The 141,555-nt window shown below is 31.8% G+C and overlaps 16 protein-coding genes and 1 long non-coding RNA gene across 27 annotated transcripts; 9 read left to right on the top strand and 8 right to left on the bottom strand.

Annotated features, from left to right (window-relative positions):
- The first annotated feature begins 2,663 nt into the window (after positions 1-2,663).
- On the top strand, positions 2,664-4,897 carry LOC101248294 (myb family transcription factor PHL8). The gene is made up of 5 exons (XM_004238774.5): positions 2,664-3,137; positions 3,240-3,316; positions 3,411-3,634; positions 3,923-3,992; positions 4,255-4,897. The coding sequence occupies exons 1-5, from the start codon at positions 2,999-3,001 to the stop codon at positions 4,762-4,764; spliced, it is 1,020 nt and encodes a 339-aa protein (XP_004238822.1). The 5' UTR covers positions 2,664-2,998; the 3' UTR covers positions 4,765-4,897.
- A 2,834-nt stretch (positions 4,898-7,731) lies between these two features.
- LOC101248573 (E3 ubiquitin-protein ligase MPSR1) lies at positions 7,732-8,618 on the bottom strand. The gene has a single exon (XM_004238775.5). The coding sequence runs from the start codon at positions 8,474-8,476 to the stop codon at positions 7,856-7,858; it is 621 nt and encodes a 206-aa protein (XP_004238823.1). The 5' UTR covers positions 8,477-8,618; the 3' UTR covers positions 7,732-7,855.
- A 206-nt stretch (positions 8,619-8,824) lies between these two features.
- On the top strand, positions 8,825-11,770 carry LOC101249357 (uncharacterized). Its single transcript, XM_004238778.5, has 4 exons — positions 8,825-9,961; positions 10,078-10,172; positions 11,263-11,415; positions 11,502-11,770. Exons 1-4 carry the CDS (start codon positions 9,853-9,855, stop codon positions 11,655-11,657), a joined length of 513 nt encoding a protein of 170 aa, XP_004238826.1. The 5' UTR covers positions 8,825-9,852; the 3' UTR covers positions 11,658-11,770.
- Positions 11,771-11,955: 185 nt separating this feature from the next.
- On the top strand, positions 11,956-13,937 carry LOC101263909 (protein DMP8-like). The gene is made up of 2 exons (XM_004239348.4): positions 11,956-12,940; positions 13,629-13,937. Exons 1-2 carry the CDS (start codon positions 12,489-12,491, stop codon positions 13,852-13,854), a joined length of 678 nt encoding a protein of 225 aa, XP_004239396.1. The 5' UTR covers positions 11,956-12,488; the 3' UTR covers positions 13,855-13,937.
- A 958-nt stretch (positions 13,938-14,895) lies between these two features.
- LOC101249076 (beta-1,3-galactosyltransferase GALT1) lies at positions 14,896-21,357 on the bottom strand. 2 transcript variants are annotated; one of them, XM_010322397.4, is made up of 9 exons: positions 21,097-21,357; positions 20,178-20,363; positions 17,792-18,643; positions 16,940-17,160; positions 16,529-16,810; positions 16,183-16,311; positions 15,933-16,112; positions 15,634-15,741; positions 14,896-15,488 (listed from the first exon to the last, which is right to left on the bottom strand). In XM_010322397.4, exons 3-9 carry the CDS (start codon positions 18,549-18,551, stop codon positions 15,279-15,281), a joined length of 1,890 nt encoding a protein of 629 aa, XP_010320699.1. In that variant the 5' UTR covers positions 18,552-18,643; positions 20,178-20,363; positions 21,097-21,357; the 3' UTR covers positions 14,896-15,278. The 2 variants fall into 2 exon arrangements, with proteins under 2 accessions (XP_010320699.1, XP_004238825.1); XM_004238777.5 differs by having other exon boundaries at positions 20,178-20,370.
- Positions 21,358-25,872: 4,515 nt separating this feature from the next.
- On the bottom strand, positions 25,873-27,769 carry LOC138348378 (uncharacterized). The gene is made up of 2 exons (XR_011220982.1): positions 27,472-27,769; positions 25,873-26,256 (listed from the first exon to the last, which is right to left on the bottom strand). It is a non-coding gene; the product is annotated as an uncharacterized lncRNA (long non-coding RNA).
- A 1,975-nt stretch (positions 27,770-29,744) lies between these two features.
- rnalx (intracellular ribonuclease LX) lies at positions 29,745-32,735 on the bottom strand. The gene is made up of 4 exons (NM_001247622.2): positions 32,537-32,735; positions 32,102-32,257; positions 30,449-30,641; positions 29,745-30,129 (listed from the first exon to the last, which is right to left on the bottom strand). The coding sequence occupies exons 1-4, from the start codon at positions 32,642-32,644 to the stop codon at positions 29,873-29,875; spliced, it is 714 nt and encodes a 237-aa protein (NP_001234551.2). The 5' UTR covers positions 32,645-32,735; the 3' UTR covers positions 29,745-29,872.
- A 3,735-nt stretch (positions 32,736-36,470) lies between these two features.
- RNALE (ribonuclease T2) lies at positions 36,471-38,078 on the bottom strand. Its single transcript, NM_001247266.2, has 3 exons — positions 37,942-38,078; positions 37,660-37,815; positions 36,471-37,054 (listed from the first exon to the last, which is right to left on the bottom strand). The coding sequence occupies exons 1-3, from the start codon at positions 38,050-38,052 to the stop codon at positions 36,629-36,631; spliced, it is 693 nt and encodes a 230-aa protein (NP_001234195.1). The 5' UTR covers positions 38,053-38,078; the 3' UTR covers positions 36,471-36,628.
- A 2,563-nt stretch (positions 38,079-40,641) lies between these two features.
- On the bottom strand, positions 40,642-52,000 carry LOC101249638 (protein ESMERALDA 1). Of its 4 annotated transcripts, none has more exons than XR_011221068.1 (11): positions 51,234-51,964; positions 49,073-49,142; positions 46,856-46,923; positions 46,665-46,753; positions 45,635-45,832; positions 44,450-44,654; positions 44,194-44,361; positions 41,956-42,123; positions 41,673-41,849; positions 41,302-41,483; positions 40,642-41,153 (listed from the first exon to the last, which is right to left on the bottom strand). XR_011221068.1 is itself a non-coding variant. In XM_010322399.4 (11 exons), the coding sequence occupies exons 1-10, from the start codon at positions 51,657-51,659 to the stop codon at positions 41,321-41,323; spliced, it is 1,746 nt and encodes a 581-aa protein (XP_010320701.1). In that variant the 5' UTR covers positions 51,660-51,964; the 3' UTR covers positions 40,642-41,153; positions 41,302-41,320. The 4 variants fall into 4 exon arrangements, 2 of the variants coding, with proteins under 2 accessions (XP_010320701.1, XP_004238827.1); XM_010322399.4 differs by having other exon boundaries at positions 41,673-41,863; XR_003246776.2 differs by having other exon boundaries at positions 40,642-41,483; positions 51,234-52,000.
- Positions 52,001-53,199: 1,199 nt separating this feature from the next.
- On the top strand, positions 53,200-57,022 carry LOC101249915 (phytanoyl-CoA dioxygenase). The gene is made up of 8 exons (XM_004238780.5): positions 53,200-53,576; positions 53,705-53,765; positions 54,397-54,465; positions 54,581-54,699; positions 55,425-55,572; positions 55,661-55,805; positions 55,920-56,006; positions 56,634-57,022. The coding sequence occupies exons 1-8, from the start codon at positions 53,394-53,396 to the stop codon at positions 56,674-56,676; spliced, it is 855 nt and encodes a 284-aa protein (XP_004238828.1). The 5' UTR covers positions 53,200-53,393; the 3' UTR covers positions 56,677-57,022.
- Positions 57,023-67,577: 10,555 nt separating this feature from the next.
- LOC101250213 (probable sulfate transporter 3.3) lies at positions 67,578-72,333 on the top strand. Its single transcript, XM_004238781.5, has 13 exons — positions 67,578-68,163; positions 68,257-68,305; positions 68,439-68,646; positions 69,043-69,214; positions 70,098-70,163; positions 70,247-70,360; positions 70,451-70,567; positions 70,797-70,923; positions 71,000-71,286; positions 71,384-71,574; positions 71,657-71,739; positions 71,826-71,902; positions 72,023-72,333. Exons 1-13 carry the CDS (start codon positions 67,876-67,878, stop codon positions 72,179-72,181), a joined length of 1,938 nt encoding a protein of 645 aa, XP_004238829.1. The 5' UTR covers positions 67,578-67,875; the 3' UTR covers positions 72,182-72,333.
- Positions 72,334-72,753: 420 nt separating this feature from the next.
- Positions 72,754-88,609, bottom strand: LOC101250501 (uncharacterized). Of its 4 annotated transcripts, none has more exons than XR_003246777.2 (26): positions 88,176-88,564; positions 87,933-88,045; positions 87,692-87,818; positions 87,281-87,379; positions 87,143-87,211; positions 86,908-87,042; positions 86,765-86,833; positions 85,647-85,705; positions 85,370-85,529; positions 83,535-83,699; positions 83,356-83,440; positions 82,188-82,427; positions 82,007-82,101; positions 81,855-81,897; positions 80,876-81,033; positions 79,690-79,800; positions 79,206-79,274; positions 78,951-79,094; positions 78,477-78,551; positions 78,221-78,397; positions 78,012-78,097; positions 77,076-77,143; positions 76,238-76,363; positions 76,002-76,115; positions 73,202-73,318; positions 72,754-73,117 (listed from the first exon to the last, which is right to left on the bottom strand). XR_003246777.2 is itself a non-coding variant. In XM_010322400.4 (26 exons), exons 1-26 carry the CDS (start codon positions 88,290-88,292, stop codon positions 73,052-73,054), a joined length of 2,874 nt encoding a protein of 957 aa, XP_010320702.1. In that variant the 5' UTR covers positions 88,293-88,609; the 3' UTR covers positions 72,754-73,051. The 4 variants fall into 4 exon arrangements, 2 of the variants coding, with proteins under 2 accessions (XP_010320702.1, XP_010320703.1); XM_010322400.4 differs by having other exon boundaries at positions 77,076-77,130; positions 88,176-88,609; XM_010322401.4 differs by having other exon boundaries at positions 77,076-77,130; positions 87,692-87,813; positions 88,176-88,560.
- Positions 88,610-92,609: 4,000 nt separating this feature from the next.
- Positions 92,610-96,912, top strand: LOC101250796 (nudix hydrolase 25). Its single transcript, XM_004238783.5, has 6 exons — positions 92,610-92,809; positions 94,158-94,208; positions 94,535-94,627; positions 94,805-94,899; positions 96,417-96,528; positions 96,625-96,912. Exons 1-6 carry the CDS (start codon positions 92,744-92,746, stop codon positions 96,727-96,729), a joined length of 522 nt encoding a protein of 173 aa, XP_004238831.1. The 5' UTR covers positions 92,610-92,743; the 3' UTR covers positions 96,730-96,912.
- A 239-nt stretch (positions 96,913-97,151) lies between these two features.
- Positions 97,152-99,556, bottom strand: LOC101251086 (large ribosomal subunit protein eL31). The gene is made up of 3 exons (XM_004238784.5): positions 99,423-99,556; positions 99,212-99,329; positions 97,152-97,670 (listed from the first exon to the last, which is right to left on the bottom strand). The coding sequence occupies exons 2-3, from the start codon at positions 99,292-99,294 to the stop codon at positions 97,391-97,393; spliced, it is 363 nt and encodes a 120-aa protein (XP_004238832.1). The 5' UTR covers positions 99,295-99,329; positions 99,423-99,556; the 3' UTR covers positions 97,152-97,390.
- A 3,198-nt stretch (positions 99,557-102,754) lies between these two features.
- Positions 102,755-107,109, top strand: LOC100736476 (mitogen-activated protein kinase 15). 2 transcript variants are annotated; one of them, XM_019213761.3, is made up of 12 exons: positions 102,755-102,828; positions 103,274-103,333; positions 103,982-104,390; positions 104,480-104,607; positions 104,919-104,978; positions 105,102-105,251; positions 105,345-105,500; positions 105,578-105,715; positions 105,804-105,877; positions 106,175-106,267; positions 106,365-106,623; positions 106,799-107,109. In XM_019213761.3, exons 2-12 carry the CDS (start codon positions 103,331-103,333, stop codon positions 106,868-106,870), a joined length of 1,542 nt encoding a protein of 513 aa, XP_019069306.1. In that variant the 5' UTR covers positions 102,755-102,828; positions 103,274-103,330; the 3' UTR covers positions 106,871-107,109. The 2 variants fall into 2 exon arrangements, with proteins under 2 accessions (XP_019069306.1, XP_010320705.1); XM_010322403.4 differs by lacking the exon at positions 102,755-102,828 and adding an exon at positions 103,066-103,202.
- Positions 107,110-111,180: 4,071 nt separating this feature from the next.
- LOC101251978 (ATP-dependent DNA helicase homolog RECG, chloroplastic) lies at positions 111,181-128,909 on the top strand. 3 transcript variants are annotated; one of them, XM_004238787.5, is made up of 17 exons: positions 111,181-111,535; positions 114,346-114,428; positions 114,519-114,654; positions 116,433-116,960; positions 117,040-117,152; positions 118,106-118,361; positions 119,006-119,169; positions 120,168-120,249; positions 121,365-121,454; positions 122,858-123,091; positions 123,788-123,859; positions 124,082-124,234; positions 125,076-125,219; positions 125,942-126,100; positions 126,594-126,677; positions 126,996-127,568; positions 128,504-128,909. In XM_004238787.5, the coding sequence occupies exons 1-17, from the start codon at positions 111,494-111,496 to the stop codon at positions 128,594-128,596; spliced, it is 3,006 nt and encodes a 1,001-aa protein (XP_004238835.1). In that variant the 5' UTR covers positions 111,181-111,493; the 3' UTR covers positions 128,597-128,909. The 3 variants fall into 3 exon arrangements, with proteins under 3 accessions (XP_004238835.1, XP_019069604.1, XP_025886819.1); XM_019214059.3 differs by having other exon boundaries at positions 111,372-111,535; positions 114,519-114,635; XM_026031034.2 differs by lacking the exons at positions 111,181-111,535; positions 114,346-114,428; positions 114,519-114,654 and adding an exon at positions 115,970-116,114.
- A 4,837-nt stretch (positions 128,910-133,746) lies between these two features.
- On the top strand, positions 133,747-136,816 carry LOC101252281 (homeobox-leucine zipper protein HOX3). The gene is made up of 4 exons (XM_004238788.4): positions 133,747-133,968; positions 134,350-134,582; positions 134,741-134,820; positions 136,408-136,816. Exons 1-4 carry the CDS (start codon positions 133,878-133,880, stop codon positions 136,631-136,633), a joined length of 630 nt encoding a protein of 209 aa, XP_004238836.1. The 5' UTR covers positions 133,747-133,877; the 3' UTR covers positions 136,634-136,816.
- Positions 136,817-141,555: the final 4,739 nt, after the last annotated feature.

A 141,555-nucleotide genomic window follows, 5' to 3' on the forward strand; every position in this document is an offset into this window, starting at 1 on the left:
AAGTTAGGGCACGTTTTTTGAGAGACTTTAGTTAAGACTTTGAGTAAGAATTACTATATATTTTTTAAAAATAAATGAAATAATAATCATATATTTAATTTAATTTTATAAATGAAATTCGTATACACTTTATCTTAAGTGAGATAGAGAGAATAAAAACTCTATTAAAAGAAGTGTTTTCAAACAAGTTTAGAAAATACAGGGATATATGATATTCAAATGAAAAAATATTAAAATTAAGATAACTAAAATAGTAAAATTAAGCAACAATAATAATAATTACACAAGTGAATTCACAAAAGGACAAAATAAATATAAAAGTCAGATGAAATATTAAATAATTTTTTTAAAAAAATATATAAATAAAACAAATAAATTAAAATTGATGTAATATTTGTTTCTGCTATTATTAGCATATATATAACAAAAAAAATGTGATGATCAGCAATAAAATGATCAAAGCTACCTTTATCTTTTTTCCTAAATCAAGAAGATTAGAAAGTCTCAATATTATTTAAAAAAATTATATTTATACCTTTCTTGGCAATTCAGCCAACGTCAATTAAATATAGAATTTATTCTTATTAGTGCAAAATTGTCCTCATGCCAGCCTTTATGCTATGAAATTTTAACCATTTATATTCTTAGGATAAATGAAAAAAATATTCCATTGGATATGAACGATGGGGAAAGGGTCAAATTTGTCCGGCGGTCGTTAGTAACAGAGTCCAAATTTTTAATTAAGAGATTTAAAATATAAAGAAGTAAATATATGAATCACAATAAAAGTTTGATTCGATGTATTGATAAAACATTGTTATCTGTTCCAAAAATAAAAGCTCCTTAGCACCTCGAGTCGAGAGTGGGGACGACCCTACGCGCAGGCAACAACAATACCGGCTTTAAAAAGTCAAATTGACGTGAGTTTAACATTTATTATATATGTATACAAAATAATTTTAACTCTGTATAAATATAATAATTCTTCGTAAAAAAGAAAAGTTTACATGAATCTCTCGGCTCTACCTAGCTTCACCCCTAACTCGTTAAACTTTTGATCTAATCGTCCTCCGAAACTAGACCATACATTTCATGTAATATCATCTGTTAATAAAAAGCAAACACGATACAATTTTTTGATGAAAAAAGTCTGAATAACAAAACGTGTAATGAATATTTTAGAAATTTTAGATTCGCCGCGCGATTATAAATGATATACATGGACTTGGTCTTACCAAATTCTTTGCAAGGGAACAGTCCCATTGAATAATTCTTCTAAGTTTGATTCCATTATTATGTGTCACACTATTGTTGCTTTACATTAAAATTAAAATAATAAAATAACTATAGATTTCATTCTTCTGATCTCTTTTTTGTCTTTTTTTTTTTACATAGTAGATAACAAGCATATACTTATAGTATATCTGAAAATTCAAAGATGGATAATAAAGACATATAAAAAACATTAATTAAATAGTTATATTTGAAAGATTTGTTTTTTTGCTTCATTATTATCTCTTAGTAACTCATAAAGTACTTCTTGATAATATTAAAAAAAAAATAAACTTAATAATTATATACAAGAAAGGAAAAAAAAAATCTATTACTAGATTCCTTGATTCCTTTATCCCTATATAAAAACAAATAGAATCTGCCAATACAACCACATTTCTCAACAAAAGAAAATTATTATGTACAAGAAAGAAAGAAAAAAAACCAAAGAAAATAATTATTTTAAAGAATCCCTTTTTATCAATATTTCCAATAAAGAAATACCAAAAAATAGTTGTTGTTTTTTTTTGCTTTCATCAAAGGCTCCTATATTAAGATTTTTAAAAAAAGTTTAGTTTCCATTATAAATATAATGGTGGGGCTGGCTATTTTCAGTAGGGGAATCAAAGCAGAAAGAAAGAGAAATAAGAAGGAAAAACAAAGAAGGTAAAAACAAATTATAAACTTTATTTTTTTTTCCTCTACTTTTCTCTCCTTTTGAGACTTCAAAATTGAAATGTGTTTGCTTTCTTTGTTTTTGCTGAATCATAGATTCTCTCACACACCCCCTTTCAAGTCAAAGAGAAAAGAGAAAATTATTAAATATCACTGTCAACGATAATAACATATTCGGTATAATTATATAAGTTGATTCTAGAAAGGATAAAGTGCACTCAGACCTTGTCTCTATCGAGCTTGTTGCCGATAGACCGTTGGCTCAAGAAAAAACATATTAACGCAGGTTGGAAAAAGAAATATCAGAAGTATCAATCGTGATAAAATACTATAGAAAGCATGACAAAGCATTTTGAAACAAAAAGAGGGGAAAAATTATTAAATTATTAGATCTCTAACATCAACAACAACATATTTTGTGAAATTTTATAAGTCTGTTTTAAGGAGGACGAAGTGCATGCAAACGTTATCTCTATCGAACTCGTTATGCTGCTGATTAGATCCTTAAAAAGCATACTAAAGCAAATTGAAAAAAGAAATTAATCCCACAAGTGAAGTCTTCTGAAGGTAATAATGTACACAAATTGTACTCCTATCTTGAGAGATAGCCAGTACCGAAATTATTTTTCATAAACCCTTGGTTTATAGGAAAACATATCAAATAAAAAAATCACGACAACATACTATAAAACATAATAAAATATTTTGAAAATAAATAACTACGACAAAATAGTGCGATAAGATAAATGACTTGGAAACCGAAGAAAAATATTTTTTTTATAAAGAAAAAGTTTGATATGAAATGGGAAATGGAAGAAAAGAAGGGCCACAGCTCATAGGAGAGCATATATTCCCTTACAACATATGTTTCCAGATATGGAGTGAGAAAAACAACATGGGACACCCTTAACAAACTTCCCAATTATATATACAACTATAAGAGTTGCCACATTTTTCAGACACACACAAAAGCAAAGTAAGTACTCTTTTCTACATATGTTTCAATTCAAAAAATACACATACATTTCTACCTTGTGATAAATCAAAAAACATGGCTCTTCATCAAAATGCACAACAAAATAAAGATATGAACTTAGTTTTATCAAGTGATGCTAAGCCTAGACTAAAATGGACTCCTGATCTCCACCAACGGTTCGTCGATGCAGTCTCTCAACTAGGAGGTCCAGATAGTAAGTACTTTTTTACTAGCTCGGATCCTCCAAAAATGTTGTTGTTGCACCCACGTATTCTTGTTGCAAATTTAAATATTTGTTGTTTTATCGATAATGTAGAGGCTACACCAAAATCATTGATGAGAGTGATGAACATTCATGGACTAACATTATATCACCTCAAGAGCCATTTACAGGTACTTATGTTGCTCAGACTCTTTAAAAATGTTGTCACACTCTTATCAGATCCTTTAAAAATACACTAATTGATTGGTTTTTATCGTCGTACAGAAATATCGACTAGGAAAAAGTTCTGTGACTGATCAATCTTTTGATGAAAACAAACAAGAAGTTAAATTGGATTTGTGTGAAATAGTACCTAATGATGATGATACAAAGGGAAATGAAATCTCCAGAGGCTTAAAGCAGAGGACTTATTTTGATACAGAGTTGCCTCAGAGTGATCATAAGTTATCTTTGGGAGTATGTGATGGATCTCAAAATCATATGAATGAGTAATGATTTCTTCTCTTTGAATGCAATATTAAGATCCCGTCTAGTCGTAGATTTTGAAGTTGAAACATAAAAAAATTGAGTTCTTTTAGTTGTATTTAAACATGCAATTTACATTGGGAAAACAAATTCAAAAGTTTTGTGTGTGGAAGTACCAAAAACTCGTACTAGCCAGTTTTTTTGAGTCTGATCAAATTTGATGGTTAAACAGATATTTAAAGATAAAGTTTCAAAATTTGATTCAAAATCTATAGTCAAACGCGAGTTAACATAAAAAAAAATATTCTCAGGAGTTTCCAAATTGCAAGAGCTTTACAAATGCAAATGGATGTACAAAGGAAACTTCATCATCAAATTGAGGTAAAATTTATAATTAAAAAAAATATATATGTATATCTTCTTGATTTACATGTGCATACTTTTCCAAGATATATCCAATTTTGTATGTATTCGAGGATGATTCATCATGAATTGACTAGTTTTACACTGCTCGTCATAAGGGGTGTGTCACACTATATATCAACATAAACTATAGTCTACTAGTCATGATGAATCCTCACAATACATACAAAATTTTAACTGTCAACCCGACTTTCTTGGTATTGAGACGTAGTTATTGTAGGTACAAAGACATTTACAACTTAGGATTGAAGCACAAGGCAAGTATTTACAATCCGTTTTAAAAAAAGCACAAGAGACACTAGCAGGATATGGTACTTCTTCAGGAGTTGAACTTGCTAAAGCTGAACTCTCACAATTAGTTTCAATGGTTAACATGGGATGTTGTCCAAGTTCTTCACTAACAGAAATCGATTGTTCAATCTCGAAAGACATAGAGAACAAGACATCGAAAGAAGGAATCTTGTGTTCGATTGAAAGTTCGTTAACATCTTCAGAGAGCTCAGCAAGAAAGGAAGGTCAAAATAACTCAATGAACAACAAGAATACTACTTGTATTGGACTTCCATTGAATCAAGAAAGTAAAGGGAAAAAAAGAGGTAGACATAACATATGTGGTGATGAACAATCATCTGCTAAAAGATACTTGGAGACAATTGATTTGAATAGAAAATGTCCAAATGAGTATGATGAAAATGTTACAAAAGTTATAGACTTGAATGAGTATAGTTAGAATTGTATTTATTTTTATTCTATATAAAAAGTCATTGATTCCTATAGGTAATAATGTTGTTTATAGAATAATAATAATAACAATAATATGTATATTGTTTTGTGAATGAAACTTAAGAGAACTTTTCAAAGTATATCCATATTGATAGGTATTGGATATAATAAGCACAAATTCACAAGTAACAACTCTGTTTTCCCTGTTTTACATTTACTAAAAGTACATGATTCTGTTCCATTGCAGAGAATGAGTCCATAAAAAAAAAGGATGGTTAATCTGACAATAACATATGCAGTGTAATTTCACAAGTAAGATTCGAAGAGGCTAATGTGTATGCAGATTATATTGTGAGATTACGTGTTTTTGATAACTCGTAGAGATAGAGAAACTATTTGTAATAGGTTCTCAGGATAAATAAAGCATTCTAAATAGTTTGAGAAATGGGGATATAAATTTGAAAGCAATAGCAATAACGAAATAATGTGAAATAAAGTGTATTACGTTATAAACATAACAAAATAAAAAAGTATAAGTTCACCAGAGAAGTCTGGGGAGGAAAAATTGTATGCACCCTTGCTTCTATTTTATAGGATTTTCTGACTGACCCTTGACAATCATCCACCTTTATCCAGACTTGAAATCGACAATATGAACGAGTTCACATTGGCCAAGTTAGATAGTCAATTTGATATAAGAAAAAAATGAATATGATGTTGAAAGATTATTCAAAGTGAAGTTCTTCTACCATAGGTGCAAAACAACTCAAGAGAATATGTATAGATAAATGGCATCTCTTTTTTAGTTTTTTTTTTCTTTTTTTGTGATACCATATTCTAACTCAGGTGCATATGAGCTGCTAAACTTGGAGAATCTATATGTTCTAGGAATTCCATTTTTCATATGCTTTTCTAAATATGCAAGCAAGGAACTTGAAAATACACCAAAAAAGAATATTTATTAGTAATTTTGTTTTAGAAATCAATACAAATGAATAATAGAAAATGCTAATATAAAAATAATACTCCTCCATTCAATTTACGTGATACTTTTCAGATTTCGAGATTTGAATAAGTCTATCTTTGACTATAAATATTTTTCAAATAGTATTTTAATTATCAATTATTATGACTTATAATATTTTTTACTTAGTTTATAAATATAAATTTCATTTAAAAAAAAATTAAAGATTCCATGCTCGAATTTCTAGTCAAAATTGAATTGTTTGAATCTTAAAAACAAAAAAAATATCACATAAATTAGTACAAACCGATAATTACACTATCATTGTAATTTAATGTGTTTGTCACTTATCAAATATTGTCACGTGAACAATTTTTTGTGACCACCTAATGATTCTTTCTTTCTTTTCGTGAAAAAGTTTATTTGAAACAATCTTTCTAGTTTTAGTAGGATCAAAATAAGGCTGCGTTTCTACGGATGTCACGTGTAAAATTACAATGAATATACTATTATTGTTGTTGTAGCAGAGTGTTCTTTCTTTGTTACTTTAATTTAATAATGGGAAAAAACACAAAACACAACCAAAAATCAGGTGAAAACACATGAGAATATTTGAAAAGTGGTATACAAAATTAAACAGAGAAAATGAGAGAGAAACATGAACAAGATAAAGTTGAAGTGAAATATCAGCCCAAAAAGGGCCTAAATTAATTAAAATCTTGTGAAACCAAAATGATCTTAAGCCCAATAACACAATAAAGCTAAATTGAACCTTTAGTTCTCCAATAGTTTGACTTATTAAGTCTTCATAATTTCTTCTTTCTCTTCATGCCTTAATTTTTTATAAAAGCAATCTATCAGAATTAATTTTAAATCACAAAATAAGAGTAAGATTTATGTGCACCTCATTCTTTTTGACTCACTTAGTTAAATTATAATGGATATTTTATTGTGACATAATATATAAATGTATCATTTAATTTGACTTCATTTCACATTTATATCATCTAACTTGAGGTGTCTACATGTAAACATTTTAGATTGTATAAAGTTAAACAAGTAGGCACATGAGTTCTACTTAACATAATATATCAGGACACAACGTAGGATCAAAGTTGTCATATAGAACATGTGTGTCTATTTTATTCAATTTTATACAAATTTTAATATTTATATAAACTAAAATCAAATTAAAAAATATATTTATGTATTACGCTTAGAGGCCATAGGCTATTGATCAAGTTTTATGTGGTAAAAACTAAATATAACCACTACAAAGTTTTCAAAAAATGAGCTTTTATACTAAATTTGGAGGTTCAAATTTGATCTCCTAGTACAACCTAAATTAGTGCAAGGTTTAGTCCCCCAATCCTCCTAAAGTGGGTTTTTATTTTCTAGAATATGTAAACCTATAATGTTGTTTTTCTCTTAATTATTAAAGGTCAAATATATAAATAAATTTCTAAATTTATTGGATTTTTTCTCTCGGATATCTTAACTATGTCATTTTTTTTTATTAAATCATTGAATCACTATATAATTTGTTTCTTTAAAATATCGTTGAATGATTTTGATCGGCTTTTCTATTGTAAATGCCTTCAACTGTGTTCGAATTGTAATAATTTTGACTGAAAGAATGAAGACAAACCGTGTTAGTCTCATTTGTTTTCTAATGTGTTCAAATGACTTAAGTAAAATACAACTATTCTCGAATATTTTCACTATCAATTGAACTAATAAATTGTGGAACAACATATATATCCTTTAACAATACTCCTCATAAAATCTGATTTCTATATGAGACAATGATGATTTAAAAATCTGCTTTATGTATTTGACCATTATTAAAAATCTCAAAGTTTAATAAAAACTTAAATATGTAACCATCAAACTCCAATTTAAGTATCTAATTATTTCATTTCATATGTGAGTTTTATCATATCAATTTTAATCACTAAATAACATCACACAACTCTATCATAAAAAATAACATAAAATAGAATAACTAAATAACATGTAAATATAAATCTCCATTTTACCATATCCAACAAACAAATGTGCCTCTGTACAATAACATTATTTTAAAAAAAAAACTGCAAATTTTGAACCAAAAAAAAAAAAACACAAGTTTTTTCTAAGCTTGATCATGATCATTTTCTGAACTAAAATTAGCTGAAACTGTATGATTATTATGATTTTCTGAACTTGAAAAACTCATCCAAATCTCTCTCCTCCTCCCTCGATTTTTCGATTCACCATTTTCTTCAGGCATTTTATACCTACAAATCGGACACGACCCATGAATCTTCAACCATTTTTCAACACAATCGCCATGAAATCTATGCTTACAAGGTATTTCTTTCGCTATCTCGCCGATTTCCCAATCATCCAAACAGATAGAGCACTCCCCTTTTTCTCCTTCTTCGCAAATCTCAACACTTTTAAGTGCATCGATTGATGCTTTGGAAGCTGGTGGCTGACCTTCTTTGCTCATCAATTCGTTCAGAAACGAATCTAAAGTAGTAGAGGAACGTGTTTCCATGACGATCATGTTTTGGGTTAACGGGTTTACAAGTATGATCCGATCGGAAAACTCAGATCGAGTTGTTGATTCATCTGATTCTTCATCTGGATTTGATGAAATTGAATTGTTCGTAATGGATAAAATGAAAGGTAAAAACAAAGAAGAGTCTCTGTTTCCAGAATTCATCAAATTCTCCATCAATGATGATTCTGATTCTGATTCGAAAGCCATTAAAATTGACTATATTTTTGAAAAATTCAGAGAAGAAGATTCACTATAGAGAATTAATAGTCGCAGATGGAGTGAAGATAAAATGGAGGCAAAGAAGCACACAGAAAGTTGTGGAAGATTCTGGAATTATGTAGACGGTTAACTGTGGTTGTTGATTTTTATGATTTTTGATTAATTAATTTAATTTAATTAATTAATTATTAATTAGTGTTTATCCTTTTGAGTTTTGAGACAGATGGCAGATATTTTTGAGGGATTTAATCTAATACTAGTGAGTCTTTATTTTCATTCTATGGTCCAGCACCATTGAACTTGTCAACTTGTAAATATTAGTGTTTTAAGAGGGTAGTTTTGGAAATTGGCTTGGGGCGAGGCACTAGCAAAATGTAATGAGATTCACGTATGGGTTTTAGTTTTTTGATTTGATTGTATGTTTTAAACACGTCCAACGGACAAGCAACTGTTAACGTAATGAGGTTTTCAGTTTTGTTATTTAATTGTATGTTTTAAACGTGCGTAAGATCAATGCTTGAGGTTTATCTAATAATTTTTGTACAAATTATATGTCAAATTATTTAATGGTAGTATTGTTAGTTAAAATACAATATTTTTATTTTGATGTTACTTAAATCGTATTATTTTAATATCATCATTAGGTAAAAGAAAAAGACGACCAATTTGATGAAATCATATTGTTAAATTAATATTTTTCTTTCTCATTTTGGCAAGTCACTTAATATTTAATAATTATATTTTATTTTTCACTCTTTATCTTTCTCATCATACTTACTCATACCCTATTTTTCTTCTTAATTTGTCATTCAAATTATTGATTTAAATTATTGATTTGTAACATTATATAAATTCAATACCCTCGTCCTTATGCTATAGTTTCTATATGCTTCCTCTGTTTTAATATGTACAAAAAATATTACATTAATTTTTTTTATAATTCTTTAATTTCAACTTTGAGCTAATTGACCTGTTTAAGACAATTAAAAAAACAATTTAAATATATTTTTCATGTATTTAATGGTGTTTGATCATCATTAATTTTTTATTTTTTTCAAAAATTTAATTCTAAAAAACACGTTTAATCATAAAATTTCGAAAAATTTCATGGACTACAACTTTCTTTGCTTATTTTGGGCTTATATCCAGCCCAAAAACCATATACTTATTAATTGAGATTTGAGTCTCAAAAATATTTCATTCTCTTCTTTTTGTCTTCTACAGAGTGTGCCATGGGAAGAAGGTATTTTGCAGATAACCTATTTGATTAAATTCACCAAAGAGTGTGGCACCAAAAATGTCCATTTTTGAGAAATGGGTCTGCTTTGATTTCTCTTAGCAAGTGAAAAAACTAGCCTTAAAGAATGGCAACAATGGCTTTGGGTAATGTTTGTTCACTAAAAATCAAGAATTGTGAGCTCTTTGGGATTTGTATAAATCACTCATATACCACTCATTCTATCCAAATTAAAAGTAAGTTTTAACGGTCAATTGCTCTAAAGTTTATAGCTTTATTAGATAATAATGTGTTTTAGTATTAGAATTTTTGTTCTGGTTTGTACTTTAGCTTTGTATATTATACTTTATAGGCTTAAACATGAAGCCATTGGTAATTCAAGCTACAGCTAAAGCTAATTCTCGGACTGAGAGTGCTAAACTTCGAAATAGGCGAATTCGAAAGAAGGTATGTGACCTTTGGTAAAATTATGGCTCTTGTTATCTCTGCCCAGCAAAATACTGTTTAGTCTCAAATTTGAGGCATGATATGCTATTTAATGTAGCCACATTTCTGTGTTATAACTTCAGCTTACTAAGGACCCTAGATAGGAAGGGAGGAAGGTCGGTAGGTAGCTGAGTGTGGCTGCGTGTTAGGTGTGAGAGGCAAGGGGGTTAGCCCTATATCCTCTTCTCCTTATTAGTAATAGTGTTTAGTAATCGCGTGGTTTCTTTTCTTTAATGTGCTTAAACTATCTATTGCTTCATTTTGCTTTGTATCATTTCATTTTTTACTTCTTGCAACGCTTCTCTGAATAACTTCTCTATTGAGTGGAGCGTTTATTGGAAACAACCTCTCTACACTCATAAAGATAGGGCTATGGTGTACGTACATCTTATCCTCCCCAGACTCTATTTATAGAATTACACTAGGTATGTTTTTGTTGTTAAGTAATAGAAGTGCAGAAGATTGGTGCTGATGTATTTTATTGCAATATATTGGTGTTCGGATAGAAAAAAGAAACTGATTTATGTAACTTGGCTTCAAGATCGCACAGATTGATCGTTTCTGCTTAGAAACAGAACAAGCGTACATGATTGAAGAAGGTTAATGCAAAGAATTTATTGGTTTCTTGGCAATGACTTCAACTTTCTTGCCTAATGGATTACTATTTAATGCTTTCACCCGTTGCATAAAGACCATCAGGCTTCGACAACATGGCTCGTCTATAAGGACACTCATATGCCATATTACCTACACCGCGACATTTAAAACATTGCATATCTCTATATCTAGTAGGAATAGGTGATTTGTACCTTTGCTCTTGCTTCACATTTTTGGACATGTTCCAAGATGTCTTGAAACGTCATTTGGTGTGTTCTGTATTCTTGATCTATTGTCCATTTTTGTTGCCGAATGCAATGTTGAATCTTAATTGTTCTCTAAAATCATTTCATGGACTTGCTCTTTCGCTCACTCAATCACAACAAAAAAAGCATATATGTGTAAGTTTATTGATTTACTTTAATCATTAAACTTTTTATTCGGTCTTTGGCAGTTTAATGGCACACCTGAAAAACCAAGACTCTCAGTCTTTTGCTCAGGCAAACAGTTGTATGCTACACTGATAGATGACCAGAACAAGAAGTGCTTGTTTTACGGAAGCACTTTACAAAAATCAATACGCGGTGATCCACCTTGCAGCACCATAGTGAGTATCTACAGCACATTGAGACCATCGATGATATTTCATCTTATGATCCCCGTTTCCCCTGACTTTGTCCCCCTTGATCACAGGAAGCAGCGGAACGTGTTGGTGAGAAACTAGTGCAGGCTTGTGTTGACCTCAACATCGATGAAATTTCATGTTATGATCGAAATGGTTTTGCTCGAGGAGACAGAATGCAAGCCTTTGAGATTGCCATTTCTCGACATGGTTTCATGTTCAAATAGTTCATCCTTCTTTTCTATGTGCATTTTGTATAGCCTTTTAAGACTCTGAAGCTCTTACCTTTTACAAAACTGTTGCGAAATAATTCAGAATTTAGACGTTGTGTGTTTTGAAATACCTGAGTGGATTATGATGTATATCTAACTTCTATCTAAACTTGGTATTTGGCACATGTTATATACATTTCAATCTCAAAAAGTTTGGATTCTATAGAATCGCGCTACTAATCATGTGTGTGAATACGACCTAGCGGTCTATAAAATTTCAAGTCTTAGAAGGGACAAAATCACTAGATTTTTTTTTTTCCATACGTCTAGCTTTGATGGACAGAGTTATCGATACTTATCCTTATTTGGTTTAGTATAGTCAAATTCGAGGTTCTATTTTCTTTTGTCTGATCAATTTTGAAAATAATTCATTATCTGAATAAGAATAGAGGGAAAAGAAAATCAATAGCCTGTTTTCAATAAAACAGTAATTTTTACTAGCCTTTTTTTAACACAGAAAAATTGTTTCTGCTACAACTTAAAAACCTTTTTTTATTTATTGACCAAAAACCACATATTTTCAAAATATAAATATTTCTTTTATTTTAAAAAAATGCTTTTCGGTTGACATTTTTAAAACTGCTTATTTTTATTTATTATTTAAACTGCTTAGGATATTAACTGACCCTATGAAGAATACAGTTATAAAGTAGTTATAATGAATGATAAATGATTTACTATCTATCTGTCTACACATTTCAAATGTAAAAACTATAAATAAACCAAAAAAACCACATCAAAACTTCATTCAAACTTTCACAATTTTCTCAACCAAAAACCACAAAAATGGAGCAAACTAGTGAAGGAATTGGAATAAAAATGTATAGTACATCGAAACGCGTCGATAATTCATCGTCTATGTATCCTACTAATTTACCACAAGGTGAAATAATCCCAGAATTACCAATACCAATTGGTGGTAAAAAAAGAAGAGCAATGGCAAATGGTGTACAAAAAACACTTTCAAAAACTTCATTACTTGTTAATTTTCTCCCAACGGGAACCCTTTTAACATTTGAAATGTTACTTCCCTCAGTATTTGGTAAAGGAGATTGTTCACCAATTACTACATTTATGATTTTAACGTTACTTGGACTTTGTACTTTGTCATGTTTTTTCTTTCATTTTACCGATAGTTTTCGAGGTCCTGATGGTAAAATTTACTATGGTTTTGTTACACCAAGAGGTTTGAAAGTTTTCAAGACTGGACTTGGTGTCGATGTGCCAAAAGATGAAAGGTAAATTTAATTTAATCGCGCTTAGCCATGAACACTGTTTTGTATTTAAAAAAAAATTGATATTTGTGTTGGAATATTTTTGTAAATCGCCCTTGGTTATGAACATTATTCTTCTATGAGTTATTTTTTAGTAGAGAGTTTTCATTTTGTGAAATTTTTTATGATAGGTAACTTTTAGTGATGATTCTTTTGATGTTTTAATGTGTGAGAGATGTAAAATCGCCTTTAGGTGTGAATACTATTTTCTACGAGTAAAGAGAAAATATACAGATTTGTGACGGGAGTATTTTTTTACGAAAGATTTTTATTTACTAAAATTGTGAAAATTTTATGATTACTGACAATAGTTTCGGTAACAAAAATTATGATAGTTTTATGGTTGTAACAAAATAGAAAGATTTTTTCAAAATTTTGACAGTTTTATTTCAGAATTTATCAATATACATGAAAATTGTGACAGTTTTAATCCAGAATTTGTTAATTTGTGACTGATTCTTACTGCTTTTTAAATATAATTAGTCGATTTCGCAACTTATTAGTCGATTTCATGCCTCAAAGTCATTGTTTCACCATGAGATGTTATAGTTATATAGGAAAATCTTCAACATTATGGACGAAATTTACGATGTTTTTTATTTTCTTTGATTTAGGGTGTTGACATCGTTTTGTTTTGGTTTGTTGTGACTAGGTACATTGTGGGAGTGACAGATTTTGTACATGCAATGATGTCTGTTTTGGTGTTTGTGGCAATTGCATTTTCTGATCACAGAGTAACACTTTGTCTATTTCCTGGACATGCTAAAGAACTTGATGAAATTATGAGGAGTTTTCCATTAATGGTTGGAGTTATTTGTAGTGGACTTTTTCTTGTTTTTCCTAATTCGAGATATGGTGTTGGATGTATGTCTGCTTAGATATCTACGTTTACATTCTTTCATGTATTGTAATATACGTTGGTTGATATTTATTTAAAATCTATCTATCTTGTATTGAACTACGATGATCTGTAACATATGTACTTTTACTTTGCATTTCTCTAAGAGACCTTACATAGTAGTAACTTTAGTGGTGTTATGTTGTATTAACTTTACTGGTCAATTCAAGACTCCCCTTCGTGAAGGAAAGCAAAAATACTTTACTGGTCATCATTTTTTCAAAAAAATACTTTGTATCTTATCAAACTATCCTACATAAATTGAAATTCCTTAATAATATGGATTGAAACATGATTATATGAAGAGAATGGACGTAAGAATTCATATATTATAATCAAACATAACTTGTTTGGAGTTGAAACATAGATAATTATTGTTATTTTTATTGTTACAAACTCAATACACATGCATCAAATTTATACTGAATCATGAATCTCTTTCTTTTTGGGTACTCAATCATGAATATTAAGATAGGAGTAAGATATGTCGTACATTTGAATTTGTAGGAGGCTAAGAATGGATTACTTGGACTTATACCATATACATTGGCCAGTGAGGATGAAGAATGGTGATGACCAAGCAATAAAGTTGGTAAATGAGGATGTAATTCCATTTGACATAAGAGGAACATGGCAAGCTATGGAAGAATGTTACAAATAAATTGTTTGATATTTGTAGGTGGCATTGAGATGGGTATATGAGCAAGGAGTTAGTGTATTAGTGAAGAGTTTTTAACAAGGATAGAATGAAAGAGAATCTTCAAATTTTGGATTGGTATTTAAGCAATGAAGAAAATGGTAAGATTCAAGAGATTCTTCAAAGGTGAACTTTTTGTACATCCAGATGGACCGTACACATCCCCAGATGAATTCTGGGATGGTGAACTATAAAATGATACTGCGAAATTGTTCAATCCTTTTTTCATCATTGGGTCGATTTAGGCTCCTTCCCTTCCACTGCATATCCAGGTTCCACACAGCTACAAGATGTAATGCAGACAAGAACTCCAACGTCAGAATATAATGTAATATGCTCTCCATCACTCAACGATAATGGGTACGAGAGATCCTGTGATTTACATACAAAATAATCACCGAATCGTAGAGTACCCGTACTCTATACAACGTATAATGCCCCCAGTTTACTCTATTTATAATACAGATACCTTCCTCAACATCTTCACTAATCAAATCTATGATGATGTATGTAACAAGCTAATCTAATCACCTACTTATATCAATATGCTAGTAACTACTCTACCTCCTACTACAACAACGTGGTATAAGCATTACTTTGGCCTCTTCATTCGCGACCTACTCAAGTACATGTCCATGGTCAGCTATGCAGAATCATAGTTATAGAAACTTCTGAGCCTTCAGAACGCAGACGAAAGCTATTTTGCATTAATCACCACAACATAAAGCTCGTTTACTCTCTTCAATCTTTTGCCAGAGACATAGCATCTCTCTAGGGCTTTGGTAATGGGCAATTACATAACCATCCCGGCAACCTTCATTAAAAATCCTCTCTTCCTTTTCATACTTCACTTCCAACCCTTTTTTCTTCATTTCGGAAATCCAGATGCCCATAGCAACATCTTCAAGCTTAAACATCTGCATTTTCAAGGAACTTGTAACATTTTAGAATTAAATAGGAGATACATGACCTGAGGGACTGAATGATACATTTGCACATGTAAACTTCACCAACTTAAATGACAGTTGAATAAGTAAAAAAAAAGACAAAGGTTCACTTTACCTTTAGGCGGCCTTTTCTCTGTTTCGAGCTGATTGTTTTTGCTATATCGCTGGAGACGACATAACCAGGTCCATGTGCCCAAGGAGGGTAAGTTTCTTCAGACCATTCCTATACATACATCAATAAAAGATTGAATACGCATGAAACACCAGATGAATGTGTTATTTCATTTTATGATCAAATTAGTGAGAATTAAAGTTGTTACTATTACAGATGCTCTGTTGTCATTGCTGACCACTAAAATAGAGTAAGGGATGATATCGGTTATGAAATATGAGATAAATGACGAAGATATTCACCTCTGGACTGATAAACCACTTGCTGTCTGGACTCCTGTGAGGTTGGGAATCTGCGTTAATAAGTCCATATAACAATCCACGAGTCGTGTTAACCCTCTCCATAGAAGATAAGATTTCATCCACTCGAACAAATGCATCATCATCTGTCTTCATGACAAACTTTGCAGAAACAACCTCCGTCTGTCCAATAGATGATGTCAACAAGAGGTGCACGAGATACGCCATGAGTTAGGAAGAGACAGGATTTTACCCCAAAAACACAGATGGCAATGGTTTTCCAAGTGATAAGACTGTAGTAATCAACAAAAGGCATCAGCTGGATGTCTCTGTATGTCCGAGCCTCATTCCAGAGCTCTTCATTCACCATTTGGTTTTTATGCTACAGCAAATGCATAACAAAGAATATCTTGTCAAATGAAGTTTCAGTTATTGAAATCTAATATGTGACTTCTAATGAGCAGCAGAACATGAAACTATGACACTTAATACCCAAGATCCAGTAATTAGGAACAAATTAGCATCGGCATTGAACACTATACTACCTTTAAACCAATGGTAGTATCACATTATGGAGTACAAAGAAAAGAATCACTCACCAAGCCAACAAAAAACCGCACCGCAACTTGTCCAGACCGCACTGCATCATATTGCATCCAAGTTCTACGGACAGCCATTCTACGCTTAAAATTATTTGCTGTAGAAAATACACCAATAAAGAGATCTAGTCTTTTTCGTGGAGGAAGAGGAGCTGCTTTTAAGGCTTCCAAGTCGCTTATATGCTCTGAATCCTCTGATGTTGGTAAACCACTTGCGACAACAGAAATTAATTTTATGTCTCCCGATATCCTCACTTCACTTATGAGCCATGGTTCCAAAGTCTGATAAGATATATATCCAAATTAAAGAAGATTCAGTAAAACAGATAACCATTATGATTGATGCAGAAAGATCCATGATAAAATTCTGAGGAAACAAAGAGGAGAAAAGGAAATGGGGGGGAAAATTACTTCACGGAAAGCAAACGATGTTATGTGTCTTCCATCAACTGTCATCTGAATTCCTTCAGATCCTACTCTCAGCGTGGCAACTGACAGATATCCTTGCTTGAAAGGAAAATATTTTCTTGATTTAGCCCCGTCCTGAACCATGCTAGATTTATTTGTTGCAATGACATGCCGAGTGGACATGACATTGCCTACCATCCCATTGCATTGATCCAATTCATCCACTGATGAAAAAGGTAAACAATGTTAGAAACAATGCAACGAGCACAGGGTGAACAACTAAGGACATCATTGAAGCTGAAAAAGACGAGGCTAAAAGAGAAAAAGGAAATCTCATCAAGCAGAGAAAATAGAGGAGCAAAGGAGATAATGCAATTTCGGAAATCATTTCGATTCCAGGAAATAGACCAATCAGCTTTTAACAAATCGGAGAAAAGATTTGCAGCAATGGAAAAATAAGTCACTAAGTTGGTTAACAAGAGGAAGACAATTCTATCATCAATATCTACAGGGAAGAGACACTGAAAAAAAAGTTCCAAGAAAATAAGTATTTAAAGAGAACAGACCATTTTCAGAATGTTTAGTACAATATCAGCACACAACTTAAATACCCATATATTTGCAGGATCTGGACCTCCAAAGGTGACATCGTCTTCAAGAATAATAACAATTTTATTTCCAAAAAAGGCATGTCCAAATTTTGATTGCAGTTAATTGGTCACACAGGAGGGTGCAGCATCGCTTCTAAAAAGTCGGTCGAAAGAGTTGAAAGAAATGTAGGAAAATGAGCTACAAAGCTTGAACTTCTACTTCAAGGAACGAACTCTCTCATGTGAAGAGGGAAAAAGCTGTTACCTTTCTTACTCTTTTCATCTGATGGTAATGGACAGCGCTCCTCTTCACCCCAGTCATGTGCAATAGTCCAGGTGTTTTGTACGATTACAGGATCCTCGGTTATTTTATCACCATGGAGCCTAACATTGTAGTGCAGAATAACAGGAGGGTCTGGTTCACCTGGTAGTGGTTCGCCAGTCAAATCTATCCGAAAATTCCCAAGAAGACCATTTGGAATGCCAATTATTGTGATGGAAGAACCCTGATTCAGACCACAAGGAAGCCGCAACTTAAAGCCGCTAGCATCAAGTTCAGTAGCATTGGTTTTGCTAAGAAAATGAGGACACTGTTTCTGTTTCCCTGTCTTAATTGAACTATCATTTGTATCGAGTTTGTCCCTCTCTACTGCACTCATGAGGTTGTTCCATGCAACAGTGGCTTCCTTAACCGCCTCTATAGCATTAGGTAAAACTAGATCATGAGTAGTTAACCTTTTCAATTGATACCACGTAGACAAAGATTGTTGCTCCTGAGCTGACAGGTTCCTCTTGATAAAGAGATCAGACACAACAATCTCAGCAGGTATTACTTGATTAATTTTTTCTGGATGGTGAGCTGCAGGTGGAGCCATAGCATTTATCCATTCAAGGGGATTTGTCATATTGAAGTAGAGAGAACTTGTAACATAGCTTTCCTTGACAGGTTTCCTCATCACACAGTATCCCAGGACCAAAAACATCAACAGGGATGTTGTTAAAACACCACCGTACCATTTCTTCATTTCTATTCTCAGTACAACTATTAAATCATTTAGCACTTAATTCATCAAATGTCTGACTAGATGAGCCCCAAGAGTCAATAGAACAGTAGCACCTGCAACAGATGATAATAATTTAATTACTTATGCTAACGAGGAGAAAAGAACCACAACCAACTTGAAGCGCAACACCAAATCTTAATCATGTGACCCAGACTCAAGTGTAAGTCTATGCTAACGAGGAGAAAGAACCACAACCAACTTGAAGTGCAACACCAAATCTTAATCATGTGAGTCCAGACTCAAGTGTAAGTCACTTTAGGTTATTAGTACAGTGCAAAAGTCAAAAAGAAACGATGCTTGTTTCTTCAGAACACCAAATAAAGCACACACTATTACATTGTTCCCGCATTGGAGCCCCAAATAACGATGGTAGGTGAGATGAAAAAATGTCTAATATGAGACTATAGATTCATGTACAACTGCCTAAGGAAACGTCGAACCTAAGCTGACTGCTTGGCTGATGATCAATTTGGGGGCATGTTCTTGAACATCAAAAAATGTAGTTTTCCAAGAATGAATTGAACACCTAAAGGACTTATGCTTTATGTAAGTCTCCTGTCAGTGGCTAACAGATTGAACAGAGAAATTGGTTCTAAATAAAGGAACAAAGTGCTCCAAAGCAAAGATGCGAACTTTCTTTTTTGATGGAGGGAAAGATAAGAACTTGAATGCAGAATAGTTTGTTCCAAGCTATATATAGAAATAGTAAGGGGAGCAGCTAAGAAGCAGTGTCTGCAGTTTATATAACTTGGAGAAGTTTCAGTAGTACTTAAATAGCAAAGACAAGAGAAACAAAGAAGTCTGTCAAACACACTAAGGCCAGCCAAGTCAAGAGAAAAGATTCGAAGATTATATATAAAATCAAATGGATCATAACTGTCCTACTTTGTCATACAAAGGTGATAATATCATGTTTTCTATCTGATATTCTTAGTTTGAAAAAACAAGGGAAAAAAAAGCTCTCAGATAAAATAACTAAAAATCAATAAACCTTCCATTTGACAATCCTAATGAATTTCTGTCCCTTCCTGAGCATATTTAACTTCTATTAACAGGATCATTGTACCGGTAAAAAGAAATGGAGAGGAACATTGAAGGCTATCAGGAAAAGGAATAGTATCAATATTTATCTAGAGCATATGAAGAGCTGGAAATGCTCTAAAATAAACATCCGAAGTATAAATTACAGATAACAGAGTGGAAATTTTGATAGATAATAACTAGATTCTTGCCCTGTCTTCTGAGAAAATTAAATACTCATAACTATTTCCAAGATTTTACACACTCAAAAGCTATATTAAATTCTGCTTAATTCTTCAATTATCAGTATTTAAACTAAGATGTGTCGCTGAAGCCAGCACCTGAAGTTACATAATAAACAATTAACATAACAGACAAACAATTCAGATCAGCACAATGTACAAGCACCATAAGTACTCAACTGCCAGTTTTCAACTACAGATCTCAATCTCAACAAAACACAACATAAAAGAAAAACGGAACAGTGCAAATACCTAACATAAAGAGAATAAGAAATGGAAGAAGTATGAGCATCAAACATAGGAAAAAACAAAAGAAAAATCTTACTTAATCATACTCAGAGTTTACACGAGTACATTTCCTCCATATTCACCAGAAAAGCCTACAAATTTGCTTCTCCAGACTCCAGAGACCCACTGTGATCTGCAAATTCACATTAACCGAGCAACTAATCCTAGAGCGCCGCAGTTTCCTTCGATATGAAGCACAATGCACAAATCTAACAGCTTAAACCTGAAAGCTAAACAGAAGAAACTTCCGATTAAAACTCAAAACTGCTATTAAAAATCAACACACTTTCAACTTCCAAAAAAAACAACAAAGCATACAATTACGCCGGAGAAGTTAAAAAATAGAAGAAATTCCAAAAATGCACAGATCGATGAGCTTGAAACTGTAAAAATAAACAGCATAACCAAACAAAATGAAATAGTTACAAACAGTTCTCTAATAAATCGCACTTAAATCCAAACTTAAAAACACTTCGACTGTGACAACCGAGAAAAAACAAGCCTCAGTTCGAGACTATTCCCGAAATGTACAGATCGAACAGAAAAGTAAGCAGCAAAAGCAAAATCTACAGTAACAAATGAAAATTCCATACAAAAATTTGAACAATCACAACTGCCATAACGAAAGCTCGCCAACATTTTCTACCATCATAACCGTAAAGAAAAATTTTAAAAATGCCGAAACGTACTTCGTTAGAAGAAACTACAAGCAAAACTCGAAAAATCAAACTTAAATCCAAACTTCAAAGCATTCAAAACTCTGAAAAACGATAAAAACGAAGCGTAGCTCAACAGTATTCCCGAAATGTACAGATCGAACTGCTTAAAACTGAAAAGTAAGCAGCAAAATCAACAGTAACAATGGAAAATTCCAGTCAAAATATATCAAACAATCACACTGTTGCAAACACATTTTCTAGTTTCTACTATCAAAAATTCAAAAAAAAAAACCGCACCTGGAGAATGATTATCCTTTGTTGAAGAAACACTTGGATTTTGTGAAACACTAGAAATGAACCAGAGTTAAAAGAGAGTAGTAAATAAAACAGAATTGAGAGAGAAGCTTAAAAAAAATAAAAATTAGAAAGAGAAAAGATGATTTATATATGGGCCCGTTGTTGCATCGCTGTCGCTTGAACTTGACTTCTAGTCTTACGCCTAATTAAGGAAAAATCGAAAGGAACGCGGAGGATATTAGTTTTAATTGACCATCCTTCGTTGTTCGAATGGGCTCGTTTAACCTTTATCTCGAATTTTCAAAAAAAAAAAATATTATTATTATTTATGTTAAGCTTTGAAAAATCAAATTAGAATAATAGTTATTTTAGTGTGAACTTACTATTTATATGTTATTTAACGTTACCCTCAACCATGAATTAGATTGTCTCACGATATTCTAAACTCAACTTACACATTGTTCTAGAGATAGATAATATAGTTTTTACTTTTAATTAAAATTATCTAAGAAAATGGAAATAAAAAAATACTAAAAATGTCTTGAAAAATAACTTTATGTTGTAGAAATTTGAGAGGTAGAGAGAGAGACAAAATAAAATAAAAAAAATCATTCAAGTATTAATTACACTAAATTTATCTTAATAAATTATAAGGACGTTAGTTATGGTTAGAAAATAATGCATATTCGTTTCTATTTTATTGTTAGTACATTATAGTAAATTAAAAATAAATTTATTTCATATTTCATAAGAATATTTATTTAATTTATTTTTAATTTTTTTTGCATCGTCATAATAAAGACCAAAAATATTGACCATGGGACTTATGTTCAATTTTTATATGTTAGTACTTTTTTTTTATCATCATCAATTAATATATGTTAGACTTTGTAAATCTACAAAGCTCAATGTTGTAACAATTATGACTTTGACCAAATAAAATTTAACGTGACTAAGTTCGAACAATTGTCACTTCATTTTGAATATTTGATATTTTAAAATAAATTTTTAAAAATTGGTCTTTTAGCCACCAGCAACATGTCCCCACATAAACCTCTTTTTAAAAAAAAGTTTTTCAAAGATGATAACTTTATAAATTAAATTAATATTGTTTTATATCAAGATGTTATAAACTTACATGTGTCCGCATAAAATAATTAGCATGCAATCTCATGTTAATGTTAAACTTTATAGAGGCCATGATCTTTTTTTCAAAAAAAAAAAAAACGGAGTTTGAAATTCGAAAATTAATTTTGGCAAAAAAAACAAAAATACTGAAATTTGAAAATGTGAAAAGATTATTTTTATCTTTTTTCATGTTACATTATTTTAAAAATTAAAGACAATATTAATTTGTATTTCTGATTATATACGAGTTCATTTTTTTAAACATTATTTTTTACTTTCAATAATTTATTTATTTATTTAAATACTGGTAATTTTTTTGACCAAACATTAATCAGAGTGGTTAGATTTTGATTAACGTATATTTATTAATCGTGACTAATTAAAGAACAATATTTGTAAGCTTTTATCCCCTTTTTTCATTGTGGTGAAAAAGATATTATTAAACAAATTATATTTTGACTTTTTTTTCTTGAGAAAGTTAAAAAGAGAAATTAAATTTAGACAAAGGATTTATCATCGTATTTTACTGTTATTGCTTTAAATCATTTCTAACTTATTAGGATAGACATGAAATTGTTATAATTGTAGTACCGTATCTAGTATAATATTATAAGTGCAAACTTATTTTTGTATATCAAAATACTAATTCAAAACATAATTCATCTTAATCTTTATTTTTGATTTTTGAAGATCCATTTGTAACACCAATAAAAATATCATTTTCTATAGGAACATTTAATTTTAAATTCTCCAAACTTTATTGAAATCTCTCCTCATACGTTTGTCCAAAATAATTAAGATCACTAATTACACTACTTGTTCAAGACTTCAAAAATAACTTATTTAACACACAAAAGATTAAATTTTCCTAAAATTTGTCTCCCCCTTACTATTTGTAGAAAATTATAATGCTCCACGTCTTAATATTTGTACATACAATTCCTTTTTAATGCACAAATAATAAATTATCTAACTTCTTCTCTACCCATTCTATTTGTAGAAAATTTAAGGGCTCCACATATTGACTTAATATTATTTACTCTTTCAACAAACAATCTCTAGACATAGCAACAAAAAAGATTGATTGATATAATCACATTTTCTTTTAATTTCGTATTCCAACTTACAATAAATTAACTTTACATAGTAAAGTAAAAAGTAGAATCAATTTACATATTTTGTTACATAAAAAACACTGAGTTATATTACTCTTTCTTTTTAATCAGATGTAAATTTCGTTTAAATGAGTCAAGACTTAGCTTGACAAATAGAAAAGAACAATATCTTTTTTTTTTTTTCACATCGCTTCTCGTTAAAAAATAGTGAAAAAAGGAAAACAAAAAGAAGAAATTTGATTATTTTTTCTTATGTTAGTTGTGACTGTGCTTTCTGATATGTTAACAAAGTAGCCTCGTTTGGTATAAAATAAATAAATAAATGTTTTTTATAAAAAAAAAAACTTAAACTAAAAGCAACAAACTACAAGCCACAATTAGTTAGCTTTAACCAAGTTTTTTTTTTTTTTTGGTAGGGACAAGATAGTGTCGGTCAAATTTAATAAAATAACATTAGACATATTATTCTAATAACTTTTTGGTAACACAACAACAATATCAAATAAACAATAAAAAAAGATTTATATATAGAAAATATTAGAATATTGTGTTGATAAATGCATGGAGTAAAAAAAAAAAGTTTTAAAAATGAGTTCACCTGATACAAAAAATTTATGGTTGTTTAATATGATCTTATACATAATAATTTTGATTAAAATTCATAAAACAGTATTGAAATTACTATATCCTTAAAAATTTTATGTGAGTTTCGAGCACCAAATGATTTTTTTAAAAAAACTATAAATTTATTATACAATAACTTTTTTTATTTTTCTGAGTAAAAAATTGGTGAGACAGACCCTAAATCCTAGTAGTGTAAGTGTTTAACTATAATTATATTAAATGATATTAACATGTACTAGAGTAAATATTTTAATATACAACGTAAGACAAAAATTAAGGGGAAGAATTAAATTAAAAAACAGTTGATTATTAAATTTTAATACAAAAATGATTGTCGGTGGGGCTAATAATAAACTAGACGTACCATTGACAGTTGCATTTATTTCAATTTTTAATTTTGTATTTATTTCATGAACCTACTTGCCATTGTGCTCCCTCAAACCAAACCAATTACTCAATCAAGAAAACAAAATTATTTGAGTTATTATTTTTCATCGAAAAATTATATTTTTCAGTTATTTTATCTGGATTCACCTTATCTTTTTAAATGTGTTCATTTTCTATATTTTGATATTTTTCAATAAAATTTCGACTCTCTGCACTTTTATTGCTCAAATAGAAAAATATTTTGTGATTGATCCTTGGACTTGATTTAGATAAAACATTTCAAAGTAGATATGAAAAAAAATATAAATAGTAAAGTAGCCATTGAGAAAATACATTAACAATAATAAATAATACGATAAATAAATTAAAAAAAATAATAAAAAATAAAAATTCAAAAAACAAGATAACACTAATTATATTATCAATAAAAAAAATTAAATCATACTCAATTACCTATTAACTTTCTATCCTAATTCTTAATCGCAATAATTATCAACTTTCCATCTATTGTGTTGTCAAATATCAACAACATATACCACTAATATAATATATGTGTTGTTAGTGTTTTAAAGTTCCCTTGTTAATTAATTAATAGTAATTACTCAAAGTTTTATTTTGACTTGTAACCCTAAGTTAGACGATGTTGACGATAGGTGGTGAGATGGCTGCTCAAAGTTGGTGAAGGATTGTTCTATTTTTTAAAATATCTCTAGTATTCAAGAGACAGAGGTAGGTGACATTTTATGTGTTTGAACGTATTCATTAGTTTTTTCGTAGATTTTATACTTATATTAAAAAATTAAATAAATATATGTATGTTATCATGTGAACCTTCAAATAAAATTGATTTAGAACTTCAAACTCCTAATCTTGGCTCCGTCTCTGATGATAATATATATATATATATATATATATATATATATATATATATATATATATATATATATATAATAGATATAACAAGACAAATGGCACTACTAAAAAAAACCAAAAAGAGATCTAGAAAAGAGACCTCATGAGGTCTCTTTTACGGAAAAAGAGACCGAAAAAGAGACCTCAACGATAGGTCAGTAAAATACAGGTCACTTTTTTACAGACACCTCATGAGGTCTCTTTTCTGCATTTATAAAATATAAAATGTTAATTAGAGACCTGCTCTATTATGAAATAGGTGAAAAAATTAATACAAAAGAGAGACCTCATGAGGTCTCTTTACTGCATTTATAAAATCGAAAATGTTAAATAGAGACCTCATGAGGTCTCTATTATGAAATATCTGGAAAAATTAATGCAAAAAAGAGACCTCATGAGGTCTTTATCATAAAATATCTGGAAAATTAATGCAAAAAAGAGACCTCATGAGGTCTCTTTTTCTGGAAAAAAACTGGCAGAAAATTATTATTTCTGCGGCTTCTCATCACCTGTCATTTTAATTCAGTACCCAAATCAAACTCAAAGAGCTTCAAAAACTCAATTGAAGCAATACATTTACTAAATATTCTCTTATCAACTCAATTGCAACTCACTTCAACATAATTATATATTAAACAAAAACCATGATATCCATAAGTTATATAATACATTCCATTGTTATCATGTATTCACAAAACAAATAATTCCCATCACAAAATTATAAAGTTAACAAAATGATCCATAAGTTAACTATCACAAGTCTAAACTTCACTAATGTGGTAGTGTGTTTGCCACATAATCATCACTTTCTTCATCACTACTACTCTCATGGGTCATATTTCTTTGTTGACCATACATTGGATATTGAGTAGGTTGAGATTGAGGAGGTCAAGGAGGAAAAGTGACATCACCAGAACAAGGGGGAATCCCTCCTGAAGCAAGTAATGCATCGAATTGAGCCTTAAGACCCGCAAACTGTAATTCCAAGTCAAACCTAAACAAAGAGATCATCAGGAAGAACCAAATATTCCTTGCAATTACAAAAAAGAAAAAGGAAAAAGACAATTGCACCAAGAAGTTTGGACATTGCAACAGAAGAAACAAAAAAGTGGTGCATGATGCAGGTTAAGATCAAGTTCTATACTTCCAAGCATAACAAAAAAACAAAGCTTTCAACCATTAATACAACCTCCCCAAATAAGATGACGACCCCTCACAAATTTTCGATATTCATGTTCTAATACCACATTCATAATGACATGGTAGACACTACAACTTTATAAATCCAGGAAACATGAATTAGGAATAAACATGCTTCCAACGCTTCCAAGGGAAATGCGGTATATTACTTCTTTTATATCAGTAGATGTAATGAAACATATATACCCAGTCCTGCAAGAATACCAACAGCTTTCAGTAGGGAAAAGATTTTCCTGACTAAGTGGAACTAGAATGTACTTTGCCCAAATGCACCACAGTTTAGTACGACCTCCTCCCTAAAATAGAATTTGGTTTGTTTAGCTCCAAATTAAGAGAAAATTTTGACTAGATCATTATACGAGTCACATGGAGATGTGTCTAATTGATAGGTTGAATATGGGAGGAAAAGAGCACTTCATTAAAGGATTGTCATATTAAACTTAAGATGCTTAAAAGAAAGTTATTAAATTTGAACTTGGAGGAAAAATTATCATTTAAAAGGAAGTTTGCTTGTCACAACGACAAGTACTTAATTAAGAAAAACTTGATCCTTCAACCGCCAAAGTACTTAAAGCCTCCTAACTGAAAAACTTCAGAAGCATGCTTTGCAGAGCGGGAAGGAGAAGTACAATATAATACTAGTCATCTACCATTGCATTCCATAAGTCTAAACCCTTGCTTGAATCATTTTAAGATTCAACACAAAACATGAATCTAAGGTTCAAATCTGTCAAAAATTAGCTTAACTCATATTCTAATATCATCAATTCATGCTCGATTCCTCATTTTATTTGATAAGTATAAATGAAGACAAGTATTTTTCTGATTTTCAGCAATTGATGAACCATTTGAAACTAAACTTGTAACACACAAAGATTGAACCATTTTGTTTCTTCGTCCCTTCAACAACTAAGAAAATCCCAATCCCACTTGTTTTTCTACCCTCAAGAAAAATGTTAACACTAGAACTAACTTATTTTCAAAGAATTAATTTGTTCAAAAAATTTACATGGAGTCAAAGGGGAACGCTGCTGCTGAGGCGACTGCAAATGGCGGAGATGGAGGCGGCGCGACCTCCACCTGCTGAAGCACGACTGCAAATGGCGGAGAGCTGGCGGCGGATAGAGGAGACGGAGAAGACGACGGCGGAGAGGAACGATGAGAGATAGAGGGACGATACAGAGAGAGAGGGTCAACGAGAAAGAGAGACGATACAGAGAGAGGGTCGACGAGGCCGATGAGAAAGAGAGAGAGGCGGTCGACAAAAAAATAAGAGAGAGGGAAGAAAGAGAGCTATTTTAATTTTGGCTAGGTTTTTTGTTTTGTTTAAGAGACCTCATGAGGTCTCTAATTTTTTAACTATTCAATTAAATTAAATTATTATTTTTAATTTTACAAGTGTAGACCTCATGAGGTCTCTACTTCTTAAATTAAAAATAATAATTTAATTTAATTTAATAGTTAAAAAATTAGAGACCTCATGAGGTCTCAAGTTTTTATGAGAATTAAATTAAAAATTTAAAAATTTTAAATAAGTCAGATAAAAAAAATATATTTATTAAATTGACCTCACGAGGTCTCTCCTACATTAAAAAAAATTAAAAGATATTAATTTAAATAGCAACCTCATGAGGTCTCTTATTATTGACCTATTTCTGAGGTCTCCATTTCTAGATCTCTTTTTGGCCTTTTTTTAGTAGTGTGGGAAAATTAAAATGGAAGTTAGTTGGATATATTAGGCCAGGGTTCTACTATTCAAAATGCGTTTAATTTTTTTTTTTTGTGAATTGTAGAATGTTTATATAGATTATACTACAGGTTTATAAAACTAATCTAACAATATGCTATAATTAAACACAATTGTCAAGATCCTTACGTTGGAGAGTCTCTGGTTTATATCTCAATCATTGTCACTTCAAAGATATTGTCAACATTATGTATAGCTAGGTTAATTTTTTCTTTGTTAAATTAGAGCATAGCCTATAAATACAATTGTAGTTCAGCCACAAAATTTCATTAAAGAATTTTCTTCTTAAAGATATGTGTTTTCCTCCATTTTTTCTATAGTCACTCCTAATATCACATGAGTGGACTTAAAATGTATACTCAAATAAGTACATTCTTCTTAAAAGATGCTTGAATAATCTTTTTAGTTTTTAATGGTTAAGAATGATGAAAAAAAATAAAAATATACGTTATATATACCATTCAAGAAGATTGGATAGGTATTGGATATATAGGTTATATTCAAAAATTTCATAATTTTAATTTCCAAGGAATAAAAGTAGGGATAAATTATATTTTCCCAATAGAAAATAGAATTTCAGTGAAACACTTTACACTAGAGATTCCGCCACACTACTTTCCCGTTGATACACATGTAGAGATCTAGAAATATTTATATTTTGAGATAAAATTGGTAAAAATTAATAAATACAATGTAATTAAAATAAGAAAAACAAAGATGTGGGCTCTGACCTGATTGTTGGGCTAAATGCTGGGCAAATTCATATGGGCTTCCCAGGTTCCCATAAGTCACTCCAACAAAATGTTTAAAATGTAGTTGTTTGTTTCTCTTCGCCGAAATTTCAGATAACATCATAAGAAAAATACCTTATTTTATATATATATATATATATATATATATATATATATATATATATATATATATATATATATATATATATATATATATATATTATAATTACGTATTTTATTATTAATTAAGAATTTTTTATCATATATGGAGGAAGATACACCTAGATACATGTATGTATCTTTGTTGCTAGATACACTAAAATAAAGAGAAAGGCGAGCGAGATGGGAGGAATGCTAGCGAGTATCTGGAATACCAAATATATAGGAGAGTGGTGGCTGAGATGGGAAGGAGGTGAGCGAGATTTGTTTTGTATCCCATATACATGTGAATACTACTTGAATACGTTGTATCTAGAACAAATTATATCTAATTTTGACCCATATATATCAAGATACATGTATCTTGTAATATTACAAACTATAATGTATTTATCTAAGTAAATTATCGCCTAAACTAATGGAATTTAGGTAAGTTTATCAATATTTTAAAATGCAATTTCTTGATTGTCTTGAAAACTTCGAATAAAGTTATCTTATTTCGAATAGTTTCAAGATAAAATTGATATATATTATACTAGTAGGGACCGACGAAAGTGAATTACATCATTAACGACAGGATAATTTTGAGCCAAAAACAAAACGAACAAATTTAGAGTCAATATTGACTTTTTTTCACTAAATATATTTTGGCATGTTGTTACCTTTGGAATGAAATTTTATTTTATTACAAATATGAAAGGGTTCCTATTAAAAATACAATGTAAAAGATCAACAATATGATCATGATGAAATTAATTAGTTAATAAAAATAATTAAAATTCATCATGGTCATCATTTGTGGAGAAAGAAGGGAATTCAATTTTTGAACCACATTTTCCTCCATGTGGAAAAATTGGGCAATCAATGAATTTTGATGCAGAAGAATCCACACATAGGTAAACTTGGTATAATTGATGGTTCCCTTGTGAATCAACATTGCACTCTATAAATGGTGTGTGTCCAACTCCTTTTTCAATTGCCTTTTTAATGCTTTCTACACCATAATAATCTCCATTCCTTGGTTTAATCCCTAATTAATCAACACAAAATTATGTTAGCAATCATAACAACAATAATTCAGTGTAATTTTATAAGTGAGCCTGGAGAAAATAAACAGACATTAACCCTATCTTTATAAAATTTTCTAATAGACTATTATTCTAAGTTATTATGAACATTGTTAATATCTCTCTCTCACACACATATACAAATACACAATGTGTGTATTAGTGTATTTATACATCATATCGAAAATTATAAGTTCAAGTTATATATCTTATATAATTAGAAGATTGTCTATATCTTTTACACGTCAGTACATAAAAGCTAAACTCGTTACGTATAGTTACCTGCATTGTTAAGATTTTGAAGAAGGTTAGATTTGGTCTTGAAGTCAAGTGCAGTTTGGAAATAGGCATGTTGGTTAAGAGCTGAACAAGTGCCATGTTTTAGCCATTCATGACTCCAAAATTTTAAACCATCACTACTAGGGCAAGCAAGTGATGGCCAATTCTTTTCCATTGTGCTTATAAGATCTGAGAACTGCATACACACAAACATACAAAATAAAATAAAATAAAATAATTAGCTTATTGTATGAATTTTTTACTTGATAACTAAGCATGGTTTTATTGGAAAATATTGGATTATAAACATTTATATATACAACTCAATAAGACAAAGGGTGTGTTTAGTACGAAGGAAAATGTTTTCGTGACAAACTTATGATCAATATATGTACATGATTTCGGCAAAAACGTTACTCCTAAAAATATTTGTATATAATCTCGATCACTATAACGGATCACTATAATGGGAGGTGGGGATGGGGTGAAAATGAAATCTGTTAGAGGATGGAGATGACATAATCAAAGTTAAATGTCACTTGTGGAATTTATTTGCGATCCCCACTTCTACTAATGAGATATTTTCCTCATTTCATGAAACTTATTTTCTTACCAAAAATATTTTTTCGATTTTTTTAATTTACCAAACATGAAAAAATTAAAAAAATATTTTTCGAACCCAAAATGACCACTTAGAAAGAACACTGGTAGAAGCAAATGCAATATCCCATCATGTCCAACAACCTAAAAACAATAACTAAGCAAGAAATTAAACATAGGTTCTAAGCAACAAAGTCTCAAGTCAAGAATTATACACTAACTTATTTATAAAATATTTGAAGTTATATAGACTTAAAATTTAAAATTAATTACATAATCTTGAAGCAAAAATATAATTAATACGAGAAAAGAAAAACATTTCGTACAAGCAAAATTATACAAGTGGATGTATAAATCCATACCTAAAAACAAGAAGTCTAAGCAAGGAAACATGGGCACCAAAAAGTAGGAATAACATATTATACTTTTTGTCAAAGTTGTCTTTGTTAAACACAAATTTAAATTTAATCAGACTTCAATATAAATACTGAACACTCGGTGATGGTAACCAAAAAGAAAATTAATTAAGACTTATTCCGAAAAATGTCATCTTTGTATGTGTTGATTAATTATTTTAACTAATTCGAATTAGGTCAAAGTACCTACGTACATATGATTTCTTAATGTTTAAGCCTAATATATGATTCTTCATGTTTTCTTAAAACAAAATCTACAATATGTAAAAATAAACTAATATAGATGATTTTTCATGTTTTCTTAAAATAAACCTGCATATTTTTTCATGTTTTCTTAAAATAAACCTGCATATTTAAAAGTTACGTAAAAAAATACTATAAGAACAACATATATAGTGATATTAAGAACAAGTTGCGCAAATAACCAATTAAATTGACTATTTCTTTTCCTAGCAGATATACATAGGTTATACACAATTTTCTTTTATATACTTTATTAGGAAGACTTTAGCAATATATAAAAGACCCTATTTATACAAGTTGAAAATGATATTGACATATACCTAATTATAATAATTTATTGCTTACTATATAGCTAGACTACTTCAAAGCTAAAGTTTGAAAATTAATGTGAATATACCTCAGATTCATCCAAAGAGCTTTCCCTATCACAATTTTGTGGCCATTTTCCATCTTTGTAGTTTGGCCATAGACCATGAATACTAAAATCTTCATCTGGTTTTCCAGTAGTAGGATAACAACAACTACGCCTCGTGTCGCAATAAGACGCTGGCCACTACAATAATATCATAACGAACATCCTTAGATGATCTGATAATATAAAAGTTTCATTACAGTAATATCACAACTTCCTTTCGTTGAAAAATTGCATTGCATTGCATGCATAAAGGTCAATGATGAATATTCATGTTCCTAGATATATACATATACGTAAGAGAAGTTTTAATTTCATTGTAGTAGCATAAGTATTTTCAAAAATTACTTTAGGTTAAAAGTTCGATAAATTCATGATTCTGTCATTGCTTGATGTATAAATTTCTACTAAAGGACGTACCTGTTGAACAAAGTAGAAGAAATCAAAGTCTTGTGATGCAACACAAAGAACTAACAAACATTGTACAACAATAATCTTAATCAACAATTTTTTTTGAGATTTCATCATTTTGTAGATTAATAATAGTAATAATAATTTCTACTACAATAAACTTTTGAATTTTCTTTGTGGGTGAGTAAAATAGAAAAGAAAATATACTTGGTATTTTTAGTTTGATGTTTTTATGTCTCAATTTATAGGCAAAATTAAGACACGTCTTGAAGGAATATGCTGATAAGTATATGCCAACTAATTAATTTGTGTAAGAAAAATAATATTATTATTTAAAATATTGTTGCGTGTACTACATTAAAGTACATGTGTCAATGTTCTAGTTGTTAATATTTATCTTCATGTGCTTAAGATTTGGGGTTTACGCATTAATTTATAAGCTTCTACTTCTCTATGTTCAAGAAAAATTTAAACCTAATTAATTACTATCTATATGATTAATTTCTCAATCGAGCTTATCGCTTGGATATGTCTAGTGTATTTTATTCTTTTTAGTATTGTTTACGAGCTATTATATTAAATCGGAGTTTATCTATAATTCGTTAAAGTGATGATTTACTCGCACACCTCAATTCATTAGAATTTGGGTTGATATCTTGCCCAAACAAGTTTATATCAAAATATTTTGAATAGATGCGTTTTTGTATGTTATACAATATAGTTATAATAAAAAAATAATTTTATTAGTTATTGAAAAATTATATGTGAGTGCGTAAACCCATCACGTTTGAATTTTGACCCGCTTTTTAGCTCAATTGAGCCTATGTAATTTTGGGGGGCATTCAATAGAATAATTAACTTATTTATTAACTCAATCCATTGTGACTCTTTCGAATTCACTCAATCTGTTCCTTTGACATGTATATATGTGCGTACACCCATTTTTTTGTCCTTAAGAAAAAAGGATTAATCCCTTTATCCTATTTTAATTTTCTTTTAAATCAATCAACCTATAAATATAAATATAAGTGTATATTTAAAAGGAATAAAAAGATTAAACTACATTTTTTTCTAGTTGGGAATTAAGTTCAATTGGAAGTTAAGTAAGGAAACGTATTACGTATATCTTGAGCTACGTTTGAATATTAGGTAATAATAGCTTGTGATTAATCATCAAGCAAAAAAAAATGTCAAATTCATACATTCCAATGAATATTAATAAAACCCAAAGCTTGTCTTAGTTTTTATTTGTGAAATATGATGAGTTTAGAGTTCTTTTTCAACCAAGCAATGTTTTCGATTAAATTTTTTTAATAAAAATTCTTGTTAGTTCAATGAGCCAAAATTTCACTATAAGAAACTTGACTTAATTTGGTCAAAATTCTATATGAACTACAAAAATAACTGGTTAAGTCGTATCATTTTTTTCTTCAAACAAGACAGGTAACTCTTTTAGAGTTTTAGTTGTTTAATAGGTTAGGTGATTGATAAACAAGAGCAATGTTAAAATGAATCTTATGATGCTAAATCTCGAATTAACAAAGCTTGTGAGAACCTTCTTAAGATAAATCTCATTTTAAAATAATTATATGTAGATATCATTTTAATGTGTATAAATACTATTGAAAATAGAAACTCAATTTGAAAAATTCTTGCTCAACCAATTACTTAGCCACCACCAAAGTGGTTAATTAAATAATAATATTACTAGACAAAATTTTGATAAGCTTATTGTGACATGTATTGATAAAACTCCATTTTTCTGACATTTTTGGAAAATAAATTCAATTATTTTACTTAATTTCTTATTGGGTCAATATTTTTAATTTGTCAAAGACTTAATTAAGTACAAGTTTTGTTATTTGAACAGAATAAATATAGACCTAAATTAGGTGATAGGCTCGATCCAATCTACAAAACAACTTGGTTTTATTTGTATACATTTCTTCTAAAGTTAATTCTATAATTTTTAATTTAATTAACAACCAGTGTTTCATTAATTATGCAGATTATTTTTTTAAGAAATTTTTATAATTACAAATTAAATAGCTAAGTATATGAACATGTTTTAATTGCCTTTGGGTTAATATATGTTGTAGGTATGTTGATACGATCGAAGCACTTAATTCTTCTTTTGGATAATGAAGTCTCTGTATATGATCGTAGGCTCTGATATCATGATAGCTCCATAATTGGAGCTTTAAGCTTTACAATACTGTAGAGAGGAAGAAAGAAATTGCATTGATTGAATTGTGTAACTTGATACATTGAATCTGTATATTGTGTATATTGAATCTGTATATTGTGTAACTAATGTCACCTGTCAATATTTCTCACTAACTCTAGTTGATTAGTTAACTAACTCAACCATCTAGCTTGCTAACCAATTACACTAGTTAATACTCCACCTCGCCACTAATAGTAGTTTTTGTTATAGTAGTCGCCGCCAATATCTATAATACTCGTCACTAATAGTATGTTTTTGTGACAATACTAGTCACCGCTAATATCTATAACAGTTGTCACCAATAATATGTTTTTATGGCAATATTAGTTGCTGAAAGTATCTATAATAATCGCCACTAATAGTATGTTGTTGTGACAATACTAGTCGCCGCTAATACCTATAACAATCGCCTCAAAAGAAATGTTTTTTTTTGGCAATCATAGTCGCCACTAATATAATATAGGCCACTAATTGTATGTGTTTTGTGGCAATATTAGTAAAGTGTTTAATCAAACTTTTGAGAGAATATAAATGCTTCTCACGAGTAACTAAAAGTAATTTTTTAGAAATTAAAAATGTAGTTCCCACCTATACTACTACTGTGAAAAAAATGATTTACTTAAAAAAAATGATTAAAATTTTAGTGAAACACTAATTATTGCTTTATAATGTCTTTTAAGTTTATTATTTACAAACAAATTATGAAAACGCTTTTGTAAGAGACTTTTATAAAATAAAATTTTAAGATTAGGCTAAACATGTTTTATTTATTGTTATTATTATTATTATTATTATTATTTTGACAAAAATGTATGTACTTCTATGTGACAATTTAGACCGACATTCTCTATGACGTTAAGATTTATTTTATTTTTCAATAAAAATGTTTTGCTTTCCTTCTCTTTATAGCAAGTGTTTATATGTGTTATTGCAGAATCTGATGCATTGAATGAGATTATTTGTATGTTAATTAGTGGTCTTAAATTGGAACTCAGTGTATAATAAAATTCTCGATAAAGAATACCCTGAATGAGCCCTATAAGATGCAAGTCCAAAATTATCGAATTTTAATATGAATATCAAAATCGAAAAAAATATAAAAGTGTTTATGTTTAGTTTGGGAAATTTGTTATACATGAAAAAAGAAACAAATCATTTTCCAAAACAAGCAAGAGAAGTCCATATAACATAAAGTGCATCTCTTTATTATATTATGAGGTCACAAACAACGTAATCAATTCAAAATCAGTTAATCCTTTTAATATTGTTAATTCAATGAACATATCGTAATGGAAATAACAAAAGATATTATCAAATTGAAATAAGAATAAGGAGGAAATGATAAAGATTATTATTAAAATTAAAATCGCAAAGAACTTATGAACAATTGATATACAATATAATAAATGTCAATTTCCCTTCGATTAATTCTTTAGATATTGAACCCTCTGGTTAAAAGTCCTAGCTCCGCCACTATTCTACATGACACCACGATTCTTATTCTAGTTGGCACGAATAAAACAATGTCAATTTACTAGTTGTAACGGAATTAATCAACTTAATTTAATCCCAAAATATATTATATGTCTTATTCATACAATTTAATTTAGTGTATAGCGATTTAAATTATGACCTTTGTCTATTAAGTTGTCCCATTTGAAACAAAATATATTTAAAATATTCAGTTAATAATATATTTTAGTGTTGAGTACTAAGAACAAACAACAATTTTCAATATGTTATTGCTCCAAACAAGGCATAGCCTTTTTACAATGATTAGAAGATGTATTTTATATAACTAAAACAAGAAATAGTACAAAGGGAAGACAACAAATTTAGGCATATGAAATATGGCTAAAAGAACAAACACTAGTTTAAAATGTTGGGAACTCAATGCTTGTGCCACATTTCCCTCCAGGGAAAATAGGGCACTCAATGAGACTTGAACCCGAGCCATCAACACAAATGTAAACCTGGTATAGCTGACTGTTACCCGACTGGTCTACATTACATTGGATCCAAGGAGTATATCCAATCGCGCTTTTAATTGCATTTCTAATATTGACCAGGTCATAAGATTCGCCGTCAGGATGAATGTCAGCACCTTGAAGAATTGACAAAAGATCAATTTGATTCTTGAGATCAAGAGCCTTCTTAAAATAAGCGTGTTGGTTTGTGAGAACGGATTCAGCACAAGTGCCATGCTTTTCCCATTCATGTGACCAAAATGTTGAGCCACTACCACTTGGGCACGCTAGTGTTGGCCAATTTTGTTGCATACTACTAATTAAGTCAGAAATCTGTCGAGTCAATTCAAAAACTTATAAATAGGTAGTAACGAAATCAGAAATTCATACGAGGAATTTCAAATAAATGTTGAACCATGACAATTCACACCTATGAGTTGAACTTATGATCTAAAGAAAAACTTGAACCTTGTTTATAGTACACTAGTCTTTTCTTATATCAAGGAATTCAACCATTCATATCTAATCAAGAAAATTCATTTTTGTCATATATATGCGGTATAATTTTTCGGCGAAGGAAACTCAATTGAACCAATGAATATATTCTTACCCTAACGAGATTCAACTATTCATGTATAACAACAAAAAATATCATTTTTGTCATAGTTGTGAACCTTGTACTTTAAACCCCTTGCCTTCCTATAAGACCCGCCCCTAGAATTCTATGAGTTCAATTAAATCTCGTACTTTAAACACGAATAATAGAAAAATAGTAATGGAAAGAAAAGCTAAATTTTAAATAAAAAACCGACCCGTAATTCAAAAACATAACAAATTCCGTACTTAAAACCTAATAACTAACTCTAAATATTTAAATCTTGAATTCGACTCTGGTAACATCAATTAGAATGAGACTATGTTTCTAGAATATTGAATACCTGAGATTGGTCATAAGGACTGTTTGGATCACAATTTGATGGATAAGTCCCATCATTATTATTAGGCCAAAGTCCATGAATTCCAAAATCTGCTGCTGGTTTTCCAGTTGTAGGGTAACAACAACTTTGTTTTGTGTCACAGTATGACCCTGGCCACTACATAAAAAAAATCATTTTCTCAGAAATCGTCTTTTTATCCCCACAAAAATTATATTATATCTTAATTTTTTCGGACTATGCTCGTAAAAGAATTTGAATCAATCAAAAAAATTAAATGTGTACCTGTTGAACAAAGTAGAAAAAGTCAAAATCTTTAGCAGCATTGAGGACTGATAAACATTGTGTAATAATTAACAAAATCAAGAACAGAGAAAAGGCTGAATTAGAAGCCATTTTTTTCTTGTAAAAAAAATTATTTTTTTTTGTATTGGTAGTGATTTGATAAAGTGATTTTGGGGGTTTTATTTATAGGAAAAAAATAATAAATGAAAGATGTGAAAAGTCTAACTTTTTAAAGTGTGAAATTGAGGAGCTTGATATAATAATATGATTTGGATTTTGTATCCTTTATTATTAGTGTTTTTGATGTTGACACAATTGATAAGATGCCAATTATTGATTTTGGTATATTCTAAAGTATATTTAGTACAATAATATAATAATAATAATGTTATTTTAATATGTTGATTTGGGCTGATTTTAAGGAAACATTTTTAATTTTATTCCTTTTATAGAACCTTTTCTCAAATCTTGGAAGATGGAAAGTTGTCAATAATGTTAGTTATTTGTATTAAGCATATTACACACTAAAACACGCTCAGATTTAAATTATTTTTCATGATTTTTTAAAAATAATTATTTATTATTTTAATTATTTTAAAAGTGTAAGATAAATGAGGCTGAAATAATGAAGAAACACCTTCTAAGTATTACTCTCGCCGTCCCATTTCTAATTTGACTTATTCTTCTATCGTTATTTAATTTTTTTTGAAACTCAAGTTATCAGTTAATGAATACGAGTTAATTTATTTTGATTAATTAATTTAACAAATAAACATGATTGGTTTTTCTAAGTTGGTCAAATGTATATTTTCAAGGCTAATAACCTATAAGAAAAAAAAGAACGATAATTTATGCATTGATTTTATGAAAATAATGTTTTGTAAGAGACGTGCAACAAACAGATAATTTAAATAAAATTAAGGAACTAATTATTGAGTTCATTAAGTATTATTATATAGTGTTAATTAAATAAAATAAAATAAAACGGTTCATATGAATGCAACATGTGTGATGTTTTAATTATTTTATTTTTAAGTCTTGATTAATTGAATTATTGGCCACTGTCGATTTCACATTTATACTTCTCTCATGAATGAATTGTTCATTATATCTATATTATAATAATTAATATGCTCTCCATACCTCCCCATAATTCTTACAATTGAGTTTCAGTTCATACTGATATTGTATATTGAGCTAAATTCCAAACCCTTCGACCCCGATATTAAAGTAGGATTCAGAACTTAATATAATGTAATTTTTTTACGAAAAAAATTAGACAATTTAAGGGATTGTATGTGAACACAAGGAAGAGTAGACAAAAGCAACACATACCTATACCAGGACCTTTTAGGCCTATAGACAACTTTCTTTCACATCTTTTTTATTTATATGATTTCACATGTAATAAAATTTCATTATTTTTAAATTTAAATTAAATAAAATTAACTTTTACATAGATGATGTATAAATATTTTTACAATCAGATCACTTAAAAATATAATCCTAGATAACTCTATTCAATACTAGCATGGTTCATAGCCTAGAATTAATAAACATAACTACATAAGTAATCTATTGTAACAAACTAAATTACATTAATGGATTATGTAAAAAAATCATTACACTAGATTGTAAAAATATATTTTAAAAAAATTCATTATATCGTGACAACTAATGTTCTATTGCACCACGGCATTGTCATAGCCAATAATAAAAATGTACCAATCCACATTTGACCAAATTGAACTATATACAAACCAATCTTTTAGGTACGTGTTGATGTAAAACTTGTATGTTTGTTTTCACGATCACTAAAGTCTTTAACAATATTATATAGTGTATTGATTATAAATAATTATATTTGTTTATTATTGTTATCATAATTACAAATAATTATAATTATTATCGTGCAATAATTGACGCAAAATTCTTTATTTCCGGTACTATAGTTTAAATTTCAATATATAGATGTCAATATGCTCTCAAAACTCATGTCACTTATCAATTTACTACTTTGAAAAGTTAAAAAGAAACAAGGCATTGCAATTTGTGTGGTATCCATTAATTTTATTTTTCCTTTATAAAAGCATGGGATAAAAAAGATGCTTAGGACAAAATACAAGAGGCTACGTGCGGCAAATGAATAATCTTGGTTGAATTTAGACGGGTCATAATAACGAATGGTCATTATCTAATCCCTGCGCAAAGGTTGGTCAACTCATGTTTTTGATTTATATTTTACAAAAATGAACATAGAGATGAATGATTTTCAATTTTTGACATTACTTGCTTCATGAATAGAACTTTAAATTTATCGAGTTTTGCCTTATAAGTTAATTTTGATTTTGAAGGACCACAAGATAAGCAAAGGTTGTCATACTATGCCATTTTTTGGTTGCATTTGGGCAAGAAACCTGTGAATACATAGCTATTACGAATAATACATTACTTAATGAGAGGAATGTATAGGATAAGAAAATGCATCATCCGAGAGTTGATAGAGATGTATCCGAAAGGAGATTTGTGCAACTTTTTTTAAAATGTAAAAAATATTAGAGACTGATAAAATAAGATGGTAAATGCTTGTCAGACACAATTAATGGCATAACACATAAGTGCTCTTTTAACTTAACCTTATTTCACATTGATTTCCTTCAATTTTATGCGTACCCAAAGTTGGAGGACACAAACGTGAACTGAAGTCAAATTAATGGCATATTTATGTATTACGCCCACAATTAATCAAGAAAAATACCACACATTTGCAGTGAGCTCTGAAATGAGATGATAAATCTAGTGAAACTAAGACAAATAAATATCAACAATGGAGAGATCATCTAAAATTGGCAAGAAAAGATATCCAAAGTAAAACTTTGGAACCCTCATTTCTGATAACCCTACACTCTTCTCATCCTGTTCCTATAATCTAGGACTCCTACTTCACTTATGTGCAAAATCCTCTCTCATGAAACTAATGTGCAAATATGTCTCGTGTCAACTCGCGGCTTGTTAGATACAGCAGCTGTAAGAATATGAATCTGCTATGGAGATCAATGATCGGGGGGGTTACATCAACGATGGAAATGACTTCCCCATTCTTCCTCGCACCATCAAGTATACAAGTGTACCCTCAAACTTGTGCCCGGGAGATCATCAAATTGATCAGTCACACAAATCCCAGAAGCAGCTCCAAGATCCAGTAAGCCCCTCTCCATAGTGGAAGGAAAAAAAAAATGAAAGAATCACACAGTTAGCAGCTGAAGTTCATATGTACTACAAGAGCAAGAACAGCACCTGCTGACATGCACACAGGATAGCAGCGAAAGTTCATGCGTACTACAAGAATAAGAACACCACCTATTGACAAACACATAGGTCACGTTACTGAGGAGGATTTAGAATCCTCAGTCCTGTTACTCCGACACATGCAATCTGGGCAAGGGAATGTATATATCGAGTCATTTGGTCTTTTAATCTCAATTCCTTTTGAATCACTATGTGCTCGTATACTATGCATTTGCCGCTTGAAGCTCTTCCACCTGGAAGATGAGCACATGGAGAACATACACCGGTCAAAAGCAAAGCAAAGCCAACATACAAGACTGTTTAGACATACCAAAGGGGTTTTCGATCCCCATAACTGCTTTCTTTCAGTTTGAATAGAGGCACACTAGAAAGGTCTCACGTAAACAGAAAAAAAAAAGGCAAAAAGTTAACCAAAAGCTTACCCGATATTGGGATTATCATATAACAAAGCTAACTTCCTCTTGTCTGGCCTGATGGTCCTGGAGTGCCCCCCATATAAGTATCTTCTATGCCCCAACAGAAAGTGGGGGAAATTGCCTCCCTGAGTTGTCACGAATACTTCACTATGAAGGCAAACAGTATAGTCTATGGCAGCCATCCTGGAAGAGTAATTCTATAAGCAATAACTTGAGTCAGACAGTAGCCAAAGAGGAGGGGTGAGAGGGGGAACTAAAATGCCTGGAAGGAGAATCGAACAATTTAAACCTGAAATGGGCCTAATTCTTCTGGTGATGCCAGCATTTCTTTAGTTTGTAAAAGAGGAAACATTTCTAATAGTGGTTTCATATGTCGCTCAGAGTCGTATATTTTTCCAGATGCTAAATAGATGGATGTAAACTTGTCAAATCCCATGCCTCTTAACATCAAACCAACCTGATAAAAAGTGTACAGAGAATTAGCAAGGAATTTTTTTTAGGGTAAATAATTTTATTAACACAAGGGGGAAACCTATACAAGCTGAATATTTAGAAACGAGAACCTACATCGAACTATGGTTATTAATGAAAGAAACCCAATCTTCTAAACAAATAGGGATCTCATTGGCCAATCTTCTATACAAATAGAGATCTCATTGGCCAATCTTCTATACAAATAGGGATCTCATTGGCCAATCTTCTATACAAATAGGGATCTCATGGGTACACCAAAAGGAAACTAGAAACAAAAGACTATTTTGCAAATTTATAAAATTTTGTTCAACTCGTTCATGAGCTCTCATATTTTTCACTTTCCAAACAACCCACTTAATTGCTAAAGGGGCAACCTTCCGTGCCTCTGGACTTCTCACTGCCCTTCTATATACCATCAGGCCTCAGCTATGCAGCATCTCCTTCACTAGTTCAAATCACCCATAGCTCAAAATCAGTTAAGAACCACCCTCCACAATTGATTTGCCACTTTACAATACAATAGAAGATGATCTATAATTTAGCCTGAACATTTGTATATGAAACACCAACTAACATAGATGACCCCCCTATTTCTAAGGCTTTCCACTGTCAAAAAAAACCCCCTTGATTTAAACATTTCTCTTTTCCTCCAAAAAAGAAGACTAGATCATTCCCCTTGCTTTCAACAACGCCATGAAAAACACCTGCCACCCGTATAGAGCAAAGAGGAAAGCTACACATTCCTCTCCTTGGTAAACTCTTGTAATAAGATTAAAGAGCGAATAAACCATCTCTACTCTCTCACCATTTACATGCATCCGAATTATCGTTCAATATATCTTGTCCACACTAAAAACTCAACCAAATTATGAAATTCTCCACCCTCCCTATTCATGTAGATTCCTCCAATATCTCAAATCCCGATGAGGACCTACAAATTTGTTGAACAGTCATCTCACTTTGGCAAGACATTCTGTATATGTTAGAATAGACTTTCCTCAACTTGTTTTCCCCACGCCACTAATACTCACAGAAACTAAACATGCTTCCATGTAACACTCATCGGGTTGGACTTGGAATACTAAATTTCATGTGGTTAAACCCGAACTATGATAAATCCTGTAGTATTGAAAATTGATATCTTAGCATGTACAGAGTGTACAAAAGATTTGGAGTTGAAAGGAGTTGAGAAGGACTCGAGAAACAATATGCAGTTGCAGAATGCCATATTCCCACAGGTATCTTTTTTCCAATATGCAGACCAATTTTTCCTTCTTTCCAGAAGTATCTTTTTTCCCATACCACTAGCCGTTTCTTTACTCTCTCAATCACCAAATTCCCATACGGCCATGTCTTTGTAGAAGAAAAAATAAATAATTGTTGATATACAGTAGCAAAGCTTCAAAGGTAAAGCATACATAAGCAGGACGTAGAACTGCAAAAGATCTCATGAATATAACATATGGTTCTTGGATTAGTAAACACTAGTCACAATCCTTGCAACTAAACTATGACAGTGGATATTGACTAGAGAAGACGAAGAAGGATACTCTACTCACATTGCCATGGCAATCTTTTCAAACATGATTCAACAAGGATAAGAAATTTTCAAAAACACCAGCAATTATACTACTTAAGTCTCACGAGTCACTTAGTCCCTTCTTGGTGAACTAGGGTAAGTCAAGAAATTCAGTACTAGTTAAGTAAAACTAATGAAATTATCCAATTATACACTCTCATCATCTCACAAGGATCATCATGCCTAGCACAAGTATACACTAAATCTCAGACAAAGGTACGATATTCAAGGAATTGAAATTAAGGTTGGGTACAAAGAAGGCACCATCTCCAGAAAGTATTTTAAACCATGTGTTCTATTCTAAACCATATGCTTTCTAAACAAAACTTGTTCTTTAGGAAGGAAGTATCACGAAGGATCAGAATGCTCTGATCAAGCCAAGAAAGTACAGGTATACAGCTTATCCGAAAATGATGTGTTCCATCAGCATTAAGTCAAGTCTCTTGAAATGGAATGAAAATGACAATATATTACCTCTAAAGGAGTCAAGGGACACTTTCCATTAATTCTGATAGCTCCAGGACGAATCACACGACCAGGTTTTGTAAATTTTCCCTTCCATCCCCTCTCTCTTGCAGCATCCATGTCCCTTTTTTCTTCTTCACCACCATCATAAATGCAACAAGAGAAAGCCACCATATCCTGCAAAAAAAAATGATCAAGGCTAGATACCCTTGGAAAACTAAACTATGGAGCACATACAAAATCAGTTTACACACATGAAACTAACCTCCTCAAAGCGGAGATGCACAGAAATGTACTTCCCACTATTGTTGACACTCCGTTCTTTCATTCTTGACACCAATGTTTCCCCCAAACCCAAAATGGGATTTGAAAATCTAAGGGCTTCATAATTTGCCAGGCACCTAAGCCGCTGAACTGCTGGAGGAGCATCAAATGATAAACGGTTCGCAAATGGGGATATTCTGATGAGCCTGGTGAGTGATTAGACATACTTAGCAAAACTGTGGCTATATACAACAAAACAAAATGCTTCAAATATGAAGAAACGAACCTACGAATTAAGCATCAAAGAACTGACAAGGAATAAATCCAATTGACCAAACATGGTAATAGACTCATTTTTTGGAGAATGAAATATGATAACAGACTTAGCTATTGGAAGTCTAGGCATTCACAATTCTGTAGTTTGTTAGCCAAGCTTTCAATATTCGCTTTTTGTTTTCTGAAATTGGTAACTGTATATATAAACAAAGAACCTAAACAATACTTACGTACTACTAAAACCATTTACATGAGAGCTCAAAAAATCCGAAGTCTGCTCATCTTCAAACGTGACTTTTTGCCTGATCAGGTCTCAGAGAAAGTATTTTTGAATAGTAACAGCTTGTGTTTGGTGAGATAATTTGAGAAGAATTTTTACTATTAAAGAAGCAGTTTGTGTTTTGCCACTCTTTCTGGGAAAAAATGCTAATCACTGTCAAACAACGAAAGGAGCATGCAAAGATTCCTTTATTGTGAGAAATTTTATTTAGTTCTTCAATTTCATTTAATTAAATGTAAGAGAATCACAAAATAGAGGGGAGGGTTTATTATATTTCAATCATAGATATGCTGTCAACAATACATGAGTTTAATGTTTTGACTGCGCTGTTTAGCAAGTTTGGAGAAAATAATTTTGAAATGGTGTTTTAACCCAAGAAAAAATTAGAATTTCTTTTGCTTAGGTTAGAAACTAATATTTTTCAGCTTCAACTCTATAGCAATCACTTCGGATACTCACAAAAGCACTTATTTTTTTCCCAAAACTTGATCAAACCATCTTAACTCTTCAACATAAGCACTTGTTTTAGAAAGTAAGCACTTCTAGTTTGACACTAATATACTAACTAAAGGCAGTTCCGCCAAGAGCGAATAGTGGTGACAAAAAAAACAGAAATGTCAAAAAACTCACTTTTCTTCAAGCAGCTTTGGATGAACTGTATCCCTGTAATAACTGATGGAGGACCAAGCTTTGATCTTGAAGTTGTAAACATTGCTCATATTGTAATCGAACCTTTGCATAATATAATCAGGAATCTTGTTCACCACTCGCACATCATAGGCTAGGGTTTTAACAAAAAAATCTTCATCATAAATCTCTCCGAACTTGCTGCAGAGAACAAATGCCGAGCATTTTTATGATTTAAAATGAAAGGAAGGTGTAGAGATGAATATTAAACAAGATTGATCAAGAGAACAGCCATGACTAAAACGAATACCCACTATACAATAAATAATTTCACGGCAATCCACCACCAGATTGACAAGAATGTTACCAGGTTGCATGAAGTAATTCAGATTTTAGTTTTGCTTCATCAATATCTCAAAAGGAAATGATCATGAACCTAAGGTACAGATTCACCAAACCACCGAATCTGTTCAAATTCTAGGGCTACTAACATCTTATTGTGGTCATTTGTGATATATTCAATTATGATTTGATGGAATCTCGATTCCTATTAGCACCCTCAAGGCTAGATGTTTGGAATGTTCATTCAGCTGACACTTCTCTCCCCTGTAAACAGTGTGGATAACTTTTTGGATTTTGTTAGCTCTCTGTCTTTACCGTAGTAGAATGTTCAGGGAACTTTTTTGTGGCTGTTTTACAGGTAAGTTTGCTTCATGTTTTGTTTGAAGCAGCTTCTTTTGCTCTCCTGTAACATTTGCATCTTCTTGATGGTTTTTCTAATATGATTTGATTACTTTAACCAAAAAAAAAGAGGTAGTACACATTTCTACTACAGAGAAGCCAATTTAATGCCATAAGAGCAGGTAAAACATCTCAAGAGCTTTTCATTAGAAAAAACTAGTCTAGGTAATGATAGCAACAACTAAAAAGTATTTATGCTTCTACCAAATTTCTGAGTATACAGTATATAAATCCCCAGCTAAGGAAGGTACTGAACTACTAAACAAACATAGAAGATGAAACAGCAGCCAACCTTGGATCCCTCCAAATGCTATGAAAATGGAAGTGTGGGATGACCAGGGTCGCATTAAGAAAACCTGCCACAGCAACAGCATTGCATATCTGGACGCACAAATGCAACATTAGTGATCTTAAACTATCATCGTCATAAAAACAGAACTTCAGCATTTCAATAACAATTATCTTTGGAACTGAAGTACATACCGATGTCCTTTGCTGATTCAGACCACCATTTGCCTCAATATAAAGGTAACCATTTGATTCAGGAATTTCTGAAGATATGTGCGACAAACTTAGTTCATTGATCACCAAACCTCGTCTAAATTAAAAGAAAAAAGAGAAAGAAACAGAATATCGTTGCATATTATTTCAAAACACTGTAGAGCAATAGTGTATTACTGTATCAATATCCATCACTCCATCAGTATTTATTATTGTTTTCAATAATCTATTTCGTATGTTGCTTATTGTGTTTCGATTGCGACACTATCTTTTTGTTGATGTTGCTCCATTGGATAGACTTTGCATTGTTTTCTTGTGACGTGTTATATTTCTTCTTTATATCTGGAATAGCTACATTAGAGCCAAGGGTCTTTCGGAAGCAGTCTCTACCTCCACGGGTAGTGGTAAGGTTTGTGTACATTCTACCCTCCCCAAACCTCACTTGTGGGATTTCATTGGGTATGTTGTTGTCGGTAGACCAAGAACCTCAAAATCGCTAATCTAGCAAATAGGATTTTAAATCTTAATAAATTATACACAAATTGTTTGTCACTTCCCAAATCTTGAGGGAACAGATTGGTACCCATCGTAGTTGTAGTGTCTATGCAGCTTCAGATTCAAGAATGTTGAAACTGAGAACCAGTCAGCATGGTCACAATGAGCTTTGAAAAGTAGAAAACATTTAATGGCTTTGAGGTCCTTTCACTATGTTTTACATTTACACTCTGGGTACAAAAGTTGAGCTTTTCCTCATATTAGAGCACTGAAAAAACAAGCTATAGCAATTGACAACAATCATTGAGGAGAACTGAAGAAACCTAGCCCTAATTCCAACAGTTTCTCATGATTAAGGTAAGATCTAATCCACTGATGTGAAAGGCACTTGCCTCTCGCTTTAAGGGTTTAAGGAAATGGAAGTATATACAAGAATCTCATCCCAATTTCATGATCTTGAATTGAACTCCTCATGGGTTAATATAAATCCTATCTTGGAAGTAAATTAGGGTTTGAAACATGAGATTAACGTAAGGGGTTTGGCTTTTGATAAGATATGCAAGTTCTAAAGGATGACTACGCTATTTGACATTTTCTCCTTAAATTGGGGAATTTGCTAGAGATTGTCTATTAATGACAAGCCCAACAGAAACTAAATGCATACTATGAGTCCTTACCGCACTCTGCAGGTGTGTATCCATATTAACCTGCTTTGTATAATTTCACAAGTCGAATTTGGGTTCGGGTGTACCTTACCCCTCCCTTTTGGGTGGAGAGATTGTTTTTGATAGACTGCATCCATATTAATATATGGATATTGATATTGACCTGCCTCTATTGGCAGTGGGTAGAAATCAAGAGAAGCAAGTCGAGCGCATCATACTCTTCAAGAGTTGTGTTATGCCAATATTCATATTTAATTTCGTATGTATCCACACGAAAGCGAGACCTCTAGTTCCTTTTTGGTCCACCCATGAGGTTCTTACTTGTATAGATAAGTGGGTGACTTTTGTAGTCTCATATTTTGGTGTACTTGTTGATACGAGGATTCCCCCGACATTAATAAATCATTCACCATATTTTAAAGGGGGGTGATGCCACTAGAACGTTCACCACAAAGAGACGAGCTCAAAAAAATTATGAGAAGAGAAAGTAAAAGCTTTGACCAGACAAATGTTGTAATGCTGTCAACTAATATTGCCTCGAAAAAAATAATGCTGCCAACTAATAAAGAGAAGTTGCTTAGGTCTTTATCAAAACCATAGAGTTGTGGTACCATATGAAAAGAGAATATCAAGAGGAAAAAGCTTGCTGGACTGGTCATGAAACAAGAGGGTGCTTACATAAGATATAAGTCCATTGGAAACAAGAAAAATTTAGACTATATGACAAAAGATAATTCATTTCAATAAGAAAACTCAACTGACTACAGAGTTTCTTAGTTTCTAAACTAATTAGAGAAGAATATTTTGTACTATAAATCTAAACACGTATAATGAACATACGCTTTCAAGCATATAACTGCATTAGTTATCTTGAAATTCAGATTACTATAAGTTAATGCATTGGGAAACCTCCAATATAACCTGAACGCAACCAAAGAGTTGCACTCACTATATGACTAAAACTAAGAGAGAGAAAGATAGGCAGTAAAAAGCATACTAACAAGGATAAAAGATAAGTTTGATTCTCCAAATTTTGTACCTCCTGAGGATTTGTTAATGCATGGTCTCCATTCACCACCTCTATAAGAGTTTTTCCAAATTGTTGAGATCTACAGGAAATTTGCACCTAAACTTAGTAAGATTTTAGAAGATCACCATCTTTAGGAGAATTTGAACTAAAATATCAGAAATCATAACACAAGATCAAGTTACAAAGTAACACACTTATTGACACAAAGAAATCGGAAAAGTTCAAGGGGGCAACAGGAACCTAAATTTAACAACAACAATATACCCAATGAAATCCCACAAGTGGGGTCCGAGAGGGTGGTGTGTACGCAGTCTTACCCCTACCTTGTGAAGCTAGAGAGGTTGTTTCCAATAGACCCTCACCCAAGTAAAGCATATCAAACTAGGTACAAAAAGAAATACAGTAGAGAAGATGTCACGTTGAAAGAAAAAAGAACAATAGTAACAACAAATAAAATAATAACTGAAGCAAAGGAAACAATCGGTACTAATAAAATAAAAAAATAAGAAAATAGGAGAAAAATAAAGGTTATACTAATTAGGAAAACTAGACAGACCACGACCACCTACTAACTTTCTACCATAATCCTTGACCTTCATATATTCCTACCTAGGAGCATGTTCTCGATAATCACCTCTCCCTATTACTTCTTCGGTTCACCTCAACCTCTCCACAGACCCACCATAGCAAACCTCTGACACCTCCTTACTGGGCATTTGTGCATCTTTTATATGCATGATGAACTATTTCAGTCTTATTTCCCTCATCTTATTCTCCAAGGAGGACACCCCACCTAATCCCGGATATCCATGCTTCTAATTCTATCTTTCCTATTATGGCCACACATTCATCTCAACATTCTCATTTCCGCTACTTTTATCTTCTGGACGTGCAATTTCTTGATCAGCTAACACTCCGACACATACAACATATTTGGCCTAAAAACTCCTTTATAAGAACCTAAATTTTGTCATCAAATATTTCATGATTAACCAGAAAACTCAATGTTTCTCAAGACATAGGGACTCGCCAATACTCCAACGTGGAAGTTCTTGATCAGACAATACTCCAACACATACAACATATTTGGCCTAAAAAATCCTTAATAAGAACCTAAATTTATCATCAAATATATCATAATTGAACAGGAAACTCGATGTTTCCCATAACATAAGGACTTGACAGCAACAACACTAATCACTTGGGTTTGTGCAGGCTTCAGTGGGATTTCTGATTGCCTAAATGATCACAAACAAACTTATGCCCTTCAGACTATTCAAGGTCAAAGGACTACTTACTTGATTCTCACAATTCTCAGTAATGTTTTGATGTCACACTGGAAGTGGAGAAAGGGTCTCGAACAATTAAAAGGAGAACTCAACAGTCATATATATTATCTTAAAATTTCTAGACACGTAACACAGACACACTGTTAAGAGGACTTCCACTCAACCACTGTAGGTGGAAATTGGAATTGGGAACACTAACTGAGTACAAATAAATCAATGTGCACATTCACTAAGAGTCTCAACCCCTAGCAGCATTTCTACTCTTCTCCTATCCCCAAGAGCTCGTGACATTTGAAACCAGGTTAACACCTCCATCCAAGTGACAGGATTCCACCTTCACATGCAACAACACAATTTTTTTATAACATGTCAGAGTCCTTGTTTTCCTTATGTATCACTGAATATCCTATCTTTTGCTATATGCACCTCATACATTGATCTTTCGAATCTTCGAACAAAGAAAATGACACTTCAACCTCTTTCAGTTAGATAACAAGTTAACAATTAAAAGATCCCATCCAATTACATAGCACCCCCAACTAGCAGCTATCGTATACACTTTCTACAGAATACTGCTCAGCAAGCACTAGATGTAAAGCAATGATGTGAAAAAGATGAGGACATAAGGAAAAAGAAAAACAAATCCATAGGGAAACAGTAAAACAATCATGATCAATGGCATTGATATACAACATAGCAGAACCAAATACACTCAGGATTACAGATCTGGACTAAGAGAAACATCTCAAACTGGAACAATAGTAATTGAATAAAATTTGCAATGCAATTAACTCAGTGATCCACCAAAACAGTAAAACAAAAGAAAAGACTTTGTTTTTCAGTTTCACCCAAACCATAGAAGGCAAAGTACATAAACTAACCGCATCAGCAGTGGAATTATCAGAGTCCATTTCAGGTCGAAGCTTATCATAGAGTTGAGGGCTCCGGTAAACAGACCCAGGAGCAGGACGGTGCCTGATAATAGGAACAACATCAAACGGTACTGTCCCCATGTAAAACAATATCCCAGCAATATAAAGCAAAGGAGCAAACAGGAAAATCCCCTGACGACGAACCAGAACAGATAGAATAGCCCCACTTATACGATTTGCTAGGGTTCTCGGTAGTTGTTGACCCGAAGTAAAACGGGCACTGGGTTTAACCCTTCCACCACCACCACCACCTCCACCTCCACCTCCACCACCACTATTACTACTGCTACGTAAACGAGGCGACCGTGAACGTGGCGATGACGGAGTTGATGGGCTACTGTGTCCACTACTCGGTAGTCTATTATACGCATGCATAGCTCTGTTACTATCTCTAACTACTTCATATCATATTCCACACCGAAAACAACAAAAAAAAGCTCAAATTTCACAGAATTGATTGATCTAAACAGGGTTTTTCGAGATTTAGAACAATAAAAACCCAATTTTTATTGAATTTTCAAAAGATGATTTTTTTTGTGTGTGTTTTTCCTCCGACCCTTTGTTCCTCTCTCTTCAATGGATTTCAAGATTTGATGCTCCGGGCAGAGAGAGGGTGGAGGGAGGGAAGGAAGGTATAGAGAGAGTTGAAGAAGAAGCGAAGAGGGCAAAGTGCTGAAAATGGTTTAACAAAAGAGAAAAAACGTTATGAGAAGAAGGTGCGCACGTGACCTGAAGATGGATGCACGTGCTCTGAGTATGGGCTGGTGGGCATGTTGGATAAGTGGACTCCAAGAAATAATGTATGCATTAGTTTTTTTATTTGATATATTAAAAGGAAAAAATAGTATGATATACCCTTCGATTTTGATATTTAGAGTTGATATGTCATTTATTAATGGTATATATAAATTACTTTCATAATGATCGATATATTAGTTTCAAATGATAAAGTTGAGACATATATCCATCCTTTTTTATGCAAGTGATCGTTTGATAGTGTGTATTAGAATAAATAAGGGGAAATTAAGCGAATAAAATAATTACATACATATACCCCATATATCATACCCTCTCGATGATTACATTAGTATTTCTAACTAATTTCGCTTAATTAATATTATATCAGTGTATATATTGTATCAGTATCATTAAGACTGATAATTTTACTTAATTGATACTACACGAGTATATATATATATATATATATATATATATATATATATATATATATATATATATACTGAATTATTAGCCTTAATGACGGGGGTGATATGGGTTGTAAAAAAAAAAATGTTGACAACATGGTATTTCTTGAATTACTTTGCATTGAGGTATGAACATGTAATTACTTTGTGTTTTATGGCTTATTTATGTAGTTTTCCCAAAATATAATATTTGTATTAGTTTTGTATATTAGTAGTATCTTGTTTCAATCTATGTACAACTAAATGCTTATTCTATTGTGCATTAAAGTGTATATTGTTAATATATGGAAAATCATGATATCCATAATGCGAGTTTATTATATGATCATGGTATTGGGTTAATTTTTACACACCTCTCAACTTATTACGTGTGACATCTATTACCTGATACCTCTCATCAACAACATAAATAAGGCAAGGGTTTTCATTGATCACTAAGTCACAATATTGAATGTTGATACAAGGATTTTTAATGCATGCATTTGCATGGTTAAAGATATAATTATCTCTAAAAGCTTTTTTTACATCTTTTTTACTATACGTGAAACATATTTTTTTTATGAACAGTAATCATTAAAAGATATGCAATACATGTAATTTTTTATACGCTAAATCAAACAACACATAAAATTTAATCCCTCTATAACTAATACTAGCATTAGTAATAGCAGAATAAACTATATATATTTAGCATTATTTTAATATATAGTATTCCCACCGTTAATTTTTGTCATCACCATGAGATTTTTGGGCAAGAAGATGAACATGCACCGAAATATAAACTATGTTTTGAGTTTACATTTTAGTACCAAACTTTAAGATAATTTGCATATTGGTTCTATAAATTATTATTAGAGAATTTACAACCCTTTTACAGCACCAACCAAAGCTCAGAAGGTCAATCATGGTGCTTATTGAAGGAAACCTCAGTTCAGAGCAGCTTCAGTTCTTTGATTCTAATGGGTATTTGGTGTTAGAATCATTTGCAAGCCAAGAAGAGATCCAGTCTATGAGGAAGAGAATGGAAGAGTTGCTTGATGAGTTTGATTGTTCTTCAGATACTTCTGTTTTTTCTACCAAGAATCAAGTAAAGATTCAATTTTTATGCTCTGTAGTTTGATTTTTTCAATTCATTAGCTTAGTTTATTTGGTTTTGAGAGAACCCTTTTTTGTCTTTTTTGATTTTGTGTGTGTTTTGTGGCATTTGGGTTTCAGCAACAAACGACTAATGATCACTTCTTTGAAAGTGCTGAGAAGATTTCATTCTTCTGGGAAGGTATGCTTGTGTTTGATTTCTTATTTGTTTTTTCTTGTACTGTCTTTTGTCTTTTTACTGATTAGTAGTAGTTGTTTATGCCTATGTAAAGAATAACATATTCATTTAATTCACAAGAATCAAGAATCATACCTGGAGAAATACGCTACTAACGGACCTCATCACGAAGGAGTATTAGGAGAGAAGAATCAAGGATAAATATCCATATTGTTTTATCAATGAAATTATATTTCTTTGTGATTGCAATTTATTTTTAATCACTTTAAAATTTGTTGCAAACCGTAGTATTTACTAACAAGTTATATTTTTAATTGCAAAAGAGCTGGGAATGGATGTACTAGTGGCTTTGAGTTTGCATATCAGTCATTGTTCTTGATTTTCTATTATAGCTAAGGAGGCAGTTATCAGTTTAGTATAGGCTTTCAAAGGATTGAAAACTGTGTTTTGTCGCCATGGAGAATTTCTTTTGGTGTTATTTAGATGATATTTGGATTTTAATTTTCTGATCCTGCTGTGGTTGAATCGTATTAGTAATTTGCTTCTATATCTTTAACTTCTGATTCCTTTCATAGGCTAATTATGTTTTAGGTATTTGCTTAGGATGCTTTATTGATATTTATGGTCTTGGCAGAGAAAGCATTTGATGAAGATAGAAACCTAAAGCAGCCAAAGCAACTCTCAATAAATAAAGTTGGGCACGGTATGGTTCTGTTGATTACCTGTTGTCAACAGAGTTGTTTCATTTTTCGAGCAACCTTTTTAATCTCTATCTCAACAAGGTTGTTCTTAGATTTCTCGTACTTGTGCTATTGCAGCTCTTCATGAAAAAGATGCTGTATTTAATAAGTTCTCTAGCTCAGGCAAAGTCTCAAGCATGTTGCGGTCCTTGGGTTACCAGAGGCCAGTAGTCATTCAATCAATGTACATATTTAAGGTAATTTCTGCTATTGTTTTATCTAGTAATGGGTTTCTCTGCCCTATATCTTTGTACGCTCCTCAGCTAAATCATGTCCAATCCTTGGTTGTTCAAGATCACCAGTCAGATAGGTGTGTGTCATTCTAAAAGGTTGATGTCTTAGTAAGGCTAGAATGTATCCACGTCAAACAGTGATATTGTTTCTGGACTAACTGTACGAGAAAAATCTCCATTCTTTTATTTGACAAGGTCAATGAAATTGTCTTAAAGAGAAGATTCTGGGGCTGTTTGGTCCTCCATACATGTATATGTTTACTGGGAAAAGTATGGTACAATTTCTTATGAGGTCATGGACACGTGTGTCGGTAACTCGTTAGGTTTGTGTATTAGCAGTTTAATTTGTTCGTAAACGAACTATGTAAAACAGTGAAATATTAAACAATAGTAGGATTTAGGAAGTAGTAGAGCTTCGATGATTGTTGTTTGCATTGGATCCCAAAATCGATACTTGAGTAACCCATCATTCCTATCTAATTTTTATATTAGTTGGATGAATCATGTACTCAATAGCATATTAGTTTTTGAAATAATATATGCTTGGTCGTGTTATCCAAGCATGCATATGTAGAGTCACCACACTCTTTGCAACTGAACAATAACAGAAAAGAAACAAAAACCATAATGGAGTTGTAATTACTATTATCCATCCCTCTACGAATGACATGTAAAACTCTGTTTTTCAGCAACCCGGTATTGGGGGTGAAGTGGTGCCGCACCAAGATAACTCTTTTCTGTACACTGAACCAACAACATGCACTGGCTTGTGGCTAGCTTTAGAGGATGCAACAATTGTAAATGGCTGTCTATGGGCTATACCAGGGTCCCACAAAAGTATTGTTTCTCCCAACTCTTCTTCGTCTTGCCACCTTTAAATCATTGAACTCCTTCACGTAATATACAAATTGTTCTATTTCTTCAGATGGCCTTGTGAGGAGATTCCTTAGAGATGAAAGTGGGGTTCATTTTGATAAGCCATCTCCATGCTATAACCAGGAAGATTTCATTTCACTTGAAGTAAAAGCTGGATCTTTGGTAGTCATTCACGGAGATCTTATTCACCAGAGGTCAGTCACTTTCAGAACTTCTCTAGGACCATACGGATCAGTTATGCTACCATTTGTATTTGGCTCGTTTAGAATGTTTTTTATCCATTCAATCTTCATAACGTATGGTTGCAGTTTTGAGAACCAGTCTTCAAAGTCACGACATGCATACAGTTTACATGTGGTGGATACTAATGGCTGCAAATGGGCAGAAGACAATTGGTGAGTAACCAGGCTTTTGCTGTTTAAATTTGCTGTTTTTTAATTCTAAATGCCATAGTTTTACTGAGAGGCAAAGCAGCAGAGTTGTGCCGACTGTAATTATGAGGAAAGACCTCAAATGTCTAATACGAAAGCTGCTAAGGCTCATGCAGTGTGTTCAGGGTCACTTGTAGATTGTTAGGAACTTCGAGTTGTTCTCAATAATACAGCTCAGTATAGGTATTAACACATTATATTCTGTGGTTCTGAATTAGAGAACTACGCGATATTTTGCAAGGTAAGATTGCGTACAATAAGGTCCAATTTGGTTCGATCTGTCCCCAGATTTCCATAGCGGGAGATAACTGCACCAGGCTGCCCTTTGTATTAGCTACATCTCCACTTCAAGTCCGTTTCATGACACATTTATTTGTTTTTAGTATCTGTTGGTAGCCTATTTACTTTCATTTTGTCCTTTTAACCTCTTAAACTGGTACGTTGCCAATAAAAATATGTTACGTTGCGAAGGAAAAAGGGTCAAGAGAAAGCATGTTTACAGTGTTTGATGAATGTTGTGTAGCTGAAGATGTATATGTTACTACTTTTGATCCAACTTACATGTTGCTTTTGTTTTTGGAAATTGTTCAGGATTAGAAGAAATGTAGATCCAGAGCCCTTGTTCAGTTCTTGAATCAAACTTTCGATGAAGGTCCAAATTTGTTAGTGCAACATAGAAAATTTCATTGAGAGGAATCAACGAGGAAAAGAAAAGTGGGTCAACAACATCAACACGTGTATTTGAGAGATTGTCCTCGGGCTGAGGAGTGTCCACATGAGTTCGTTGAGGTGTTTACACATGCATGTAGTCCTCTTTTAAATTCGTTGTAGAGTTTGGATTTCCATGAACTTTGTGAAATCGTCACAAATTTGTCTTTCATTGATGTTTATGGTTTACATATACTCTATAATTTACCAGATTTGTTCAAATATGCTCAAATTATCCAAATGAAACTCAAAAGAATGAGCATTACATCAAATATTTACCTCAATTAGAGCTCCACATTAACCTCACAATGTTAAACCAAACCTTATTACATACCACTTCTGTCCGCTTTTAATTGTTATATTTTCTTTTTATGATGTATTTTTTTATCATATTAATATGCAAAAAATTGCAATCTATAATACTTTTCGTTTAGTTTTTGATTCATTTACATGACTATTGTGGTGGTAAAGTAGGGTTGAGGACCACTAGCTAGTCTCGCTACATCAAAAATGAGCTTTAGCAGTAATTAATTAGAAATTATCGCTAAATATATATTTAAGCGGCAATTAGCATTTTGTGTATGTTAAAGCCTTTAGCGTCATTGGATCTAATGGTACTTAACTAACGCCGATAAAAACGTTAACACTCTATTAATATGTCTATTTATTATCGCTAAAAGTTATTTTTATTGTACCGTGTTAGACTGAGAAAAAATTAAATTTTACTACACATAAAACATCAAATTGACTTTCTCCCAAAACCTCTAACTTCCAAATCAAATGGCTTATTGAAACAAAACAATTTTGAGACTCTCAAGGAGTTGCAAAAACAACTAAGAGTTGATGAGTTTTATGAGAATAGGTTTTGAGTCCATGTGTTAGATTTGATGACATTTTAATTTGGCATATTCTACATCACTTGAAACCTAAGTGCATGTTGAGCATCTTAGGCACATGCATCTTTTTGATGTTTCTAAACAAAACAATTGTTTGTTAACTTGAAAAGATCATGTACTTTTTGTGTTGATAAAGTGAACTTAGCTTTCTTTGTTTCTTGAAAGGTTTTAGCACCATAGCCACACCTTTTTAAGTCAAACATCAATTGCCGTGTATTAATAGATGATATATACTTGGGATCGTGATGTATTACGAAGCATACAGAATCTATACTTGAGCGATTTACTGGGGCCCTGACAGAACAGGTGAAGAATTCCTGTGGATCTTCTTTTTTTGAGCTACAACTTCTCTTTCTGAACCCTTGCGTCTCTATTAGTCTCAAACAAATTTGAAAAGAGAAAATCAAATGGCATATAGTATATGACTTTGTTTTGTGATAAGCTCCAACAAAGAACAGCCAAAACTTGACAATTGGTCCAATATGGCAATAAGAATGGTGCATAGGAACTTGGCATCTAGCTCCAAAAGCCAACACCTTTTTTTAGGGTGGGCTCACTAGATTAGAACTCACTTTCAAAAATCCTCAAGAAAGTATGGACATATATATGATCCACAAAGCAAGACGGAGCCAGATATGATCGAGTGGTTCATCATTCGATTAAAAAAATTGTATTGTTTATTCATGATTAAAATTATCTTTTATGTAAACCCTCTTTACCTTCATTTTTGAGTTTTCATATCTTGAATCGACTTAGTAAAAATTCTGGCTCTCTTACAATGTATGATCATTGATCATAAACTATCTTTATCTTTGAATTGTAGATCAACTTGAAACCAAGCTCTTTATATTATTATTATTATGTCACCTCTAACTTTTTTTTATATACATATATAATTGTCTTTCTGGAGAACTCACCTATATATGATCTTAAATTTCTAATACCAAACAAATTAGTATATATCTAGGTATATATTAATTTTTTTTAATAGGCCAATTAACACTTTAAACCATGATTATGATTTCATACTAGATATGGAACTTTATAAATAAATAATTTGATTATCGAATCAAACCTATATCATTATAATTTGGAGATATTATTGTAGGTTTCTAGAAAGATTTGAATAAGTAGGAATGATTATTAGGGAAAAATATATCATAGTGGGATTTGAGATACTCTTATTTTATGTCATGACTTCTTAATTACAGGCATCATATGATAAAGATGAAAATACCAATTTAATTATTTTAATATAAATATAATTAGATTGGTTCAAGTTTACTGAAGTGTTAAGATTACAAATCAATTAAACAAATATATGAGGAAAAATGTACAAAGTATCCATCAATCTATGCTTGAAATTTCAGAGATATATTTATACTTTATTAAGATCCTATTACCTTTCTAAACATATTTTATAAGTAATTTTCTACTCCTTTTCGATCTATGTGGCACTAGTTTGAAAAAAATGTCAACTATCATTAAGCTCACAAGATAGTACCACGTAGGTTGAAAATGTGTAAAAAATTATTTATAAAATAAGTTCAGGAGAATAGTAGAATCTTAAAATAGTATAAGTGCGTCTCTGAAATTTCGAGCGTAAATTAAAGGGGTACATCGACATTATCCCAAATATATAACGTACTTTTTTCATGCATTCTTCTTTGCCACATGTTACACAAATTAAAATTCCACTTGTTGGTAAAAGGCCATGTATCTTTTTTATTTTCTTGCGTCTAAATATAATAAATCATTTAGTTGAGCAGTGGACCTAATTAAATATCATTTTCAATACGTTAAAACAACTTTTTTTTTTTGCTATTTACACCTTTACGTAGTATCTAGCTAGTAGAAAAAATAAATATATGAAAAAATTGAAGACAGTTCAACATCTATTATATATCAATATTATTAATATACATTAAAGTAACTTTTGTTGTAACTCTTGAGTCCTTACTAGTTCCGCGTCATCTATATCGATATAGATATGATAACATGCAATATAAAAAGATAAATGACAAGCCATGACTTATAGTGCGCCTATATATGGATGTTTGTAGTTCCTTTGCTTTTGGACCTTATATTATAATAAATATATAGGTGACGTTATTAAAAAAAAAAAAGGAACCTACCATTTCCACTAATATAATTATCACACCTACTTTGCTTTTGGGTCTGGCCCTTCCACAAAATATGTACCAAAATCAACTCTTTTCATCATATAGGATACATATACTTCATGACAAGAATCTTGAAAATTAAAGGTGATGTTTAGTCACGTGAATTGAAATCATAATTCGAAAATAAAATAACAGTTTCATTGTCTACTAACTTCTATCTTATACGTTATGTCTTTAATAACTTAAAGTTATATCATGTCCTACCTAATCATCTCTCTCATGCTTATTCGGATTTCGATCTATCTCTACTTCTTTTCGTACCACCTACTATATATAACCTACCTCTCCACTAGGGTGTATGTACGTCCTCTTCGCATGTCCAAACAATTTCAATCTCGTTTTTCTCATTTGTTCCCCACAGAGATCTAGATCACACCGACCTTGTCCTCGTTAATTGTGAAGCTTTTGAAATTGTTAAATTATTTATACAATTTTATCGAATAAATAAAAGTTCATAACAAATGTATAATACAATATCACAAAATTATTCTAAAAATAAATACAATATTTTTTTTTATAGAACTTTCAATAAAAAAAAAAGTAAAATTGAAAATGATCGTTACAGTATACTATTGTTGAAGTAATAATAAATATGATTGAAGAAAGTAATAATTACATCCGATATAAATAATTTAAAATTTTTAGATATGAAATAAATTGTTGATATACATAAATTTTATCAGACGTATAATTTTTATATTTATTTATTTAAAAAAAAGAGCAAAAAGCTGGTCAATGAAGGTGAGCGGGTAATCGGGCATGACTAGTGTTTGTTTCTTAATTTGTTTTTTCTCTACAAATAGTAATTCTCTTTTTAATATTCCAAAATTAGCCCTTTCAACAATATTAGGCTTCAACTTTAATTTGTTTCGTCTTTAAAAAATTATGTAACTTTACTTACTTAGCTTTCAATTTCCATTGTCATCTAATTTTGCCTAACTAATTAGCTAAAATGACCATTTAATTAGGTAAAATGTAAAAGTTAAATCGATAATGTTGAATCAAAAAGTTTAGCGACTTCCATAGCCGATTGATAGTTACACAGCTTTCGACTCGAATAGGTATTGGAACGTATTATATATTCATAAGTTAAAATGTAAATAACTAAGATACTATATGATTCTTTGATTATAGTATTATTTATAATGAATTAACGATTGAAAAAATGAAGTACACAGAACATTGGAAAAAAAAGTCATGAAATAAGTTAGTGAAAAGTCTGTCAAAAACACTATCATATATATTTGGAAGAATTCATTCTCAAAATTGACTACCACAATAATCCTTTTTCTTTAATTAAATCAGTTATTATAATACCATATATTACCTCAATTATTTATTAATAATGTAGGACGTCTACTGCTATTCTTTTCTTACCACACAATCCTTGTGGATTTTGTTATGATTTTTTTTTTCTCGCTCGATGTCTGTTTAGAGTTTTGACGAAATTTAAATTGTATATGATAGAGTTCATGTGGAAGAGATATTTTCAGCATAATATTTTTTATATTCGAGACTTGAATCTAAAACTTCTAATTAATCATGAAATAATTTTACTATTATATTACAATACCCGTTAAGTTAAAAAACGTATATATACCTTAGTATTAAACAAATATCTTTTGAATTATAATTAGTTCTTGCGCGTCACCTGTTAATTAGAATTAGGAATATTTTTCTTCTTTCTTTTTCCTTTTCGGAAAACAAACTCCACTATAGAAATTGAATATAATACTTATATACAACATCCCATGTGTATAAAATTAATTAAAAATTACAAAGTAAATATATTTTCAAGAGATAAATAGGGAGATTTATATATTATTCGTCGTTGAATTGATATGTAGATAAAGTGAATTGACTTTTTATTTGTAGAAAAAAATAAGTTATATGAAAATTTTCACGAAGCAACTACAAAGGCTTTTCTAAAGCTCCTTACAAGTTGTATACTTGAGCTACTTTGAGAAATTGTTGCAATGCCTTCTAGAAGTTACCTAACCTACTTACAATATGTCTGTTTGATTTATTTACAAACTGCAGATCTGATTATAAATTCGAGAAAGTTTTTTACAAGTTGTCTGCTTGAACTATTTGTAATTGTCTGCTTGATTGCAAGCCTCTATTGCACGACTTTTTAGAAGTTACTTCAGTTGCTTGCAAGTTCTCTGCTTGATTGCAAAGCAGCTGTTATAAGGTTTTTCAAAAGTTACTTACAAATTATCTGCTTGAACAATTTGCAATTATCTACTTGATTGCAAGTCCGAGAAAGCTACTACAAAAATACAAATATATTTATAACAAAAACATGCTCGTTGCTCCCTATACCAAGTACAATCTTTTTTTTTCCCTATTTCCTTTCTCAAGATATACACAAAGAATCAGCATTGAACAAAAACCACACATTGAAACCCAAAGGTGCACACAATCAATTTTGAAGATAACAAGAGATGAAGATAAGGATTTTCCTTATTACTTTGGTTCATCATCATTATCATATCATTTTCAAAATTCTACTTTGCCAACCTTACTTTTATTTAATTTTCCCTCAACCACAACATATTACTAATCATTATTTTACTTTAGTGTCATTTTTTGTGGTTTGACACCATTAATTTTTTTTTATCTTTTCTTGCCTTCAATAATTACTTTGTTGAGGTTAAGGTTAGTATATACTAAGTAATGATTGAACCAGGCGGTGGAGTCAGAATTTTTAATAAGGGAATTCAAAATCTGAAAAAATTAGATACACGAAGCAGTCGGAGGGGGTTTTACCTCTACCTATATATAGATACCTAAAAAATTATTTGAATCATGTGTAAATAATATAATTTTTCGCTGAATGGGGTTCAGATGAACCCCCAACTTATAAGGTGCCTCCGCCGCTGATTGAACCTTGTAATAAGCTTCGAGAAAATGAAATTTCTTAATCACTTTACAAAGTGAATAGATTTCTACAATGATCATATTCTTTTTGCTCTCTTGATGACTCGAACGTATAATTTTAGAATTAAAAATGAAGGATACTTACTATACGAATAACTTCCTCTTATCATAATTTGAATTTTTCAGATTACCGATACGTAAAAATAAAAACCTCTTATAAACATAACTTTGGTAAATAAAATAAGTGACGTATACTAAATACTTTGGGGTCATGTCTAAAAGCAACTTTATATTTTTATGGATAAGAATGACATATAGTGGAACTATTGAGTTCTTTTTGGCGTCAAATTAAGCCAACAAAAAGGGAAGAAATACATAACATGTACATTAGACCAGCAAAAAGTAGGAATGGCCCATGAAGAATGTATAGTGTATATTATATAATATAAGAAAAATTGAGAAAAATAATAATTAGAAAGTGTAGATGCACCATGTATATATATGGTTTTATTCATGAATTAGGGAAAGACTATATTATATAATATAAGAAAAATTGAAAAAAATAATAATTAGAAAGTGTAGAAGCACCATGTATATATATGGTTTTATTCATGAATTAGGGAAAGACAAGTGTTGAATATTTAAATTATGAAATATGTGCTAAGACTAGATAGAAGAATATTAATAATGATTAAACTGAAAAAAGACATACACAATTGGACAAAGACACATTATTAGTCTAATAGTCCACCAAAAAAGTATATATAATAAAATATCAGATTCGATTTCATTCCAAATTAAATACTTATGCAATGTATTAGGGGTCAAGGGGCATCTACTATTTGGATTAAATTGAAAAATCAAATTGAATGTTAATTTAAATTAATTTTTTGAATTATTGATTTGATTTTAAATTTATAATTTACTTTGTTTATTGTTTTGATTTGGTTTCGAATTAGAAAAATGAAAACAAAAAAAAAACAGAATATTATAAATATATATAATAATAAAATAAGTAATTTTTATTTGATTTAATCTGATTTGATTTTACATTTTTTAAAATAGATAATATTTAATTTGATCATGATTTTATTAAAATAACCCGAAGAAATAATTGTATCAAATCAACAATTTATATAGATATATATATATATATTATTTTTTATGACCGATTTTATATATGTAAAATATAGCACTCTAATCAAAAAGAGTACGATATGATACATCTTTTATTTGTTCGGTAATATCGATACGTTATGCATTACTTATTAAGGTTATGTTGTTTAGTATAATAGACGATTAACTAACAATCTAACCAGGAAGTTAAACATAGTTAGAGTTTCGACATAAGAATTATACGATTCAAAATGGCAAATGAATAATTTATTTCCTTTTGGACTGAATTTTTTCTTTTACTTTTATGTATAATGAATAATTCTACTAATCGAATCAAATCAAACTGAATCGACAAACAATTAAATATAATAATATAATGTATGTATGTACACATAATGATTCAAATCTTGAAGGATTAATTTAGTTTAAAAAGTGATCAGAAGGGGGAAAAAAAGTACAAAACAAGCTACAAGGTATCACGAGAGGAAATAAAGTTGCTACTTGAACAAAAACTCCAATATTATTGATTGGAAAAAACCAAAGTCCAAGTGGACTCATTTAGAGACAAAATTAAATAGGGTCACCTCAAGGATATTTTAAAACTTCAATATTATAATATATTTTTATAATTATAATTTGTATAATTTTGCTGCATAACAAACACAAATATATGTATTTTGTTATACATATAAAAAAGCGGTTGTATATAGCAATATATTTCTGTTTCAGTATACATATACAATAGATTAATTGTATAATTTGTGTTTGTATAAAGCGAAAAAGAGCGAAAGGCATAAGAGAATTGGACATGGGAATATTTGTATAGTATAATTACAAGTGTATATAGGACAAAAATATATGTATTTACATGTATATATACAATCTTCTCTCGTTTTATACGAACAGAAACACATTTATATATTTCCATTTGTATAAGCGAGAGAGGTGAGAGAGAGAGTGGCGAGCAAGATCTGAAAGAGGGGAGAGAGGGGAATGGAAGTATATGTATATATATAATTTTCTCTCGCTTTATACAAACAGAAATACATTTTATATATTTGCATTTGTAGAAAAGCGAGAGAGAACGAGAGTGGCGAGATTCTCCAAAAGAAAGGCGGAATAGCAACAGTTTACTATGGAGTATAATTAAATCAAACTATGTTTACTATATTTAATTTAAATGAAATAATTTTACTATTATATTTAATTTTTTCTATATTTAATTCATATATATACAATATAATTTTAGGACAAAAAATAATATATAGTTGCATTTCAATATATTTATAGGGTGCTGCCAAATGTATGAAAATATATACACCTTAATAATTGCAGAACATCAATCTGTGCCCATGTGATCCACTCTATTTTTCTTTTTGCTCAATTAATTATCTTATTCCCTTCACATTGCGTGTTAAATGAAGATCTTAATTTTAATTATACGTATTAAATGAAGATTTTAATTTTAATTATATGTGATAAATGAAGATCTTAACTTTAATTATTGAGTTGGCTTATTTTTGAAGATTTAAATCTTAATTATTAAATATTTTTATTTTTATTTTTACAATTATTTAATTAGTCTTGAATAAGTTTGTGTGATTAAGATCTATAATAAAGCTTTTATATTATTAAATAGTTAATTAAGAATTTCTACAGAGATGATAATTTATCGTTATTTAACTATTTTCACACCACCCACAATAGTAGTTCCATTGCCACATACCATTCACAATTACCACCCTCAGCCCAATCACAATCATTATTACCGTCGATCACCAAAATCATTCGTCATTATTCGTGATCATTATCAATCATTTGAAATCGTCACCAAAACGACAACAAATATGCTTGATCACTACTATCAACCAATACACCATAAGAGATTATTCAAACCATTATCATTAGTCAACACCATTCCAAATCAACACACAATCACCATCCTTAGTCATAGACGCGACCGTATGATTAGAAGACTTCGAGTACATCAATATTATCTTAGCCCCAGTATGAGCACTAAAATAAACTAAAATAAAAATAGTGAAATAGCATTTAAGTTGGACTCAAACCTAGGTCTTGCGGGTGGTTCCTCGAACTTTTACCAATAGCATAACTGTACTCTTATATATGCTCCTTATGGATGCACCGTTCATTATATCCTAATTTTGTTAGTTTCTCAAGATAGATTTATACATATACACATAATTTTTCTGAAGTTAACGGATGCATGTGCAACTCACTCTGGGAGTGTGTTCGTCTTTGGTTAATTAGTTATCACCACCATCACCACCACCAACTGTCACATAAAAATTCTATAATATTTTTTGATATAATATCATGTCAATTTAATATTTTATTTGAACTTTTTCATTATTTTATGTTTTAAATAAAGATAAATTTTATATATGTAGATGTTAAATAAATAAATCTTAATTATACAATATTCAAATTTTAATTTTTAATGCGATCTTTAATATTTAAATATGTATTTAAATACATACCTCTATATCTTAATCACATATATTTTGACATTTTAATCTACTTCCAAATTTGGACACCTAACTTTGCTTTTCTTGTTATGTTTAAGATAAAGTGATTAGTACTAATTATTAAACAACAAATTAAAGTATAGAGAATGTGCAAATTTGGTGTATAAGTTATATTTTATATTCAAAATGATGTCTCTTTGTTTCCTAACTCGTGACTGATCAAAAAGTTAAAATAATTAGTATCTTATTGAGCCTATAATTAGCTTTAATCATCTTTGACTTATGGCTTGTAATAATGTGAAACAACTTTAAACTCCAAAAAGTTGGTTAGGAATAATTAGGATATTTGTATTTTATTTTTGTCATCAAGGTGGTTGTTATAAATAATTTGCTATAGTTTTGATTAATTTATTGAATCAAAATTTCAACATAAGTGAAACAGATTATTTGATGTATTTGTCTCTATATTTATTTGAACTTAGATCAACAAATGCCATAAAATGGATAAAAAAATATATTCAAGTATTCATCCAATTTATTAAATTATATTAATTTATTTTAATTAGCTAAAAATATGAATCATATTTGTATTAGGAAAAATTACATAAATCAATACATTTTAAAAAATAATTACTGATTTTAGCGATACTTTTTGTTTATGACTATTTATAGCAATGCTTTATTAAATCTGTAATATGTATTAAAAGTGAATATATGAATTATAATTATTTTTGAAATATATCATGTTTGTTTGATAAAAAATTGTCACATTGTATTATAAGTGTATTAAAATGTGTGACAAATATATTATTCATCATTAAAATTTGTATTATATGTGAATAATAAATTATTCTTTGTAACATGTATTAAACTTGTATTATAAATGAATTAAAAATGATCAAATACAAAATATATATTATTACTATAAATGATAAATATTTTTTTGTTATAATATATTTATATAAATTTTCCTTTCATATTATTTGCATATATTTGATGATATTTGGATTTATGTTTTTTTTTTTTACCTAAAATAAATTTATGATCCAATTTAGTCAAAGATTTTACTACCACTTTAAGATCAGTAAAATCTACAATTCAAACAAGTCAAAGAAGAATAATAGAAAATAACTTAATTTAGCTTTAAAAAGTTAATAAAATTAACTCTAGAAAAAAAAATTACATAACAAATAAAAATAATATTGACTATATTTAATTCAACTATCCATTTAACTCCCAAATAACATACTTTCGTTACCTATGGTTTATTTTATACCATATTAAATTGATTATTTTTAAAATTTTGCATCGTATTTTAATTATATCGAATAAATTAAGACAGAGAGATAAAAAAGCGAAGAAATGAATGAGAGTAGTTTTGCCGCCATACCGACCTTAGTATTCTCACACTGACTCTTTTTATATAAATTTCATAACCTTCTTAGATAAGTGTACCATTTCATTTAATGAAAATTTTCATTTTTCTCCATTTTCCACATTTCATTCAATTTTCACAACTATATATCTAGTATTAGTTTGTGTTGTTAGTAAAAAAAAAATGGAAGAAAATAGAGTTATAGATATAACAAGAAGTAGTTTTGAGGTGCATAAAGTTGTGTCACCACCCCATAGAAGTACTTTGTTGAAACTTAAAAATAGGCTTAAAGAGACTTTTTTTCCTGATGATCCTTTAAGACAATTTAAAGGACAAACCATTAAAAAAAAACTGATTCTTGGTGCTCAGTATTTTTTTCCTATACTTGAATGGTGTCCTAATTATAGATTTCACATGTTTAAATCTGATATCATATCTGGACTCACCATTGCTAGTCTTGCAATTCCTCAGGTACATTTCATTTTTATTGTGATTTTTTTTCTTGTTTTGAAATTGATACATATTGTTAACATCCTGTTTTTTGTTTTTGTTGTGGAGATGCAGGGGATTAGCTATGCTAAATTGGCTAATTTACCTCCAATTATTGGTCTTTGTGAGTATTTTTTTTCTTTTTTTTTTTTTGATATGTTATACTCGAGCTGAGTGTATGGTCTGAGGACGTTGATCATGGACCACGTAGTTGGTTTAGACTTCACTTATGAGATTTTATTTTACTGGTGTTGTAGATTCGAGTTTTGTGCCTCCTCTTGTTTATGCTGTGCTTGGAAGTTCAAGGGATTTAGCTGTTGGACCAGTTTCAATTGCATCACTTGTATTAGGATCTATGTTGAGTGAAGTTGTGTCTCCAACTAAAGATCCACTCTTGTTCCTTCAACTTGCTTTTACATCTACTTTTTTTGCTGGATTATTTCAAGCTTCTTTAGGTTTCTTAAGGTAAGAAATCATATACTCTATCGTGGTTCTGTCTCAATTTACGTGACATATTTCTTTTTTTGGGTCAAACGTTTTAAGTTTGACGGAGAATTTGCTTATTGAATCTTCAGTTTTTTTAAAATCTCGAAATTCGAAATGTGTCAGATGAATTGAGACAGATAAGTGCTCAGGAAAAATCTTTTTGTTTAGAAAATTTGACCAGAATGAGAATTTTTTAGTATAATTTGACTTTCTAAAAATATTTTTATTCTATTTATTTTTAATTCTTTTACTAAAAATAAAAAAAATAATTTAATTTAGAATAAAAAAGATATTATGATTTTTTAAATTTTCTCACCATTTAACAACTTTCTTTAGTTGGAACTTTGATTTTTTTTTATTTTATGAATTTTGTAGGCTTGGGTTTATTATTGATTTTCTATCAAAAGCAACATTGATTGGATTTATGGCTGGAGCTGCTATTATAGTGTCATTACAACAACTCAAGGGTCTTCTTGGAATCATTAATTTTACCAAACAAATGGCAATAATCCCTGTTTTAAGTTCTGTTTTCCACACAATTAATGAGGTTGATTTACTACTCTTATCTTTTAACCCTCTTTTTAATCTATAGTTTAATAGTCAATGTAACTGTTAAGTCATTAATTATAGTAGTTTGTCTTTCTTGTGATTAAATATAAAAACTAAATTTTGTTTTTAGTCTTTCAGCTTTTTGGCACAAATTTTAAGAGAATTGGATTTGTGTGTGTCTTTTCTTCATTTGGTTTATGAGAATACTCACATGATGACTTGGATTTTAATGCACTCATGTGAAATCAAGATTCTCAAATGAAATTTGATACGGAATTTAAGAAATAAAGATTTCTTTTTAGAATTTGTGGTCTTGAATTAAAGACGTGTTTTTTTTAATCTTATGATCTTCAATCTGACACGTAGAATGTTGAATTTGAAAAACCTGTTAAATAATATAGAAAGAGATAAAGATGATTAAATTGAGACGGAAAAAGTAGTCAGATTTAAAATGAGATGGTTACGTACTTTGACAAGAAAAAAGAAAATTATAAATGCTTTTAGATCAACTATTAATCATGTTATAATTAGACTATAGTATTTAAAAGTTTATTCCCCAAAAAATTGAAAAACAATTTATTCTTTTTTTAATCATAAGCCCTTCTAGTAATTTGAGTTGACTGTGTTTGAAGTCAAAGTAGTTGACTCTTTTAGACCAAAAAGACTTTAAAGGAAAATATAGTAAGTGCTTCACTTCACTTACATATTACATATTTATTACTACTTCTCTGGCTTAGCACGAAACTTAAAGAAATAATGAAAATCATTTAAAATCTTGAACTTATCATATAAATTATTTAAACGAGAGATGTTTTTTTAGGACAGACAGAAAAAAGAAAGTAGTTTGAAAGGACTTGACTGATGTAATATTGTATGTGCAGTGGTCATGGCAAACTATATTAATGGGATTTTGCTTCTTGGTGTTCCTCTTATTGACCAGACACATCGTAAGTACCGTCGTTTTAATCTTGTAATCTTAAACATATCATATGAAGTGCGATTTTTAAAAATGTAACGCTTTTGAAAACAGGGTATGAGAAAGCCAAAGTTATTTTGGGTGTCAGCAGGTGCCCCTCTTTTATCTGTCATTATATCTACCCTTATTGTCATTGCAATCAAAGGTCAAAATCATGGCATTAGCATTGTAAGTTTCTAAAAACCAAATAATTAATTTTTTTTATTTACTATTATATATATATATATTTGCTTAATCAATATCTTTATTTATTAATAGATTGGAAAATTACAAGAAGGATTGAATCCTCCATCATGGAACATGTTACATTTTAGTGGAAGCTACTTGGGACTTGTAATCAAAACTGGAATTGTCACTGGCATCCTTTCACTTACTGTAAGTTGATCAAGCGACGCGGCTCTTTCATTTTTAGTCCGTCTCGAGAAGAATGTCACACAATAGGATGTTGTCACATACAAATATCTAACGATTGTTTTAGACCAGAAGTTGTAGAAGTCGTTCTTTTTTTCTTAAAATACTGTGTCAAGTCAAATGATGTAACATAAAACGGAACAAAGAGTATATGATGGCGAAACTTGATGTGTTTGTAAAAAAAATTATGTAGGAAGGAATTGCTGTGGGGAGGACTTTTGCTGCTTTAAAGAACTATCAAGTGGATGGAAACAAAGAGATGATTGCTATAGGGCTTATGAACATTGTTGGTTCTTCTACTTCTTGTTATGTCACAACCGGTACGTATATGTACATGATCATGCTCGACCTTTATCATCGATATATTGAGTGTATGTATTACTTGTGATTGATCAGGTTCATTCTCGCGGTCAGCTGTGAATCACAATGCAGGAAGTAAAACAGCAGTGTCTAACATAGTAATGGCAGTGACAGTGATGGTTACACTACTTTTCCTCATGCCTCTATTCCAATACACTCCTAATGTTGTACTCGGGGCCATCATCGTTACTGCTGTTATTGGACTTATCGACATTCCTGCTGCTTTTCAAATCTGGAAAATCGATAAATTTGATTTCCTAGTCTTGTTATGTGCTTTCTTCGGTGTCATATTCGTTTCTGTTCAAGATGGTCTTGCTATTGCAGTAAAGTTTCTTCCTTCCCTTCTTTCGTTCATTACTTTAAGTTTTTTTACGAGTGTTGTTAGTCTTATTATGTTCTGTTTTTTTTCTCTCTTTTCAGATTGGCATATCAATGTTAAAGGTGTTAATGCAAATTACAAGGCCAAAAACAGTTATGTTAGGGAACATACCTGGTACTGGTATTTATAGAAATGTTGATCACTATGAAGAAGCTTTGAGTGTTGCTGGTTTTCTCATTTTAAGTATTGAAGCTCCAATCAACTTTGCTAATGTTACTTATCTTAAAGAAAGGTTAGTACTACAACTCCCCTGCCCTGCATCGCATTACATTACATTTTTCTTCCTTCCGTACTTATGTATTTGCCATCAAAAGGATTTCGAGATGGATACAAGACTACGAGGAGGAAGGAGCCAAGAAACAACCGGGGCTTAGAGTTGTAGTCCTCGATTTGTCTCGTAAGTTATTCCTTCCTTCCATGAGGAAACAGTTCCTTCCAGCTCCACTGTCTTCTTTCTGATAAGAAAAACTTATTTGTTGTCAGCTGTGAGTTCTATTGATACAAGTGGAATCTCATTGTTCAAGGATTTAAGTATGGCATTGGAAAAGAAAGGACTTGAGGCAAGTATCACTAAGTGCTCGTTTGGATTAACTTATTTTTTTTAGATGTTTTTATCTGTTTTACTTTTCAGATGAAATCAAACTACTCTTTAACACTCCCCTTTTTGTATTCTATTGCAGTTTGTGTTGGTGAATCCAATAGGTGAAGTAATGGAAAAACTACAAAGGGCTGATGAAACCAAAGATTTGATGAGACCAGATGTTCTTTTCTTAACAGTTGAAGAAGCTGTAGCTTCACTTTCTTCAACTGTTAAGTATCAAATACCAGAACATGTTTGATATTTTTTTTCTTCTGTTGTTTAAGCTTTTGTAATTCTATTTGGTTCTATCAATCACCTTTTAGATTTACTATAATACTTTTGAATTGTAAAACCAAAAACATTAGCTAAGAAAGCATTATTCATATCAATACAAATAATTTGTTTAAACAACCTCATCCTTACTTGAAAGGAATAGTTATTGTAGTTTATGGTGAAAATCAAACTTCTCTAAGACTGGGGTCCACTGACACCAAAGCTATTGTAATGTATCCAGAAGTTTAACCTTTTTTTTTCGAAAATAATTTCTCTACCTTCACGAGGTAGTGGTAAGGTTGATTTACCCCTCCAGGTTGCACTCATGGGATTCTGTTGGGTATGTGAGTATTTCTTATTCTGTTTCATTCGACATGACATTTTAAAATTTTTAATCTTAAACATGTCGTATAGCAAGGAGTTAATATTATTTCTCAAGCGCTCTCCTATTTCTCTTTCCAAACAACTCATAAGAGTGATTCTTACCATATAAATAAAGGAAGTAAAATGAATGTGAGTTAGCTGGAATCGTACATTAAAACACATACAAGGGGCAAGGACACAAAAATATTTCATTTTTGATTAGAAAACTTTTGCAAGATTGTTTCTTATGCTATGTATGACTCAGATTTGTTGAGCAGTTACAGATTAGTTGGTATTTACAAAGATACAGACACAAATTATACATTTAAAGGGCGATAAATCAGAAGTCGATTAGAAGGAGATCAGTCACCTAATAAAAATGTGACGATCACAAAAAACTATGAAATTGTTCTTTGGTTAAGTTAATGTTCAAATGAACCAGTCACTGATGGTGTCAGGCATTAGCTTTGCTGTATCAACTCTATAACGTTTACTATTGCCTCTTCCTCTGGTAGAGTGAATAACCAACAAATGCAGACATAAAAAACGTCCATAGAACCTGTGATTACATAGTAGAATTTAAGTCAGAACTTACAGAGAGGGAGGGAGGGGGGCAGTCAAGAAGACGAGGAAAATAGTGTACCGTATTAATCATTTGCCATCGTTCAAGCCTTTTAATTCTCGACTGCATGTCTTCTATTACACCATCCAATGGTGAAATCTCTCGACTGGGAGAGGACTCTGAAGATGAACTGCTTCCCTGTTTGCAATACACAAAGCACTGATCAATAAGTGACTGACTAATCATTAAAGTTGATTTCCAACAGTAAGCTCAACCTAGATGTGTTATAACAGTGTAGAAACATACCACAACGTCGAAGTGGTATGTGAGTGAGCTCAACGTACATACTATTACACTGTAGAAGCGTACCATAATGTCAAACTAGTACATGAGGGAAATAGGTGGTGTATCACATGAAGGCATACATGATTCATGAATTAATGGGAAGCACGAGAAAGAGCCTCTTTACTGAAATTGTCAGGCTGTCATCCATACGGCTTTTGTTGTTAACACTTGTGATTCCTTCGGCAAATATTTATTAAAAATTAAAAAAGAAATGAAAATTTCTTTATATTCTCTACAGGCATATAAATCTCTGGAATGGGAAACAACTCCTAGCAAAGCATGACATAAAGTAGAGATTTCCTACATAGATCCTATTCTTCCTTGTGCCTTATCTTTTACTAAATTTGTACAGATCCCAAGAAATTGCAATTTGCAGGTCCTGCAAGACAACTTCCTTTCAAATGATTTCAGGCCTACCTTGTCCCATTCAATACCTTCACTCACCGTGATTTTACATCTACATATCGGTGCATTTGGTGGTCGACGCAAAACACGACCATATTATCTCAAGCGACATTTCATGTTATCCTCGATATGTACTGCTCGATCTTTCTAGCAATTATAATCATTTCTAATCTTGTATGACCGCATATAGCATCCACACTCTGCAACACTCATCTTGTTGATGTATTGAACTTTAGCCTTCCTATACTTACCACATAATGTTGTTGGTAGACATTTTTCTATGATGCAACACTCATCTTGTGGATGTATTGGACTTTAGCCTTCCAATACTCACCATATACCTGGGTAGCATTTCTCCATTTTAACCATCCTATTTTGATTGTATGCGTACATCTTCATTTGTTATTCCATTCTCTTGGAACAATAAACCTAGCTGTCTGAATGTTTATTTGGGCATTGCAATCCCGTTAGTCTGATGTTGTATTATGTTAGTTAGCTCATCCATCCAAGGTTAAGAAGCACTGGTGCAATGCTGATCTGTGGTGTAAACCCACGGTGGTTATGGGAACCGCTTTTGTATATCCTACTACCATTTTCAAGCTAATGATGATTCCTTCATGTCCTTTACGGAATTTTATATTTATGAACTTTTTTTCTCCAACACCCACCAAAGGACCTTGCTAGGTACTAGACATTTGGCAAAGTTTAACCCACTTGTGAGTTTTTCTCTCCAAGGTAGATCGGAAAACAAGACATGTGGCCGCATAAATGATACCTACATCTAAGGGCAATTCTCAAGTTTTCTTAGTGCATAATGTACCCTAATGTGTACTCTCTCTTTACTAAAAGGTGATGATATTCGAAGCACTGATGGTCAATACACCTTATTTTGCTATCAATTGGGACATCAATTTCTAAAATAAATTAAATTAACTTGGAAGACCTTATTTTGCTATTAATTGGGTCAATGCACCTTATTTTTTTGAAGAACGAGGGTCAATACGCAGGCATTAAAGGTAATAAAAAGTATGTACCCAATTTCAATATTTAAAATGTTAAAGAAACTCATATTTACTGTTGATTACCAAAAGTGTGCGCCATCATATTTGGTAAAGAGGGAGTATAAGAGCCAAACAATAGCATTGCATAAAACCCCATCATACCTCAAAATAGTGAAAAAGCATCAGTCAATCACAAACCAAACCAAACCAAATGAGGGTTTGGGAAGTTTATAGTTTTAAGTAAAAGACTGAGTTGGGGTTTTAACCCAAAAATTGAGCAAAAGGACAAATCTGGACAATTTGTTTTAGTTGGAAGAACAGAGATGAAACAAACAATGCTCAAGGTTTAAAGCATAAAAAATGAACAAATTGTTTTAGTTGGAGGGACAAAAATGAAACAAACAATGCTCGAGGATTAAAGCATAAGAAAACCATAATCAAAGGACCAGAGATATTAATTTTCATATTAAAAGAAAAAGGAAAAATTCACCAAGAAGGATCTTTATATAGGTTGAAGAAAAAAGAGAAATAATAAAACAAAACAAAACAAGAAATGAAACCTCATGGATAGCCTAGAAGATTTTCAAGCTTGGAGGAAGACTGAACTATCAGCAGAATTTCTAGTGCAAACCAATTTCAACAACCATTCTTCTTTAATTAAGAAAAACCATTTCCAACAAGGCAACAACCATGTCCAGACCATCGTCCAAGTCAATCAGTAGCCCTACCATCATTAATCCAACAGCCTAACCAAGTTTTCAGATTAAAGGTTAAGTCAAATCTTGTAAATTGTTGATGAAATCCTATATTTGTATCAAATGCTAACTTGAGCCAATTCCCATTTTGATTTGTAAGAGTGAAAAGTAACACTAATGGCATAGTTAAACACAAAATGTGTCTCAGCAAATCATGAACAATGAGAAACTCAGAAACAAATGATCGAAGTAAATATTGGCCTCAGCCACTTCCAAGTTACTACACCATAACAGGAAAGGGCATTGATTATCATGCGTATAAGCAAAACCAAGCTTCAGTGCTTCTAAAGCTTCCGGCTACATTTATCTAATATCAATACATCAATTAAGAGAAGCTAAAAAATTGAGGTATGCCCGCCCGCCAAATAAGATTACCTGAGATTGTATATATTCCACAAGTTCTTGCAGCCTTGCTGCCTGCTGAGAATGGATACCACTTGAACTTCCCCTTAGTGCAGGCAACCTTTCTAGAACTAGTTGAAGATAACTCTGTGAAGAAATTTAGTAAATTAAGCTATCAGTTTGGACTGTTTCTGATGTGAGACAGAACATTCGTCCGATAGTAATAGCAATGTCAAATCAGAAAGAAAAAAAATGCCGGAAGTCAAAACCTTTGTGGTATATGAACCATCTAGTTTGAGTGTTGAGCCAGCGGCTGCCACAACCTCTTTATTGATCCCTTTAATCTGTATGTAAGGACTAGGAACATCTTGTAGATGATCAACCTCTATAAGAATCTGAAAAGAAGAACCCTTTACTTCCCAGACACAAAGTCGCATACGAAAAAGTGTGCCTTAATAGGTAATATCAACTATACATAACACAAAGAAACAAGAGACAGAATATATTAAAGGGTTTAACATTGAAACTAATTGTGAAGGAAATAGAGTGCAGCATATTAGCAGGGAAACATAAATTATCAGGAATCAGTCCTGAAGCACATCAGATAAAAGATAAATGAGGTTCAACAAAATTACTGTGAAACACCTAGGAAGACTACTGAAGACCTAATAGCAACTAAAAAAACTCATATCAGAAGTCACATAGGGATCATGACCGTCTACTATATGCTACAGACTAAAAAGCAGTCACTGATTATCCATCTATTTATTGGATACACATTTAAATACATATGGAGCTTCGAAAACCCAGTTATGTAAAACAAACTCCACAAAGATCTAAAGCTGAAACTGATTCAAGAAGTTCTGAAGTATTCCATGATCTAAACCCAGTCATGACAAAATGTTTGAGTTAGCCCAAGAGTTATTACTAAGCTGGTCTTCATCAGTTTAAGATATAAATTGTATCTCACACCTACATATATCATATATTCCATGATCATTTAAGTCGTGAATACATCTTCCTTTTCTCTTATTTCTCACAGAAGACAATAGACAAGTCTTAAGTGTATTTCAGTATGATAAAAAAAATCCATAAAACTGATAGTACCTTTCCATCTTGGTAGATATAAGCTGAAGCTTCAATATACGCGACTGCTTGATACCTGAAATCAGAAGCTGTGAAGCATAAGAATTTGATTAAAAATAAACTGACTGGGAGAGTGATCATACAAATTGGGATAGAGGAAGTAATACTTATGAGAAAGAATTGAGATAATATGGACTAAGAAGTGTTAAGTGGAAAGGAGGGGGGAGGGGGGGGGGGTTAATCATCACAAAAGGCAGCTAGATTGGATATGTTTCTCTGTTCAATGAAATCAGAAGGAACTTTTAAGAATATCATACATATCTGATCATAGCCCCCTATTATGCTAGATGCTAGAATGTGGAAACTGGGAAATAGTAGACATCCTACTTCAAGTTTGAAAATTGGTGGCTCAAGTGGAAGGCTTCAATGATCTAAATACCTTTAGTTGATTTCATAGGGCAACCATAATGTTTTTATTTTTTTGAAGATACCCACCGTGAGTTGTAAGATCCCATCTCAACAGTTCAAGTTTTTGTGAAATATGTTTATCTTTATCTGGAAAAAAGAAGTGTTAAATGGAAGAAAAAGGGTAGAAGCAGCGGGTTGCAGAGACATTCAATATTTCCTAGGGTCATTTTGAGAAAAGTGAGCCTGGTTTGTTATCCTTTAAACAAACTGTATCTTGTTCTTTTTTCTTGCTTACTCCATGCAATTTTGATGGCTTATCCAGTAAGTAGGTTGCAATCAGATTGCCCCCTATTTCTGAGAACAAGTATTTTATTTACTCATTACCATAAGAGGAAAAAATGGTAGAATAAAGTTAGGATTAACTATTGGTGAGAAAAAGATAGATTAAATGCCCTGAACTATTGATACAACAAAAGTGGAAATGAAGGGATGCATGAGCAAAAAATGGCCCAATAAAAACTAGCTTCCATTGTCAAATATTCCACATACCCAAGATTAAGGAGTCCTGCAACAGTACTAATGCTGATATCGAAGTCCACTTTCGGCTGAATAATATAATTTCCTTCTCTTATAGGCTTCATATGTAGCAGTAGAAAACATAAGCCAGTATGGTCAAGCATTTGCACATAATTTCAGAAAAAGGAACTGTACAGCATGTCCATTGATAAATACATTCGTATGCATTTCAAACCACACACCTCACGTATTAGCAATGCGAACCTTCCTTCACATATTCTGACTCTAATGGAATCACTCTCTGTTAACTGGCCATTGGCAGGTATTCCAGGAAGCCTCAAGTATATATCAATAAAATTCTGGACGGAACTACATATCTTGGTAGGATCAAGAATTCTCAAAATGTCTTGATATGCCACCTGTAAACAGTTTGCTAGTTAAAGTAACATAATGAAATTATTCTAGGTCCTTCTTAGTAGCAGAAATGAAGCAACAGACCTGTTTATTGCTTTTCAGCACAAACAATGAACTCTCAGGGGAGAGCACAGGATCAAAATCATTCCTGATTTTTAGCTGCAGAACAATAAAGGCAAGCCACCATGAATATTGCTAGCATTTTACTCAATAACAGATAATCGGATTTCTATTGCCACTTTATGTCAAAAGCCACTTCAATTACATGATATTGTATGAGACTTATCTCATGCACTGTTACTTATTACAAAGTATAACGTTATACATAATGCACCAAAAAAATGAAGTAATTACATAAACTTCCACATTGTAGCCATGCAAAATTAACATTATTAAGAGTTGATGCCAAAAGAAGAATTACTCAAATTTCTAGTAGCAAATTCTTCTTGATTTAGATGATGATTAAATTCCAAAGCACAATTATGTCCAAATTTAAACTATCTAGTGAATACTATGTAAAAAATGTCAAAAGTAAACGTGTTTCCAGAATAGACTAACATGTGCATGAACAAGATGTGGCTCAATGTACTGCTGGAACATTGGAAACACTGTTGTCATAATTTCATTTTGGGACATAAAGCAGCCAACTCTACTCTTGTCTCTTTGAACTCGAGAAAGAAGATGCGAATGCACACCTCCAACCTGTTCCAAAACGGGGCAATAAAATCATTGGTGATAAATTTCTTAGCTGCATGCTTTCACAAAAAAAGTGGAGTAAATTCAATATATCATGTATAACATCACCATACTTACAACAGCAATCCACAAATCCAGTGATTTTCTGATGTCGGGGTGCAAAGCATAAACACCTTCAAAGATGACCTAGCAAAATTAAGCAGATCTTACTCAGCTTGCCTAAATACTTCTCTTTTTTTTTGCAGAAAGGTAATGTTGTATTCATCAACATTAAGGACATTCTGGAGACCTCCAAAAATTGGTTCCAACACAAAAACAAGAAGAAAAACCCAGCTTACCTAATTACTAAGGTTAAACAGCAAAAGCCAACAACTAAACCCACAGTAAACTTCGCAACTTTGAGAAGGAAACAATTTTACATGCCTGATTCGACCTATATCCTCTATTTTCTTATTTAGATCGTACAAAGACTTAGTAAAAGTAAGAAAAAATTCATGCATACTTCCGCCACTCATTCTTTTTTCGTGTCTTGTTCTTCTTATTTCTTTCTCTACTTTATTTTTTTTGGTTTTGGGGGGGGGGGGGGGGGGGGGGTTCATACCACTCCACATTCTTCAGAAACTTCAAGCTCCTTGAAGCCACTACGAGCGCCTGTTTCAAGGTCAAAGACAGGTACTTTCGTTCTTCGGCAATTTCTGATGTCACTGATATTCTGCAAATGACAAAAACAAGTCAGGAACTGAGAAGCATGGCCAAGGAAGGAAAAGCATACAGGACTACCACAAGTCATGCCAAATACAAGCAATCCAAAATTATTATCCCAAAAGTAAAGACTTCCAAAAAATTTCACTCATTGTCGTTTTAGAAAGTAATAAGTTCTCAGCCTTTAAACTGAGATCAAGTGTAATATCTGCACTTATCATTTCTTTTTTAAATAATTAGTACATTATTTTTTCAATGTAAGTAGAATGTGCAATGGGTACTATAAAGTGAACAACAAATTACAAGCTCCTGAAAAGACAGGACAATCTCAATGCAGAAGAGAGTAGCATACCGCTCTTCCATACATGGACTACAATGCCAGATGAGAAACTAAAATTTGGCCTTAGGTATTGAATCTATCACAAGACAACTAAATGAGAGTCTTGATTTTGAAGAGCTTCTCTGTACCAAAAATTAAAGCTCTCATACACTGGAGAAAAAGGTTTGTACCAAGACAACTAATGAATGCAAATACCCTAACAAATCCCCATTAAAAGGATATAGAAGATTTAAATGGCCATCCATTCTATTCAGTGACATATGGAAAAGAGGTTGAGCCATATGTTGCTCATCCACTAATCCGGTCGAGGTTGAGCCATATGTTGCTTATCCACCAATTTGAAGATTACTGTTTTGAGTCTTTCAGACAGCAGCTTATATATTATCTCATAAACAGAACCAACCAGGCTAATAGGCCAGAAATCTCTCAACTCTCTGTCCATTTCTCTTTGGAATAAGAGCTATATATGATTCCCAGACCTCTTCCTCCTCAAAGGATCTTTGTAGTCATTGCTTCTCTTCCTCATTCATCCACATGACATTTCCCAAAGAAAAACCCTCAGACTTGAATTTCTTAATAACGCAATTTATTGATCTATTTGAAGGAACTTTGGTAGGGGAAAAAAGAAAAGAAAAAAGGACTCTGTTGGTAACCTTATTCACCTTCCATCTTCATTCAAAGTAACAAACGGAGCTGCAATTTCAAGAAAAGATTACAGAGCAGAAATGAAGGAAGGATGATGTACCTTTGAAAGCAAACCGAGATCAAGCGAGCTAAAATCATCATACTTCAAGTCCTTTACATGTTCAGACTTGTAATAGCTTTCAAGGGAAACAACTTCACAACCAACAATATTTGCCATCTTACGAGCCAAACTTGTTTTCCCAGATCCACTCGGACCTCCTATAATGTCAACAAAATTGGGGGGGAAAGGGAAATAAGATGCTATTCAATTTAAAACATTTTGATTTTTTTATTTAAGATACCGAATGACAATTTGACAGAAGATAACACTTCTCAACATTTATTCCTAACCAAAGGATCCAGTAGCAGTATAGCAAGAACTATATTTACTAGGACCAATAGTAGAAATCAAATTACCATCATAGTCAAATTTCAATGTTAAAAGAACTATATTTTTCATGATCAAACTAAAACATTGATATTTTTTAATAAGGGAAAAGAAGCATGTTATTCCTTTTGGGTTTCTAAAATCAGCATATTGGCTCCCTGTGGTATGGAAATAAGTTAAGAGACACCTTTTGCATTGAAAACTATCAGTTGCCTCACCCTCTTATATGTATACATCGAATAAAATTTATATGCAGAAACTAAGATAAAAGCCCTAATACCCTCCAAAAGCAATTCTCTTCTATTTGAGGATACAGAATAGCTATATTTTTGTCCATTTCGATAATTTTATATTGTTAACATTTAGATAGTTCGATGATGATTTATGGAAATAGAATGTGCAGTTGCAGTTTAGGTATGAGACAGGGGGTAACATGAAGTTCCAAAATCTGTATAGGGGTAATTACACTTTTTTCCTTCTTTGAGTATAGCTAACAGGTATTTTTTGAACAACATAAAATCCTTATCCTTGAAGAAAAATTTGTTAGTGCAACAGTTCTGAATAATTAAAAATCACGGTAACTTCAGTTAGGATGAGTTTCAGTATATTTTGGGGAGAGGGAGAGGAGAGAGAACTTTGTTGTTCATTATACCAATTCCTACTATAACTGGAAGACCCTTGTTTTCCAGCAAAGCCTGCAAAAGAAACCAGTAATAAAACTAAATTTCTGTTTGTGAAAAGAATGAGCAGATGTTCTCAGAATTCGATGAAGATGTTAAAAATTATTAATCCCATAGTATGAACCTGGATTGCTTGGACAGAAAGAAGTAATCCTCTGTCTAAATCATATGAATCAGGCATGGGAGCAAGCTGCATGGCATCCCTGGAAGAAGTAGGATCTGTTGCTGTTTTATGAGCGACATTGAAACAAATGGACAATAGATGATATGTAGGTCACTGCTTGCTGTCAGTAAGACAAACATACCAATAACAAAGCCATGAGCAAGTGTTGGATCCGGCGAGACAAATTGCCATGTTGCTAACACAGGTTCCATTTTGGACTTCGTGGGAGAACGCGTCCAAGGCTGGGATAAATCTTCTAGCCGGTTAACTGAGTTTGAATTAACACGAAGTGGCTTTGGAGCTGTGAACAGCCTCTCTTGGTTGCTGGCTAAAACAGCATTAGGTGCATTAGACAATGGTGGTGTATTCAGACGTGGTACCCCTACGAATGCAAAATAAATTATCAGAACACAAATATCTGCTTGTTGAAGTCACATCACCAATTATGTACAAGAGTCGCACAGTCACCCTAAAGTTAGTCAATAACCAATGAAGGTAAACTTTTTTTTTTTAATAAAGAAATTTTATAAAATAGGGATCAAGAAGATGCAATGAAGGTAAGCTTTTGACATGTTTAAGTTTGTGGATCCCAGGAATCATAATTAGGCAACACGCACTAGCCCTATCCATGATATTCTAGCCCGTGATGATATCAGGAATGATAGCTTCTTAGGACTTGCTTATACTGTCCAATTGTTGCAATGAATTTTCCTTTTTCACAATTTACCTTGGAGATATATAAATTTTCTAGCGTTCCATAGACCCCTGCATGCCAAGGGCACAGTAGTGGATACATGTCATCACCCCCTACCTCCAAAGAAGAGTCATGTCATTCACATCAAAAGGTACGTATCTAAAATAAATTCTGTGTATAAAGTCAATATCAAAGAGCCCTTGATGCCACCACAAGCAAGCAGCAGTCAAAAGATTAGAAGGTGGCATGCCCTCATCCACCATTAATTTCCTAAGAAAATCCCTAAAAAAATGCTAGATGCTGTTTGATTTGTTATTGCTAATAAAAGCTACACCAAAATCCAAATTATGGAGTCCTATCTATGACATGATGTTTGAAAAGATGGAAACCCAACAGCTTAACCACCATGATCAAACTCAAAAATCTCGTATACATTCACAAGCACTCTGGATTCACGTTTAACTATCTCAGTAGAAAAGACAGATTTTCTGCCAGATATATTACTATAACTGACCAAGAGTTCAAATGATTAAATTTTGAACTGATAAATCAATGGGATACTCTTAAACCAGTGGGAGAAACAAAACAAACGATAAAACTGCATCCAAGAGATGACCTTTCCTCTCCAGAACCATCTCTAGATATGATTTAGTAATCCAAGGTCCATTAACACCCATCCTTGATGCTTCAGCTCCAACTATCTAAAAAGACAGTATGAAAACAAAGAAGAAGAATACAATGGGTTAACCATCCTAGAAGCAGGTACTTCAGATAATGAGGTAAAACAATACATACTTTTCTATTTATTCCCCTCAAAACTAGATATGTCTCGCCAAGAGTATCGATGGTTTCCAGTGAAAGTGAGAAGTTGCCCTCAACAACTGATGTTGATGCCCTTTTGTAACTTACTACTACATTGTATCCCAAAGTCAGTAATCCACCCAGAGTCATCCGTCCAACCTACAAAAATTTCAATATAGTAAGAGTAAGAACAATGGCAAATGCCTTTAGGCAATAAACAGAAAGGATTACACAAATAAACATTGACATGAAATATTAAGGCAACAAATGAACCTAGATCAACCGATAGAGAAGGGTAATGACAGACAATTAATTTTGAAAGAGATGTATCTTGAGTTCATTAAAGTTCATTAGGATCACTTTAATGCAATAAGAAACTAAAGTTAAATCCTTTACCATAGTCCACTCAACAACATATCCATGAAACCGACAGTTCAGTTCTGCAGACCTTTATTTTTCATAAAAGCTTTGCTGCAGCCTAATATATGATCAGTCCTCAGTTGCATTTAATTGCAACTGCTGACTACAGTTTCCTTGGGCCACAAGTTAGAAAAGGTTCCTCCTCGAGCTATTGCAAATATTTAACAACAACAACATATGGAGTGAAATCCCACAATAAGAGGTCCATGTGGCACAAATTAGAGGATTAAACTAGAGGTCACCTGAGATAGAGGATGTTTGGATTGGCTTTTAAAAAATAGTTTGTAAGCTAAAAGACATAAGTTGGGACTACCCAACTTTTAGCTTTTAGCTTATTTTTTGTACTTTTTGGCCTAAAAGTAAAAACACTTTTTATCTTTTCCAAACACCACAAAACATATAAAAAAGAGCTTAAAAGCCAAAAGCACTTAAAATACGTCAATCCAGACACCCTCATAATTTGATCAAAATAAGAACTTTATAAGCAACGGTAAACAGGTGTGTGATATTATGATGATTGACCGTGGTGAATAGTGATGAAGTAAACCTAATATCACTCGGGGAGTTGCCGCCAAGGATTTGGTATTATAGATCAGTCTGTGATAAGTGGGTTTGCTGCCATCAAAGTTCAAACCTTGCGGCAAACAAAAGTCAAGTATTTAAGTGAAGAATGGTAAAGAGGTTAAGAGGCTGGCCCATTATCCTCTGGGTTTCAAACACACTGGCCTCAGGGATTTCTCGACTATCAAAAGATCAAGTAGAAAATCTGAAACGGCCTAGTTTGTAATACTTTTGGAGGGGGGCTACTTTGATGTATTATACCTGTGGATAAATAGGATAATTCTCAAAAAAAAATATCTGAAACGGCCTAAAATTCCTCAAAATCAGTGTGGACTAAGCTCGGATAATACCAACAATTTTGATTAAGGCTTATTTCTTTCTTGCAGACTTTACGCTGCTTTTCTTATAGATGGCTACTTCTTTTACTTGGGTTAGATGCAATTAAGCTGAGGTTCTTTCGGAGACAGCCTCTCTACCTCCACGAAGTAGTGGTAAGGTTTGCGTACATTCTACCCTCCCAAGACCCCACCTAGTGGAATTTCACTGGGTCTGTTGTTACTGTTGTTGCTTGTTCTTTTTACACTTACACTAGGTCTGGTGTTTTCTACAAGTCTCTTCATCCAAAATAAGGAATGGACACATATATTTGCGTAAAGTATAAGTGAGAGATTTAGAGAACCTCTTACTTAGAGAAACCTCATGTTTTATTTAAAAGATAAATTGTTTATTATTGGAATAAAATGAATTTAGATAGAATACAACACATATAGATGATTTGTATAACTAATCTTAACTAGTTTAAAATTAAGGCATAGATCATTACTCGAATATCAGAATAAACCACTTACCTCAAATTCGGCTTTGGGACGAATGATAAAACTTTTGTCAACTATCCGTTGATCGCCCAGAGATAGATAGTATCTGATACCTGACTGTCGTACCTTAATCCAATCATTAATGCGTGCTTCTTCACTGGCAGATGGAGGTCTTAGGTACATCTCAATAAAACTATGAACACAGCTCCAGAAAGTCAGATGTGACTAATCACTACAAAGAAAAGTACAAGCACTATGGAGGAAATAATTCAGCCATAGTGCTAGGAATAACCTAGAGGCTAGAACTCACTTATCGACTTGTGCTTCCTTTCCATGAAATACATGAGATGCATGTTCACCTTCGATTTGCTGCACTAGGGGAATTTAATCAGTGCCAGATTTATGTTTCTTCCATTAAAAACACAGCTAGTATTTAAAGGTAGAGCGCAAAGGAACTAAGAAAAGTTCAAATAACTCGATCAGGAATCTTTTTTGGATTACAACATCAAACAAGGATAGACGTCTTCATATTAAAAATACAGGTCGAAAAAGGAATGATCCTAAGAAGCATGCCCTTTATTTGGGAGATAGCAGTCTCCCAAACTGGAGGTATATATTACAAACCAAACACTGTCTCCTGAATTATCAAATTAATCCCCTAATTTGGATAGGTTATACATTTAATGAGTGACTAACTTGGTGTCAACAGAAGTTTTTTGAAACATTTTTTTTTTTTTTTTTGAAACTGATGTTGTCAATTGAAGTTCTAAAAGGGCATATGTAGCAAAAAAGCTTCTTTTTTTTTTTTTAAATAGAGACGCTAATTTTGAATGCTACATGAAGAACATAAGCCAGATGACAATACGGCAAACAGGATGTAGAAGATTATCACATTAGTGATTCAGAAAGAAGCCTATTAACTGAACACATAGCTTTGAATACTTTCAAACAAAAAAAATGATTGAAGTTTTTCTTGATCAAATGTATAATCTACACATTAGACCATGTGCACATCCAAGGTAAAAAGCACAAATCAGCTACAGGAAAAGTATTATCATTGGAAAGGGGGTAAACTACCATTCAACACCATCAATAAATGCTTAACAAGATTTCCAATTGTATCAGGGCCAGCAACACTGCAACAACAGCACACCCAGTGTGATCCCACAAGTGGGGTCTAGGAAGGGCGGGGCATACACAGACCTTATCCCTACCTTTGTGGGGTAATGGGTTGTTTCCTATAAGACCCTAGGCTCAAGAAAATGTTTTATAGGGCCAGCAACATTGTGACACAAAATGTCAACGATCGTGTCAGCATGACATACATATTCAGGAGTGTGGACTAGACAATCTCCCTCATGAAAGTAAGAGCTCATAACATTAAATTCCATAGAGCAACTTTAGAAATTAGAAGTGAACCTTACATACCTCACTTTTGCATTTGAGCTTGTAGATTGGCTCTCTAAATGATGACACAAAACTGTTGTTAATTCTAATCTGCATAAATACATAGGGAATCAAGAATAAGATTTTGCAAGAAGACAAATTAGCATGGAAGACTTCAAATTTACCTGAGCATGATGAAGGTCTGGTTCAATATGCTTCCTGAACAGAGGGAAAATACTGTCGATTAGGGAATCCAGCGGGCAAGATTCTCCTATATCGTACTGAACTTTAGAAAGAAGACTGAAGTGAACACCGCCAACCTAGTGACAGGAACACAGTATACTCTATTTGATTAAGCCATATAAGAGTAGTTGCTCCATGGTTAAACAGAATGTTGCATGAAAAGATATTAGATTTTACCACGGCAACTCGTATATCTAGCAAAGACCGTAGTTTAGCGTGCAAAGCATAAGCACCATCAACTACTACCTATAGAAACAATGATCATCAACATAAAAATATAAAAAGGACTGGGAAACAAATAGTAAGCATTCTCACCACTCCTGATGAGCTGCTTTTTATTGCTTTTGTACCAATGCGTCTTCTCCCTTGGAAATCAAACACTGGGATAAATGTATCATGGCCACTTATCAAGTCCTGCCCAAACGATCAGATAAAGGACCACAACACAAATTTAAGGAGATTAAACTATTCTAAAAATATTTACAGTATTTTTTTTAAGAAGTGAGCTGTTCGAAATTATAAGGCCAATTGAACAATTTGTTGAGGAGATCATATATTCCTAGGCTGTTGGGACTGAAATCTACAGACAACTGAACTTTACAATAAATTATATCATCCTAAACCAGAAAAGAAAAAGTCAGACTCTTTTTGGGCCTCGAAGCAAATAGCTTTTGTACATAATCCAACTTCAATAAACAAAGATGGAAAATGGAACAAAAACCATACCTCAAGATTGTTGACAAGAAGATCAAAGTCAATTAAATCCATATCATTCCCATCATCCACTCCAGTACGATAATTCTCCATTGACACAACAATACAACCAAGCACAGATGCTACTTTCTCCGCTAAGCTTCAGAAATGATTGAATTCACATGATTATGCCAAGCAATAGATAAAATCTCCACTCCGCGACTACCATTCTCAATGACAAGCAAACAAAGGACTAACTATAAACAAAGCTTACCTCGTTTTACCCGACCCACTTGGTCCACCAATTCCAACAGTTACAAGACCATCTTTCTTAGAACGAAGCTCTTGAATAGATTTTACCAACAAGTAGTATCCATGATCAAATGACTGCAATATTTCAAAATTATATAAAAAAAAAGTTTCACCTTTATATTCGTACTTTCAAATACCATAACAAATACACAAGGGTCCGAGCTTATTAGCACGATCATTCAAGATATGAAAAGGGAAATCATACCACATGAAGAGGAAGCGATTGAAGAATGGAAGGTGAAGAAGATGAAGTAGAAGGCTGTTGTTGGTAGTAATCGCGACCACCTTCTTGCAATACTCGCTGCACAACATCATCATCCATAACCCCACAAAGTAATTTGCGATTGTTTCACTAAAAAGGATTGAACTTTATCGTTTTGGGGCTAAATTCAATGGTTCAAATTGGATTTTTGGTAAAACCCTATGGATTGGGGAAAAGGGATTTTGTGGATTTGGTTTGTAAAGTTAGGTAATTGTTGTAGAAGAGATGAACATTCAAGTCTTGTATTGTATTGTATGTATATGTATGCGTGTGCTTAGAGATTTTTAGTGTACAACACTCAACTCTCCCGCTCGGGATTTAGCATTTCAAGAAGATGGAAGGTATCGTTGTTGAATTACCCTTTTCGATTATTTACCCGAATATTTTCAATACTTCTCTCGTATGTCGAAGCTAAAAATATAAATTATTAGGCGGGATGATTGATCACGTATCATTGTGAAAGTTGAATGTAGTTTTTTTATTGAAGAGTGAAAAATCATATTTGCAAATTGAAGTTATGTTTCATTATCGATACCAATGAATTGGAGTTGTTTTCAATTTTTTGAGAGTAATTTGGAGTGAAAAGGTATCATTTTAAAATCTTGAAAGTTATGACGTTGAATTTCGAGATTCTATGTCTAAACATGTTTTTCGAAGTTTAACTTTTTGAAAAAGCGAAAAAAAAAAATTATAATTGAACAACAACCTCATATAGTAACTTTCCGAAGCTCGAAGACCGAAACAACTTGATTAATATTAAAGAGTTACAATTTAGAAATGCTACGTAGTTTTGATGGTGAAATTATAGGAGGTTTTGTAGCTTTAAACTTTTTTTTTTATATGAAAATCGTAAATTTTTTCTATTGCTCATTGCTCGAGCAAGAAAATTTCGAAAAGGTGAAATTTACTAACTTAATAAACGGAATAATATGAAAATACGTAAATTATTCAGCATCGAGAGATGAAAAAATTATATGATTCTATCTAGTCGTAAAAGTTAACTTGTAGAATAAAAGTAGTTAATAGCTAATTGCAATTAGGGCCTATGTTATTCCTAACTTGAGAAAACATCTAAACCATTATTCATATGTATTTGCTTGGTATATAAGACGTATAACTTTAAATAACACTAAAGTAATTATAGTGTTCTCTACTCAAACAACATGATATATATTTCAATATTTAATCAAATGTTGGTTATTGGTTAGGGAAATGAGGTAAAATATGTTGTATAGAGAAAAAAAGAATATTAATTACTTAGTAGCATTAATAAAATAAAATGACAAATTTTGAAAAAGCAATGATCAAACTAGAAGGTAAACTAATTGAAGTATATCATCAACATCAAGCCTTGATGGTATCTCAATTATTTGGTAAATATTTTTACTAAGCAAGTCAATATTTTGACAAATAAATTATACTTTAATGTGCAAGTTATCTTTTGTTTTTTGATATGGTCTTTTTTATGATATATATGGAAGGACTTGTCACTAGTTATTCTAATTTTTATGTGATATTATTGAAGACTAATAAATGAATTAGTCAAATAAAATTAAATTATAGTACTACCTAAGGTTTTAAAGTATTTCTCATAAGCTTTAATTATTCGATAATGATGAAAATTTTGAACATGATATTATAATTCGATATTATAATCGTTATTTGTTAATAAAGATGTATCAATAAGTTTAAATAAATAAATAGAGAGTTAATTTTGGTATTAAACGTTCGATTAACTCAATTGATGTTGTACAAGTGTTTTGTTACTTTGCATGTATGATATTGACAAAAATGAAACATATCAATATCATGCAAATAAAAAAAAATACATGCAATTACGCAATTAAACAATAAATCGGGACAAAATTAAAACGTGAAAAAAATAAACATTGTGATGTATGATGACAACTTAAAAGAATATTTTTTTTAGGTCAAATCATATTATTTTAATCAAAATGACCAAACTGTCCTTGAATTGAATTTTACGGTAGTAATTTGTGATTCTACCCTCCTTAATTGTTATTGCCGAGTCAAAAAGTTGTGAAGGATACAAATTAAGATAGAAAGTCAGTGAATTGTTGAATATCATCTTCTTCTTCTTTTTTTTACTTATTTACTAATTAGTCGTAATAGTATTTATTTATTGAATCAAGTATCTATCATAAATAACCTTTCTATTTTACCTCTTCTAAACCCATTCATAAAATTATATTAAATATATTGTTAGCTAGTAGATTCTTTAACGTGTCTTTGTATTCAAATTAAAAGAACAGAAGGCCAACATCTTTATTTTTTATTAAAACTCAAGCATTGAAAATATTTTAAAATTTTATAACATTTATCAAAATTATCTAGCTAACATGTAATTTGGATGTCACATATTATATATATATATATATATATATACATCCGAGGTGTGAATTTATGGTGGGATTCATATAGTAAATTACGAAAAATGAGATAATTAAATACTTAATTAGTGTAATTAGTGTTGTTTGCTTATATAATAATGTAATGGTTTAACTAAAAGCTTAATACTTTTTTAACAACTAATTCTTTCGACATTCAAACTATTATTGGTTTTAATTGAGAATCTAAACACCTGATGAAATGATTCAATTTAATTTTTGAAATTTTTGTAATAGCTATATACATTCAGATGTTTAATTGAAACATATCATAATTTGAATATTTAAATAATATTAAATGACAAATTTAAAAAATTACTATTATATTAATCCTATATTATAACAGTAATCTTATGAAAACAACACTTTTTCAATATAGTAAAAATATCGATTGAAAAAGACTTATCATAGGACGAAATAGCAATTTAAGTTGACTTTTAGATAAATTGAAATTAGATTATTAACTAAGGGAAAAGGTGATTATATAAGTGGACTTTTTACCCCTCTAATTATGCATTGAATTAGTACTTGGTACTCATCCCATTTGCTATTTATTTATTAATTATAATAATGACAAGTTGCTTTTTAATTGATTCCTTACATAATGTCAAAACTAAAAAGTAAGGTGTGGACATTAAGGTTATATTCATTTTTTAGAAATAAAATATTTATAAATCGCTATCAACGAATATTTGTCACGAATATAATTATTTATCTTTTAATTAAATTAAATTTAAATTTTGATTAAAAAAAAATTTTTGATTAAAAACATTTTCTCTTAAATAGATCTTACATAACGTAAATTTAAAATAATCAAATTTTAATACGAATATTGAAGTCGGAGAAAAAATATATTGACAAATCCACCTGAAGATGATGCTACTTCCATTATTAGATTCTTTTTTCCACTCAAAAGTCTCCAAAAAATGTCAACGTACCTTTTTTTCCCCACTAATTATTTTTTGTACTGTTTTTGTCCCTTTCTTTTTGTTACGACTTATGAGGAACTTTATATTAATTTTTTCAAAAATAAATAAATATTTTTTTCTTTTTTTAAACTCATCTTTTCAATCATAATCCAAGTAAATAGTAACTCATTGACATTTATCCTTTTTGTCATATAAAATGAAACAATAAAAAAGCTGAATTGTCAATTAAATATTGCATGCGTTGATTAATGATTGAAAGGAGGTTTAGAGAGAAGAAAAGGAAAAAAAAAATAATTAGAAAATAATAAAATAAAAATCGAACAAAAAATTTAGTACGAATAAAAGAAAATGGGAATTTTATCACATTTTATTTGAATATTTCACTCGCTATACAATCACATCGACATATAAAATAGTACCAAAAAATCTTATATTGAAACCATTCTTAAACTCGTATTCCTTCTAACTACGACATTTTTTTATTATCACCTTCTTCTTTTTATTTTTATAATTACACACATAAAGTCAAAATCAAATTAATATTTATTTATCAATTTAATATATTTTTCCTTCCAAACATTAATTTCTTTTATTTCCCACGTTACTTTTAAATTCCTTTATTCCAGCATAGATAACATGGGGTTGAGTCCGTACCCGTGGAACATATATATTTTACGTGATATAATACGAATCGATTTAAGCCAATTAATAATCTACTATACATATATTTATTTTCTTTCCGAAATGATTAATATACTTTTTGTATAACAAAAAGCTTAAATTTTTATTACTCCTTATGTTCTTAACAACCAGATCTTGATCTGCGACATGTATTTAATCAATAAAATATCAAAATTTAAATTCAATTACATTCTTAATTAGATATCTCAAAGTTAAAATTCAAATTCAAAATTTCTATTATCAAATAGCGAATAACACTTTTTTTTCCATAATCAGAAGTTTCGGAGTCGAAGTTCGTCATCATCACCTCATTCGTTCCACTAAACTCTTTTTAGCACTTTAATTTTTAAAGTTGCAGTAGTACAAGTTTTGACTTTTATCATATATATTGCTGCAATTGCTGATATCTGATAGTGATTTTTTTTCTCTCTCTCTGAAACTTTCTCAGTTCTGACTTTGTTTTTTCTCAAACCCAGAAGAAATATATTTATCAATGGAGAATCTCCCTTGTGGTTATCGTCCCAACGTAGGAATTTGTCTCATCAATCATGATCATTTGGTATATTTCTCTCATTTATTCAACTTTTTTTTAAAAAATTTTTACTAACAAATTGAAGGCTTAAAACCCATGTTTACTCTGTTTTTTCTGGTGTGATGTGTTGGGTTTCTCTGTTTGGATCTGAGCAACTTTTTTTTTTTTTTTGGAGTTTGTTGAAATTAAATTACATGATTACTGATATTTGTTCTAAAAAGGGTAATAAATTGAGATTTAGATATTTATGTTTGTTAGTGTACTTATTGATCTAACCTGTATTTATTTAGGGAAATCTTTTTATTTTCTTCATATTTATGAGAAACAAAAGAAAAAATCTATATAGGGATGCTAAAAATGAGCTTTTTTTAACTTTATGTTAGTAATATCTTTTACTAAACTGTTGATTTTTAGTATTTGAGTTGTAGCGGTAGGTAGTTGTACCCTTTTAATTTGTCAAACGAGATTCAATTGTGGAGTTAGAATTTTCATTAAGAGAGGTTTAAATTATGAAGAAGTAGGCACACACTAGGAAGTCGAGTGTGTTTGATAAAAAATAATTTTAATCATGTATAAACAGTGTAATTTTCTGTCGAAGAGGGTTAGGATGACCCGACTGGCCCCTCGAGTTAGAAAACAAAGGAATAGACAAGCCCAAAAACATAAAGAAAAAAATAAAGGAACATGACACCCAAGGGTGTGGCTTCGTGATCAATGAACTGAGTTGAGAACCATGAGTTTTCAGGTTCAAATCCCAGCAGAGTCAAGAACGTTAGGTGGTTTATTCCTTTCTATCCTAGCTTGGTGGATAGAGTTATAGTTACTAACTGGTACATGTTACTGGTGAGAGGTGGTATGTATCCATGGAATTAGTCGAGGGAACAGTATGTTCTAGGAAGTTTTAAGAGTGAAGTGGATTGTGGTTTAAATCTAGTATGTAGTCTGAAATGAGAAAAGATGTGAAATGGAACAGTTCAATTGAAGGAATCAATAAAGGGAGCAGAAAAAATGAGTCCTCTGATTGTCATTGTGTTACTGTTCCATAAACAAAGTTGTTAATTCCAAATAGCAGTAAAAGCAATATATCTCAGCCAGTAAAGTACTTAAGTTTTGAAGGGAATGACTTTGCAACAGTAGGATGTACTTCTGATTTCCTCTCCTTAGATAGTTCCGTGTCAAGTATCGGATGCATTTTGTTGAAATTTCTAATGATAACTTCCCCTTTTCTGTCTTTGTTTACATGCAATAAATGTAATCATAAATTAGATAATTACTTTCATTTGTATTTTGATCAACAAAAATGTTGTAAATGGTACGTTTACTAAATATAAAGACGTAAAATCTGGGGTCTTATCTGGTTATGATGCAATTGCAGGTCTTTGTGGCTTCCAGATTGAATGTACCTGGTGCATGGCAAATGCCACAGGTAACATTGTTATAAATACCTTCTCTGTAGAAAAAGGCTCACTGCCAGCTTTTGTAGAATACAGTTATATTCTAGCCTTGATTAGTAACATAAGGATACGGTGTATTAAATTTTATTTTGAAAGCAGGAGATTCAAGATTATCGTATTATGGTTCATCCTTCGGTGAAAATCAATTGCCTGTATTTGTTAAAACTAAGTTGTGACACCTAGTTGCCAAATGCTAAGTATTTTAGCAATCTAACACACTGATTTGTACATTTTTTAACTCAATATTCTTAACTGTGCTGGTACTGTTTAGCTATCTAATGGTAATTAACTTGAATAGGGGGGCATTGAAGATGGAGAGGACCCAAAATCTGCTGCCATTAGGGAATTGCGAGAGGAAACTGGAATAACATCAGCTGAAATAATTGCAGAGGTCCGTCTAACGTGAAAAGTTTTCATTAGTTAGATGTATATGTATAGATTATGTCGTGTTAAATATTATTTCCCCTCTGACCGCAAAGTATTTATCCGGCAAGAAACGTGAAACCTTGATGTCCAAAAGCTCGAATGATCAGATCATTTATTTATAATGGTTGTTTCATATTGTCAGGTCCCACAATGGTTGACGTATGACTTCCCACCAGCCGTAAAGGCCAAAGTAAACCGTCTTTGGGGAGGAGAATGGCATGGACAGGCACAGAAATGGTAGGTACCCTATGATTTGCTTGATATAATTGTGTTTTGTTCTTTTATGGCAAAATATATCTTCAAGAAATATTGTGTTTATCCATAAAACACCTTTTTCCTGGGAGGAACTTGTATGTTTGCATTATCAAGCTTTAGAGATGCATTGTTCATATTTTGTCTATGAAACAACGTTACAAGCTGCTGCCATCAGTCCTCTTCCATGTATCGGTTAAGCCTTGTAAAAGTAGATCACATAGGTGGATCAGAATATATGAGTCAAAATCTTCATTCGACGACCAAAATGAAGATGTCCATCTAATCCTACCTTTTTTCACTTTCTTTATTTGCTTGTTGGCATGCATTCGTGTAGATATTTGTACTCGTCCTCCTCCGCTGGTAAAAGATAGCATTCCTGTGCATGCGATAAAACAATGGATTATTCTCCAAAAGAACATCATTACTGTGTAAAATAGTGCAAATTAACAGTCTATTAGAGTACTCTTGTTTTCTTGCCGTTTGCATAAAAGGAACTATGTTTAGTATTTTTTCCATCTATTATGAATTATCTCATTGTTTCCTCTTGGTCTCTGCTGAATGTTTCCAGCTTCACACAACATGTTTCCGAATTCCATGTGATGTAAGAAAGTGAATTTCTTCTATAATTGGATTTAATGTCCTAAAGGAGTTCAAATAAATAGAAATACTTTATCATTTGATGTGAAAGAAAACTGTGCATCCTGAGCACAGTATTGATAGTTCACTGCTGTATATCCTCTCTTTGAATATGAAACGATGCCAACATATGTCATGTTGAGAGAAGTGTTATTTTTGGAATTCACCTACATTCGATGCATCGTTCTGTTTTAATGATGCACCAAGAAGATATTAGGAAAATTTGTCTTTTAGATTGAGTTTACATCTTAGTCTATCCTCTATTGAATTATGTCAACCCAAGTGATGAATAATCATGGAGAGTTAGAGCAGTATATAGATCTTGTACATACTCGGGCACTTGGAGCTTATGTGGGCAGTGATTCGAGTCCAATACTTCCTGACTCCTGTGTTTCGGGGGGATAACTATGTTGCATCTACCCGGAAGTAAGTACTCGTATTTGATAAGAGTGTGTAGATATCCATTGCCGGTATATGTAGTTTTCTGCTGTTTTTAAATGTAGAAGCACTGTACGAAGTTCTCATAGGTGCTGGTTCTGGTAAAGCAGAAGCCTGCAATTGGATCTAGATTTCCTGCTTCTACTTTTGTAAATGAAGATTTTGCATCAATTTCTTTCACACCATAGCAAGTACTTGTGCTAAAAGATCAGCGCCTGATGCTGCTTTTTTACTTGTTTATATTTTGGATTCACCCATCAGTCAATGTAAGAAGTATATAGTAGCATCTGCACATGCACTCGATAAGCTTTGTCTAGTTTTCAGCCAAAATGACACAGTTCTGTTCTCATGAACGAATAATAGTTCTTCCGGAGACATTGAAGTTAACTATTACATATAATTAAAGGATTTTATGCATCTGGCAGGTTTCTTATGCAATCTACCAATGCTGAAAGTGAAATCAACTTAGCAACTGGTGAAGCAGAAGCAGAATTCTCAGAGTGGAAGTGGGCAAGACCAGAAGAAGTAATTGAGCAGGTATTTTCCAAAGTGGATAACCAGTTTTAAACTTCATACATATCTACGTATGTCAAACACACTAACTGTGAACCTTGTCGTCCTAAACAATGACAGGCTGTAGACTACAAGAGGCCAACGTATGAGGAGGTTGTTAGGACTTTTCAGTCTTATCTCAATGATGGTAGCAAAGCTGCTAAATGTCAATCAACGAAATGGTGAATCCTTGTTTGCATATAGTCCTCATTCCTTACACAGGTTTACTTGTTATTGGGTGGGATTCAGAACTTTCTTTAGGCTCCTTGTACATGAACTTGTCTGCTAAGATCTGCAAATATAGGTTGATGATCTGATTGTAATAAAATACTTCTTTCCACATGTTAATTGATTGTCTGAGAAAGTAAATGTCATCGAGTAGTCGAACTATACAAAGACCAATGTCTAGCAGTTGCAATGATCAAGTTGAGCAAAGAAGTTGATTTTGTTGTTCAGTTGAACTCAGAGTTGTATGGTTGCATATATGGGCTTTACTCGCCATCACCTTACAATCTTCTGTCAATTTTGGTGTGATATTGGGTTTGAAATGAAGATAACACGAATATGTCACAGTAAAAGGCTTTCTAGCTAGCACAGACACTCAACAATTAACCCTTGTAGACACTACTATTATATAAAGCACAACAAAAATCACAGTACGAAATCTAGAAATCACAAACATTTACTTAAACAGCAGATAATTGGATCTCGTAAGCACAAGGCACACAAATCTAACAATCAGGATTGCGAAGTAGACCATATTAGTCCAGGAACAAATTAAAGTTTCGAAACAAAATTGATAATTCTCGAATAAATAATGTGTCTATTGTTCTTGACTACTGATAGTTTATTCTTCATCCTCAATGATCTTGGTGCCAAGTCCCTTCAATCCCTCTGGTGGGATCTCAGTTACAGTAACCAAAGAGTAGAGCTCTTCCTTTGCATCTTCGTCATCATTTCTCTTGCGAGCAATACGAACTCTGACTCTCCTCGGGACACTTCGGATTCCTCTGCTCCAGATGTGCTTATTCAACTTCACGTCCACTCTGACATCCTTTGTGCCCATAGCTTTCACTGCAAACTTCCGGATCTCCTTGATGGCTGTGGGGGCCTTCTTTTTGAATGTGCTGTTACCAAAGCATAGCATTCTAATGTTAGACCACTACTCATCATGGAGCAGCATTTATACTAAAGCTGAACGTCTCCGTTAACAGTTGCACCAAGCAGAAAGAAAATATTGACAGACTAATCTCTCTCCACCAAAAGATAAAAGCTGATAATCCTGGTCTAGGATACAATACGTCATAATTTTACAGGAGAGCATCTAGGGTTCACCAACAAAAATACACAGCATATACATCATATTAACGATGAGGATAAATTAGCAACACAAAATCAGTTAAAACACAACAAAAGAAATTATTATAACCATAGCGACAATATGAAATATCTGGACAGTCTCTATTAAGCTTAATCTGAGTGATTTTGGTGTACAATAGTTATGCAGCATGCCAATATCATCTCCTAACAGCAACCTGAAAAAAATGGGTTTTAACTTACTTACTATATTCCATTTTTCTTTTTACACTAGTTCACAATTTGGCCCACTGTTCACACATTTTTAGTGAACTCTTACTCATGCACACTATAACCTGGCTATCTATATAGTTGTGAGCGCAGAACCTAAATGACATGGAAAAAGATGAAGTTGACCTAAATAATGAACAATTTTTTACGACTTCCATTCACAAACAAAACCTTTTAATAGCCATTGAAGTTAATGCAGCAACAAAATGCACTAAATTAGTGCCCTATATAACTCCTAAAAAGTCCTCCACCATCTTCTTCCCACAGATCCCCAGCACTGAATTCTAGACTGTTTTCATAAACTTTTTTGTCCATTATTTTGGTCAACTTCACCTTTTTCACCTCATTTAGGTTCTGCTCAAAGTTGTCAAATGAGCTATCGGAAACTCTTAATTAAAAAAATTGCTAATATTAGGAAATTAATTTGATTAACTATTTTTTCCACCCTAGAACTATTTAACTAAATAGCGCACTACATTGAATGGGGTACCAGCAGTAAAGAAAATAGTGAGGGTACTTCAACAGCCATTAAACCCGGTTCGCCAATAGAAGTCATTCTAAATTAGTACATTTTCATAAACCATTTTTGTCCATTATTTTGGTCACTTCGACTTATATCACCTCATTCAGGTTTCGCTCATAGTCGAGAATTGAGCTATGGAGACACTTAATCATAATCTATCACCAGATAACTAAAAATTGGAAATAAAAAAGCACCAGACAAATTTTCTTAACCATAAAATTGACAAAAGTAATCAACTCTACAGAATTAATAGACCAACTTCACAATTTTTTTTCACGTCATTTAGGCTCCACACTCACAGTTCTCAAATGAGCTAGAACTCAAAATGGACTCCGTACTATGAAGCACTTACATAACAAGATTGGATATGGAACAACACAGCTACATCTTCTAGGACCTAATTTTCTTCATATAATCATAAAATTGACAGTAGCAAAATCAGCTCTATTTAAGAAAACATGAGTTTTTTTGGTACAATAACAAAACACTGATTCAGATTATCGAAATTTGTAATCAAAATCGTACTAAACAGAAATCCAAAACAAAAACAGTGATTACCAGCCATGCAAGCGCTTGTGGAGGTTGATGGTGTACTCCCTGGTAACCACTTCCTCTTTTCTTCCTTTGGTTTTGTCCGACATTTTCAACTCCTTTTAAGTCTAAAACTTACACTTCCCTGCAAACAATGAACAGAAATTCGTGCTTCAATTAGCTTAAACCCTAAACAACAACCACAATGGAGGAAGAAAAGGAGAGCTGAGCAACTTACTAGGGTTTCAAAGGAGACGGCGAGAGACCGGGCCGTGAAGCAGCGGAAGTGCTGTTTTGTAGGCTGTACTCTCTAGTTGGGCCTGCCTACTTTAGCTGTTCATGTTATTTGGGCTTCCTCGGCCCACAGATGACAAATTTTCAGAATGGTCCATATGGCTTTGATAATTTGTCCATAAAGTCTACTACTATTAAGGATCAAAAATACAAATAATTATATATTATCTCATTAATCAGTAATTTCATATTAGATTTAAGTCAGAAATACAGATACACAGGGAGAAAATAAATCGAGCGAGAGAGGAAAGAGACGAGCAAGAGAGTCAACATGTATCTTATAATACTAGATACATGTATCTTTGTTACCATATACATTCTAGAATGTAGATACATAAGGGGATGCGAGCGAGAGTGGGAAAAGACGAGCAAAAGAGTCAACATGTATATTTTGATACTGGAAACATGTATCTTTGATACAGATACACAGAGAGAGGCAAGTAAGAGAGTTAACATGTATCTTTTGATACTAGAACCATGTAACTTTGATACCAGATGCATTATGAAATACATATACATGGAGAAATAGGCGAATAAGAGAGAAAAGAGACAAGCAAGAGAGTTAATATGTTTCGTTTAATACTAGATAAATGCATTTTTGTTACCAGATACATTATAAAATATAGATGCATAGAGAGATGCGAGCGAAAGAAGAAAGAGGCGGACAAGAGAGTCAACATGTATCTTTTGATACTATATATCTTTGTTATCAAATACATTTTGAAAATACAAATACAAAGGGGAAGAGGTTGAGAGTCAACATGTATCTTTTGATACTAAAAAAATTACCAACATTAGTTAATTACAATTGAATTCAATCTCGCTATAGGTGTTGGAGGCATTTTACAAAAGTGCTACTGGCCGCTAAAAATACATATTTAATGCGAATTAATTAAATATCAAATATCGCTAAAAATTGTTTTAGGTATAGTACTATATCCGAATATATCTGAGATACATGTATTTAAGTATTATTTGGCAAATTAACTGTTGTGAGCAATTTCGAAACTTAAAAAAAAGACACATAACTAAATTGTAAACTAGTCTTGCTTACTATTTATTTATTTTTGTGAGCTTATGTTCAACCTATTAGATTAATATATACGATTTCCTTTTCTTTTTGGAACATTTAGAAATTAATTTTAGCTAGACGGTTTTGAGCATACAATTTTATATCTTTTCCAAGATATATTTTCTATGTTAAACTTATCTTTTAATTAGTAATATCTTCATTGTGCAACTTCTCTACATCAATATTTTAAACGGCATATTCAAGCAAATGATCTCAAATAAATAAAATATCAACGATAGTCTACAAATTTATAATGTTCTTTGGCAAGTGGAAGAGACAAACCATTAAATTTGAAATCCTAATTTCCCATATATATATATATATATAACTTTGGAAATTTGTTGATACAATTTATTTGATTATAGCAAGAGACCAACCAGGGTTATGATGGAGTATTAAGTACTCTTTTATCCTTAATCAAGAGGTTTTGGGTTCGAGTTTTCTTGAATACGGAGTTGTCTTTGTTAGGAAGCGTTTTATCCCAATATGAAACTTCGACGCGAATTCAGATTTAGTTAGACTCTAATGTGAATATTGAATACCAAATAAAAGAAAAGAAACAAAAAGAAATGTACATATCTTGAAACATTATTTAATTGTCATGACAAATAATAGGAGTATAGAATAACCATTTTACTTTATTTAATTATACATCTAATTTATCTATGGTTCAAAGTCGACCTTTATTACATCAATTAGTTGATAAAATTAAGAGTCTCCTAATAATTATGTCCACGTCAATTGGACAACTCAACTAATGACATCAAAGGTTGCTCTCAAAAGAATCCAAGAAAAATCTTTATCTTGAAAGTTTAATTTCTCCACATCTCATCATAGCCGAAAAAAAATGTATATATATAGTATCGAAAAATCTAATAAGATACGTAATATTATAAATTAAAATAATATATAATTTAAATTTGAGAAAATGTATAAGTATTCGTTTAACCTATGCTCGAAATTCTAGAGACACACTTATACTATACTAAGGTCCGATCACCCCCTAAAACTTATTTTATAAGTAATTTTCTATCCTTTTTCGGTCTACGTGGCACTAACTTGAAAGAAAAAGTCAACTATCATTGGGCCCACAAAATAGTTCCACGTAGGTCGAAAAGGGGTAGAAAATTCTTAATAAAATAAGTTCAGGGGTAATAGGACCTTAGTATAGTATAAGTATGTCTCTGAGATTTCGGACATAAGTTGAGGGAGTACTTGTGCATTATAATTAAATTTTTAATACGAACTTCCAATACTATGTGAAAACAGAAGCTCCAAACACCGTAAAGGAGACATGTGTGTTTTGTGTTGTTCGTCAAATTCTAGCAAGATGAAGAAATATAAGAAAAATTGAATGAAACAATGTAATATAATATAATAATCTTTCTCTACTTATGACTTTTTTTAATTAAACATTTCTGTTATTATCATTAGATAAATTGGAATATATTAATTTCGTTACAAATATCATTTTAACTATATAATATTATTTTTTTAAAAAAAACACACATGAAAAATATAATAGAGTACATCAAATTAAAAATGTTGTTAAACAATTTTTTTTTTTAATTTAAGTTATAAATGAGAGTAAAAGACAATTTCCTTAAAGTTCGAGGTCAACCCTATCTATCATTATTTTTTTCTAAATAAATCAAAAGGTATTACACGTTATTTGTGGTTGGCATAGTAAATAATTAACCACTAGTTGTTAGATTAATATAACTAACTAATTAGTTCATCTTCAATAATTATAGGATATCTCATCTACGTTATCAACTTATCGAGTATGAAGTTATAATATTTTTCAATAATAATTTGTAAGTTTGGAATGACGTGTTTTGAATTTTTCAAAAAATATATATTTGGCTTATAAAATTTGTATATTAAACAACCAATTTGTCAACTAAATATATTGTCCTTGGCCGTACCAAAAATAAATGTATTCGTAGAGTTAGGTATATAAAATAAATGTACATCTTATGTCGATAATGCTTACTCATGTAACTATAACTTTATCTGTTTCAAAATAAGTGTGGTGTTAATAAAAACAATATTTATCTTAATAGTGTTTGATTCTTTGAGAAAAATAAAATAAAAATAATTAACGTAATAAATTATGCCTTATATTTTTTATTAATAAACGTAAAATAAGCTAAAACGAAACAACATCCTCAAGAATAGGTAAAATGTTTGGCTGTTATCAGTTTGTCCTAACTGCCTAAAGCCTTTAAAGTTTTCACTGAAAAAAATTCTCACTACTTACCTCACTTTGCAAAAGGTCTGCTCTTCTCACAATTCTTCATAACTTCCTTACACATTCTATTTTCATATTTTATGGATTCAAAAATCATTTCTTCGAATAATATTGATTGAAATTATATCTGAATCATCTTTCTCGCGGTAGCTCGATTCTACTTTATTATTATTGTTTGGATAAAAGCTTGTTTGTGGGAGAACATTGTGATATGGACAAGTAAAGCTGACATATTCTAAAATTGCCTATTTTTTTAAAAGAAAAAAATTATTTAGACGTGCTACACTTTCTTGAAGGTATAAATATTAAGTCTTACCAGAAAATGTGGAGAGAAGAAGACATATTATTATTATTATCATTATCATCTAAAAGTTGTTTTCCCTGACCATAATTCAGAGGTACAAACTTTAATTTTGATTTTTCTCAAACTTTCATTGTTCTTATTTTTAACTTTTTTGACATATTGTAGGTCTTGGATTTGATATTAATCAGGTGCATCTTAAATTGAAGTATAAATACTAAAAAAATGGTAACTTTACTTTTTTTTTCCTTTTAATTACTGCATTTATTTGCTTGAGTCGAGGGTTTTTGGTAACAGTCTTTCTAGTAGTAAAGTCTGCATACAGACGCCACTTTGTGAGATTTCATTGGATATGTTGTTGTAAACAATTTAGTCAATCTCATGTGTAATGGTGTTTCTCTAATTGTTGTTCACTCTGTTTAGTTTTAGCTGTTGAATTTGTGATTGCAACTTTTTGTTTCTTAGTATTTTTCTGTCTTTGTTAAACTATGAATGTTTATCAATTTTTCATTGCTAGTGTTAGAGTGGGCTAAAGTTCCACATTGGTTGAGGAATGTATCGATGGTTTGCTTATATAGTCTTGGACAATCCTCTTCTCACGAGCCGGGTAATGTCCCATATTGGTTGGAGATTGCATTGATGGTCTCAGTGGCGTAGCCACATAGTGATAATTGGACATTCTTCGTCGGAAAAAAATTATATGTATACAAGTAAAATAATATAGGAAATGATTAAATAACATATTTTGGACACCCTTTAACATAACAAATTGTTATTTCTGGACAACCTTTAAGAAATTCCTGGTTCCGACACTGGATGATCTGCTTATATGGACTTGGGCACGTACAGTTCTAATAATGTCTTTTAATGTCTCAGACAATGCCTTTCAAGGAATTTTTCACTGAATATGGCGAAGCACATCAATATGAAATCCAAGAGGTTGTTGGAAAGGGGAGCTACGGTGTTGTTGCATCAGCGGTTGATACTCATACAGGAAAGAAGGTAGCGATAAAGAAGATCAACAATGTTTTTGAACATGTCTCGGAAGCCACTCGTATTCTTAGAGAAATAAAGCTCCTAAGGTTGCTTCGACATCCAGACATTGTTGAAATAAAACATATTCTGTTACCTCCATGTCCAAGAGAATTCAAGGATATATATGTTGTTTTCGAGTTGATGGAGTGTGACCTTCAGCATGTCATTAAGGCTAACGGCAGTCTCTCGCCTGCACATTATCAATTCTTCTTGTATCAGCTTCTTCGAGGCTTAAAATATATGCACACAGGTAGCTGTTCCTCATTTTTCTCTCTGTTATTCAAGTTAGATTTCTCTTTTGCATATTTTGACTTATTCTCTCATTTATTGATTCAACAGCAAACGTGTTCCATCGAGATTTGAAGCCAAAGAACATTTTAGCAAATGCAGATTGCAAGCTGAAACTTTGTGATTTTGGGCTTGCTCGGGCAGCATTTGGCGATACACCATTTGCTATTTTCTGGACTGTATGAAGCATTTCTTTATTTGAACTTTTCCCGATATGTCTGAACCATAATATCCAGCCAAAAGGTCTCAAAATGTCAAGTTATTACTCCTCTTTCAAGCTATGTTGCTCGGACTCTTCAAATATGTTGACGAGTACATGTTAGATCCTCCAGAAGTAGTGTATTTTTGGAGAATCCGAGCAGCATACCTTTCAATAACCTCATATACTTCTCTTCGTTTCATAATCTATCCCTTCTTTTTCTAGAATTATATCTAAACGCGATTTTTGATTTATTCCAAGTAAGATTCTTAACTTCATTGCTCTGTATAGGACTATGTGGCAACTCGTTGGTACCGTGCTCCTGAACTTTGTGGTTCGTTTTACTCCAAAGTAAGTAACTTGCATTCTTATATACTTCTGTTTTTTATTGGTAACACTTCTCAAGTTCATTCGATTTTTCATGTGATCTTTCAAGAATTTTGCATCATTTCTAAAACAATCTACTTATTGCAGTACACCCCGGCAGTTGATATGTGGAGTATAGGATGTATATTTGCAGAAATGCTTACAAAGCAGCCATTGTTTCCGGGGGATGATGTCGTCCACCAATTGGATTTGATTACTGATTTGCTTGGTTCTCCATCCACTGAAGTTATTTCAAGGGTTTGTCCTTCCCTTTTCTCAGTTGAAGTCGATAAGTTAGTTATGTATAACGAATAGCCAAATAAGTCTGATCCATTTTCCCCATATGTGTAGATTAAAAATGACAAAGCAAGAATACATTTAAGCAGCATGACGAAGAAAGCTCCTGTTCCTCTCTCTCAAAAATTTCCGGATATAGATCCGTTAGCTCTAAAATTACTTGAGAGTTTGATTGCTTTTGACCCCAAAGATCGCCCGTCTGCAGAAGAGGTAGGACTTAGAAAACATATTACAGTTGTTGCAGTTTGTGATGCAAGGTTTATTCCATTCATGTTGTACTAATACAGGCACTAGCACATCCGTACTTCCGTGGTTTAGCAAACATTGAGAATGAACCATCTGCTCGGCCTATTTCAAAATCTGAATTCGACTTTGAAAGAAGGAAACTATCAAAAGAGGATATTACAGAACTCATCTACCGGGAGGTATGAGTTGTCGATCATTCTTATCTTTCGTGGACATTCATTTTGTTCTGCCTCCGTTGTGCTACAACATTGATGTTTCCCTGGACAGATTTTAGAGTACCACCCTCAGATGTTGCAGGAGTATCTTCAAGGCACTGAACATACTAGCTTTTTGTACCCAAGGTACTGTCAATAGTTCTCTTTATGCATCCACTTGTGTGTTGCAACTACATCCCGCGCCCATACTTGAAGCAGTGTTCTTCCACTCAGTTTCAATCTGTGTCATATCTGTCATCTGGTCATGTATTAGTAGAAATTGTTGTAATGGATCAAAATGAGCTTCGAGAATATTTCCAAAATGTATCACTCGAATTGACACATAATATATATACGCGTCTTCCATCAGGAGTTTGAGAATATTTCTCTCGATCGTTCTGAAGTCTTCCCAATATACTAACATGAATTTTGATCTGCATTTAGTGGTGTTGATTGCTTTAAGGAGCAATTCGACTTACTTGAGGGAGATGGAAGAAATATTACGCACCATCCAAGGCGATATACCTCTTTGCCCAGGTTAGTTAACCCTGATATATGTTATTGCTTACATATAAGAGTAGTGTGAGATAAAGTTTGCTTACTCTCAAATAAACTCATCATTTTTTTTCGACAGAGAGCGTGTCTATGTTTCAATAGATGAGGAAACTGATCAACATGATGATTACGAAAGACATGTTGAAACAGTTGTTGCTCATAATCGACTTCCAAGCCAGAGAGGATCAGACGAGATCAACAGAGCTGATTCTAGTAATGAAAATGAAGGTCATAGCCAGAATGAGCTTAGTCCAACAAGCAACACAGCGCGTTGCTTAATAAGAAGTGCTAGCATTAGCTTTTCCAAGTGCATTGGGGCAGTGTGGGATGACTGTGAGGTAAGTAAGTTCGTTCTTCTCATATGTCACATTTTAATCTTTCGAAAACAACTCACTCACAAAAGAAAGAAACACTTCTCTATTGTTCGTGTTTTCTTCTTAACTCTGCATTTCTCTCCTCAGAATACAACTTACAAACGATATGTTCTCTTCTTAACTCTGCATTTCTCCTCAGGATACAACTTACAAACGATATGATAATGGGATTAGTAGATCGTCAAAGGAGCCAGCAACGTTGTATGCTTAACTTCTTTCTTCTGGCGCGGATGAGCTACTGATAGATTTCTGATTAGTAACACTTGCTAGAATGTAACAGTTTAGCTACTAAGAGGTCCAAGACCTAGCCATTTTCGTCTGTATGGCGTTCTAGATTAGTTTTATATGCTTCGATAGCTTCATCGAACACAATGAATGAGAAGAGTTCAATTTTACTACCTTTTGCAACTGTTTTCATGTATATAATCTACTCTATTTTGCTCTCCTAAAGATTTGGTAATTGTTCTTTGTCAAAATCTTACTTTTATTTGAAAACGATCTCTTTCTTTCTTTGTTTTGTTTTTCAAAAGTTTGGTTCGGTGTCCAGTTTAACGATTTCGAAACTATGCTGGACGGAAGATCCAACTTTTATTGATTTTTTATAAAAAATAATAATAATATATACATGGACATTTTAAATAGCAATTAAATCATTCATGAACAAATCAAAGTAGCAACAAATTTACAGTTCAAATAGTTATCTTCAAATATTAATTCTCAAGAAGAGCTCATATGTATTTTTATTGATGTATGTCATGTAAAAGGACCCGTCTTTGATTTTCCTCGATTCTTGACAAAAAATAAATATGGTCTTTTAAGCATAATATAAGTGTTCCATGATGAGATACACATGCACTTAACATAGTTTTAAATTTATAAGTGGTTTATACTTTGATTTTATCCTCATTTTATTCTTGATTCACGTTAAAAACTCGTTCTAACAACATCAAATCAAATCGAAATTGAAATGTTCGATATTGGATATCCACATTTTCAAAACCTAAAATAGAACGACCCATGCATTTTAGCCCAAACTCCAAAAGCCCAGCCCAACAGTATTCTCTATAAATAAAACAAAAACACAATTAGGGTTTCTTCATTAGCAGATGCAAGCTAAACACCATTGTAGATCTTCTTCTTCAGTTTTTTTTGAATTTTATTTTTTTGAAATGAATTTTTAGGGCTTTGGATTGCAATACAGGGGAGAGCTTATGAATTATAGCTCTGAAATACTTACAGGTTTTCTGTGGGGTGCCCTGCAAATTCAAAGCCTAAACCAAAAAATGGCATCATAGTACGGATTTGTTGCAGTTCTAAGCATGGGTTTTTTGCTTCTGAAAGTGAATTTTGTTCATTTTTTTGAGTTAATTTCCCAATTTGAACTCTTTCGTTCACAAATTCGCCTCCAAACGCCATTACATTTTACTTTTTATGAGAACTGATAATCTTTTCTGGTTGAAACTCAGAAAAATTATATGTTTTCATTTTGATTTTTCATCTGGCATTCGATATCACTATATAAATTCATTGAATTACCTATCGTAAAAATAGAACCATACAAATAAATTATTGATCTCGACAAGTTAATTATTTGGGTAGTATTGTTACTCTAATAACAAAAAATGTATTTAGTATTATCAATATTGACAAGACAGGTTTAATTAACACCAATTTTTTTTTTTAATTTTCACATATCAATGTTTTATTCCAAGACGCAGAAGTTTTACTAGTAATAATCAAATGTGGAATTCAGTTCTAATTCAATAGAATTTGCTTAAATAACATATTTATAATAAATATATACAAATATTAAAAGTTAAAATTCAGATATTATTTCGTGTCTAATTTTTCAAGGGGAATAAAAAATTTTTTTCAATGGATTAAGTGATTATCACTTAACTACGATAATAACACCTGATTAAGTTTAGATTTAGAATTTCAATAATTATTAATGTGTGACATTACGTATTTATCTATCAACGAATCAATTGTGAAAGTATGTCTTGTATAACGTTTAGGAGACGTACAAGATTTCATTTACTAATTAAGTTCATTTATAATTTTTTATTTTTTTAAACAAAAAATTTGAAAAGATCCAAATAAATAATATTGGTAGAAGAATAACATCATTTAAACTTATTTATTGCGCTGTATTACCCAAAATAAGTCACGTTTTAACTTTTGTCTCTCTATAGACGCGTCTTTCTCTTTTCGCAACAAAATATAATCTTTATTGATATCTTTATTTTGTAAATTTTGTCAAGAATTTTTTTGCCATGACTTTTTTAATGTATTGATGTATATATATATATAAAAAAAACGATCTTGATTTTTGAGTGGAAATACTAAACAAATTTAAAATCAACCATCACCTATGTATGTGTGTATATATATATCGATTTTTTATTTTTTATTTTTTACAAATTATTGATTTTAGATTACATTTCATACGGATAAAATTCCTAGAAAATAATGTCAATCAATCTATCAAAATTAAGAAAATAGGATAAAACACCACATATACTTAAACAACCACAAGAACAAAAATAAATCAAGAATTGAACTCCCATTACAATGATTTAAATAACTTAAGATCATATAAATAAGAACGAAAACAAATAATTAAGTAAAACGATATAATGTTTTTTTCATATGATTTAATTTAATTTGATGCAAATTTAAAAAAGATATAATCTAAAATAAGTCACAAAAATTTCAAAGCTTATAAATTATTCAAAAATGTAGTCTAAAGATGGAATGAGTATTCTGTTTATACTGTAGATAAGTTTTACATGCATATTGTGATTCTTTTTTTCTTAGTTTTTCACTCGATGTTAGATGTTTATATTGAAATTCCAGTTAATTCAAATCACACATTACAAGGTCTATTACGAAGGTTATACTCTCAAACAAGATTTTATTTATATTTAGAGCTTGAACTAAAAATCTTTGATTTAAATTAGGAAAAAAAACCTCACAACATATTTTATAATATTTCCTGCTATTTAAAAAAAATTACAAAAATCCTTACTTTCTCCTATTCTCGAATACATCACTTTATACTACCTTCCAAGGACCTAAGTGTAATTATTATTTACTTTACAAGTCCCTCTTTATTTATACTTTAATCCCTATTCTAGAAAAGTCTACACTTTATACGATTCCAAACACTTTAAGTTATTCTAGAGTCTTCTTGGAAAATCTAGAAGTTCTCCGCAAACGTCTCCAAAACTCTAGACCCTTCCGGCCCTATTCAAACGCAATATTTAATTGTGATGTGGCGGGACGTGAATAAAATTAAGTTTTACTAGTAATAATCAAATATCAAATTCAATTCTAGTATGAAATTCAATAGATTTTGCTTAAATAACATATTTTATAATAAATATATACAAATGTTAAAGCTAAAATTCAGATATTATTTCGTGCCTGAGTTTTAAAGGGGTGAGTAAAATTCTTTTTTCAGCGGATTAAGTCATTATCACTTAAAATTATCTGAATATTGTTATTTAAAATTTTAGGTTTTATCACTTAAATTATGATTATGAAATTTACTTCTTATAATTATAAAATTCAATTGTTATACTCTTTAGAAACAATAGTGTATAACACACTATAAACCCATTATTGTGGCTAATTGTTTATGATCGAAATTTAGAGACACACCTAAAGTTAATTAAGATAATAAGATTTAAGTTGAGGTTTAGGATTTCGATTATAGTCAGGTGCTTATCATTTAAACTATTGATGTGTGACATTCTATGTCAATTATCAATAAATTCAGACGTAATATTCATTAAAAACACAATACAATACTAATATGTTGTGAAATCAATTGACACTTAAGATTGAGTAAATGAGAGTTGTTTTATACAAAATCGAGAAAATATTATATTTCTTTAAGATTTTTGACTTTTTTTAGAGTTGCCACTTAAACAGACATATTTTATAACATGAAGCAAACATATATATCTTCACGATTATATATATATATATATGTTTGCTTCATGTTATTAAACTTTGAGGCAATAACTAGCTAAAATATTTCAAATTTTATATCTTATTATTCCGTAGTGTACGAGTCTAATTTGGTAATTAAGTGAAATTATACAAGTCTATTATGAATTTCGCATAAAGTACAAAAAGTTAAACAATTTTAGGTACTAATTATATCTTATATAGAAAATTTTCCAAGTTACCACACTTGCTAGGTCCACATGATAATGTCACTGAGGCCGAAAATTGGGTAAAAGTTATTTATAAAATAAGTCCAGGAGGTAATAGGACCTTAGTATAAGTGTGTCTCTGGGTTTTCGGGCATAGATTGAGGGGTTACTTGTGCATTATTTCTATTATTTATGCCAATACTTTTGCAAACATCAAGTTGCGAGATAACAATATGTACACATGAGATCATCTAGAAGAATTATCTATTAGAATCATTAAGTATCTAAATAATTCAAAGGTGGATGAATAGGTCCATAAATACTTGATATTTATTAAATTTCACTTGTTAAGTTATATGACTTACATGTTTTGAACGAGACCTCTCCATTTCCAAAGTACCTATAATTACCACGTGTCATAATTAAGAATTGAAAATTGAGATTTAATTTACCAAATTAAGGCCTAACCAAGATTAGAATAGCAAATAATTTCTTTATTTTATTTTTTTTAAAAATGTCAATAAAAATTGAAAAAAAAAAAAAGCTTTGTTGTTTCAGCACTCTATGAACTGTGTTCCGAGTGTGTGTTATGGAAGAAGAGTTTAATCCCAAAGCAGGGATTACTCCATTTTGAAGAGCAGTTTCAGTTTGATGTCTACACTTCATCTATGGCTGTTCCAACCCTTGTTGTGCACTCACGTAATACTATGGTAAGCCTTTTTTTCTGTTTGTTTTGAGTTCCCCCATTTCTATCAGTATATATATGCTTTTAACAAAGCTGCTATCTTGAATTTGAGTGTGCCTTGTTTGTAATTTAGTTGTTTTCTTTGTAATTGTGAAAACATATTAGAGGTGGAGCCAAGATTTCATCTTTATAGGTTTCGGATTTTAGAATCACTACTTTGCTAACAAGTAAGTCTGAGTTAAGGGCAGCCTGGTTGCACTAAGCTTCCACTATCACATTGAGGCTTATGGACAAAACCTTACCTTTGTTTTGTGGCTTGAACCCGCGAACCCTAACATCTTTAATGATATGAGTATGAGAACTTGAACCCAGCTTGAGGAGTTAGCTTCTTTTGTTTTACCATTAGCTTCTACCCAAAACGGAAACAACCTCTCTACCTCCTTGAGGAAGGGGTAAGGTTTGCGTACATTCTAACTTGGAGGTTGACTGATGGTAGTCCATTGGAGTAATCTCCTCCATAAGGAGTTGGCAAATGCACAGTCAAAAAATATGTGCTCCTCTTGTTTCATCATCCTGCTTACACATAATACATTTTAGGGTCTACTTGCATTCTCCATTTCAGCAACCTATCTGTTGTAAGGAGTCTGTTCTGGATTTGCAGCCATAAGATTAAAATGGCTTTAGGTCTTGCTAAGTTGCGACATACGAGACCTCTTCAATCAACCTTTGGGTCATCACCTAGCATTTGATTATAGGTTTGCCTTATCTTGCTTCTCCTGCCATCAATAGCATGATGCAATTCATGTAGGTGATCCTTTGCTCCAAGAACTTTTCTAACCATCCAAGATTGTTTCTGTTTGGCTGGTGGATGAGTTTGTTTTGTCCTTGGTTGGCCAACTTGCTTGGGTTTATCCTTGTGACAGTTATGTCCCACCATCATACAACCTTCACAGTACTCAGGCTTCCAGTCAAATACAATCACTTGTTGGAATGATTGACCACGAGCATCCATGACCTTAATCTCTGTAGGGATTGACTTGGTGATATCCACCTCTATAAGCATTCGAGCATAGGATATCCTTGTTTGTTTGGTTGTACATTCATCCGCAAATATTGGAATTCCTATCACACTAGCAATTCTACTAAGAGAGTCACACCCCCAACAATTTAATGGCAACTATGGAAACGTTACCCAAAGGAGGATTTCAGTCAATAACTCTGATTTGAAGTCAAGTTTGGGTGTCCATTGTTTTGAGATTATAGGGTTATTGTTTATGCTGTATAGCCCTGTGAATAAGATCTCCTTCAAGTCAGGTTCAGATTGAAATTTCACCACATAATAGCCCTCATCATGGTAAAACAGGTCAGAGTTTGCCACATTAGCCCATGTTTGTGAGATAAATCACTTCATATAATTTTTTTTTTTTGATGACAAGGGTACCCGCAGCCGCTACCCTTAGGGTGCGCACAGGGTAAAATCCCCGCTCCTATGAAATAGCTCGCAAACCACATAGGAGAGGTAACTCGCACTAGGCAAGCCATGGTGCAACAAGCGCGACCCAGAAGGCAAACCCCCTGCTTTCGCTGGCAAAGGGTTTCGAACTTGAGACCTCCAACATGGAAGTCCCAAGCTACATCCTGGCATTTCCCCAATAACATACAAAACCAGCGAGTGTTTCCACTTCACTTCTTCTTTCTACTTCTCCTTTTCATCCAGCTTGACTACCAGCTTTCCATTAACTAGCTCAGGTGTAATATAATTTGAGGACATACCATTGCTGGCAACTCGATTTCCCGCAAATAAGCTAACCTATGGATTAGCCTCCTTCATTCCCACTGGATCTGGTTCCAAGTTCTGTAAGCCCCTTCAGATGGTGCCTCTCCACTGCATCTACGGTACTCAATGGAACAGTGTTCACCAGTAATGGAACATATTAATTGGTGCCTTTGCCGCTGAAACCACCAGATCTGGAGTTGATAACTCTCGTGTAGCCTCTGGGCTCCACTTGATCAGTTGTGAGCTACCAATGTGCTCATTCATCAACCTCATTGCACTCCCATTGTTAATTCTGCTTCTATAGTTTGCTTGCGAAGATCCTTCATCTGCGATCCAACTTCCTTCCTACTTAATCCCAAATGCGATTACCATTTGCTTCTTAGGTTTCCCTTGCCGTCTCTTTCCTGCCATATTCCCCACAGTGCACGATAGCAGAACCTAAGCCGAGAGCATTTCAGAGAGGAGAGAGAAAAAAATTGGGATTTCTTTCACACATTGCAGTGTACACTCTACCTTCCCAGACACCACTTAGAGCCTGTTTGGCTCAGCTTAAAAGCTGGTCAAACTGACTTAAAAGCTGGTTTTTGACTTATTTAGCTGTTTGGCAATACTCAAAACAGCTTATTTTAAGTTAAAAAAAACTTATTTTAAGCCAAAAGTTAAAAGCTGGGGTAGGGGTGCTTTTTTTTTTTTTAGCTTATAAGCTGTTTTAAGTTGACCACATTTTTATCTTTTTGTGCTTAATATTTTTATACAATCTCCAAATTACCCATATAACCCTAACAATTCTTTCTCCCATTTTCCCCTTTTCACGTTTGAAATAACAACTTCAGCACTTTTATCCAAACGCATAACTGCTTATTTTAAAAATAAGTTTCAGCACTTTTAAAAGTACTTTTTTAAAGCTGCTTTTATTAAGCCCATCCAAACGGGCCCTTAGTGGGATTTCACCGGTATGTAGGTTTTAGCTTCTTCCCAAATTCCTCTGTGGAACTTGTCAATCTTAGAAGTTTTTGATCATCTGCTTTTCTCCTTATGATCTCATTTACCTTTTCCAGTGTTCAAGTGAGAAGTGCTTGAGAAGTGCACTGATATTTGAAGCTCAGAAAGGATATAGGAACTTTGTGAGTAAAGATATGAGGTACTGATAGTCTTATAGTTATATGAATTCTTCCTGATTGAGTCAATTTTTTGAGTTGAATACTATATTTAACCCTCTAATATCATGCAGGTTTAACAATTTTCTTTATTCCAAGATGTTGACAGTGTTGTCTAGGTCGAAGCATACGCTTGCGGGAAAACTGTTGAAGGACATAGATGCTTATGGCTGCGCTAGTGTCAAAGATAGGTCGAAATTTTTTAATAAGGTTACAGATTTTTTTTTTAAATTAGAAATCAGCTAACATATATGTATCATGCTGCTTCAGTAAATCTGTCTAAATTCTTGATGAATGGGAAAATTTATTATGTTTTTTAGTTACTCCCCCAGCTTCCTGCTCATGAGGGTTTCTTCTCCTTTCGTATTCTTTCCTTTTTGTCGATAACATTTGTGCTATCTGACTAATGATCGAGTTTGGGGCAAGTTTGCATTAAAGAGGAAACAGTTAAGACTTTATAGGAAGAAAACAATCAGTAGGATGAGAAAAACAAGTGTAGAAGACAAGGCAAATATAAGAACTTGAAATATCAATTCTCATGTTTAATAACCTGTCATCAGAATTATCTTAAGACTTGGGCAAGCTTGTTCGAAATTACATAAATGAATAGTCTGTGGCATTCAGTGTTGGAATCTTCCCTCACAATGGAGCAATATATTTCAAGATAGTGAGATACTCTATTAATTTGGACGTCCTATTAAATACTACCTGCCATCTTTTTTAATGTTAGTTGGGTGAAAGAAAGGGATATCAGGAGAGGATATATAACAGGAGCAAGGGGTTAGTGTCTCTGCTACTTAGAATGGAAAGAGATTTTGCAACCCTATGAAAGTCATCACAAATAGGAGGTAGATAACTTGCATTTCTCTAGTGAAGTCACATAAAAAGCTTGGGGCTAGAGATAAACCTACTTTACATGGTACTGAAATCAATTGTTCCCCATCCTGGCGTTCCTTTTTAATATCCTTGAACCATAGTGTTTGGTTGGAATATAAAACTTGTACCTTTAACGATTAAATCTGCTTTCCCGGTGAAATTCTACATAATCTGTTCTTGGGAAAATCTGAGCATATAGTTTCTTGCATGATGAAATAACTTGCTCCAATTTTAATAAAATAAAGAGTGGTACTTATATGTTCATATACCAGAGGATTACAAAACAAGAAAGGAAGTCATGTACATATACTAGAGGGGCTGGAATATGGTAGCTTAAGTACAGATGTCAAGCTTAACATTTAGGCTCATAAACAATGGATGCTTCTTAAGTTACTTTGAATTACTGTGAAATGTGCTTGTGAGGTTTCTATAATCTCTTACTCTATTTGACTGGCCTTTGTTCATTTAATTTAGCTTAACTAGATGATGGATGGTAGATGTTCTATAGTTGTGATCTTTGATGGATCGTAGATGCATTTTGTTGTATTTTGTAGAATCTGGGAAGGGAGTAGTGTGCTCAATAATTGCAAATGCCTTTTCTCTTATTTTGATTCACTATGAATGGTGTAATGAACATATTATGGGTTTGTTTGGGTGTAGGAGAAGGTGCCTAAATCCTAGTCAATTAGTATCATCAAGTCAATGCATCTCTGTATCCGTAGTTAGAGGATTTGTCAGAATTTTACATTCTTACTCTGGCCATCGACATGCCGCAACCCTTCTTTCTTCAAAAGGTGCCTCAAATGATTACACATGTTACCTTCTGTTTGCTTATCTCATACTTGAGCTACCTCAATTTCGTTTGACCCAATTGTATGAAATATTCTGGTATCTTGCTTGTACTATTGTCTTTCCTTTGGGAAACTGTTGTGGTTGTCTTGAACAGAAATGTAGAAGGAAGAATACAACATTACCATTTCCAATAAAAAAAGAATAAAAATGTAGAAGGAAAGATGTTCCCTAACTTGGTAGTTTTTTAAATTGTTTTTGATGCATCTTCCTTCCCCAGAAATTTCCCCTCATCGTGTCATAGTTATTTGAATTTCTCCCAGGCTTCTGTGGTGATGGGTTATGATGGTTTAGATGACCTGATTGATGCCAACGGAACTGAAAAACAATCTGATATTCATCCTGATGGAGGAGCAATCGACTTCGATTTCTCCTTAATGTGTAAACAATTCTCTTCAATCAGGTTGGGCTCTTCTCCGCCTGTTGAATTATATGATGGGACAGCATCCATCCATGGAGACAGTGGGCTATGGGCCACTAAAATTTGTAGAGAGTTTCTGTCTAGCTCTGTGGGTGAACAATTGATCGATCCTGATTCAGTGTATGAAACATGGCATATTTTGTATTCGGGAGCTACTAATATGGATTCGGCCACTTATATTCCTGATACTTTGGAGACAGAAACAAGACAAGACTTGCAGTTCACTGTAGATAAACCTTCTAACCTGTCTCAGCATGGGGTCAAACAGAATGATGGATTGGTTGAAGTATTGCTTGATCAATCTATTAGCTTAATTCCCGGCCTCAGCAAACGGCACGCTCGTCAGCTGGAAAACTGTGGCTTTCACACAGTGAGACTTGGAACCATTTAGCCTACTATAGTTTTGCTCTCAAAGTCACAACTCTAATAATCATCTGGTATATGTGTAGTCGCGCAAATTGCTGCAGCATTTTCCTCGGACATATGTTGATCTGCAAAATGCACAGGTTGGAATTGAGGATGGGCAATACTTGATTTTTATTGGAAAAATCAAGTCCTCAAGGTGAATTACCGTTACAGAAGTTCTTACCTTACCTTACCTTTTATGCTTTGCAAGAAGACTAGCTGTTCATAATTGATGCTAATTGTTTAAATGTAAGACATTTCTATTTCTTTTTCGAAAATGAAACCGTTAGCACTATTTTATATTGGATTGAGAGATCGGTTTATCAACTTCAAAACTTCGGGATAATGGGCCTGCTCTTCTACTTCTCCACTCAGATTTGGTTAGATAGCCTCATTTTTTTTACTTGTAACATACACCTTTCACGTATCCCCTATGATTAACAATGACTACATTCACCTAAAGGTGCAACCATGCAAGTAGCACATGTTGAGGATAAAATGAAATAAGGTCGCTTGAGATGTTTTGATCATTTCCTGCATCGGCCTACAAATGCACCAAGTCCACAGGTGTGAAACTTTGGTGAATGACACTGTTAAAAAGGGACTGGGTAGCTATAGATAAGGCACAATAGAGAAAAAGATCTGTATATTTTTAGATAATGTTATTGTTTTTAAATATCTAAAATTTTCATTTCTATTTAATTTGATATGCTGATGATATGAGTTGAGCTTAAATTAAGAAGTGAGGATTCATATAGCCGACCGTGACTTATTTGGTCTGAAACGTTACTGTTGTTGTTGTTGTTGTCTTCCTTTTCTTGAGAGGGTGCTTAGGATCTATCTGCTGTTTCTAATAGGTGTTTACTGAATAATATCAAGTTTGCTTGGAATCTATTGTTCCTGTATTTTGAGTGAAGTATTGATTGATTGGTACCTGCTGCAACAGTAATATGGGTTTAGCAAATAGCTCGTAATGGATAAGTTAGATTATCTTGCTTTCACTGGTGTATATGCTTTCACAATAGTGTACATCTGCCAATACTTCAAACTTCAAATATAAAAACAATCTTTGTTAAACTGAATAATTTTCTTTTGTATTTTTCCATGCAGGGGAATAAGAGCTAGTTATTCTTTGTCATTCCTTGAGGTTGTTGTTGCTTGTGATGTTGTAGATAATGAATCACCATCAACTTCTAGGGATGATGGTGCTGATTTAATGAGTGATAAAGCTGATAATGGCAGGAAGAAAACGGTATTTTTACACTTAAAAAAGTTTTTCCGAGGCACCCGCTTCACTTATCTACCTTTTCTCAAGAGCCTAGAGGAGAAGCAAAAGGTTGGAGACATTGTATGTGTCAGTGGTAAGGTGAGTTGATCAATCTTTAATTCATCATTGAAAGAATTTGATGAATTGTTATTATCTTCTAGCAATTTTTAACTTTATTGCTAATGATGACAAACTTTAACTACTTATTGCACAAGTCACCTTTTAAGCTAAACTGGATCTTTTATGGTCTATAGCTTTCATCTGGAAACAGTTGGTTACTTGTTTTACTTATATCATATATATGATATAGCAGTTCCTGAGAGTTACCAAGCAAGAATTTGTTTGTTATGTCGTGTGCGATCTGATGAACTTTCTCATGGGTAACTACATATTATGGTTGCAAGTTGAAACTCAAGTGTCAAATAGCAGCTTTAGAGATCCAGTCATTTGTTTTGAAAGTCAAAAGGGGCAGAGTTTTAGATTTCTTAGTTTCCTACTCCTTAGTAATGAGACAAATGATAAATTAGATTCACAATTCCTGTTCATTATCTGAGTCTTCTTAGTTGATTAGCACATGGGTTCTAAAAAGGTTGCACATAATGACATAATTGTAGGTTGTTGTGTGGAGCAATCGATTGTTTATGGTTGTTATGAATACATGTCAGTTATCATTGTGGCACTGCGTATTATTTTGTTTTTTCTAATTTCTCGCATATTGTTATCTGTATGTTACTATTTGAAAGGTGCGGATTATGAGATCAAAAAATCATTATGAGATGAGGGAATACAATATGGATGTGCTACAAGATGAAAAGGATCCATCATTTTGTGCACAAGGGAGACCATATCCTATATATCCTTCAAAAGGAGGTTTGAGCTCTAACTTCCTTAGGGATGTGATTTCAAGGTCAGATCTCAAACCCAAGCTACTTTGTCGTAGTATGTGCAAAATGGTATATTTAAAAAAACATTTTTTGCCATTTTTGTCATGAGAAGCTTATGTGTTTATGTTCATTCTCACATTTGTTTATTTTGTTCTAGTTTTACATGCATTTATGTAGTATGTTATTTGTAAGGCATTGCCTAAATAAGGACGACTATGTTTAAGGCACATGATGTATGTTGTTGATTCCATTGAACTTGCTTTTAGTTATTTGAAATTGCTCAAGAAGCATTCGATTTGTATAAATGAAGTTAAATGTTCATAGATTGCATGACATAATAGGAAGAAAAACTTATGCATGTATCGTGATGATCTCATTAACTTACTTTAGTTTTTTGAAGTTGCATAGCATTTAATCGGAATTAAAAAACTCTAAAATTTTCATGGACTGCATGTGCAGGAGAGTTAAAGACAAGCTTAGAGCACACAAGTGCAAAGGACATCTTGAAGAATATTGTGAATTGAGATTTACCATTGCTACTTATTCCTCTGTCAAATGGTGTAACTGAACTATTCTAACTGATGAAATGTAAATAATGCCTATAATACCACTAGTATCAGCACTCTACTCTTTGTGGTGGTCTGACTTCCATTTTCTTTTGAATGTAAACATGACATAAGAGTAATGAAAGTACATAGCTGAACAATACTCATGTATCAGATGTGGACTCGGGCTTCTTTGACCTAGTTTCTATTGTCCCAAATTTGTCGTTGTCAGCATCTGTTTTCTGACCAGCGTCCTTGTAGTGTCTGCCTGTAGCAACTATTCCAGCTGATCTCATTATGTTGTCTTGAGATTTAATTGTTTTCTTAATTGAAACATGAACATAGTTTCTAGCTGTAAGTTGTTAAATGTGTTTTGTCATCTTGCATGATTAATTTGTTTATTGCTTTTTGTAATTTTGATTTAACTGTGTATCATTCTTCTCAAGTATTATATGCCTTCTTTTAATATTTAATAGAGCCTTAAAGGTGCTTCCATCCAATATCGATCCTATACCTGAAGATCTTGCTCGTGATTTTGGACTACTATGCCTTCATGATGTAAGTTATCGCTCTCATATGGCTCGTGAGATTTACGTTGTCTTCTATTATTTTATACTGCACCATGTATACTGTAAAATGATGTGTATGGTGTTGGGATTTTACGTCTTTTTTGCTGAAAATACTTGTATCATTTAAATGGAACTCTATGGCCCTGAAACAGTTGAAAATGAGATTTTTTAGGAATTTACATTTATTGCTTGTCCTATTTTCTGAAAACAAACATGATGTGTAACATTCTTTTGAGTGTAACAATGATAAAGCTGAGGAGGATAAGGAAAAAAAGAACACTAGGTTTTTTGTTATTTTCTGTGCAACAGACTAAGAAATAGAATACATGATATACTTCTTAGTGCTTTTTTCAGTTAATTTATTTTAGAACAAAATTGACCCTTCTTTTGTGAGAGAAAGTTAGGTTAATTGGTTAAGGGTGCAGTGATACAATCAATCTTTCCTGAGAAAATACATGAGTTCTTGAATAACTATCAAGAAGCTGATGAAATATCTATTACTGGCACCTCAAGATCTCATTGTCTGATCTCTAAAATAGGCTCTCTATTTCTCGTGGCTCACATTTCCTCTCTCATTGGTGAAGGATGATCTTATTGCACACTCAAATCATCCCACCATGCTTGTGGTGTTAGAAAATTAGAGCCGAGTCTTTCTCCTTTAGTTTACCTATTGACTTACAAAATTCAGGATTTAGCTCTCTTTGTTCAGGCTCAATGGATTTTTCTGGCATATCCTTCACTCCTCCTTTAGTACCACTCTCCTAATAGTAATTTGGAGATTCTCCAATCTCCTTTTCCTGATGCTTGTATCATGTGCAAGAATATTAACGAGACTGCTGAAAATCTATTTCTTGGGCACGATTCATTCCTTGGGCCAAGGACATGAACAATGTTTTGTTAATGGGTGATGGAGGGACTCAAACCCAGAAGTTTTGTTTTCTCTGGTATGATGATCTGTGTTAACCACCTTATTCAAAAGCTTAATCATTAAAGAAGATATACTTTTGTTTATTTCTATGTCATCGACAACTCTTTTTACTCCCGATCTCCTTTTTTGTTGTGAATGATTGTTCCTTTTTCCTCTTGTGGCTTTACAATAAACAGGCATATGCAGGAATTCACCAGCCAAAAAGTGTAAAAGAGGCCGAGTTAGCGCGCAAAAGGCTCGTTTTTGATGAATTCTTTTATCTTCAGGTAATCATAGTTTTGGATATTAAAGGAGTTAAATAGCTTCTTAGTAGTTGAATTCAATTTCTACATAAAGGAAGAACTAAAGTAGCAAAAAGAACGCTGAATTTAGTTTATCCGTTCTTGTGAACTGGATTTTAGGCTGCACTTTGTCACCCCTCCTTTTTTTTTTTGACTTTGATTCCTTAATTGATATTCACAATTTCACATGATGCTGGAACAGTCACACTCTTGTTTAAGAAGTACCGTTCTTGGGCCTTTATTTTGTTGTGATGATGGGAGGTTTCACTCTCTTCTCCAACACCATACCTTGCAAAGCTCCAGGAGTTTCCAGTTCTTCCTTTGTTTGTTTTTTAAAATATCGTGCTGTTCTAAGTTTCTCAAAACAAAAACTTTTGTTTTCTTGACCTCAAATGACTGAAGAAAATGAGATCATTGTCCTTTAGGATTTCACTCTGTTGTGATATTTAAAAGCAAAATGCTTTTATTTCTGCACCACCCTTCCACCAATGACTGAAGAAAAAGAGACATTACTTCCTTTCATAAACAGTACTAGTATTAATGTTCCTACTTCTACCCATCTCCCAGAATTAATACATCAAATTCCATATTCCACTCTCCTAACAGCGTCAAAATCCTTGGTACAAATATCCAGTGCATATTCCATTAAGGATAGAAGTTCAAATCATCTAGCCTTCTGATTAGTCTAGGCTTCATTCTTCCAAATAGACCCTGTAATTCGGCAGGGATCTGCTTGACCATGTATGTTGATTATAACAAATTTGACTTTACCCTTATTCCTACACTGTAGGATTACTGTTCAGGTGTGGCACATTCTCAGCATTTCTCAAGAGCCCTAGGTGATGCCAGAACATACCGCTATCTTTTGAGCTGTTGGATGTGGGGGGGGGGGAGGCAAGACCCAAAAAAGATGGTGGTCTATAGTCCCTATCCGTGTCTGGTGGGCTATTTGGAGAGAGAAACCTCAGGTGTCATGAGAATATCAGAACACTATTATTCAGAAAGTTAAAGAAAATTGCATTAACATGTTTTTTGGTGTAAAGAAGAAGGTATAGAAGAAGTAGAAAAGTTGGTAGATTTCCTAGGATCTATGTAATTATGGATATATCTGTAACTCTTTGGAAGTAGCCAGCATACCCTTAATGCTGAAGAATACAACTTTACCTTTATATAAAAAAACAAATGTGACTTTGCCATGGTCAATTAGCTTCTGAGAAATTTGATAATATGCACATGAAAATAGAGCCACAATAAACAACTTTCAGATTTTGAAACACAATATGAGACATGGATGCTTGTGTTCTTACAAAAAACAGAGAATGGATGTTTTTCCATGATCGTGGCTTGGGATGCTGTTAGTATCACTCACTGTTTTCATTATCTTGCAGCTTGGGCGGTTATTCCAAATGCTTGAAGGTCTTGGTACAAAAGTAGAGAAAGATGGATTGCTGGATAAGTATCGGAAATCTGAATTCAATTTGATAAACACAGATGGATGGTCCATGCTGACTAAGAAATTTCTGAAGGCTCTTCCATATTCTCTTACACCCAGTCAATTGCAAGCTGCTTCAGAAATTATTTGGGATCTAAAGCAACCTGTCCCGATGAATCGTCTGCTACAGGTAGTGAGATGTGCTTTACTGTTTACTTGCAAGTTGTTTTTTGGGGTGGAAGAGGGGAAACTACTTTGGTATTCATTCATTTCTTGTAACATCACATTTTTCATTCTTATTACACGTTTCATTATTCTTGGTATTCATTCATTGTGATGTGGATCACCTGGAGACTGGAAAGAGAGAAATATGAGGATTTTTGAAGGAGTAGAAATTAGTTTTGGGCAGTTGAGTCTCCAATGCCTCATTTATTTGTGGTGCACCCATGTAGTTCGGGGTTGTATAGAGGATTGGGCGTCTTTTGTAGGGAACCATATCTTTTTGTTCATTTTTTTACTCTTTGGCGTACTTCTTGTTTACGGACACTGGCCTATTGATTTTATGAAATGAAACTGTTTACCTAATTATAAAAAGACACAAATGATTTTAACGGAAGGTTAAAATGACATCTGCATAAGTTAAAAACAACATTTTCCTAGTTGTCTTCTTTTTAATTTCAAGTTTTTTGACAAACTAAATGGCAGTCGAGTTGGATATTACACTTGTCATCTCTCAATTAATGATTTTTCTTTAACTTTTTTTCTCAGATATCAACTGAGAAATGATGTTCTTCGCTTCTGAAATAAAATTACTTGACTTTCTTTTGGAAGACTTGAGTTTTTTTGCGGATTTGAATGGGTGTTCCAAATTTGCTCACTTTTTCAGGGTGATGTTGGATGTGGGAAAACTGTGGTTGCATTTTTAGCATGTTTGGAGGTTATCAGTTTAGGTTACCAGGTTAGTCAGCATTAATATTTCTTTCTGCATTAACTTGTGATTTCTTTGTGGCTATATTTTGCTTTGTTTTATTAGCTATGTTATGATTGTTAGTACAAGTATCCAAAAAAAGAATTTGGTTTTCATACATCCCTTCTTGTATACAAGCTTGGAGCTATAAACTCTTTCGGCCTTCTTACTACCCAGTGCCACATGTAATAATTGCTAAGTTCTCATCTTTAGGCAGCTTTTATGGTCCCAACCGAGTTGCTTGCTATTCAGCATTATGAGCAAATTCAAAACTTATTAGCAAACATGGAAGCGGCAGAATGCAAACTATCAATTGCTTTATTGACTGGCTCAACATCTACAAAGGAATCACGGTTGATTCGCCAGGTAAGAAATCTCAAGGCAGTACTTCAACTTTTCCTTGTTAACTGGTTTTGGCCACCATTGATGTGGGGATTGGGATATCTTTAAGCAAAAGCTGCTTTGCTGACTTTTAAATGTAGGCATCAAATTGAGTGAAAAGGTACCTATTAGCACAGTGTGGCTTAAAAGGTAGTGAAATAGAGAAACACATGTGGTTTAGTCTAAATTTTCTGTAATAAAATGTTCTTAAAGGAGAACACAAGAATGAAGAGTCGGAGGACAAAATGGTTTCTGGAATCAGCATGAGTTTCTTGGTATTTGCCTATAAATATTTAAAGCATGATAATTCTTAGAAAACATGAAGCACTAAATTCTAACTTCTATTCCACTTTTTCATGAGTATACTGTAACCTTTGGTGGCTGATAGTTACATCTATCTCAAAAACATCTTGCTATACGACCTATAAAAAAAAATAAGCCAATTTCATCTATTTATTTATTATTGTTGAATTATGAACAGTCTCGTCTCAGAATTTAAGTTGTTAGAAGGGAGATACTGTACTTTTATTTTTCTTAGGTTCGTGACATCGTGTGTAAGCCTGATTCTTTTTCTTGAGTCAGGCACCTACCAAAGATATTTTGTTCATCAATAACGAAGTCACTCGAATTTAAGACCTTTCCACCTTTCCTTGCACTGGATATCATGTTAAATTGTATGAATCCCCTACCTAAAAGCTCAAAAGAAGGACTAAGCTGAAGAATTCTCCTTATTATCACAAAATTACCTATAGCTGACATGCTTTTTTTATCAAGGGTTTTACGTTTCTCCTTTCAGTTTATTTTACTGTTTGCCATCTGTTGGCAGGGTCTCCAAACTGGCGATATCTCTTTGGTCATTGGGACTCACAGCTTAATTGCTGAAAAAGTGGAATTTTCGGCTTTACGCATTGCTGTTGTGGATGAGCAACATCGCTTTGGAGTAATCCAAAGAGGAAGATTTAACAGCAAGGTAATGTGCTTGGACCTGCCTCGCCTTGATTGATGATTGTGCATCTAAAAGTTGCTGACAATTTCCCACTATGCAATCAAGATAAAACCAAACTAGGAATAATTACAGGTCGTTCACTCGTTCTTCATCTGACTGCTTTATTTGTGAATGTCAGGTTATTAATTTTCTTTTTGCATGTAATGAAGTGGAGATCAATCCTTTGCACTAGTGCAGAACATGATATAATAGTATACTTTATTTTGTGGAGTACTGAAGCTATATGTTGCTTAGATGATTGGTTAAATTTTATTAATGATAACTTGAATTACTGATGAAATCTTACACTGATTCTATGTGATGATGCTTAATTGTGAGTTTCATGAATCAATATGATATCTTATCAAAAACATTTTGATGTTGAAAATGCTTTTGAGTACAACTAACCATATTTTGTAGCTTTGCTGATTCCTTTTTTTTATTGAAGGAAAAAACATAATTGTGCTTAACATGATCATTTGCAGTTATGCTATAGTGCATAAGCCTAAACTGGTGAATGGTGATCTTCTTTTATGTAGATTGATATTTCACTTAGATACAAGATCGCCTGTAATTTCAAGGATCTGTAATGATCTCCATGCATTGTTGCCAATGCACTAATTTACCTGTGAACTAATGCACGTGTTTGGTTTCACGTGGTTTCTTTCTTTAATCGGGAATTGATTGAAGCCTCTATGGTCTTGCAGTTATATTATAACTCAATAAGTTCCAAGATCTCTTCGAAAATCTCAGAAGATTCCTCCAAGGACAGTGTAGTTATGGCTCCTCATATCCTAGCTATGTCGGCCACTCCAATTCCAAGGTCTCTGGCTCTGGCTTTGTATGGAGACATGTCTTTGACACAGGTCAGTAAGAGTTTGTATCCTTATGTCAATATGCTACTGCCTGTTAGCTGAGATAATTTCTGATTATCAATACATGCTTTTAGTACTGGAACTGGAGTTGAAGTAAATTTTAAGTTGTTTTTTTGCCCAAAGCCCATCTCCATATTTTCAATTTGACTTTTAACTCTCATTTTCCGCTCACTTATATACCTTTTGGGAAGTTGCAGTATTCTTTTTGTGAATCATGTTGCATACAAAGATTGTTATGCCTACATTTGAGCTTCTAGCAAGTTTTTAAGGGGTTGCTAAACAAGATTTTGTTATGCATACTTGAAATTTTTTGGGCAAGGAAGGCCTTTTGCTCTTTGAGTCTTCTTTACCTGTTTTTCTTGATTTTATTGGCAGTTCAACTGTGTGACTTGGTTGCTAAAAGTTTTAGTTTGTTGCTGTAACTTCAGAATAATCACCTTTCTCTATGTACTATTTTTCTTTGCTTGATTTCTTTTAACAACAGATCACTGATTTGCCTCCTGGAAGAATTCCTGTTGAAACATTTGTGATTGAAGGAAATGAACCTGGATTTGAGAAGGTCTATCAGGTCTGTATCTTTTTCTTTTCCTTGATCTCTGGCACATTTACTCTTTGTATTTCTTTGAACTTTGAAGCATGATATTTAGGTAGTTCATGTTGGTAATAGTGATATCTACAACTCTCTGCGCCATCTTGACAGAATAATCAGCTTTGCTGTTTGTAGTCATTAACCTGGAGAAATGTGACTATTGAATTCCAAAATTTTGAATCATTGTTACTATACTAAATAAGAATTCAGTCAATTTATACTTGTCAGTCACGAGCTTGATCTTGTTTCCGACATATGTTTTTTGTCTAACTTCCTTTAGCACTATTTCTGGTACAGATGATGTTTGATGAGTTAGAAGCAGGGGGTAAAATATATCTTGTTTATCCGGTAATTGAACAATCCGAGCAATTGCCTCAGCTTCGTGCAGCTTCGGCGGATCTTGAGACTATATCTCAAAAGTTTTCAGGGTACAACTGCGGTCTCTTACATGGAAAAATGAAGGGCGATGAGAAAAGTGAAGCACTAAACCTGTTTAGATCTGGAGAAACCAATATCTTGCTTTCAACGCAAGTTATTGAGATTGGGGTTGACATTCCAGATGCATCTATGATGGTTGTTATGAATGCTGAGAGATTTGGAATAGCTCAGTTGCATCAACTTAGAGGACGAGTTGGACGTGGAGAAAAAATGTCCAAGTGTATATTGGTGGGATCAACCGACAGCAGTCTAAGTCGCTTGCAGGTGCTTGAGAAATCATCTGACGGTTTTTACCTCGCAAATATGGATCTTGTAATGAGAGGACCTGGAGATTTACTTGGGAGGAAGCAGTCTGGACATCTTCCAGAGTTTCCTATTGCTCGGTTAGAGATAGATGGAAATATCATACAAGATGCACATCTTGCTGCTTTGGTGAGTACAATTCTACCAATGACTTCAATATAATCCATAAGTTTCTTGATCATATTCTTTGTATATAAGAAGCATGAATTATAGCCAAAAGTTCTCTTTTTTTGTAAAAGAACAGACCACATTACAGGAGCCCTGTCTAAGCTAAGTTTTAATTCGATACTCTTTACAGCTTAATAGAACATTGAATAGCATCGAACAACACAAAATAAATACAACAAAATATAGCAAAAGAATATGCTAGCTGATAGAGAAACCAAACATGTCAAGTTCACAATATATCCTCTAATCTACTCTCTGGTTTCATATTTTATGCAGCATTGTGTTATTTTGCCTTTTTATTTCCTTTCTAACCATTTGTACTTTCCCCCTCTAGATTACATGTTATAAGGTACCTATAAAAGTTTGTAGCATTTGCTGGTAACTCATCTGTTAAGTCTTTTATTCTACGATTTCTCTTTACATGCATGAGACAGTAAACCAACTCATCGGCATACTGCTTTGTCTCAACAACATAGTCAACTATAATAATATTCCAGACAGTGAGATCATGCACATAATCCTTATAACTGAATGAGGACATATTTGCGTATTTTTCTCGAAATTTGCTTTCATAGCTTCTATAAATGGTTGCAAGTGAGATGGTTTCCTTCATGGACTAAAGCTGTGTGATAGCCTCCTCCTCTCCACTTCTCTGTTTTAGTAGTATTATTTAGTCATCACATAGTTTCTTATGCTCAATATGTATTACCATCTGTTGCTGCACTGGTTTTGCATGTCTTGTTATATCCTGTCTTTTTATTACAATCCTGCGTCGGATACTTTTCTTTTGAGCTTCTGGTTTGTTTACTTGACATCTCTCTGGATATTCTATTGATCCCCTCATTGTATACTTTTTCTGCCAAACAAAACTAAGATATTGTTATTCATGCTTCCAGAAAATTTTGGGTGATTCCCTTGATCTGGAGAAATATCCAAACATCAAGGCTGAACTTAGCATGAGGCAACCACTGTGTCTTCTAGGTGACTAATCTCCAGTTACAACCGATAAGTCATGAAGTTTTCTATGGCAATGCACTGAAGTTCCAATTATGCAGGTAACATACATTAAGCCACATAGGTCGCGTAGTCTTTGCCAATCTTGTGCAAAACCAACACTGTATATGATTTCAAGATCTTGATGTACATTTATCACTGAAAAAACTTCATTTTTGTATTGTTGTAAGATGGATGTTGTTCATTTGTGTATAACCAATTTTGTAAGACCTCTTGCAAGCTGTTACAGCTTAAGTCTTTAGAAGTACATTGTTTGAACTGTTGTTCAGTCATAATAACTTTATCCAAGTATCACAAGAGTTATTAAATTGCTTTTGTGATGAAAAAAAAAGTTATTTAACTTTGCTTGATAATAGAAGTTAAAGATTAATATGTATAAAATATATACAAGATGAATAATGTCATATTGGGAGTGATTTGTATTTATGAAAGTGAAATATAAGTTCCTATATGTATATTTTCTAAAATATCGTTTCACTAACGCACACCTTTCGGTGCTTGTTAAGGTAACATTAGTTTTCAAACTGTTTATTACCTCAGTTAAATCAAGACACATATAAAGCACATTCTGCAGACATGTTTTGTTTTTGAAGTAAAATCTCTTACCCAAAATTGCATATTTTGAGGAAAAAATTATAAGATTTATACACACCACTTAAATTATAATACTCCATCTGTTTCAATTTTTTGTGATACTTGTCTTTAGTTTGTTTCAAAACGAAATGTCTCTTCCCTTTACTAACGATTTTTTATTGCAACTTTTCACATGTTTTCTTTAAGGGCTAAGGCCACAAGATTTGCATATACTTCATTAAAGATCAAAAGATTTAAATCTCTTTTTTACTTTTTAAAATTTTAATATCAAATCAAAATAAGACAAAACAATTAAAGGGAAATTTACATAAATCTCACTAGTTTAGGAGCTACTTATATATAGTCTAATTTGCAATATTACGAATTTTATCATATTTTGGTGCATCCTAATATGTGTATCTTGGGATACGTGGGGTCAAAATTAAGTACAATTTATTCTAAATACATTGTATTCAAGTGGATTCAATGTATTCGAGATCCATAACAATCTCGTGCGTCTTCCTCTCCTCCCCTCCCCTTTCCATCTGCCTCGTCATTCTCCTATATATTTGGTATCTCAAATACATACAAATACATGTATACGTAGTGTATATCTCACTCGCCTCTCTCCCTATTTTAGTGAATTTGGTTGTAAAAATACATGCATATAAATTTATTTTCTCAATATAGAATAGAAAACTCTTAATTAGTAGTAAGATATGTAATATTTTAAAAATATAAGTAATAGTAGTATATATAATAGTGAAATATGTCTAACGATATAGTTTCTCCTAAATTAAAACGAAGGGAGCAAAGTAAGCAAATGGAATGTAACTATAAAAGAAGCGGGGTCAAATTTTCAAACAATTGACCATATTTATACATATTGATTTTTAAGATTCTAATACATCACATCTTGATTTCGGATGCATCACTCAATATTCAATACATCGCGTCTCAGTACATTACTTTTGTTGATACATAACACACCGTTGTGTTTTTGATAATTATTCCTAAATATATTAAATTGAGTCTAATCTGAGTAAATCTTTTACCTAATGGGTCAAATTTGAGTAGTTTTCCCAATGTTTAATAAGCATTAAACTAATGGTTAGTTAGGCATAATTAACTATAGTGGATTAAAATCGCTAAACAAACATATCTATATAAAAACAAACTCTAACTCTGTACTTGATTAATATTCTCATTTCCCATCAATCTTTATTCAAATTCATAGTTTCTCAAAATTTCTTCTGCTTCTATAAAACTCCTAATTTCTACTTTTTTTTCTTTTTCAATCGTCTACCTTACTATTTCATTTTACCATAAAATCACACCAAAATTGTTTGAATTTTTGTTATTCGGATGGCTACTTGAATATACGTTGGATCCACATGATATGTCAAGCAGTCACTTCACTTTGAATTGAAAGAGAAATCGAGTGTCAAAGAGTTGTAAAAGCTAGACGTGAATCGATATTTTATTGGTTATGCACGATTGTTTTCATTGTTATCTTCTTTAGTATTTGGTTTATGCATTTTGTAACGTAAAAATTATTGCAACGGGTGCGGTTCTTATTCTCCTTGTTACATAAATTTTAGCCGATAAACTTATTATGATGTATTGTAATGTTGTGCAAGATAAGATGATAGTTTTTGTAAAAGTCTGACCTCAATATTCTCTCTACTACTCAATATATTTGAGGATTCTCTCTTAGGTCTTTTAGTATAGTAAATAAGAAAAGTTAATTTCAGAGATATCTAACAAATTTTGCTAGCCTCGCTTCTATCTCGCCCGTCACTTTTTTATGTATCTAGTATCTAGATACATATAAATACATTTATCTAGTCTATCTATTATGATTCGCATGTATCCCCTACTTATTTCGCACACCTCTCTTTCTATTTAATATTTTGATAACAAAATTCATGTATCTAAACGTAACGATTGAAAATAAAAAAGGAGAGGAGGAAAGTAAGCAAATGGAATGTGACTATAAAAGAAGCAAACATGTTGGGGCCAAATGTCCCCTAACCAATGATCAAGACATGTCCCACAATACACCATATTTCCAACCTAATCATCAAACTCATGGCCCAAAATTGTCTTTTGGGTTGAGTTTCAAACTTTAGTTTTTTTTCTGTCCACCCGTGTGCTTGGGTTCCATTTTTTAATCATTTTTTTCGTAATTAATTAAAAATACGTGAATAAGTATATAATTAATTCGAAAAATTTGACTTTAATTATTATATTGTTCTTTTTTCACGTGTGAAAGAGACTTATTTATTTTTCTACCAAATCCCAACCACGAAATCGTCAAATTCACTATTAAAATTAATATGTTCCACAAGAAAATACTTATAGTGCACATATTGGCAATAATTATTATCAAGTTAAAGTTTTCTATATATAAATACAAAAATTGCAATATTGAAACCACATACAAAGTCTAGAAAGAGGAAGATGACTCAGTATGCAATTACAATTGTAATAAAACATATCAACAACAAAATTATATGGTCAAAGTTGATATTTATATAGTTTTTCTTCTTTTGTTTTTTTTTCAATATATTTCTCATGTCTTTATAACTTTTAATTTGAGAATTTATAACGTATAAATTTTGTGAGTACAAACGTACCTATAATGGTATAAAAAGAAGAATATTTGATAACGATTTTGTAATAAAATATTTCATTGGTAATTTTTAATTTAAGCAATTAACTAATTTTGATAACCATTATTTTGATAATCATACTACTCTGAGTAATACTTCCATTTTGATAAATTGGGTAAAAGATTTATGTTTTGAATTTTTGAACACGCAAGTGAGCTGAAGTCAAGCTAATTAAATGTCTATAATAAGTTACGAAGTAAAGTAAAATCATCGTTACAATTTAGAATTTGACAAAATTTAATAATTTTTGAACTAAAATTTTATATTTATAATAAATAAATTTAATTGTGAATATTCATAACATAAAAAAAAATTAGAAAAAAGTCTTTTAAACAATTTTTTTTTCCGACAGGAATTATATACATGTAGATGTAGTGTACCAATTGTTGGAGTAAAAAAAGTGACCTAATTATTTAACTTTTGCTTTTATATAACACAAAAAAAGTGATTGATTGCCACCAAAATAATAAGGAAAATAAAAGAGATTATTTTAAGAAATAATTATATTATTTTTTTTAAAAAAAAAGACAAAGAGATAAAGTTCCCTAATTAAATGAAGGTATTTAATTTGTAGTACATTTTGGTGTCTTTTTTTCTTATTGCTATAAATGCAAATGAAACGTTAATCTAATTTTCCACACCTGCAAATGAATTAAATGCCACATTATATAAAACAGCTTTACTATTCGTAAACCAGACAAAATAAATAAAATAAAATAATATAATAAATAAATTACGTATATGTCACTTCTAGAGATTCTTTTTTGAACAAATTAGTGGATATTTTAATTATAAGAAATAATAGGTCCTTAATTTGACATAATTAATGTGTACTAAGAGGACTTTGACTTGTCAAATTTATTAAAAGAGTTCATGTCCCTTTTTAATCAAAGATCTCGCGTTTGAATTTTGGGAAAAAAAATGAAATTTGATTGAGAATATCATTTTTGAATGGATCTGCAGTGCGTACTCGAACTTAATCGAAGCTCTAATATTGACTTTTAACTCCCAAGAAAAATCAATAAAATATATATATCCCATAATTTTTTTAATATTATTTTGATTTATTGAGATTGTCTATTTAAGTAAAGTAGACAACACCTAAATATACAAACACACTTTAGGTATTTTCTAAATGTTAAAAAATTGTAACCAAATTTAGTCAATTTGCACATTATTGAAGTGATCAACTTTAGTCATCACCTATGATTAAGGTTATTAGATATCTCCTTTGAAGGGTGTTTAAGAACTTTATATATAAAAATAATAAAAATCACACAAGATTTTTTGAATAATTATATGATATAATTTATCAATTTTCTGACTCGTTTAATATAGTTTCGCTACATAAAATTCATCATGAAAAAAGTGCTCCTATCAAAAATTTCTTCCATTCCAAAGATTAAAATTCAAAATTTCTCATTAAAAATTTCCGATCAAAAAATTATTTATTTTAAAAAATAAAATATAAAAACGGGGGCATTTTCTTATTTTCCAAATTCCAATCATATAAGTCTCTGACTTATGCTCCTTTTTGCCCAAACATGAGGAAGGAAAAAAAAACACAACTTGCACTTTCAAATTTATTTGTCGCACAATATTGTATATTTTTTTTTCGAATTTATATCACTAAACAAAATATCTAACAATTAAAAAATATTTAATTCTATTTTATGATATTATATTTGACAATATAAAAATTGACTCGATCTTACTTTACTAAATCTTAGATAACGTATGATTTAATAAAATATGTATGACTATTTGACTTGACGACCATAGTCATTAGTCAATATGACAATTAATAATATAAGAAAATTATAACAGTAATTATTTTTCTTCCTTCTATTTATTTGACCCTTAATTGGTTCTTCCTTGCCCCCTTCTTTCATTTGTCCCTTTTATACTTTATTCTCTTGTTTGAAAAAAAAAATTAAAATTTTTAGCTTTGTTCTTAATTCTTGCAAAATATTAAGAAATTTTTTTTATCTTATATTAAACTAATAAAATGGAGATTATGCCAGAAAATTCAACATGTTTGGAGCTAACCATGTCTATTCCTGGATCTTCTTCTAATTCTTCATCTTTCCCTTCTTCTGGTAAGTTTAATTAATTATTTATCACTAGAGAATTATATTTATTTTTTACAAAAGCTAAATTTTCTATATAGTTTGATATTTTCACTTAGGGCTTTTTATATATTCTATAGATGACATTTTTAATTTTCATCAGTGACGAAACCAGAACTTTCAGTATGAGTGTTGGTATTAGATGCAATTTTAAGTTACTAAGTTTAAGTTCTGAATCCGTCTCTATTTTTTTTTTTGAAAAAGAGTGTTAGACTGACCACCTTTGTCGATCATAGCTTCTTTATATATACATACATGTGTGATGAATTAATTACTTTTAATTATGTTGATCTTTTCCTATTTGTAATTATATATCTTGTGTTGATTTATTTTTTTTAATTGATCATGAAGGTGAAGGGGGTGGTGGACGTTATAATATGATGAGAGAGCTTGATATAAATCAAATACCTTCAAATATAAATGAAGAAGAAATTAGCATGGAGGAGGAAGAAGAAGAAGAAAGCTCTAATAATAATAATAATAATGATAATATTAATGGGGCTCCAAGGAAAAAACTACGTTTAACAAAACAACAATCTTTTCTTCTTGAAGAAAGCTTTAGGCAAAATCATACTTTGAATCCGGTACGTATGAAATATTTTTCTTTGTAGTCGGTTACGAAAGAACAGTAACTTCGTTTTACATTTTATGTTTAGTCAAATTACATCATATTTTAAAATTTTATGTTCAGTCAGACCATTTTTTTTTCTCCTCTTCTTAATGTAATGGTAAATAAATGCAGAAACAAAAGGAAGCTTTAGCCATGCAATTAAAGTTAAAGGCAAGGCAAGTTGAGGTTTGGTTTCAAAACCGTAGAGCAAGGTACCTTTTATATATATATATATATATATATACACACTTTTATGATTATTTATTATTCTCTCTTGTTAAAGTCAAAATACGATTTACTTCATTCACTTTTATTCGTCATATAAATTATAGTGATTTAGACATGTTATATATTTATTAAGAAAATAATAATTGACATGACTATTTTATGTACGTCCTGAAAAATGATTTGAGAAATTTAATACCAAAAGTAACACATAAAAAATGACAAGTAAAAAATGACGGAATATGTTAATTTTTGAGTTGTTACGTTACTAGTCTTCCAAGAAGACATTAGTTATTAATGCCTCAAAACCTTAAACAACCAATTAAATAAGTGGAGTTGGTAGTAATATTGCTAATGTGTTGGTAGTTGAGAAGAGATAATTAATGGTGAGGAAGTAATTACACTAATTTATTTTTCTTTATATTTATATTTATAACTAAATTTTTTTACATATATTATAAAAGATAGTGAATTATTTTATGAGAGAGAGAGCAATAATAAGAAGGATCAGATTCTATTGCATTGTTCTTCTTGTTGATCTGAGAATAGAAAGTGATATTTCATTCTCTATAAGGCAAATATCTGAATAAACATTAAAGAACCAAAATTAAATTAAGTCATTGAGTGTTTTTTAAAAACAACTTCTCTATTTCTACAAGTCAGTATTAAAAGTCACATATACTCGATCCTCCTCAAATATTATTTATAAGTAATATTTTACATAATGTATTATTATTATTTTTCATTTGTTGTCTAAGTTATAACTAAATTTTAATTCACGTTGAAAATTTATACTCACATTCCCAAGGTCTTTGATGAAGAATGAAAAATTTAAAGTTGATTTTGGAGTTATATAGTGGGAACAAACTCCATAAAATTAGGAAATTTGACTCTTTCAAAATGGTTGCACACTACACACCAAAAGAGGTTTCACCAAAGAAGAGGCAAATAGAATTGTGACACCAAAGTCATATCAACTTTCAACTTTGATATTTACTAAAGATACTTTTGAAATTATAAATTTGACTAGTATTATCTTATGTATCTTTCGATTTGTTAAAATAAATTAGTAAAATAAATTTTTAATATGAGTGACAAGTAAATATAAAAAAAAGTACAGTATTATAGTACCTTATTTTCTACCTATAATTATATACATTGTTTAGTTGAAAATAAATTATTACGAGATAAGTTATTTCATTATGTATATTAGTATATGAGATAAACTTTTCTCATCACTGAGGTATGAAATAATTAATCTCATGACCGTCTAATACCTCTAATTACATATAAGATAAAATAATTATACATTTTATGTTTAATGATTAGTATATCTCACATCAAACGACTCCGTGTAATATTTTGTCAGTTCCCTTTTAGAGAATAATAATAATCGATCGGTCAATTTGAGCATTTAATTGGATCATCTTTTTCAGGTGTTTGCCATAATGCACGTGCATTTATTTAATGTTAGAAGAAAGGTTCAATCATCAATGCATTAGTTAATTCCTTTAGTATAAAAAACGCGAATTTAAATTAGTCAAGCATAAATTACTTATATTTATGTTAAACAGGAGCAAGCTAAAGCAAACGGAGATGGAATGTGAGTACTTAAAGAGATGGTTTGGTTCATTGAGTGAACAAAATCAAAGATTAAAGAAAGAAGTTGAAGAGTTACGAGCCATGAAAGTAGGTCCGCCAACGGTGTTATCACCCCATAGTTGCCATCCCCTACCGGCGTCTACCCTCACCATGTGTCCTCATTGTGAACGCGTCACCAGGACTAATGTCAGAGACTAATTCAGAATTTAAGATTAGTATTATTGAGTTTGAAGTGGAAACAATTTGACATATAGTTATTAATATGTATATGTTTTTTAAGTTTTTTATTTTTAGTTTCGTTTATATGTTCATATTGTACGATTCTAAAAAACAATAGTTTAGTGATTTTAATTGAAGTCAACTTTTGAGATTTTCTTATAGGTTCGTTTGGTTAGTTAGCTAGTGTTACCTTTTATCTTACTTATCGATTCTTCGTTGGTTGAATTTTATATTTTAAAAAAGAGAGAAGTATTCAGAAAATTCTTAAATTCGATATGAATTATTAGTTACATTTTTGTATTATTGATAGCTTTAAAAATAACTATTTACTTAACTAACTAAACCTAAATACATGACTCTGATTTCACAACATGAGTGAAATACACTCCTAAATTGACGTCAAGTTTAACAGTATTTTCAAACTTTTCTGGAGTTATACAAGAGTTTGAAATTATTTATTATGCCCTGTGACAGATAAAGGGTGTATTCTTATCTAAGCATTATTTATATCCATTAATTAGTTCCGCCTTTGAAGATGGTTCAGCCACATCCGATACCACAAATTAGTGATTGAGAAATATTACTAAGGATCTAATTTTTATTTTTATTTTATATTCAAATTAAACTTTATGCACGGTGATTGTAGATAGAGAATCTAGATTCAGAATTTAAACATAATAACTTTGAGTTCAAAATTCCACGTTCATATCTTCAAAAGTTAATCATTTACACTTATAAGTCACACACCTATACATAATCTAGGTTAAAATTGTTAACTTCAACTAATCCCTCAATATATCTGCATCAAATTATTAAGTTAAAATTACTAAATTCTTCCGCCCCTCCGGTCGGAGACAAGGGTGGCCCTACAAATGGCACCAATAACCCTAACTTGTCTAGTAAAGTAGCATTACCAATATTATCAGGCCGACCAGGGACACACTAACGCAGCAATTGTAGCCTATTTCATAATTATGTTGTATTAATGACTAATGATGATTTGATGAATTTTCTAAACAAGACAAATATATAGTAATAATAACAGGTCGGACATTAATAATTAACAATGTTCATATATATAGTGGCAAAGTTGTTGCAGCTTTATACATTGAGTTGAATTATGTATAACTAAATTTGGTAAAGTACTAGCAAATTTGATTTGAGGATTAAGAGACTAATGATGGTTTCGATCAAATTTTGTTGTTTTCTCATACTTATATGTATGAACACTTTTGCATACCGATATTACTATTTCTAAGGAAGTTCACGCTACCCTCAAACCTTTCATTAATATCGTTATTTGTTGGATAATTTTTAGTTGTTACAGTGAAATACTATATTACTATAAAAAAAAATACGTGAATTACATGGGGATTTTTCTGGATATTAGTATGAACAATCGCATGAAACTTATGTTTTTGCAAATTTTCATATTATTTCCTTGGAAAATCCCCATGTAATTCACAGTTTTCTTGCAGTGTATTACGTAAAACATAACGTAATTGTTATAGTGAAATATTATTATAGAGGAGGATAATTATAGTGATAATACACTAATACAAACCGTCCATACTTTTTTCTTTTTATATGTTATATATATATATATATGTATGTATGTATGTATGTATGTATATATATATATAATATATATATTTGCAAATATAATAAAGCCAACTGTTCGATTTAGGAAGGGTTTTGTGGGCTCAAAGTTCCTCAAATTGGGCCAAGCCCAATCATACATGTAGTGGACTTGGTGCAATCTTCACTATCATTTCCTATACAATTTGCCAGCGTCTCTCTCCCAAAAATCTCGTTCGCCACCCTCCATTCTCGCTCGCCTCTCTTGCTTTATACACAGAAGTGTATAATTCTGTTTCTGTTTTGTATAAAGCGAGAGAAAATTGTATATACACATGCAAAAATGTATATCTTCGTGTTATACACTTAATTATACAATTTACAAACATTTTGCTTCAAATATTGCAGAGATAAAGGCCAACGAATTATACAATTGCAGTGAAATACAATTTTTCTCTAGCTTTATACAACAGAAGTGTATATATTGTGTTTCTGTTTTTGTATAAAGCGAGAAAAACATATATCTTCTTGCTATACACTTATAATTATGCAATATACATACATTTTAATTCGATTCAACTGTATGCAAAACAAATTATACAATTGCAGCGAAATAGGCCAGCGAATTATACAATTTAGGCCAGCGAATTATACAATTGTATATGTATAACAAATTATACAGTTTTATGTTTGCTATGTAGCGCAATTATGCAAAGTTTCTATAGTATACAAATATGAATTTTTTGTTTGCTATATGTGAAAGTTGCCCTTAAAAATATCATGTATCTTACTACTTATTAAGAATTTCATACGTATCTTACGCTTAGATACATATATTTTTGCTCTCACATACACAAAAGTTGAGAGATAAGTGAGCGATATTGGGGAGGGAGGCGAGCAAGATTCTCATATATATATATATATAGAGAGAGAGAGAGAGATTAATACCTTGGTGCTTATACATATATATATGATGCAAAATTAAATCATTAATTAGTTCACTACATTACTCCACCACTCTTTGTATTCAAATCACCACAAGAAACACACATAAAATTTGAACTTATAGAAGTTTATATAGTTTTTTATGGCAATATTGATCAAGATTCTATTTTTTCCTTCCCTTTTTGCTCTTTTTCATCCTTTTCTCAACTTTATTTCCTCTATTATATTCATCTCCCAAACATGGTACTAGCAAAAAGAGCCATGTATTTTGAGACTTAATAATTAATTTCATGAGAAATAGAAAGTTGGAAAAGAAGGAATAGAGTAAAAAGAAAAGAAAAAAAAAGTTAGAATCTTGAAGGGATTCTTGAAGAAATGAAATTGATTTATTTATTTGTTAGCAACTGATTTTTGAAATGTCAAACATAGTTCAATATTTTATTTTCTTATTATTTTTTTGGCAAAAATAATAATGTATAGCTTACGTAAAAGGGAAAATATAATCAACTGAATTTATAAGAAGGGAAAAAAGAGAGAGAGAGAAAGAGGTAGTAATAGCGCGTATTAGACACTTTTTACTCATGTAATTAAAAAATATACGAATTTTGATAGAGCTTCGATTATCGTAATTTTATAAGTGAAACTGCATGATTGTGACTATTTTTCAAACATGGACATTAAAAAAATGGCTATTTTATGTATATTTGCCGAGAAAAAGAGAAGTGGGCTTTTCAATTTAGCAAGCTGATCCAGTATTCTAAATCAAAGGCCCAATCCAATTCCAATGGAAAGGCTAATAATCACTTTCACTGCCATGTTAAATCAGTCATATATGTATGCACAAAATAATAATATAGTAATTTAATGGTAATAACAATCATCCTATTTTCTAGTAAATAATGAAAAGTGACTATGCATTTTTTTTACATGGATACCTATCATTTAAACCTAAATAACGATAATCGTTTCATAAAACCTTCGATCTTTACTGATTGGATTTATTTATAAAGAACTACAAAACCAATGGATCTAGCATTGAATACCATTTAAGTGTGCATAATGTAGAGAGACTTTGTACTAGTGGGGACTAAGGGTAGTTCTAGTAGATGGTGAAATGAAAGAAATAGCATAAGAATGTGGGTGGTGGGCCAAGTCCAATGGGCCAAAGAAGCCCACTTATTTTGACTTGCACATTCAAGAGAGTGACTTAAAACCACTTCACTTGGACCATACCTTTGTCACATTTTTTCCTTTATGTACTATACCCTATTCACTTGCATCTCATTGTCTTTCCTCTTTATCTCTTCATAATTGTGGAACCAAAAAAAAAGAAGATAGGATCTTCAAAGACATTACATATTGCAAAAATAGATGTGTACAAGTAGCTAGCTTGGAAGTTTATTAGTTACTTTGCATTGTGACAAGATAGGAAAAAAGGAGAAGGAGGGGGTAGGGGGATTTATCAAGAAAGATTTATTAATTTGGCATTTCATATATGGATGAGAATATTCTTGTTTAATTTGGTTAGGTACTTCTTTTATCACTTGACAATTGATGTCTATTCTTACTTACTCCCATTTTAATTAGTGTTAAGTGGCAAAACATTATCATAATTTGATTCATCTCAATTCTTAATTTACACAATATTAAGCTATTTCATAATGTGCTGTGTTATCCACGCCCTAATAAGCAGATTCTGGGAGCTAATGTATCAAAAATTTTCCACATCGGTTCTTATGGAGACTCAATCTTCACAGTTGTTTTTCAACGGTCCTTACTCCATGATTTATCTTTCGAAGTTGAGTTATGCTCTAAATTCATTTTGTTAGTGTATCCATATGTAGGTTCCATTATATATAGTTTCTAAAATGTCTGTTATTTTAAAATATCGGAAAACATAAAAGAAACATGAAGTACAAAATTCATAAAACTTAAAATTTTGTGTCTGTCTCCGAACAATCTTGATTTTATGTATGATATAATTTTAACAGTCATGAAATCGTCTTATTTTTTACCAAGACCATAATTTTATTATGATTTTTGAAATTATAATTGTGTCACATAAAATCGGACAAATAAACGTATATGTTCATAGCTATTAATCATGTTTTGAACCGTGAGATGAAGATCTTTAAAATATAATTAAATTGATCTAAACTATATTATATATGATTCTTGATGGTTCTAACTAACCAATCCTTCCTTTAGGTAGAAGAACCTTTTGTTTTTCTCTTTTTAACTTGTAGTTTAATTAGAAGTTTGGTGATTGGGTGTTTGTGGAAAGGGTGGTCCTCTTATGGTCAAATCATTGTCCAAAACAAACTTTATTTTAATTGGGACTTTAACAAGAGTTGCTTATTATATAGTGGTGAGTGAAA

This window comes from Solanum lycopersicum, chromosome 5, assembly GCF_036512215.1.
Source record: "Solanum lycopersicum chromosome 5, SLM_r2.1".
Lineage (NCBI taxonomy): Eukaryota > Viridiplantae > Streptophyta > Magnoliopsida > Solanales > Solanaceae > Solanum > Solanum lycopersicum.

Excerpts from the sequence above, each read along its gene's own strand:
- LOC101249638 (XM_004238779.5), bottom strand. The coding sequence starts at position 51,659 with ATGCATGCGTATAATAGACTACCGAGTAGTGGACACAGTAGCCCATCA. Across the intron at positions 49,143-51,233 it reads ATAATTCCACTGCTGATGCG|ATCTCAACAATTTGGAAAAA; the intron begins GTTAGTTTATGT and ends AATTTCCTGTAG. Across the intron at positions 44,362-44,449 it reads TGCATCTCCGCTTTGAGGAG|GATATGGTGGCTTTCTCTTG; the intron begins GTTAGTTTCATG and ends TTTTTTTTGCAG.
- LOC101251978 (XM_004238787.5), top strand. The coding sequence starts at position 111,494 with ATGGCTGTTCCAACCCTTGTTGTGCACTCACGTAATACTATG. Across the intron at positions 117,153-118,105 it reads GGAAAAATCAAGTCCTCAAG|GGGAATAAGAGCTAGTTATT; the intron begins GTGAATTACCGT and ends TTTTCCATGCAG. Across the intron at positions 120,250-121,364 it reads GACTACTATGCCTTCATGAT|GCATATGCAGGAATTCACCA; the intron begins GTAAGTTATCGC and ends TACAATAAACAG.
- LOC100736476 (XM_019213761.3), top strand. Across the intron at positions 105,716-105,803 it reads CAGAACTCATCTACCGGGAG|ATTTTAGAGTACCACCCTCA; the intron begins GTATGAGTTGTC and ends TTCCCTGGACAG. Across the intron at positions 106,268-106,364 it reads CGATATACCTCTTTGCCCAG|AGAGCGTGTCTATGTTTCAA; the intron begins GTTAGTTAACCC and ends TTTTTTCGACAG.
- RNALE (NM_001247266.2), bottom strand. The coding sequence starts at position 38,052 with ATGGCTTCTAATTCAGCCTTTTCTCTGTTCTTGATTTTGTTAATTATT. Across the intron at positions 37,816-37,941 it reads TTTTCTACTTTGTTCAACAG|TGGCCAGGGTCATACTGTGA; the intron begins GTACACATTTAA and ends TTTTTTATGTAG. Across the intron at positions 37,055-37,659 it reads GTCCTTATGACCAATCTCAG|ATTTCTGACTTAATTAGTAG; the intron begins GTATTCAATATT and ends TTGACTCGACAG.
- LOC101249076 (XM_010322397.4), bottom strand. The coding sequence starts at position 18,551 with ATGAAGAAATGGTACGGTGGTGTTTTAACAACATCCCTGTTGATGTTT. Across the intron at positions 16,811-16,939 it reads CATCGTTTGCTTTCCGTGAA|ACTTTGGAACCATGGCTCAT; the intron begins GTAATTTTCCCC and ends ATATCTTATCAG. Across the intron at positions 15,489-15,633 it reads AGAGAAAAGGCCGCCTAAAG|ATGTTTAAGCTTGAAGATGT; the intron begins GTAAAGTGAACC and ends TTGAAAATGCAG.
- LOC101263909 (XM_004239348.4), top strand. The coding sequence starts at position 12,489 with ATGGAGCAAACTAGTGAAGGAATTGGAATAAAAATGTATAGTACATCG. Across the intron at positions 12,941-13,628 it reads GATGTGCCAAAAGATGAAAG|GTACATTGTGGGAGTGACAG; the intron begins GTAAATTTAATT and ends TGTTGTGACTAG.
- LOC101248294 (XM_004238774.5), top strand. The coding sequence starts at position 2,999 with ATGGCTCTTCATCAAAATGCACAACAAAATAAAGATATGAACTTAGTT. Across the intron at positions 3,317-3,410 it reads ACCTCAAGAGCCATTTACAG|AAATATCGACTAGGAAAAAG; the intron begins GTACTTATGTTG and ends ATCGTCGTACAG. Across the intron at positions 3,993-4,254 it reads AACTTCATCATCAAATTGAG|GTACAAAGACATTTACAACT; the intron begins GTAAAATTTATA and ends TAGTTATTGTAG.
- LOC101251086 (XM_004238784.5), bottom strand. The coding sequence starts at position 99,294 with ATGTCGGACAAAACCAAAGGAAGAAAAGAGGAAGTGGTTACCAGGGAG. Across the intron at positions 97,671-99,211 it reads CACAAGCGCTTGCATGGCTG|CACATTCAAAAAGAAGGCCC; the intron begins GTAATCACTGTT and ends CTTTGGTAACAG.
- LOC101250796 (XM_004238783.5), top strand. The coding sequence starts at position 92,744 with ATGGAGAATCTCCCTTGTGGTTATCGTCCCAACGTAGGAATTTGTCTC. Across the intron at positions 94,209-94,534 it reads GTGCATGGCAAATGCCACAG|GGGGGCATTGAAGATGGAGA; the intron begins GTAACATTGTTA and ends TAACTTGAATAG. Across the intron at positions 94,628-94,804 it reads CAGCTGAAATAATTGCAGAG|GTCCCACAATGGTTGACGTA; the intron begins GTCCGTCTAACG and ends TCATATTGTCAG.
- LOC101248573 (XM_004238775.5), bottom strand. The coding sequence starts at position 8,476 with ATGGCTTTCGAATCAGAATCAGAATCATCATTGATGGAGAATTTGATG.
- rnalx (NM_001247622.2), bottom strand. The coding sequence starts at position 32,644 with ATGATGAAATCTCAAAAAAAATTGTTGATTAAGATTATTGTTGTACAA. Across the intron at positions 32,258-32,536 it reads TCTTCTACTTTGTTCAACAG|TGGCCAGCGTCTTATTGCGA; the intron begins GTACGTCCTTTA and ends ATATTATTGTAG. Across the intron at positions 30,130-30,448 it reads TCAAAATCTTAACAATGCAG|GGATTAAACCAAGGAATGGA; the intron begins GTAACTATACGT and ends TTGATTAATTAG.
- LOC101249915 (XM_004238780.5), top strand. The coding sequence starts at position 53,394 with ATGGTGCTTATTGAAGGAAACCTCAGTTCAGAGCAGCTTCAGTTCTTT. Across the intron at positions 55,573-55,660 it reads TATACCAGGGTCCCACAAAA|ATGGCCTTGTGAGGAGATTC; the intron begins GTATTGTTTCTC and ends CTATTTCTTCAG. Across the intron at positions 56,007-56,633 it reads AAATGGGCAGAAGACAATTG|GATTAGAAGAAATGTAGATC; the intron begins GTGAGTAACCAG and ends GAAATTGTTCAG.
- LOC101252281 (XM_004238788.4), top strand. The coding sequence starts at position 133,878 with ATGGAGATTATGCCAGAAAATTCAACATGTTTGGAGCTAACCATGTCT. Across the intron at positions 134,583-134,740 it reads AAAATCATACTTTGAATCCG|AAACAAAAGGAAGCTTTAGC; the intron begins GTACGTATGAAA and ends AAATAAATGCAG. Across the intron at positions 134,821-136,407 it reads TTTCAAAACCGTAGAGCAAG|GAGCAAGCTAAAGCAAACGG; the intron begins GTACCTTTTATA and ends TATGTTAAACAG.
- LOC101249357 (XM_004238778.5), top strand. The coding sequence starts at position 9,853 with ATGGCAACAATGGCTTTGGGTAATGTTTGTTCACTAAAAATCAAGAAT. Across the intron at positions 9,962-10,077 it reads TCATTCTATCCAAATTAAAA|GCTTAAACATGAAGCCATTG; the intron begins GTAAGTTTTAAC and ends TATACTTTATAG. Across the intron at positions 10,173-11,262 it reads ATAGGCGAATTCGAAAGAAG|TTTAATGGCACACCTGAAAA; the intron begins GTATGTGACCTT and ends GGTCTTTGGCAG.
- LOC101250213 (XM_004238781.5), top strand. The coding sequence starts at position 67,876 with ATGGAAGAAAATAGAGTTATAGATATAACAAGAAGTAGTTTTGAGGTG. Across the intron at positions 69,215-70,097 it reads TTTTCCACACAATTAATGAG|TGGTCATGGCAAACTATATT; the intron begins GTTGATTTACTA and ends TTGTATGTGCAG. Across the intron at positions 70,164-70,246 it reads TCTTATTGACCAGACACATC|GGTATGAGAAAGCCAAAGTT; the intron begins GTAAGTACCGTC and ends TTTTGAAAACAG.
- LOC101250501 (XM_010322400.4), bottom strand. The coding sequence starts at position 88,292 with ATGGATGATGATGTTGTGCAGCGAGTATTGCAAGAAGGTGGTCGCGAT. Across the intron at positions 83,700-85,369 it reads GTCCCAAAGCCGAATTTGAG|GTTGGACGGATGACTCTGGG; the intron begins GTAAGTGGTTTA and ends AAATTTTTGTAG. Across the intron at positions 76,364-77,075 it reads ATATCTACCAAGATGGAAAG|ATTCTTATAGAGGTTGATCA; the intron begins GTACTATCAGTT and ends TCTTCTTTTCAG.